Source organism: Cervus canadensis, chromosome 15 (genome assembly GCF_019320065.1).
Source record: "Cervus canadensis isolate Bull #8, Minnesota chromosome 15, ASM1932006v1, whole genome shotgun sequence".
NCBI lineage: Eukaryota > Metazoa > Chordata > Mammalia > Artiodactyla > Cervidae > Cervus > Cervus canadensis.
Genome location: NC_057400.1, coordinates 45,769,427 through 45,905,603, shown reverse-complemented (window position 1 = coordinate 45,905,603; position 136,177 = coordinate 45,769,427). Strand labels below are relative to the sequence as shown.

Sequence of the window (136,177 nt, the reverse complement as noted above, 5' to 3'; positions counted from 1 at the left end):
ACCCCTCTGCTACTCCCTAAAACTATTAGCTTTTTAGAAGTAAACTTCAGTGGGTGGCAGAAGTGTCCTAACTTAGGGCATCTAGGAGAAGGGAGAACAATGACACATGCCAGGAAAGCCCACGTGCACAGCCGAGCCACGTTGAGACGAGTGCGAGCCACGTTGAGACGAGTGCTATATAAGATATGCTGACTTTTCAGACTCTGAAAATACACAGCAAAAATAACAGCTAGAAATCCATGCATTTCCACATTTTAACAACACTGACATGCAATTTTGAACCATTTATGATTTCCTAATCTTATTTTGTGGACTTCCCAGGTAGCTCAGTGGTGAAGAATCCTCCTGCCGAATCAGGAAATGAGGGTTCGATCCCTGGATTGGGAAGATCTTGTGAAGAAGGAAATGGCAACCCACTGCAGTATACTTGCCTGGGAAATTCCATGGCCAGAGGAGCCTGGTGGGCTACAGTTCATGGGGTTGCAAAGAGTGGGACATGACTTAGTAATTGAGCACATGCATAACCTTATATTCTAGGCTACTGATGCTATTCAGGAGAACATCATGATTCAGATCCATGTTGTTTTGTGAAGTCTTTTTAACTGAGACTTAAGTCAGGTATAAAGCAAATGTCCCATTCTCACTTGCCTCCAATTATGGCTGTGAAAAGAGGGGCAGTAGAGCATGTGAGGCTTTGAGGTCAGACAACCTGACTTTGCATCCTTTGCCACTTATGTGTGATTTGGGGAAAGTTTCTTTCATTCCTTAAGTCCCAATTTCCTAACACTTAAAAAAGGAATGAAAAAAGAATTGTTGACAGTATGAAATAAGAAAACATATGTAAAGTACTTGGCATTGATGGGTTAAACACTGATAGCAGGTGTTATGAACTTAGCTTATCGAACACAGCGTTCCATCATCACCGAACACCTGGGCCACACCCAGCGTTCTGTTTGATGTGCGACGGATACTAAGGTCCAGTCAAAAAGAAGGCAGCCAAATTGGGGGTGCCTACTGCTGGTTATCCCTCCTGTGGGCATTCCAATTGGCGCAGCATTCCTGCCAATATCCTGTCCATACTAATATGGCACTCCTCATAGTTTGCCTCCAGGGCCAGTTTTCTAGGGTAAAAAGTCTTGCTGCTACTTTACAGTTAAATGTTGCTATTCTACCCACACAGGTGTTTCCAGCACCTTTAGTCACCATATTCCTCAGACCAGAGATTGCCTTCCATGGGCAAAGTTAAAATAACGTGTGACCACCAAAGAAAAACTTCCAGAAGATCTATCAAAGTGCCTATCCTTGGGCTCTCTTATCTGACAACAGAATATCTTCTGGTGATTTATTAACAAATTATTGACATCATTCTTAGAAAACATAACCTGCTAACAATTCATATCACTTATTCTTACTCCTTTATTCTAGACATAAGGCCCAGAGTTCAGGGACATTGATGAATTTGTCTCAATCATATGCAGATACACCTATATACACGCACGTACACACACGACACTACACAGACATGCACACACACTTGTAAATACACACACATATATAAAGAGAATAAATTCTATAGACTTTTTTCATGTTTATCTCAAAGTTAATTCCAAGCTCCTCATTATTAACTGTGGTCACAGCTTGCTAGAAATAGAAACCAACGTAAGATGTCCTGAGTTAAGGGTAAAGTTCCAAGGATCATGAGGCTTACTGAGGTCGGCACTGAAGCTAAGAAGCAGCAAGCAACTGGAAGCAGGGACTGAAATGCGGACAGGACTGTCAACCTCTGCTGCTTTGGCCGTGTCAGTATTCACCTACTTCAATACTTACTGAAGACCGATTCTGCACCGGGCAAATTGAACCCTCATGACACACACATTTTCTTCAGCTCTCACAGACAGTTCACTGCTCCTGTCCATGTTACAGACTTAGCCACATGTAGAGACTCAAGTAGCAGTCCCTTAAGCCAGCCCCCTCCACTCTGGTGAGGATGGAGGCCACCCAGTGCAACAGGTCACCCACCATATCCAATGGATCAGAACACTGCTGAGCAGACAACCCCAACGGCTCCTCAACAAGCACGTCATCTGATCCTTTTGCACTTCTCACTCCACAGTACTTAAGCCAATATTTAAAAAAAAAAAGGGTACCCAGGCACTAGCATAGATGACCAACTATACAAAATAGCACAAATTTTAGTTTTAAAATTTAGTTTTAAAAGTGGAGAAAAGAACTCTAATAAAATAATTTTCAATGAATTACTTGTTCAAAATCATAATTCTGCCACCTGTTTTCTTTCTACCAGACTTATACTGTACTGGGCTGTACTATTTCAGTTTAACCAGGAGATTAGTGGAGCCTGTACTGCTGAGAGTCTCAACAACATGATAACTGCCCAGGCCAGTACATTTCCAAGTCAGGGAGAAAGCCACCATAAAGACCCCTGCTTCTCCAAATTGATTAGCAAGCAATTACAAATATGTTGATGTATACCAAGACTTCTGACCTTTATATTCCTTCCTCTGTGCAAGGTGGCTCTTACATTTACACATTATACTATTATCAGGTAAAAGGAAGTCATTAACTACTATCCCAGCTCATGGGAAAGACAGGGAGATGCTGGAAGGGGAATCAGTCAGGCTGGCTCCATTTAGGCCTGAAGGATTCCTGGTTATGCTACCCCATTAAGACCAGAACTCCCTCACCCCTGCCCCACCACCTTCTTTCTCTTGAGTTTGTATATGTCCTGGGGCATTGTGAGGTGAGAAGTTAGAGACACAGCAAAATTTAAGGAAATGGATAGGAATCCTTTTCTCAGGGAGGACCCAAACAAGATGTTAGCTGATGGAGTGCAAACTTCAGGAGAAGCAGAAAGCAAGTACAGCTAACTGAGCCCTCAGGGACAGGAGATGCACATTTGGATAAAAGCTAAGGTTTCCCAGCGATGTCTCTGCTCCCATGAGTAGAACTGTATCTTGAGAGCACACACTTGGGCAAGAATATTGCAAGGTTGCTCAAGGTCCCACCTGCATAGCTATAACCACCTCCCCTCGCCCCTTTTCCCTCACTCCCCCTCCTCATGGTCCACTGGAGAAGGGAATGGCAAACCACTTCAGCATTCTTGCCTTGAGAACCCCATGAACATTGCGAAAAGGCAAAAAGATAGGACACTGAAAGATGAACCCTTTAGGTCAGTAGGGGCCCAATATGCTCCTGGAGAAGAGCAGAGAAATAGCACCACAAGGAGTGAGCCAAAGTAGAAACAGCAGCCAGTTGTGGTTGTGTCTGGTGGTGAAAGTAAAGCCCAGTGCTGTAAAGCGTGATACTGCTTGGGAAACTGGAATGTTAGGTCTATGAATCAAGGTAAAGTGGAACTGGTTGAACAGGAGTTGGCAAGAGTGAACATCAACATCTTAGGAATCAATGCACTAACATGGACCAGAATGGGCTAATTTCAGATGACCATTATAGCTACTGCTGTGGGCAGAATCCCTTAGAAAAATTGGAGTAGCCCTCATAGTCAACAAAACAGTCCCAAATGCAGTACTTGGTACAGTCTCAAAAACGAGAGAATGATCTCAGTTTGTTTCCAAGCAAACCATTCAGCATCACAGTAATCCAAGTCTATACACCAACCACTAATGCTGAAGAAGATGAAGCTGAACAGTTCTATGAAGACCTACAGGACCTTCTAGAACTAATACCAAAAAAAGATGTCCTTTTCATTATAGGGTACTGGGAATGCAAAAGTAGGACGTCAAGAGATATCTGGAGTAACAAGCAAATTTGGCCTTGGAGTACAAAATAAATCAGGGCAAAGGATAACAGTGTTTTGCCAAGAGAACACACTGATCACAGCATATACCCTCTTCCAACAACACAAGAGATAACTCTACACATGGACATCACCAGATGGTCAATACTGAAATCACACTGATTATATTCTTTGCAGCCAAAGATGGAGAAGATCTATACAGTCAGCAAAAACAAGACCGGGAGCTGACTATGGCTCAGATCATGAACTGCTTATTGCAAAATTCAGACTTAAATTGAAGAAAGTAGGAAAAGCCACTAGACCATTCAAGTATGACCTAAAGCAAATCCCTTATGATTATACAATGGAAGTGACAAACAGATTCAAGGGATTAGATCTGATAGAGTACCTGAAGAACTGTGGATGGAGGATCATAACACTGGACAGGAGGCAGTGATCAAGACCATCCCCAAGAAAAAGAGATGCAAAAAAGCAAAATGGTTGTTTGAGGAGGCCTTACAAATAGCTGAGAAAAGAAGAGAAGCAAAGACCAAGGAAAAAAGCAAAGATACACCCATGTGAATGCAGAATTCCAAAGAATAGCAAGGAAAGATAGAGCCTTCTTAAGTGAACAAAGAAATAGAGGAAAACAATAGGATGGGAAAGACTGAAGATCTCTTCAAGAAAATTAGAGATACCAAGGGACATTTCATGCAAAGATGGGCTCAATAAAGGACAGAAACAGAAAGGACCTAACAGAAGAAAAAGAGGTTAAGAAGAAGTTGCAAGAATACACAGAAGAACTGTACAAAAAGGTCTTAATGACCAAATTAAGGTCATTAAGATAACCGTGATAATGTGATCAGTCACCTAGAGCCAGACATCCTGGAGTGTGAAGTCAGGTGGTCCTTAGAATACATTACTACAAACAAAGCTAGTGGAGGTGACGGAATTCCAGCTGAGCTATTTCAAATCCTAAAAGATGATGCTGTTAAAGTGTTGCATTCAATAGATCAGAACATTTACAAAACTCAGCAGTAGCCACAGAACTAGAGAAGGTCAGCTTTCATTCCAATCCCCAAAAAGGGCAATGCAAAGAAAGTTTAAACTACCATATACTTGCACTCATTCACATGCTAGGAAAGTTATGTTCAAAATCCTTCAAGCAAGGCTTCAGCAGTACGTGAACCAAGAAATTCCTGATGTATAAGCTGGATTTAGAAAAGACAGAGGAACCGAAAATCACATTGCCAACATCCGTTGGATTATAGAAAAAGCAAGGGAGTTCCAAAACATCTACTTATGCTTCATTGACTATGCCTTTGCATGGATCACAACAAACTGGAAAATTCTTAAAGAGATGGAAATACCAGACCACCTTACTTGCCTCCTGAGAAACCTGTATGGAGGTCAAGAAGCAACAGTGAGAACCACAGACTGGAACAACAGACTGGTTCAAAATTGGGAAAGGAGTACATCAAGGCTGTATATTGTCACCCTGCTTATTTAAATTCTATGCAGAGTATATCATGTAAAATGCCAGGCTGAATGAAGCAGAAGCTGGATTCAAGATTGCTGGGAGAAATATCAATAACCTCAGATATTCAGATGATACCACCCTTATGGCAGAAAGCGAAGAAGAACTAAAGAGCCTCTTGATAAAAGTGAAAGAGGAGAGTAAAAACTTAAAAACTGTGAAAAAAAACTGACTTAAAACTCAACATTCAAGAAGAGAAGATCATAGCATCCAGTCCCATCACTTAATGGCAAATAGATGGGGAAACAATGGAAAGAGTGAGAAACTTTATTCTTGGGCTCCAAAATCACTGTGGATGGTGACTATAGCCATGAAATTAAAAGACGCTTGCTCCTTGGAAGAAAAGCTATGACAAACCTAGACAGTGTATTAAAAAGCAGAAATACCACTTTGCCAACAGAGGTCTGTCTAGATAAATCTATAGTTTTCCAGTAGTCATGTACAGATGTGAGAGTTGGACTATAAAGAAAGCTGAGCACTGAAGAATTGATGCTTTTGAACTGTGGTGTTGGAGAAGACTCTTGAGAGTTCCATGGACTGCAAGGAGAACAAACAAGTCAATCCTAAAGGAGATCAACCCTGAATATTCATTGGAAGGACTGATGCTGAAGCTCCAATACTTTGGCCACCTGATATGAAGAGCCAACACACTGGGAAAGACCGTGATGCTGGGAAAGATTGAGGGCAGGAGGAGAAGGGGGCAATAGAGAAGGGGGCAATAGAGGAGGAGATGGTTGGATGGCATAATCGACTCAATGGATATGAGTTTGAGCAAACTCTGGGAGATAGTGAAGGACAGGGAAGCATGGCATGTGGCAGTCCATGGAGTTGCAAAGAGTCGGTCAGCACTGAGCAACAAAAACAACCCCTACTCATATATACATGGTGATTTCCTCTATTTCCTTGTCTGTCCCCATCCTAGAACCCCTTCCTTGCCTGGAGTGAAGCCCTGCTCTTTTCTGTTTCTGTTCAAGATATTTTCCTGATGCCCCAAATTCTCTTTGGCTTCTAGCCGAAGGATTTTGTCCTCTTTCATCTGAAAGAAAGTGAAAGTGTTAGTCACTCAGTTGTGTCCGACTCTTTGTGACCCCTCTGGACTGTAGCTTGCCAGGTTCCTCTGCCCATGGGATTTTTCAGGCAAGAATACTAGAGTGGGTTGCCATTCTCTTCTCCAGGGGGTCTTCCTGACCCAGGGATCAAACCTGGGTCTCCTGAATTGCAAGCAGCTTCTTTACCAACTGAGCCAGCAAAGAAGCCCCTTTTCATATAACTAATCTAGAAAAGAAAATCTCTTCAGTATTCAGATTTTCATGTTAAACCTTGATGGCACTTCAGACCCCAAATCTAATCAATGACAAGAACAAAATGTCTACGTTTGCTCAAATAGCAGGAGGATGTTAAACTCTCAATTCTGTGAGTAAAGCAAGGAAAGAAGAAAAACAAAACAGTTGGTTCTGAACTAAAATTGTAATAGGAAAGGAATATCTACAGTTCAAACAAAAGATATCTCTAAAGAATCAGAAAAGTAAAAAGTGTGCTTTGAAGAGTTCTTGTGTCATGCTGGCCTTGTTACAACAGTCATTCCCCTCCTTTCATGTGGATCGATGGGCGCTGCCTGTCCTGGACTTCCATCTGTCACCAGGAGAATAGGACCATCTGGAGTCAGAACAGATCATCAATCCTTCCACACATTCAAGTTATTTTTTTAATTTAAAAAATGTTATACAACTGAGAAGACGTTATCAGATTCCTTTGTGGTTCTGTCTAATTTCTGTTTGGGATCCAAGACAACTCAGAGGGATGTGAGTGATGCCATGATGTCAGGGCAAAAGCTGTGCCTTAGGAGTCTATTAGATTTCTATCACTGTAGTAACAAATCACCACAAACTGAGGGCTTGAAACAACACACATTGATTTTCCTACACTTCTGTAAAGTCAGAAGTCTAAAACAGGTCCTATATAAGGGGTTAAAATCAAGGTGGTGGCAGAACTGTGTTTCTTTTGGGAGGCTCTAGGAGAGTTGTTCCTTGATGTTTCCAGCTTCTAGAGACTTCATGAGTTCTTTGGCCCATGGTCATGTGACTGACCTTTGCTTCTATGATCACATCTCTTTCTGACTTTCCTGCCTCCCTCTTACCCTAATAAGGACCCCCGTGTTTATGTTGGGCCCACCCGCAAATGCAATAATCTCCGCATCTCAAGATCCCTAACTTGATCACAGCTACAAAGTCCCTTCTGCCATGTAAGCTAACATATTCATAGGTTTTGGGATAGGATATTGGTATCTTGGAAGGGTGGGGGGTGGATTTTTCTGCCTGCCACATGGTCTGACAATCAGAGGCTTACTTCCTGAAAATCAGAAAGCATGATTTCCAGTCCATAATTAGGAATTTCAGTAGAAGAGTGCATGGGGATTGTTAGTGTCTGGGTTTGACCTTGGCTTACTTGACTATTGTCCCAAATCCTGGCCTAGAACCATAGGGTGTTACAGTGAGGAGCACTGGCTTTCAATTATACTAACCTGGGTTCTCATCTCCACCACTGAGGAATTCTGAGAACTTGGGAAAGTCCCTCAGCCTCTCTGAGCTTCCATTGTCACCTGTCCTCTGGGATATTTTAGGAAAAAAGACTCAGAGACTTGCCTGCAGGAGTCCTCTTGAGGATAACACTGTTAAGGGATTGAGGGAAGCAGGACTGGACTGGGATGAAATCACAAGACAGGTCTCAGCTGAGCCCACAGGGACTGTGGTGCTAGGTGACCCTTCAGCATTGTCTCCCTGTGGGGCAAACAAGCCAGGCGTTGATACCACTCACCATGGCTTGAACTAGGGTGAGTCAAGGGAGGTCCTCTCCTCAAGGACAAAATTTAGGGGTGCCAAAAAAACTCAGTAACTGAGGTAAATAATATTTTATTGCACTATTAAAAAAAACTAAACTAATGCAAAATTCTGCAATGAACATAGTGAATAAAAACAGAATAAGTAAGGGAATTCCCTGGTGGTCCAGTAGTTATAGGCTTCCCTGGTGGCTCAGATGGTAAAGAATCTGCCTGCAATGCTGGATACCTGTGTTCAATTCCTGGGTTGGGACGATTCCTAGAGAAGGAAATGGCTACCCACTCCAGTATTCTTGCCTGAAGAATTCCATGGACAGAGGGACCTAATGGGTTACAGTTCATGGAGTCGCAAAGAGTCAGACATGATTGAGTAACTAACATTTTCACACTAGTGGTTAGGGCTCCACACTCTTACTGCCAAACGCCTAGGTTTGATTCCTGGTGAGGGAACTAAGGTTTCACAAGTCATGTGGTGTGGTTCCCCACTCAGAAAAGGGGGTAAAAAAAAAAAGAATAAGTGACAGAGCTGTGCAGGGTTATATTGGAGCCTCAGGTAAAATGAGGAATTGGTTATTACTGATACTGTCTCTATTTAAAATTGTGATATTTTGAGTAGTATGGATTCTTTTCATTCTTGATTTTTTAAAATAGTGTATTAAAATATCATTTATCTTGATTTCTGAGTTTTTTGACACTCTATTAAATCTAGCATTAAGGCTCATTCCTCACTTTGTTTCACCCTCCTCCTGGCCCTGTGTTGTGTGTGGGCTGCTCTTCACCTCCCCTTAGAAGGGGAGACAATCTTAGGTCAAGGATAATTCCTGGAGAGGGGCTTAGCTGTGAACCATTTGCAGCCACCACTCCTGGCACCTGGGGAAAGAAATACCTAGATTCTGAATAAGGAGAGGGAACCTACGACAGCATCAACTGGTGGGATAATGACACCTATCTATAAGGAGATTGCATTGTCATATAGTTTTCCTTCATTGGAACAGAAAGACTGTCAGGCAGCAGTTGTTTGATTACTAAAGCTAATTGTTTCAGGTGCAAGTGAATATGTTCACAACCAAATTTTGCCTGACCTCTTCCTTCTACCTTCCTATGAGCCAACCATCTGAGTGAAAGGTCTAGATTATTTACTTGGACCTGAAACTGCAACTAATACTACTGTAAACATATGACTTTGATTTTTGGTTTATTATTTTTGGTTAGAATTGCTGAGCAAATACACCAAAGTGAAACTTCTCTATCCTGTGGCCTGACCACACCCTTACCCCCTGGACAGCCTTCTTAGGCTGGTGATCACAACCAAGTGGTGAATAGGGATAACTCTTTCATTGCTACAAGGAAAAATATATATAGATAGACAGACAAACATATAGATATAGCTATCCCTCAAAGCTCTACCAAATGTAGGATCATGAATGCCATGTGAATGTAGCCTATAGTCACCATGTTCTTGAAGTTTGTTAACCTGGCATGAAGTAAATAGTAAATAGTACATAGATTTTTTTGTCTTTATCCAAAGATCGCATGCGTGCTAAGTCACTTCTGTCATGTCTGACTCTGTGCAGCTCTATGGACTGTAGCCTGCCAGCCTCTCTGTCCATGGAATTCTCCAGGCAAGAATACTGGAGTGGGTGGACATGCCATTCTCCAGGGGATCTTCATGACCCAGAGATCAAACCCACATCTCATGTCTCCTGCATTGGCAGGTGGGTTCTTTACCACTGGTGCCATCTGTGAAGTCCTTATTCAAAGATTACTGATTCTCAAAACAGTAAAGGTTTTATAACCCCTGGGGGGTTGTGTCAGAATCCCCTGAGGAAGGTGTGAAACTGAAGTCCCTTCTCAACTTCCCACTGGACTAACAGCCATAAAAGGAGAAATCAACAGTAATGCAATAATAGTGGGGGAATTTACAACACTCCATTTCATCAATGGACAGATCATCCAGACAGAAAATCATGTGTAAAATCATGAGTAAGACTTCCCTGGTGGCACAGTAGATAAGAGTTCACTAGCAAATGCAGGGGACATGGGTTTGATCCTTGGTCCAGGAAGATTTCACATGCCGTGGAGCATGCACCACATGCTCCACAACTACTGAGCCTGTGCACTCTAGGACCCATGAGTCACAGCTCCTGAGCTTATGTGCCCACATGCCCTAGAGCCTGTGCTCTGCAACAAGAGAAGCCACTACAATGAGAAGAACATGCACCACAATGAAGAGTAGCCCTTGCACATCACAACTAGAGAAAGCCTACGCATAGCAATGAAGACCCAATGCAACCAAATACATGTTTAAAAGAAGAAAATGAATGAGGAAACACAGGCCTTAAATGACACATTAGATTAGATGGACTTAATTGATATTTGTAGAGCATTCCATCCAAAAGTAAACATGTTCTTCTCAAATGCACCAAGAACATTGTCCAGGATTGATCACATGCACAGCCACAAATTGAGTCTCAGTAAATTTAAGAAAATTGAAATCATACCAAGCATCTTTTCTGACCACATGCTAGGAGATTAGAAATCAACTACAAGGGGAAAAAAACTGTAAAAATCACAAACAAGTGGAGGCTAAACAATATGCTACTAAACAACTAATAGATCACTGAAGAAATCAAAGAGGAAGTTAAAAAAAAAAAACCTAGAGACAAAGGAAAATGAAAGCATGACAACCCAAAACTTATGGGGCACAGCAAAAGCAGTTCTAAGAGGGAAGATTAGACTAACACAAGCTTTTCTCAGGAACCCAGAAAAATCTCAGATAAACAACCTAAAGCAACTAAAGAAGAACAAGCAAACACCAAAGTTAGTAGAAGGAAAGAAATCATAAAGATCAGAGCAGAAATGAATGAAATAGAGATGAAAAATAGAAAAGATCAGTGAAACTAAAACCTTGTTCTTTGAAAAGATAAACAAAACTGATAAACCTTTAGCTAGACTCATCATGAAAAATGAATTAGTAAAAAATCAGTAAAATTAGAAATGAAGAATGAGAAGTTACAATGGACACTACAAAAACACAAAGGATCATAAGAGACTGCCACAAGCAACTATATGACAATTAAGTGGAAAACCTAGAAGATATGGACAAATTCTTGGAAAGGTACACTCTCCCAAGAATGAACCAGTAAGAAATATAAAATATTAAGAGACCAATCACAAGTACTAAAATTGAAACTGTGACTTAAAAACTTCCAACAAACCAAAGTCCAGGAAAGGACCAGATGGCCTCAGAGGCAACTTCTATCAAACATTTAGAGAAGAGTTAACAACTATCTTTCTGAAATGATTCCAAAAAATTGCAAAGGAAGGAGCACTCCCAAACTCATTCTATGAGGCAATCATCACCCTGTTACCACAACCAGAGAAAGACACCATGAAAAAGATAATTACAGGCAACTATTGCTGATAAACATAGACACAAAAAGCCTTCAACAAAATATTAGCAAACTGAATGTACTGTATTGTGCATTAAAAGGATCTTACACCATGACTAAGTGGAATTTATCCCAGGGATGCAGGCATTTTTCAATATCCATAAATGAATCAGTGTGATATGCCACATTAACAAATTCAATAATAAAAGCCATATCATCTCTATAGATGCAGAAAAATCTTTTGACAAAATTCAACACCCATTTATGATAAAAACTGTATGAAAGTGGGCATAAAGGAAACTTACTTCAACATAATAAAGGCCATATATAACAAACCCACAGCTAACATCATTCTCAATGGTGAAAAGCTGAAAGCATTGCCTCTAAGGTCAAGAACAAGACAAGGATGTCCACTCTCACCACTTTTATTCAGCATAGTTTTGGAAGTGTTAGCCTTGGCAATCAGAGGAGAAATAAAAAGAATCCAAACTGGAAAAGAAGAATAACTGTTACTATTTGCAGATGACACGATACTATACATAGACAATCTTAAAGATGTTACTAGAAAACTACTAAGTTCATCAATTAACTTGGTAAAGTTGCAGGATACAAAATTAATACACAGAAATGTCTTGCACTTTTATACACTAACAAAAAAGATCAGAAAGGGAAATTAAATAAACAATCCCACTTACCATCACATCAAATAAAATACTTAGGAATAAACCTAGGTTTCCCACGTGGAGCAATGATGCCTCAGCCCATGGAGTCACAAAGAGTCAGACATGAGTGACTCTTGTCACAACAACAAGGAGGCAAAAAAAATTGTACTTCAAAAACTATAATACACCAATTAAAGAAATATAATATTAAACAAACAGATGGAAAGGATACACCATGTTCTTGGATTAGAAGAATCAATATTATGAAACTGTCTATACTACTGAAGGCAATCTACAGACTCAATGCAATCCCTATCAAACTACCAATGGAATTTTTTTTTTTTTTTGCAGAACTAGAACAAAAATTTAAAATTCACATGGAGACACAAAAGACCCAGAATAGCCAAAGCAATACTGAAAAAGAAAAACAGAGCTGGAGGAATCAGGCTCCCTGACTTCAGACTACACTAAAAGCTTAAGTCATCAAAACAGTATATTACTAGCACAAAAACAGAAATATAGATCAATGAAATAGGAAAGAAAGCCCAGAAATGAACTCATGAACCTATGGTCAATTATTCTATGACAAAGGAGACAAGACTACACAATGAAGAAAAGACAGTCTCTTCAATATGTGATGCTGGGAAAACTGGACAGCTACATGTGTAATAATGAAATTAGAACATTCTGTAACACCATACACAAAAATAAACCCAAAATAGATTAAAGACCTAAACTTAAGACCTGACACTATAAACTCTTAGAGGACAAAGTAGCAGAACCCTCTTCGACTTGAATCACTGCAGTATCTTTTTTGATTTATCTCCTAGAGTGATGGCAATGAACAAATGGGACCCAAGAAGCGCACCGGCTGCGACGGCTACGATGGACCGCTCAGAAGTGCAACGGGTGCGACTGACCTCACAGAAGCGTGGTTGTGAGGAGCTACCCCTCGCCCAAGGTCAGGAACGGCGACGGAGAGCGCCAGACTGCGACGGTGCAGGAGCGGCCGAGAGGAGGTACCCCACGTCCAAGGTCAGGGGCGACGGCCGGGAGGAGCTACTCCACGTCCGAGGTCAGGGGCGGGGCAGCTGAGAGGAGCTTCCCCACGTCCAAGGTCAGGGGCGGCGGCCGAGAGGAGCTACCCCACATCCAAGGAGCTGCGGCTGCACTGGCGCAGGAGGGCCAAGAGGATCTACTCCAAGTTCAAGGTCAGGAGGGGCAACCGTGAGGAGATACTCCTGTCCAAGGTAAGGAGCAGCAGCTGCGCTTCTTCCAGCCCAGCGTTTCTCAGATGTACTCTGCATATAAGTTAAATAAGCAGGGTGACAATATACAGCCTTGACGTACTCCTTTTCCTATTTGGAACCAGTCTGTTCCAAGGTAAGGAGCAGCCATGAAGAGAGACCCCAAGTCCAAGGTAAGAGAAACCCAAGTAAGACGGTAGGTGTTGCAAGAGGGCATCAAAGGGCAGGCACACTGAAACTATAATCACAGAAAACTAGCCAATCTGATCACAGGACCACAGTCTTGTCTAACTCAATGAAACTAAGCCATGCCGTGTGGGGCCACCCAAGACGGACGGGTCATGGTGGAGCAGTCTGACAGAATGTGGTCCACTGGAGAAGGGAATGGCAAACCACTTCAGTATTCTTGCCTTGAGAACCCCATGAACAGTATGAAAAGGCAAAATGATAGGATCCTAAAAGAGGAACTCCCCAGGTCGGTAGGTGCCCAATATGCTACTGGAGATCAGTGTAGAAATAACTCCAGAAAGAATGAAGGGATGGAGCCAAAGCAAAAACAATACCCAGTTGTGGATGTGACTGGTGATAGAAGCAAGGTCCAATGCTGTAAAGAGCAATATCGCATAGGAACCTGGAATGTTAGGTCCATGAATCAAGGCAAATTAGAAGTGGTCAAACAGGAGATGGCAAGAGTGAATGTCGACATTCTAGGAATAGTTTTCTCTGGATATATGCTCAGAAATGGGGTTGCTGGATCATAGTGTAACTCTATTTTAAGTTTTTTAAAGAATTGCCATGATTCAAAAGGATACACACACCAATGTTCACTGCAGCGCTGTTTACAATAGCCAAGACATGAAAGCAACTTAGATACCCATCAACAGATGAATGGATACTAGAGATGCATGGCATATATACAATGGAATATTACTCAGCTGTTAAAAAGAATGAAATAATGCTATTTGCCTGGAGATTATCAACAAAGATATTATCAACCTGGAGAGAATCAACCTGGAGATTATCATACAAAGTGAAGTCAGAGAGAAAAAGACAAATATTATATGATATTGCTTATATGTGGAATCTAAAAAAATGATAAACTTATTTACAAAATAGAAACCCACTCACAGACCTAGAAAACAAATTTATGGTTACCAAAGGGGAAATATGGTGGAGGGGAGAAATTGGGAACTTGGGATTGACATATACACATCACTATTTTTAAAATAGATGACCAACAAGACCCTACTGTATAGCAAAGGGAGCTCTGCTCAACATTCTCTAATAACCTAAACAGGAAAAGAACTTGTAAATGAATAGATACTTATGTATGTATAACTTAATCACTTTGCTGTATGCCTGAAACTAACAGAACATTGTTAATTAACTAAATACTTTTTAAAAAAACTTTCCATTAGAGAGGGGTTCTAGCACTTAACATGGTCTCCTAGAAAAGATTTCATGATTACTTAGTGAGTCTCTGTCACTGATGGGAGAATAACATGTACATCAGGTTTACTGAAACATAAAATGACAGATTGTTGACACAAGTGTGCATGAAACGAAAGTGGCAAAACTTTGCAGAATTAACTGACATGCATAGTGGCATATGAGAAATACAACTTCAGCTTTTTCATGAGCCAAATTTAAACAGCTATTAATGGTATTGAGAGAGCACATGGTTTGTGGAAACAAACTTTTTTAGGCTTAATGAGATTTTTAATTTTTATATGTTAGCTGAAGGATATATTTTAATAATCCCCCTGCCACATTGTGAAATGAACATTGTTGACACTGCCTTTTGCTTCTTGACTTGATACTAGTTCTGTAGCTTTTTACCTCCTCCTCCTACTCCTCATATAAATAACTTCACATCCTTACTAAAGCAAACATTACATTGATTGTGATGAAAGAAGCAACAGAATTTCTGGACACTGTGTACTCTTCAGATAATGCATCTCTACAATGAATCACTTTTTCTAATTTTGCAGATCATTTAGCAAAGTGCACATCCTAAAATGGATCCTATAAATGGTTTTTCATCTGTGAGCTTATTGTATTTCCTTTAGACATTTTTCTATGTGGTTTTAACATCTTCTGGGGTAGGGTGGAGATAGTTTATATTTACTTTAAAATATTCTCTGTGATTGCTTTTTAAATGAAGAAGTCACTTCTCCTTCCTTGTGATAATCATTTCTTTTATGAGCTGAAAGGGATTTTTGTTTGTGGTGTTTTGCTATAATCCTAGTTGATAATATAGTATCTTCATTGTTGCTCAGTGCATAAGTCTCTGAGGTTTCAACTACAGTCAAATCATGAGGAGCTTTCATCACAGCCACTGATGAAAACTCCAGCTTTTCAGCTGATCTTTGGAACAGCATTATGTACTGCCTCTATTATAATGTTGGGGCTTTCCTGGTGGCTCAGATGGTAAAGAATCTACCTGCAATGCACGAGACCCAGGTTCCATCCCCTGCATTGGGTTGGGAAGATCCCCTGGAGTCACAAAGAGCTGGATATGACTGAGCGACTAACACGCACAGAGACACATTATAATGTCAGGTGATGTGTATCTACGTGATCTGATGATGGAGGCTACTTTATAATCATCCTTGGAATGCCAAAGATTTATTTTCTACTTGTTCATTAGAGAGGAAGAGAGAAAATACAAAATGAACTAGTTGAATAGTCTACATGACAGTTATCTTTTTGCATTTTTCTCTCTGTACCTTTATAACTTAAACCAAGATAGTATAAAAGCCCACTCACATTTCACATGTACTTTAAAAAAAAAAAAAAAAAGTAACTCCTTTTATACATCAAGGGAGAGAAAATTCAGTATTTTCAGAAACCTAGCAAGAAATCTGAAACTTAAAATATTAAAGAGAAGTTTCAGATAAGTTAATCTTGCAAGTATTAAATTGAAATAAATTACAAAATAAATTATGATAACATGGATTAATTGTTGACTTTTAAAGTAGAAAATGTAAGAAGGATGGTTTGAATTTAATGAAGTATAGATATTTTCATTACTGTCATATTATGCTTTAATACTGGCTTTCCACTGGACATTCTTAAATCAAGTTTTAAAAATTACTTTAAATTTTTAATTGTCATTATAGTCCTTCTAATAAGTATACCAGAAAAAAATTTAGGTTCACATTTATGTTTGCATATACCATCATTGAAAAGTTTCTTATAATTACCACAGAATGTATCAAATATAGATTATTTACCTTCCGTTACAGATGATAAACTGATTGTTTGACAATTTTCTTCTTGAAAATTATCACCTATAAATTTATTGGTCATATTGTCTGAATGTGGCTCAGAAATATGCCTAAAGGTTTGTCACTTTTAAAGGAACGGGGTTCTTTTGTGGGGGCCATCTATTGCCTATAAATTTATAATACAATATATGTGACAAGTATAATGAAGATGTTAAATTTACACAAAAGTATCATCTCAGTATGATATTAGGGTTGACTGCCCATTGTTACTTAATACCACTGAAGAAATGAGGTAGGAATTAGAAGATTATCTTCTAACATTTTGCACCCCTTTCAGGAAAATAACCTGAAAAATGAAAAAGGATCTTCCATTAAAACTAGTTTAAAACATCACTGGATTAGAAGAGAGTGACTGTAGGAGCCCAGCATACTGCAGTTTACACTTTCTAGACTTTGTGTCAGTCTGCTGCGTCCCTTCTGATTGTGTTTATGCAGCGAGAACAACTGGTGAATGCATTCAGTGGTCCTCACACTGTTTGAACGGTCATAGGATTGAATGGACGGTGCAGGACACAGTGCGGAGCCCAGACGACTCAAGCCTTCCTCAACTCTAACCATTGCATTCCTGCAAAGAGCGATGGTGGCTGATGCTTAAGGGAGACTAAGTTGGGAGAATGCAGACTAATTCAGAAACGATTTCACCACATGGTTTCTGTTTCCAGCCTGAGTAGGCAGTTATATCTTCTTTCATACTAAGTGGGACCAGATGGTTACTACTATTATTTTTCTTTTATTTGTAACAATGAGATAAAAATGTTTACTAGTTAAGGCTCTCTTGAGGATTAAGGAAAGGGAAGTTGTGTGTATTTACACAATGCCTACCAGGGATAGAGTACTGTGCTTGGTATATGAAAGGTTTCTGTTGGCAGGTTGACTTTTAAGTACTGTCAGCAGCTTTAGAGGATGTCCAAGGAAAATTAATGACTATGATTTTGATACAATTTTGCTGCTAAGTCTATGGATGTAGTCTCATTCATAACACTGTATCTGGAGAGTAGCATTCTAATGAGAAAAAAATCTAGGAAGTTCTATTGCTATCTCTTCAGATTAAGTAATATTTGTAATTTCCAATGCTAAATTTGGCTGTTGCTGTAACTAGGAGAAAGTAATATTCAGATTTTGGTAGCCTCTGAAAATTTTGGCATTAGCAGAAGACAGAAAAGAAAAAAAATTTTACTTTGAACTCCCTAGTAAAATACAAGAACTGTACAATAAAATAAGTACTACTAATATTCTAAAATTCTAATGCTTTTGGTTGAACACTTTGTAGAATGAAATAAACTATGAACTCCAAATGGGATACACATATCTATCAGTAGATAGAAAAATCCTTAATAAAAATTGTGATAGCTTGATTTAACTAATTTTGAACAGAAAGGATACCACGAAGCTTTTAGAATTTTCCTTGGGTATCTGGGGACACACACACACATGGAAATAGGGAGAAAATAACCTCTCTAGGTGGTGGTCATGAAGTCCATGGATTTCCTCCCCACCTCCACCCACAGGAGAGAATGTGAATGCAACAGTCATGGGGATGGCCAAGGAAAGGGGGATTAGCTAAAAGCATCGTGGCAGAAAGAAGAGAAGGCAGAGAAAGAAGATACCAATGAAAGGCACACTGAGGTTATAAACATATCGAAGTTTAAGGCTTTCATTATCTCCTAAAAGAATAAACAAATGAAGTGACTTCTCATTCACTTCATTTTTTTTTCTTGTTTATCTACCTGCTACTTATCAAAATAGGCAAAAAATATTTTGAAATGATAATTTATTATGGGACATTCTTCCTCAAATTTGTAGCCAAGGGTGATAATTATATTGAAGGCAAGGTCATGTATCCTATGTTTTCTGTTTTGTTTGGTTTGCTTTAGTGTGTTTATTTACTCATTTATCATTTCTAATTCATCTAGAAATTCATTTACAATTTCAGTGTAGTGTTTCTGAAATACTAGACTGAAATTATATTCTGAGCCTGATATCTAAATAATGTAAAATGTGTTCAAGCTGGTTTTAGACAAGGCAGAGGAACCAGAGATCAAATGGCCAACATCTGCTGGATCATCAAAAAAGCAAGAGTTCCAGAAAAATGTCTATTTCTGCTTTATTGACTATACCAAAGCCTTTGACTGTGTGGATCACAACAAACTGTGGAAAATTCTGCAAGAGATGGGAATGCCAGACCACCTGACCTGCCTCTTGAGAAACCTATATGCAGGTCAGGAAGCAACAGTTTGAACTGGACATGGACCAACAGACTGGTTCCAAATTGGGAAAGGAGTACGTCAAGGCTGTATATTGTCATCCTGCTTATTTAACTTACATGCAGAGTACATCATGAGAAATGCTGGGCTGGATGAAGCACAAGCTGGAATCAAGATTTCTGGGAGAAATATCAATAACCTCAGATATGCAGATTATACCAAACTTATGGCAGAAAGCAAAGAACTATAGAGCCTCTTAATGAAATTCAAAGAGAAGAGTGAAAAAATTGACTTAAGCTCAACATTCAGAAAACTAAGATCATGGCATCCCATCACTTCATGGCAAATAGATGAGGAAACAGTGGAAACAGTGGCTGACTTTATTTTTCTGGGCTCCAAAATCACTGCAGATGGTGATTGCAGCCATGAAATTAAAAGACACTTGCTCCTTGGAAGGAAAGTTATGACCAACCTAGACAGCATATTAAAAAGCAGAGACATTACTTTGCCAACAAAGGTCCGTCTAGTCAAGGCTATGGTTTTTCCAGTAGTCATGTATGGATGTGAGAGTTGGACTATAAAGAAAGCTGAGTGCAGAAGAATTTATGCTTTTGAACTGTAGTGTTGGAGAAGACTCCTGAGAGTCCCTCAGACTGCAAGGAGATCCAACCAGTCCATCCTAAAGAGATCAGTCCTGGGTGTTCACTGGAAGGACTGATGTTGAAGCTGAAACTCCAATACTTTGGCCACCTGATGTGAAGAGCTGACTCATTGGAAAAGACCCTGATGCTGGGAAAGATTGAGTTTGGGAGAAGGGGATGACAGAGGATGAGATGGCTGGATGGCATCACTGACTCAATGGACATGAGTTTGGGTGGACTCCGGGAGATGGTGATGGACAGGGAGGCCTGGCGTGCTGCGGTTCATGGGGTCACAATGAGTCGGACATGACTGAGTGACTGAACTGAACTCATATCAACTATTCCTAGTAATTTATTCCTTGGGAAATCAGACTGACCAGTATAAAGCTCTTGAGCTGGGTATCTGCAGGGACCTGAAAGCATAGGTTCCATAGCTTTGCTTGGAGAATATGAGTGGGATGCACCACGAAATCCAGGCTGAAGGGCTCTCTTGGCTGTTTATGCAGAATAATGATCTACCACAAGATTGCTTAGGTCAAATGGAAAATTTTCATCAAAAAGATTCTCTTCCATTAAGACAAGACTAATGCACAATTTTAACACCTTGCCAAAACATTAGTCATTGTGTTTTCTCCAAGCACAAATCTAAGAAATTACCCACTTTATTTTTAGAAACAATTTCCCTTTATTCCCCTTAGCTTTTGAAGTGCCATTATGATGTGGCTCCTCTCCCAAAAAAGAGTACCCATATTTTTGTTATTGAAATATCCCAGATTGATGTAGGATCTTTAGCCAATAACAATAGAGCTTCATTCCACAACATTTTAGTTCTTTTGAGGATCTCAAGGGCTGAGAGATGAGTTAAACATACCCTTTAGTTCGTAAGGGACAATCATTAGTCTGGTCAAGGGCCCTTGCTTGCTTTCTTTTTTTTTTCCCATTTATTTTTATTAGTTGGAGGCTAATTACTTTACAATATTGTAGTGGTTTTTGTCATACATTGACATGAATCAGCCATGGATTTACATGTATACCCCATCCCGATCCCCCCTCCCACCTCCCTCTCCACCTGATTCCTCTGGGTCTTCCCAGTGCACCAGGCCCGAGCACTTGTCTCATGCATCCAGCCTGAGCTGGTGATCTGTTTCACCATAGATAATATACATGTTTCGATGCTGTTCTCTCGAAACATCCCACCCTCTCCTTCTCCCACAGGCTTGCTTTCTTTTACATGCGTTTTCAATTCATTCCTGATTACTGTCCCCCTAAACCTCCCATCCATTTTCCCCTTCCCTACAGATGGCCATTTTAAAGAGTTTGATGTTATTAAATATGTAAATATCTTTGAAAAATACAATAGGCATGTTTTAATTTATGTAAGCGGTATTGTAACCACAGACCTCATTCTGTCATACTTTTTATTCACTCAGTGCTATATTTTTTAAGATGGTGCTATATGTACCAATTCATTGCTACTAATCACTCCATGTTATTCCACAGAATGTATCCAACACATTTTACTTATTCATTCCCGTAATAATAGATCTAGATTGACACCTAGCTCCCAGCTCCTACAGACTAGGTAGTAGAATCTAGTGCTGGGTCTGGAATATGCACATGCTAAATTTCTCCAAGTATTGCAAACTGATCTCATCACTTCTAGAACAAATACTAGCCGAATACAAAGTTTCCCATATCTACCTAGCACTTGGTATCTTTGAAAGTTTTAATTTTTACCAATTTGATGAGTATAAAGGGATAGCCCATTTTGATTTGTGCTTGTCCGATTACTAGTGAGGATGGCCATTCTACTGTGTAATTATTTTTTAAATTTTATTTATTTTTGGCTGCGCTGAGTCTCCATTGCTATTGCAGTGCATGGGCTTCTCATGGTGGTGGCTTCTCTTGTGGAGCACACAGTCTTCAGTAGCTGCAGCCCCCGGGTTCTAGGGCACAGGCTCAGTGTGTGGCACATGGGCTGAGTTGCTCCACAGCATGTAGCATCTTCCCAGATCAAGGATCAAACCTGTGTCGCCTGCATTGGCAGGCAGATTCCTTACCATTGAGCCACCAAGGAAGTCCTCTACTGTATACTTATTAACCATTTGGAGTTCTCATCTGCAAATTGTCTTTTCACATTTCCCTAATATTTATATATATATTTTTTCCATAGCATATTTGGGCTTCCCAGATGGCGCTAGTTGTAAAGAATCCACCTGCCAATGCAGGAGACATAAGAGACGCGAGTTTGGTCCCTGGGTGAGGAAGATCCCCTGGAGGAGGGCATGGCAACCCACCCCAGTATTCTTGCCTGGAGAATCCCATGGACAGAGGAGCCTGGCAAACTATGATCCATGGGGTCACAGGGTCAGACACAGCTGAAGTAACTTAGCAAACAAGCATAGCATATTAACGTTTCTAATATGAAATGATAGAAGTGAATCCGGACAGTTGTCTATGTATCCCTGGGCTTAAAATATGGCATGAAAGTTGGAAGTCAGATTGTTAGGGGGAATTTCCAGGTAGTGAAAACTGTTAAGTATAGATTTGAATCACAATTTCACAACTTAATTGCTGGCTGACTTGGACCAAAGTACTTTCTCTGTGTCTCTGGTTGTGAGCATGTGTGCTTGTGTGTGTGTACACAATGGGAGTCTTATATAAAGGTAACACAATCACAGGAGTGACACCTCATTACCTTTGCCACATTCGTTGGTTATAAGCAGGTCCCAGGTCCTGGCCACAAACTAGTGGTAGGAAGTACAATATATGAAGGTGTGAACTGTTGGGGACAGGAGTCATGTGAGGGTCACTGTAGAGTGGTAGACCCCCACGTGCAAATAGACACACGAAGTATACATGAGGAACTCTCTTGGCTTGTATTACATACTCCATCACACTTACTTGGAAATCTTAAAACTTTGTAAATTAGGGAACTACTTAATTCTTTACATTCATTTTTAGCTTTAATTCTTGTTCCTGAACATACTTTTAAAAAATTCCATTTCATCATCCCGATTTCTTCACGCATCCCTCTGTTTTTGATCCCTTTCATCTTTCATTTTGCAGATATTTATTTAGTCCTCTTAATAGTTCCAAACACTATTTTAAATACTGGGGATACCATGGTGTAAAGAAATATCCAATGTCATCATCTTCACAGAGCTTACAGATTATAGGAAACCAAAATTATATATGACAACTGTAAGATAGTGTCACAAATGTTATCAGCCAGAAAGCCCAAGGTCATGGGCAGGCATGTAGGAGGAATACCCAAACTATTTTGAAAAGGAAAGGAAAAACTTCTCAGAGGAGTTGACCACAAGATTTTAGTAAAATTTTAGGACAGTAGTAAAATAGCAGGATGTCAAAGTCTATACTGAGGACCAAACATTCTTAATAACCTAAACAGCAAGCGGTATTGCTGTATTTTTATCCATCTGTTTGAAATTATAGCTTAAATATAGCTCAAACTTTCTTAAGTATATAAGAAAAAATAGAAATAGAACTACCACATGATCCAACAGTCCCATTCCTGGGCATACACCTGGAGAAAATTATAATTCAAAAAGATGTATGCACCCCAGTGTTCATTGCAGCACTATTTATAACAGCCAATACATGGAAACAACCTAAATTTCCACCAACAAAGGAATGGATAAAGAAGATGTGGTACAGATACACACACACATATATATAATGGAATATTACTCAGTCATAAAAAAGAATGAAATAATACCATTTGCAGCAACATGGAAGAACTCTGGCAGGCTACAGTCCACAGGATTGCAAAGAGTTGGACACAACTGAAGTGACTTAGCACAGATGGACCTAGAGATTGTCATACTAAGTGAAGTCAGACAGAGAAAGACAAATATCATATGATATCACTAATGTGTGGAATCGAATTGTTTTCACATGATACAAATGAACTTATTTACAAAACAGAAACAGACTCACAGATGTTAAAAACAAGCTTATGGTTACCAAAGGGGAGGAATCAAAGGTGGGGAAAGATAAATCAGGAGCTTGGGATTAGCATATACACACCAGTATATGTAGGCAACTGACAAGGACCTACTGTATGGCACAGGGGACTCTACCCAATATTTGATGATAACCTATACGAGCAAAAAACCTGAAAAAAAATGAATATATATTCAGTACATGCATAACTGAATCACTTTGTTGTATACCTGAAAGTAATACAACATCGTCAGTCAACAATACTCCAGTAAAATTTTTTTAAGATTAAGTACATCAGCTTTTGTGATGTATTAGTAAAAGTGAGTCTATGAACAAGCTCATAAAGATTATAATATTGTTGAATAAAAGTTATTATTATCAAAACTTAGTCAAAATTCTTTACTTCTCTATGGCTCAGTTCCCTCATTTATAAAAAGATTTGGGATTAGTCATTTCTAAGATGTTTGTGTGTGTGTGTGCTTGCTAAGTCACTTCAGTCGTGTCCAACTCTGCAACCCTATAGACTATAGCCCATCAGACTTCTCAATCCTGGTTCTAAATTCTGTGATTCCATGAGCCTGTTGGCTTTAAAATGGCATTACTTAAACAGGAATGATGGTGCTAGAGGACACTTTAGCTGAGACCCAAGCCCATGTCAGCCAGTCCAGGTAAGACCTCCACTAGCAACATCTTTGTGTGAATTATCATAAGGCTCCCCCTTCTGGTGGATGTTTTATAGAAAGGTGTCCTTTCTTCAAGGCACAGAGCTTTTTGAGAGCTGTGAGGGTTGGGTTCAGGGCCTCAGAGGCTCTTGGTGGAGCAGAAGAAGCATATGATGGTACTAAGTTCAGTGTTATTTCTGACCCAGTTAGAACCATTCAAAGCTCCAGCTTCACAAGAAATCAGAGATACAGTGGAAGAGGATTAGCTGGTGATTTGTTGCCTGTCACAACCCACCTCAGATCCATGTTAAGTTCCTGAACACTCCAGTAGAGGAAGTAAGGTACACTTGGACTTATTTTTAACATTATTTATCTGGGCACCTAATGTTTTTGAAGGTAGAATTATGTGTTTGCATTTTTAAAAATCTATTTCTGTAATCCTTACCTAGTCTTTTCTCAGGCTCTAGTGTAATCACACTTAAAAATCTATAATGGCAAAATTATGAGACTTACAATAAGAAGGGTAGCATTCATAAAAGTAAATTTATCATTTTCCTCTTCTGAGTGACAGTTCTGGTCACAGCCCGTCCTCTGCCCCAGAGCCCTCAGTCAGCTTCAGTCAAACCCTTCTTAAAACCCTTGTCAGCTCCTCCGAGGGACTTGTTGCCCACCACACCCTGTGATTTCTCTCCCCAGGGCAGGTTGTGTCACTGATTGCCTGGTAGCTATTCAGGAGTAATTGCTGCTGCTAAGTCGCTTCAGTCGTGTCCAACTCTGTGAGACCCCATAGACGGCAGCCCACCAGGCTCCGCTGTCCCTGGGATTCTCCAGGCAAGAACACTGGAGTGGGTTGCCATTTCCTTCTCCAATGCAGGAAAGTGAAAAGTGAAAGTCATGTCCTTGAAATGTGAAGCTTTCTGTTTTCTCCCTTCCTAATTGTTTGATATTTTTATGCTGCTGCTGCTGCGTCTCTTCAGTCGTGTCCGACTCTTTATGACCCCATGGACTGCAGCCTACAAGGCTCCTCCGTCCATGGGATTTCCAGGCTAGAGTACTGGAGTGGGTTGCCATTGCCTTCTCAGGAGTAGTTAAGCTCATTTAAATCCTCACTGGTCTCAAAGGCCCAGTAAGCCCCACCCAGCAAGCATCTCTCCTTCCCACAAGGGTTCATTTAGGTTCTCAAATGACCTGAGAGGCTAAATGCCTTCTTAGATGCCTCACCAGTTGGCAAATGGATGGACTGTGTTCTATGCTCAGTTTTGGCACTGAACTGGGTAGTCATGGCCAGGGTGACCCTGGACAGTCTGCCAGTCCTCCCAGAACATGACACCCGTTCCTCCATAAAGCAGAGTCCAGGTGAGGTTTTAAAATGAACGTATAAGATGAGGAATATTATATATAGTGAGTAATTACATTACTTTCATCACGTTTCAATTACATTACGTTCATTTTAAAGACCTCACCTGGACTCTCTTTTATACAGGGGTAAGAAATCACTTCTCTGACAATATCAATTTATTAAGATTGAGGTAAGAAAGATGGTCAACCTCAATTATCATCATTATTGAGCTTAACAGATTATATTTATTACTCCCTCACTGTGTACCAGACATTTTGCAAAGTACTTCCCTGAATTACCTAATGAAATCTTCACAATGCCAAGAAGTTGCTACTACTACTATTTTAAGGACAATCTCATTTGTTTTGCAAATAATTTTACAAAAATTAATTAATAAAAATGTTTAAATGACTTCTAGTGCTAAGTTGCTCAGTTGTGTTCAACTCTTTGCAACCCTATGGACTGTAGCCTGCTAGGCTCTTCTGTCCATGGAATTTTCCAGGCAAAAATACTGGTGTGGGTTGCCAGTTCCTCCTCCAGGGGATCTTCCCAACACAGGATTGAACCTACATCTCTTGCCTCTCCTGCATTGGCAGGTAGATTCTTTATCTCTAGCACCACCTGGGAAGCAAAATGACTTCCTAGAAGTTGTTTAAACATGAGCTAAATGGATATATATTGCCACTGAAAGATGTTCAAGAGATATTAAATTGGAAAAGAAAATGAAACCAAGCTGTTGCAATTTTTTTTCAATTTTGAACTTTTTGCAAAAATAATTCCATCTTTTTTGTAAAGATAAATTATATATCTATCTGACTACACACACAAAAATATATTTTCTCACAAGAAATTATTAATTACATTTTTAATGTAGTTAATTCTAAAAATGGCATGGAAAAGATTAGGAAGGGAAGGGATTCTCCTCTTTTAATTTACTCAAGTCTTGTAATTTGACAACAAAAACTACATTGATTTTTGTAACAAAGACCTTTTTTAAGGTAAAAATAAATGAATAAAAGATGTCATAGTCTTGTCAAGTTCTAAGCATTTTCTTCATACGACCCAGGTGAGTATTTCTTCTAAATTTTAAAAGATAAATATGATGATAAGCATATAAATATTCATAATTGATAAAAGCTAACTAAATCTAACCAAAGTAAAGAAATCTGCTTCTATGGTTTTTTTTTAAATTTTTTTTTTTTATTAGTTGGAGGCTAATTACTTCACAACATTTCAGTGGGTTTTGTCATACATTGATATGAATCAGCCATAGATTTACACGTATTCCCCATCCCGAATTGGCCTAAGAAAACTGACCCAAGCAGAGTTTGCTGAAAGTCATCTAATTTTCTGCAATAATTTAATGATGATGATAATTATGATCAACATTTATACAGTGATTTTCAGATTTAAAGATTAAAAATCATGTTCCCTTAATTTTATTCTATTAATAACAGCAGTCATCTTGTATTAGGTTCAGCAACAAGTTTCAAAAAATAACTAACAACAGTAGCTCAAACTAAACAGAAATGCAAGACTTCCCTGGTGATCCAGTGGTTAAGAATCCTCTTGCCAATGCAGGGAACATGGGTTCAATCCCTAGTCCCAGAAGATTCAACATGCCACTGGAGCCTAGAGCCTGGGAGCTACAACTACTAAACCTGCACATCACAAGTACTGAAGTCTGAGTGTCCTAGAGCATGTGCTCTGCAATGAGAAGCCACAACAATAGGAAGCACCAGGGCTAGAATGGAGCCCCTGATCGCTGCAACTAGAGGAAGCCTGGGCACAGCAGTGAAGACCATGCTTAGCCAAAAGCAAATAAATAAATAATAAAAATATAAATGCATTTCTCTTCTAAAAGCCTGGGCAAATAATCTAGGGCATTTGTGGTGATGATCATAAGAGACCCTGATTCCTGTTCTTTCTCTGCTATCCTCAATACACAGCTTCTGTCTCATTGTTTAAAATGACTGCTTCAGTTCCATCCATCATACCTGAATTCCAGCTTGCAGAAAGGAACAAAGGGAAGAAAGGGGGCATCCTCCCTTTTATAAGGATACTTTCAGGAAGTTTCAGATACAACGTCTACTTTTACCCATTTGGCCAGAAGTTAATGGCATAAACACACCTGGCTGTGAGGGAGGCAAAGGCCTTGATTTGGGGCTTCCTGGTGTCCAGCTACATTTCAGGGAGTCAGTTATTGACCAGGAAGGGAAGAGTGGAAATTGGGGTAGAACTAACAATTTCAGTCATAGTATGTTATCTTTCTCAAGCTACCCTCATTCTGCAGATGAAGCATAGAGAATTTAATAAATACACTAAATGTTACACAGCTAGTAAGCAATAGAGTTGAGTTTGACTCTGTTGCTTATGCTCTCTCCATGGTGGCTCAGACTGTAAACAATCTGCCTGCAATGCATAGATTCAGGTTCAATCCCTGGGTCAGGAAGATCCCCTGGAGAAGGACATGGCAACCCACTCCAGTATTCTTGCCTATAGAATGCCATGGACAGAGGAGCCTGGCTGGCTATGGTCCATAGGGTCTCAAAGAGTCAGACACGACTGAGTGACTAACACTTTCACTTTTCAACGTTCTCATTCTCATGCTACTCTCATTCTACAAACAAGTACAGAGAAGTTAATACACTGAACACTACACAGCTAGTAAGCAATAGAGATCAGTTTGTTTGACTCTGATGCCCATGCTCTTTCTCATGCTACACTATCTCTTGTTATCTCAGCTAGTTTATTTCTCAAGATGGTTAAAATCCAATTAATCAGATAAAAACACTTTTTAACCAGAAGATCAACTAGCAAACTTTGCTTTTGGACTGAATGTTCATTTGCTGCATTAGTTATTCTGCTTACCAGGCATAATGTCTCCACCAGACTCCACCATGTCTACTTTTGGTCAATACACAGTTTAAAAATGAAAGTGAAGTTGCTCAGTCATGTCCAAGGCTCCTCCATCCATGGGATTCTCCAAGCAAGAATACTGGAGTGGGTTGCCATTTCATGAATTATATTATTTCCATCTAATACCAGTAGAAGTGATATTCAGTAAAGAATAATAGGGAAATCCTTGGATAAAGAGAAATAGCCTCCTCCAAATCTACTGAGATGTTTGGCTTATAGCTCTTTATTAGAAATTATGACATATATAAAGTTGCATTAGATCAGAAAAAAGGGATGGAATGACACTAGTTTAATGATGGTTGCAAGGAAAAGATAATACAATTACCTAATCAAATATGTCTTGGGATGAAACAGAAATAAAGGAGATTCATGTCCAGCTACAACTGCACTCTATTGAGCACCTAAAATGTGGCCAGTCCAGATTGGGAAGAGCTGTACATATAAAATGCACATAGAATTTTGAAGACTTAGTATATAAAGGTAAGAAAGTAAAATAACTCACCAACACTTTTGTATTGAGTATATGTTAAAAAAATGTATATGTACCCACATACATTTTTTTCCTTTTTTTCTTTTTGGCTGCTCCACAAAGCTTATAGGATCTCAGTTCCTTGACCAGGGATCGAACCCACAGCTCTTGCAGTGGAAGTGTGGGGTCTTAACCACTGAACTGCCAGGGAATTTCCATGAAAAGATATCTTAGATATTTGGAATAAATAAAATCTATCATTAGATTTCATTTCACCTATTTCTTTTTACCTTTAAAAATATGGCTACTAGAAAATTTTGCTCTTGCATGTAAGGTTCATGTTGTAATTCTGTTAGACAAGTGATTTATACAAACAGCATCAAAGGAAAGAACAAGGACAGAGGGTCTTTACCATTGTCCCAGAGGGGAAAAAAGTCTTGCTCTGGAGTGAACTGAATTTCCCAGTGACAAGAGTGACACTCTGTTTCTGAGTAGCAATATTTCAACAGGATTTCTAAACATGTAGTTAAAGTCATCTGGAAAATAATTCTATAACTATCCTATTTCCCTGTAAAGGATTCCACCCTTAGGGAGGAGAAGAGAGAGAGAGAATCATCTGATGACTAATTGAGCTTTCCTAGATCTTCTAGTATAGGAAGGAGCATCTGGAGTGGGAGATAAGTGCATTTCTGGTTACTGGAAAGAATCTGCTTTAGTGGAAGTAAATGCATTGATGTACAGTCAGTTATGAGGCTTTTGACTGCAAGTTATAGAAAAACTGATTTCAGCCGTAAGGAAATATGTTATCTTAACACCAAGGCCAGAGATAAGGCAAGTTCTTCTGGGTGATCAGGCTCATTGTCAGCAGGCTTCTCAAACTCTGCCTTCCTAGGTGTGTTGGCTTCTCTTCAAATTATGTTTAATAATGTAACAAATAATGTTACATTGTGTTTAATAATGTAACAAATATAAGAAATGTGGCTTCATTTCTTCTTATTCTGTTTAATTCTTACTCCACTCTTCATCATTCAAATTTCCCAAATATTAATTAATGACAAGACATTAATCTTGTCACAGGTTTCTGCTGGCATTCACTTATTTATTCATTTATTGAGCACCTGTGATGTATCAGACAAAACACAGTTCTTGCTCTCATGGAACTTGCTGTCTCTCTTCCCATTAGACACAGAAGACACATGCATACAAGTCATATCCTCAATTTTGTCAAAATGGTAGGGCTGTTCAATATGCTTGAAGTTTGTGGTGTTGTTCCTGTTGCTCAGTTGTTAAGTCATGGCTAATTCTTAGTGACCTCATAGACTGTAGTCCGCCAGCCTCCTCTGTCCATGGGATTTCCCAGTCAAGAATACTGGGTTGCCATTTCCTACTCCAAGAGATCTTCCCAACCCAGGGTCAAATCTATGTCTCCTGCCATGGCAGGTGGATTCTTTACCACTGAACCACCAGGGAAGCCCAGCTTCAAGCTACAGATGATCTAAACATACCCCTAAAGTTTACATCTTTGAGAATCAGCAGCCAAATTAGATGAAAGAGCCAGACAAGTCAGTCCAAGCCACTCTAGGTCTGAAACTTGTATCAACAGGCTTTTCCATTCTTCAGTGACTTAAATCCCTTAATGACTAATGCCTGTGGAACTATATGATGATGTTTGCCAAATATCTTCATCAAATGAGGAGAGTAAGGCTTTAATTCTCCATGAACTTGTTTCTGACCAGCAGAAACACCAGGGCGGGGAATTTCTAGGACTTGACTCTAGGAAGAAGGCCAGGCTGAGTCATCTAATTTTACTGCTATAATATCATTTCTCAAAACACCTGAGTGGTGGGGAGCTCCAGGGAGAAACAAATCAACTCATCTTTTGAACTGGTGAAGCGTTTTGCCAGCACTTCAGATTAATTACAAACTGAACTAGACAGAACTTGGTTCGAGTTTCTGAGTTAGTGACTTTGGATGCATTCTCTCACATATGATGATCAGGTTCTGGGTGGAAGGTATCTCCAACTCTGTGAAGTTGGTTTTGTTTTGTTGTGATGCCCATTTGAAACCTGAGGAAATTGAGGCTCAGGGAGTAAGTTCAGTTCAGTTACTCAGTCGTGTCCGACTCTTTGCGACCCCATGGACTGCAGCACGCCAGCCTCCCTGTGACCCCATGGACTGCAGCACGCCAGGCCTCCCTGTGACCCCATGGACTGCAGCACGCCAGGCCTCCCTGTGACCCCATGGACTGCAGCACGCCAGGCCTCCCTGTGACCCCATGGACTGCAGCACGCCAGGCCTCCCTGTGACCCCATGGACTGCAGCACGCCAGGCCTCCCTGTCTATCACCAACTCCTTGAGCTTACGCAAACTCATGTCCATTGAGTCGGTGATGCCATCCAGCCATCTCATCCTCTGTCGTCCCCTTCTCCCACCTTCAATCTTTCCCAGCATTAGGGTCTTTTCCAATGAGTCAGTTCTTCGCATCAGGTGGCCAAAGTATTGGAGATTCAGCTTCAGCATCAGTCTTTCCAATGAATATTCAGGACTGATTTCCTTTAGGATGGACTGGTTGGATCTCCTTGCAGTCCAAGGGACTCTCAAGAGTCTTCTCCAACACCACAGTTCAAAAGGATCAATTCTTCTGCGCTCAGCTTTCTTTATAGTCCAACTCTCTCATCCATACATGACTACTGGAAAAACCATATCCTTGACTAGATGGAACTTTGTTGGCAAAGTAATGTCTCTGCTTTTTAATATGCTGTCTACATTGGTCATAGCTTTTCTTCCAAGAAGTATGCGTCTTTTAATTTCATGGCTGCAGTCACCATCTGCAGTGATTTTGGAGCCCAGAAAAATGAAGTTTGTCACTGTTTCCACTGTTTTCCCATCTATTTGCCATGAAGTGATGGGACCAGATGCCATGATCTTAGTTTTCTTAATGTTGAGTTTTAAACCAACTTTTTCACTCTCCTCTTTCGTTAAGAGGCTCTTTAGTTCTTTGCTTTCTGCCGTAAGGGTGGTGTCATCTGCATATCTGAGGTTATTGATATTTCTCCCAGCAATATTGATTTCAGCTTGTGCTTCATCCAGTGCAGCATTTCTCATGATGTACTCTGCGTATAAGTTAAATAAGCAGGGTGACAATATACAGCCTTGACGTACACCTTTCCCGATTTGGAACCAGTGTGTTGTTCCATGTCCAGTTCTAACTGTTGCTTCTTGACATGAAGATACAGATTTCTATCTATGCAGATACAGATTTCTCAGGAGGCAGATAAGGTGGTCTGGTATTCCCATCTCTTGAAGACTTTTCCGCAGTTTGTTGTGATCCACACAGTCAAAGGCTTTGGCATAGTCAATAAAGCAGAAATAGATGTTTTTCTGGAACTCTGTTGCTTTTTCAATGATCCAGCGGATGTTGGCAATTTGATCCCTGGTTCCTCTGCCTTTTCTAAACCCAGCTTGAACATCTGGAAATTCACAGTTCACAGACTGTTGTAGCCTGGCTTGGAGAATTTTGAGCATTACTTTGCTAGCGTGTGAGATGAGTGCAATTGTGCAGTAGTTTGAGCATTCTTTGGCATTGCCTTTCTTTGGGATTGGAATGAAAATTGACCTTTTCCAGTCCTGTGGCCACTGCTGAGTTTTCCGAATGACCCTCTAATTTTCCCAAAGTTCTTAACTGTAAGCAAGTGGGAACCACTGTGACCCATTGCCCTGATCATTTCTTCTAAAGGGCTAAGGACCAAGGTCATTCCCTAGTCATTGTACAATGAAACTTCTATAACTTCATCAGGAAATTCAATTGGAAGGAGAGACAGGGGCCTCTAAAAATATTGTGCTGTGCTTAGTCGCTCAAGTCATGTCCGACTCTTTGTGACCCCATGAACTGTAGCCCTCCAGGCTCCTCTGTCCTTGGAGATGCTCCAGGCAAGAATATTAGAGTGAGTTGCCATGTCCTCCTCCAGGGGATAGTCTCAACCCTGGGATCAAACCCAGGTATCCCTCATTGCAGGCAGATTCTTTACCAGTTGAGCCACCAGGGAAGCCTCCTAAAATATTATGAGGAAACAAAAACCAAACCCCATCTCCATTTTCTTGGTATTAGGTATTGAGTTGTCAGAGTTAGGCTCCCACTCACTTTATACTCTAACATGAAACAAAAAGACCTAGAAGTGCTATGCCACCTCCATGTCCATCAGTCAGTATTTGTTGAATAATAATGAATTATGTTGAATAAGAAAAAGGAATGAATGAGCCCAGATTTTTCTCATCTTGAAGATTACAATGAAGTTGTCTTCAAAGATAAGTTTAATTGCAGGCCACTCCCAGAACTAATAACCAGCTGGTGCTAAAAAGTTTCATATATTGGGTTTCATCCTAAAGCCCTTAATCAGTTCCATTCTTTTACCACTCCTTTGTGGCAGATAATTTTATCCCGAGACAAGGAAAAACCAAAATGTCTTTAGTTCTCCTCAATCTTCCAACTTCTTTTGATTCAGAAGAAAGAAAACCAGAAAACCAAGCATAGGGAGAAGGGCCCACTCTCAGCTGGCTCTTTTCGGGCTGGGGAGGAAGCGGTTTCTTTTCATTTAGAGCAGCTCCTTGGGCTCAGTGCAGCTGAGAGAGATGTAGAGGTGTTTTTCTTGACATTCTAAGTGGAATTGGCCCTTGAAGCTGCCAAATCTCAGGTGGCATACTCAAAGGCTTCAACCACTCAACTGAATGTGGTTGTGTTATGGAAGCAACTCAGTTTAGGACCCTTCATCAGTGGTGAGAGTTCTTTCCTGCTATTCCATGAGGCCATCTCACTCCATTTCCCAGCACTTCAGGCCCTTTGCGTTGAGAGTGATATTTTACCTAGCGAGTCAGACAACTCGTCCCATGGATGCTTGATATTTTTAGTGTCAAATTTATAACACACATACACATAAATGTATGTAGACATGGATGTAAAGACTAATACACTTCTATTTCCTCAGAACAATCCACTTTCAATAACAACTTTTTCACAAAGCTCACAAAACAGGTAGAGTTTTTAAAATATAAATAAACTGGGGGACCTATGGCAAGAGAGGATTTCCTTTCCTTCAAACTACTCTTTACCTCACATCCTACCATCCTATCCCTGTCTTCTTTCCTTGCTCTAAAAGGAAGAAAAACACAAAAGTTCTCCTAAGGATACTTGTCAATGATTAAAATTCCACCAGTGGAAGCATATATTCCTTTCATAAAATGTGTTACTGCTTGATGAGACATAGATTACTCTGGAGTGAAGTCACGGGTTTGACTTCATCATCTTAACCTTTTATATTGATAGGTGAGAGATTTGGCTCCAGAAACCAATTCTGAGATTGGCAGAGGTAGCCAAGTAGGAAAATCTCTGAGTCCTCTCACAAACACACCAAAATCACAATGATCTGCAGAAGAACCATCTATGAGAAAGACTGGAACCTGCCAGAAAAGATCCACAACTAACAACATCAAGAAGAAACTACAACAAGATGGGGAGGGGGGCAGACTGGCAGCAGACTCAAGCCCCCCCACACACAGATGTGTGACTCACAGACTGGAGAGTTATATTGCAGAGGTTCTTCCTGAAGAAGTGAGAGTGCTGAGCCCCATGTCAGGGTCCCTGGCCCAAAGGTCTTGCACAGGGAAGATGAGCTGCCAGAATATTAGACTTTGAAGGCCAGTGGAGTTTAATTTCAGGAGTCCCACGGGACTGGGGGAAATAGAGATTTCACCCTTAAAAGGCCCACACTAAATCCCACATGCCCAGAACAAAAGCAGTAATTTGATAAGACTTTAACCAGTCCTACCTGCTGGTCTTGGAGAGTCTCCTGGAGACGTGGAGGTCGCCTGTGGCTCATGCTGGGGACATAGGCCCCGGCAGCAACCGATCTTGGGAGCGAAACCTGGCGTGGATGCCGGTGCATATGCAGAGGCTGACGGGTGAATTTCGAAACCGTCCCTCCAGTTCATTAGTGTCGACACCTGGCCCTACCCAATAACCTGTAGGCCCCAGTGCTGAGAGACTTCAGGTCAAGCAATTAACACGGCAGGGATACAGCTGCTCCCATCAGCAGACAGGCTGTGTCCAAACTGTTTGTGGGTTCAGGAGGTCTTAAGTAGTTAAGACTCTGAGCTTCCACTGTAGGGGGCTTGGGTTCAAGCCCTGGTTGGGGAAGTTTGGCATGCTGTGGTGAGGCCAAAAAAAAAAAAAGCCTGATGAGACTTGGGCTCCATATTTAAAAAAAAAAAAAAAAATTAAAGTGATAGAAAATACAATTAAAAAAAAATAAAGAGTTTATCCCCTGCCTTAAATTTAAAAAACAAACAAATAAAAAGGTGGCTGAATTATTTGTCGGCAGTGTAAGATTTTAAAATGTATAAATCTTTTCTTTGAATATAAATTACTTACAGAATAGATTTTCACCCTCTGCATGTTCTTACGCACAGCAGTTAACTGCTGAGGCTTAAGGTTTACACAGTGAATGGTAATGACAGTACTTTCAGTAGATAACTTCTGGACAACTTAGGATAGCTCCCCACAGTTCACTGTAATTGAATAAGATTAGGATAGATAAAAAATTTTCGCTGCTAACCTACTATGATATTTATCTTAAACTCAGAGCTCTGAAACAGTTCAAATAAACACAGTAAAATTTTAAGTGTAGTTGAATCTGACAGTTACATTCTGAATGGCTGATCTCAAGGTTTATAGCTACTTAGATTTGTGTTTCATATTGGACGTTTAGTTACCTTCTTGCTTGTGAGATCTCCTTGACTACTATCTGCTTTTACCCATCCTTGCAGCAGTGGCTTCTTTAGGGGAAGCCTAATCTTGTTCTCAGTGAGAGAATAAAATGAGCAGTGAAATGTAAACAACCTCTATTGACTTGAGAGAAATACATTGAGACACAAGTCTCTGTCAAGGTATCCAAAGTCCAAAAATCTCTCTTCACAGAGTAATAGCTGCACCAAGGTTTAAGCAAATGCACTCTTAGCAATTATGTTGCACATCATTTAATGCTGACTATCTGTGTCTAAAAGTCAAGCCAGTTTTGGTGGGCATCTCTTTTCAAAGGATTCTTTTACCTTCTGAGAGGATTTCTCTGGCTTTCTCATCTCACTTTCCTTTTCCTTAATTTTAAGTACTGTTTGAGTTTGCAATAAATCTCTTTCCTGAACTCCTATTTCTGGCACAAGAATGAATTTAGATGAGTGAGAAAACTGATAAGATGAAAAGTGAAAAAGAGTGTTGTGTGTCTAGGTACCAATTACACTGCTGCAGGTTGCCTATTATTATGCATTATCTCAGGACTCGGGCTTCCCTGGTGACTCATATGGTAAAGAATCTGCCTGCAATACAGGAGACATGGGTTCAATCACTGCATCAGGAAGATCCTCTGCAGGCTTGGCAACCCACTCTAGTATTCTTACCCGAAGAATCCCCATGGACAGAGGAGCCTGGCAGGCTGCTGGCCACAGGGTCGCAAAGTCGGATATGATTGAGCAACTAAGCACAGTACCTCTCAATACTTAGAAAACAAGTGATGGCTATGTCTTAGAGGGGCATCTCCTACTGTACCTCAGTCATGATTCTATGACTATTTTGAACTGAATAGAGAGAGAAGCAGTTTTGAAGTCTATAGAGAATCAGACAAGGATGTTGTCTAGTAGACTTCCAGGGAATAGAGATTAAGATACTGTTTCTGAACAACTAATTGAAACTTACAAGTGACGGGATCTGATCAAAGGTGGGCCTTTACTCATGCCAGAGCCTATTCCCCTTCTATGTATTATTTCTAAATTGTATAACTTAAGTTATGCACATGTAAGCTCAGTTGCTCTTTGCGACTGTAGCCTGCCAAGCTCCTCTGTTTACAGGATTTTCCAGGCAAGAATACTAAAGTGGGTTGCCATTTTCTCCTCTGGGTAAGTCATGCATAGTTATTGCATAACTTAGTGACGTGAATCAACAGCAATCATTTATTATTTTTAGGATTCTCATGGTTTTGGAGGTTAACTGAACTCAGCGGGTGGTTGTCACTTGGGGTGTCTCATGCAGTTGCATGTGGTGATTCTGACAGTTGGTGCTCCTAGGACATCTCTGTCATCATGTGGCCTCTCCAGCAGGACAGCTTTAGGGGATCAGATTTGCAACATGGCGATTCAGGAGCCCAAAGACACACGAAGAGCTTCCAGTCAGCTTTTTAGCTCCTCATTCTTAAATATGATCACATTGCCAAGGTTTATCAGGTATGGGAGGAAAGTAACACAAAAGATAAAGACTAAAACAAAACAGAAATAAAAGGGGGGAGGGGACTCAGAGGACGTAGATGAATAACATATGGGCTTACCATTTTCCAGGTACTGTTCTAAGTGAGTAGTACATTATTAATCTCATTTGAACCTCCAAACAACTCTATGCAGTGAGCACTCTAATTACCGCTCTTTTTGCTGAGGAAACTGATAAACAGAGGTCAGGTAACTTGCCTGTTACTTGTCATAGTTAGTGGCAGCACTGGTATTTGAATTGGTTGCAGAGTCCAAGTTCATAACCATTACATCACATACCAGAAACCATTCATGGAAGAGCAGGAAAAGTCTCTATATATAGCATCTTCAAAGACAAAAATAGGTTTTGCACTTATGAAACAAGAGAAGAGTGCTATTTTACAAAGAACATTTAGGGGAAAAAGAGATTTTTAAAATGAAAAAGAATGCAGTGATACAAATAAAAACAGAGGGATTATAACACAAATTTTGAGGGAAACTTTCAGAAATTTGAATAAAAAGCTGAGCTAGAAAATAAGATATTAATAGAAGTCACAGGAAAATGAGAGGCTTAGGGGCTTCCCTGGTGGCTCAGATGGTAAAAAATCTACCTGCAATACAGAGATTCAGGTTCAATCCCTGGGTCAAGAAGATCCCCTGGAGAAGGGAATGGCAACCCACTCCAGTATTCTTGCATGGGATATCCCATGGACAGAGAAGCCTGGCAGGCTACAGTCCATGGGGTTGAAAAGAGTTGGACACGACTTAGAAACTAAACAGCAACAATCAAGGGTCTAGCATAATGAGTGAAAAAAAGATCTATATCAAGGCTCACCATCAAAAAGCCAGAGATAAAGACATTAAATGTTTTCCAGAGAGAAAAATAAGCTCTTAAAAGGATTTAGAACCCACTGAACTTCTCAACAGCAACATGGGCCATGTTCCAGTTGGAGCAGTGCCTTCAACTCTGAGGGAAAATGATTTCCAATCTTGAATGCTGTACGGTGCCAAACCACAGCCAGACCAGAGCACCCAGTAAAGGTATTTTCTGACATGTAATCCCTCGACATGTTTCTCTCTCAAGTCCCCGTTCTCAGCAGACCACTTTGCTTCTTCCAAATAACAGAGGAAATAAAAAAAGAGGAAGGTATGAAATCCAAACACTGAGGGGTAGATGAGAATGGATGCTCATGGTCATCCATTTCCGGGGTGGAGGAAATTTCCAGGACTGCTGCAGTGTAGCAGGCCTGGAGCACAGAGGGACAGAGAGCCCCATAGAGGCTTTTACCGTGAAAAAGGCAGCACTGATATGTCACCTGATGGGTCTGATTTTACTAGAAGTTTAACAGCAGTGTTAGAAAATTTGAGGATGTGTGAATAATAGGTACATGGAAGGCTAAGGACACAAAATAGTACAGAGCTTTGTTAAAGTCTAGGAAAAACAAAAATTACTACAAGAAAAGAGAAGAAAGTTGCACTTGCAAAACATGGTGTGGCCCAGCTGTGAGAGGTATGTGCAGTTAGCAACATAAATATTAAGCACTGAGTTAACTCGAAAGTGTGCTGTAAATACAGTGGGAAGTTTGAGAAAGGGACCTATATTTGTGGGCTGTGCTGGGGGGCCCCTTGATCATCATTTTAAATGCAGGGAAATCAATCAATAAAGATATCTCAAATTGAAAAGTCAATACAGTGAACAATAGGTAAAAAAAAAAAAATTGGGGATATGTATAATTGTGGACAAAAAATGTTGCCTGCCTTCAAGACTTCCACCACTATAGTTGCCCCCTGCCCTCTGACAGGAACTCAGGATGGAGAAAAACAGGATACTGGCTCTAAACAGTTAAGATCCATGTGTGCGTGCTAAGTTGCTTTACTTGTGTCTGACTGTATGTGACCCATTGACTGTAGCCTGTCAGGCTCCTCTGTCCATGGGGTTCTCCAGGCAAGAATTCTGCAGTGGGTTGTCATGCCCTCCTCCAGGGGACCTTCCTGACCCAGGGATGGAACCCGTGTCTCATTGGAAGGCAGGTTCTTTACCATGAGCATACCTGGGAAATCTAGTTAAGATGCACATCAAAGAATAATCTCAGTGAACCCAGTGTCTCTTGCCTCTTCCTACATCTCTCTACCAGCGTCTGTAAATGTGAATAGAAACCAGGAACTGTTGCCTCATTTGGCAAACTTAGACATTTACTTCAAAACGTTCTGTTGCAAGAAGCCTGAATTCTCTTTATGTAACAGATTTTCTTTCCACTGAGGCATGAAGGGTCCCTTTTAAATTTCTCTGGTTATCTGGAGTAGTAATAGAGCTTCACTGTCATCAGTCATTAATTTTGAAAGGAGTTCATCTGATAAGTGAGCACCATTTAGGAGTGCCTTGAGGAAACAAGGACTTCTCTGGTGACTCAGAATAAAAAATCTGCCTGCAACGCAGAAGACATGGGTTTGATCCCTGGGTTAGGAAGATCCCCTGGAGAAGGGAATGGCTACCCACTCTAGTATTTTTGCCTGGTGAATACTATGGACAGGGGAGCCTGGCGGGCTACAGCCCATGGGGTCACAAAGAGTTGGACATGACTGAATGACTATCACTTTCACTTTTGTCAAAAACTAAAGCTTTCAGTGGGTGTAAAGACTGAAAAAAATTTGATCCCCACCTGAACGGAACACACTGGACTGGGAGAGAAGAGGTCTACAGGGGCAAAGTGGTGTCAACTGGTGAGTTTGGACATCTGAAAAAGGATAGGAAGATTGAAAAATAGTTTCCAAAAGGATCCGTTTTTCTAGTTCATGGGTTTGCTGAGAGCTTGTTTTAGGAAGCTAGTAACTTCTATAGTTTTAGCCATTTAATAAACACATCTGGATTTAAATACTAGAAGAAGTTTGAGAAGTATCTTAATTCGCTTTGGAATATTTTCAAAATAAATTCTATTTCTAGATGTACTTTCTCCTGGAGAACATTTGTTAATTAGATTTAACTCAGTACCTTCTGGTCCAAACTGAAGATGTGTGAGGGAAAAAGAGACAATGCATTTTTCAAGTAAAATAGGAAAAGGCAGACTTGGACTTGTTTTTATGGCTCACTGAAAAACTGGGAATATTATAATCTGAAAATAGATGTAGGCAAGATCTGCTATCTTATCCAGTCTTCAGAGCAAAATAATAAAATTCCTGCTCATTAAAACTAAACATTTTGGGTTTCTCTCCTTTGAGTAACTTGGCTCGCAAGAGTGTTCTCTCAGCAACTTCTCTGAATTTGGTGCCTGACTTCATGTAACTCATATCTTTTTCATGATTTTTAAAGAAAATTTTCAAACTATACTCATTTTTCTATCTTCTCACAGATGACTTTTCTTTAAGAAATGCATTTCTTATTGTCTTCATCTCTTAGAGCTCTTTCCCTCCTCACCACCTGTCACCCAAAGGCTCTTTCCAGATAACTTTCCTGTGAAGTAGAAACTACTCTTTAAGGATATTAAAATCACACTTCGGGTTTTAACCTGTTTGGAGGGAAAGCTGAAAATACATTTAAAACATTTTAAATATTCATGGTCAGTGATCTTCTAAAAGAGATATCAGACAAACACGTGTGGATATTTCCATTATTTAAAATTGAATTGAAATTACTTAAATATTAATAAAGAGTGAATTGGTGAAATAAGTACAATAGTACCATGCAGTGTTATAAATAGTGATGTGGAGATAGTCTATCTATTTAATCATCTATCTTTATGTATTTTAAATAGCTCGGAGTATATTGTTACCTGAAAGAGTATGGTATGACCTCATCTTTGTCTTTTAAAATGTGTATGTATTTAATATCTGTCCACATAAATGTCTGAAAGAAGGTACATGAAAAGAGTGACTTCTTTGGGTGCTTACGAATATGGGTGAATTTTCCTTTTTACATTTTAATGAATTGTCTGTTTTGTTTTACAATAAATAGGCATTACTCTTTAATCATAGAAAGAACGAATCATTTTCATTTAAAAATGCATACTATGGGAAATTATGATTTAAGTTCTTTAAAAATCCTTTCAGTAAGAGGTTATTTCCTTCTTAATATATCCAAATTAACTATTGGGGAAAATAGATAAATAACTTTCAAATCATAAAACTATAAACAATAGTCCTGGAAGTAGGACTAAGAAACTGTCTCTATCTTTGAGCAAGATAATACTCTGAAATATTTTAATGGGAATATATTTAGGGGCGATATAGGGAGTATAATTAGAAAGTGTTAGTTGCTTAGTCGTGTCCGACTCTGTGACCCCGTGGACTGTAGCCTGCCAGGTTCTTCTGTCCATGGAATTCTTCAGAAAAGAATACTGGAGTGGGTTGCCATTTCCAACCATGAATCTTGACTGGGGACAACTATACCCTTTGGGTAGAAGTAACTGCTTTCATCAACTGAGTGAAGATCACTGGTATAATCTTTTATTATATGTGCATAATGGAAGTCAGAATCTCACTGCACCATTAATGAGTTGGGAAATAAAGTATGATGCCTTGTCAGAAACCCTAGAAATGCAACTGTGAGTTATTAGAGTTTCCAGAGTAAAACAGAAGCCTGTACAAAAGTTTTGAGGATACCACACAAATAGTACCTGCTTAATTGGCACAAGGCAGAATAACTTAATTAGGGTAATTGACCACAAGGAAACCGGAGGAGCCACTAGAATAAAAAAGAAAGGTTCCATTGACCTGTGAGCCTCAAACCCATTGAAATGAAAATGAAGTACATCTCTGAATTTTCAGAGGCCCCAGTGTCAGTTTCTAGTTTTAGCCAAATTCCTATTCCTGGTAGTTAATACATATTATCTTTGTGATTTTTTAACTTTTATACAGGGGTTCATCGTTATTGCTCTTATTACTAATAAGGACAAGGAGTTTGGTTTAGGTCCAATTTAAGGTCTGTGGAAATTAGTTTGGTTTCCTTCCAGACCAAGCCAATGAAAATAACTGGTTCCATTCATTTATTAGTCCAGATAAACAAAGCCAGTTTTATTCTGGGCATAATGCTTATCTGTGTGAGTGACCTGCACTGAAGCCCAGGGGAGGACAGAAACCATGAAAAGCAGAAACTGAAAAGTTGGCCTCTTTCCCCAGGAGCCAACTGTGTTCCAGAGCAAGGAGAAACTGTACTCAAATGAGCTGAAGAGCAACAGGCTCTTTTGACCTTTGAATATAGGAAAATAAAAGCAATTTTACTGTGTAGTCTGGAAGAACAGTTTTCCCTAGTTTGTACTCGGTTTAACAAAATATAAAAAAGCAAAAAAGCTGCTCTTTAGGGCACTGCTCTCTCTCTCTCTCCCAAAGTGTATAGAATATGTTTCCTTTTAAAACAAAAGTAAATTATCTTTATTTTGAGATCTTTAAGATAATCCTATATATAGACTTGAGCTATTTGGAAATGCTCTTATGATGAAACCAAGTATATAAATATAGACATTCATATCAAGATTGTATATTAACTTACTCTCCAGAAAGCTGCTATAGAATTTACTAAAAATGACTTTTTCCCATTTCTTCAATTAAATAACTTTTAATGGCAAATACATTGGCATTGCAAAAATGCAGAATACAAAGGATTTACAATAAAAGTATACCTCCTTCCCAGGTTCCCATCCAGAAGTAATCATCCTTCATACTTTTTCACTTATCTTTTCTGAAATTTTCTGTGCACACACAGCATTTGTATGTAATAAATTAACATATAAAAATATTTATGTTTCACAAATGGGAATTTTCTTGCTTTTACCTAGTTTTACTTTTTCTTTATTTCTTTTATATTAAAATTAAATATATGTCCTAGAGATCATCCAAATAAGCCTATGTAGGTCTGTATTATTCTTTCTAATGAATGCAAAATATTTAATTATATGAATGTACCATAATCTATTTGATCAGGTATCTGTTGAAGGATAGAGAGTTGTTACTTGCTTCTTTCTTTTTCTATAAACAATGCTTCAATAAACATTCAGATATATATGTCTTTGAATGCACATGTAAGAATGGGTAGGTAAGTTCTAGAAGTAGAGTTGTTAGGTTGAAGTCTGTACCTCATTTTAAATTCTCCCTATTATAATAAATTTGATAAAATTTTGATTTTCACTTGAGTCATTTCACAATAAAAATGTGAAAAACCAAAGAATTTACTATATAAAATGGAAACAGTGATGGGTGTTGATTCCAGGTCAACAAAACACTCAGTTTTGAATGTTTGTTGTTTAGTCGCTCAGTCGTTTCCCACTCTTACAAGCCCATGGACTGTACCCTGCCAAGCTTCTCTGTCCGTGGGATTTCCCAGGCAAGAATACTGGACTGGATTGCCATTTCCTTCTCCAGAGGATCTTCCTGACCCAGGGATCAAACCCGCATCTCCTGCATTGGCAGGCAGATTCATTACTACTGAGCCACCCAAGAAGCCCTTTGAATGTTCAATGCCCCTGAAAATCATCATATAGATGCTACTAAATCAGAGAGAAAGAATCTCTACAAGCTTACACTCCCTTAAAAAAAAAATCCAGCTTTTAGTTCTGAAAGAATTTGGCACTAAGTTGTGAAGAAGATATTTTCTAGAGCATTTAAGGTCTCAAAGCAATTCAGTTCAACACTGCAAGAATTTATTGCCTGTCTATTCATTATAAATCCCAGTGGACTGTAAAAAGAATTGTATGCTGTCCCTGCTCACCAGGAACATGAGAGTATGATCACTGCATAAGCAAGATATTTAGTGAAAGAGACTAATTTTGGAGGAAAAGGGGATTATTGTAACATGTAAAAATCTTTATCATATCATACCAGTTCTCACATAACAAAGTTATGTCATGTCAGCAGTGATATAAGGGAAGACATATTTCTCTAGTACATTATGGGTGTTAATTTCAAATAGTATAAAGGAAGAAAGAATGGAGGAAGGCAAGGAAAAAAGAACGTGAAAAACAAAAACAATCTCCAGCATGCATCATCCAGAAAGACTTCTTTTCTTTGTATCTCCATCAGTCAAGTGATGGCCCCAAGTTCACACCTTATGACTCATCTACCATGAATTATTTGCTTTTCTCTCCAACACACACAGCACTCTCCTATTGCATTGCCTTTAAATGTCTCCCTTATGTTAGTCCACCCAGCAATTGCCTGTTTATCCTTGCATTGCTGACTCAAGGATCATTATTTTCTCTTCCACCCAGGAAAACATATCCTTTTCTTCCCCTACACTCCTATGCTTCTAGGGTAATATCTCCATCATAGTTTAAGTGTGTGTGTGTGTGTGTGTGTGTGTGTGTGTATTGGCCATGCCATGTGGCTTGTGGGATCTTAATTCCCCAACTTTCCCAATCAGGGATCAAACCTAGGTCCACAGTCATGAAAGTGCCAGGTCTTACCCACTGGACCATGGGGGAATTCCTTCTTTTTTTTTTTTCTTTTCTTCCTGATCTTTTGTATTTCTGAGCTATGTGTTCTTTCTTGCAATATTTTCACATACTGTCTTTGTCACGGTTACCTGTGAATATTACAAGTAGGCTATTGTTTCTTTGTCTTCTCCCAAAAGTACAAGTTTATATCTCTCATAACTTTTAGCACACTGCTCTGTATTTAATTTTAAAAAGCTTACTGGGTGTCTGCCATCCAGTTAGGATGCTAATTTAATGGCTCATGTGGCATCATTAGGGTTTCGCTGATAGCTCAGTTGGTAAAGAATCTGCCTGCAATGCGGGAGAACTGGGTTCGATCCCTGGGTTGCATCATTAAACACTTGGTAATAATAGCAAATGATCATAGTGCTTACAGTGTGTGGGCACTCTTTTAAGCCCTTTACATAATTAACTTTAATTCTCACAGCAACTGTGGGAAGTAGACTTGGTAATACTGTGGAAACTGAGGCACTGACAGGTTTGATATTTGCCCAAGTTTAATGTTAAGTGTTGGCACCAGATACTCTGGGCCATTGTTTGAAAATGACTAGAGGTTTGAGCAGACATTTACGTTAACACTTAGAGCCAGGCATCACAATTCCTGTTTTGGAGATGAGGTTGAGAGAGCAAAATAGCTTGTTCAAGGTCACACAGCCTATTGGCAAAAACAGGATCCAAATTATGTTTAATTCCAAAATCCATGTATTTTCCACTGCCTATGCTTCAACTCAATCAATCTCTTTCTGGGGCATGACTCAAGTTTCAGATTGTATTTTTCAGCAGTAGTTTTTGCCTGCCAGCATCCATTTTCCTTTTCTCTAATAACACCATGTTATTCCTTCAAGGATCTACCCCGTCTTACCCTCAGTACATGGAGGTAGCACTTGAATTACATTCCTGTTATGGTTACATGTCTTCTTCCCAGGAAGCTTTGAAGTTTCTTGAAAGCAGGGATAGTTTCCTCTTTTTCCTCTTCCCCTTCCCCCTTCTTCTTTAACTCTACCTGTTCTTTTTCTTGGAGGTACATCTCACATGCATAATCCATAGTAGAGGCTGAAAATATTTTCTGAATGAATGCCTTGCACGTGGTACTTGCTTACTCAGTATTTGTGAAGTTGGATTGTTTGACAAGATTGGAAATAAAATGAGCCTCAGCAAAGTATTAGAATCTCAGCAGGCAGAGAAAGGTCAAATATATGCCCCAGGCATATTCTACTTCTTTGTACCATTCAAAAACAGAGCATTTGAGCTTCTGGAGGTTTCTGAGGTGGTTTTCATGGGAAACCCCATATAGAATTCTTGAGCATAATCCAACCTGTTAGACATGAAGGAGCAAAGAAGCTGACAAATTCCATATCTTAGAAGAAAAAAAAAAAATCAACATTCTCCAGATAGAGAAGTAAAGGGATCATGATACCTATATCTCAATGGCAAAAGGCAGACAATCCTTATGTGGCATTAATCTAAATTTGATTAAGACATTTAGAGTTTCTAAATTAAAAAAAGATTATGTCTACCTATCCTCTACCTTTCTAAAGCTAGAATTCAAAACAAAATGAAACTGTACACTCTAAACCAAAAATAAACATAACAAAGTCTTATAGAATTCTATTTTTTTTCTCCTACTGATGATCACTTTTAGGCTTTCCAAAAAGGATCACTGTCTATGAAAAATTTTTTTGGAGGAATCTGCTCTGTTGTGCCTCAAGCATGTGGCTAATTTTTCTTTGGAATAGTCGTGTGTTGCCTCTAAAGATGAAGGCATCAGTAATCAAAGTGTTGATCCAGTCATGAAAAGAGAATGTCTCTGCTCTGTACAGTGACCCTAACTTGAGACTTAACTGGTCTAGATAGCCTCTCTTTTCCTTGTTCAACAGTTTGACATGCATTATTCCTGTACAAAACCCACTGTTTATTTCGCATTACCCACAGCAGCATTGCCCGAGCATTTTCTAAAGAAAATCATTTTAATAGATGTAATGCAAAAAGTGCTTTGAGGTCACACGTATATGGGGCTTTCATTTCATCCACTGGGGGTATCACAATATCATGTTACCTATTATCATATTAAGATCTTAATGGGGAAAAAAAGATGTACATAGTGACAATATGGGGTTTCCAAAAAGCTGGCACTGGATACCATAATTACCATGGAACAAAAGAAAAGTGAAGGAGGTTAGTATAAATACAGAAGTTGGACAAGATGCAAGCAATTAAAATGAATCTTCTTAGTACTACACTTGAGTTCCTGCTTTTGACTAAAGACCCTAATACTTTAATCAGCTATTCTCCAGACTGCTAAATCTAGTATAGAAGGGCTATGTTTTTAATTGTACATAACCTATATGCAGAGTACATCATGTGACATGTTGGGCTGGATGAAGCACAAGCTAGAATCAAGATTGCTGGGAGAAACATCAATAACCTCAGATACGCAGATGACACCACCCTTATGGCAGAAAGTGAAGAGGAATTAAAGAGCCTCTTGATGAAAGTGAAAGAGGAGAGTGAAAAAGCTGGCTTAAAGCTCAACATTCAAAAAATTAAGATCATGGCATCTGGTCGCATCACTTCATGGCAAATAGATGAGAAGACAATGGAAACAGTGACAGACTTTATTTTCTTGGGCTCCAAAATCACTGCAGATGGTGATTGCTGCCATGAAATTAAAAGATGCTTCTTCCTTGGAAGAAAAGCTATGACCAACCTAGACAGCATGTTAAAAAGCAGAGACATTACTTTGCTGACAAAGGTCTGTATACTCAAAGCTATGGTTTTTCCAGTAGTCATGTGTGGATGTGAGATTTGGACCATAAAGAAGGCTGAGTGCTGAAGAATTGATGCTTTTGAACTGCAGTTTTGGAGAAGACTCTTGAGCGTCTCTTAAACAGCAAGGAGATCAAACCAGTCAAATCTAAAGGAAGTCAGTCCTGAGTATTCATTGGAAGGACTGATGCTGAAGCTGAAACTCCAATACTTTGGCCACCTGATGCGAAGAACTGATTCGTTAGAAAAGACCCTGATGCTGGGAAAGATTGAAGGCAGGAGGAGAAGGGGACTCCGGAGGATGAGATGGATGGATGGCATCACCGACTCGACCTGTGTTTGAGCCAGCTCTGGGGGATTGTGAAGGACAGGGAAGCCTGGCCTGCTGCAGTCCACCCTGTTGCAAAGAGTTGGATACAACTGAGCGACTGAACAACAATAAAACATAAAATTGTGGGAATTCAAGGAGGGAGGTAATGTGAAAGAGGAAGTATCTGCTAAGAGAAAATGTGGCTTAGATCATCATTGTTTCCTTTTGTAGCCATCGATACTTCTCTTTTTGCTAATTTTAGTCTAAATTTCCCGTTTTCCGTCTCTATTTACTGAAGGACAACACTGAGAAGAGCTGGGTCTGGAAAGGAAGTAGCCCAAAGGATAATTTCAATAACGGCTAATGTTTTCACTGATAATAATTAATATTTCCTAAGTGCTGATATCATGTTACTGTGCTAAGACTTGTATCATCCCATTCCATCAATCTCCTCCTGAAGGAGGTACTATTGTTTACCTAGGTTTACGAATGAGGAAATGGAGACTTAGAGAGGTTCAAACAAACAAACTTGTCCAAGGTGCCATCGCTGCACTTTAATTACTATCCTGAAGTGACTAATGAATGAACGGGTCACGCGCTAGGAATTAAAAGCCCCAGACTGTTGTCCCAACTTTTCTTAAACTTTCTGAGCCTCAGAGCTTCATTTGCCTAAGTTATGGGGTAATTGTGAAGATCAGTAAGATAATGTTTACTTGAAGGACTTTGTAAATACAGACAAACCATAATACATTACCATATTATACATAAGAGAATGGATCTTGAGTTAGGAAGTTTCCACCTCAGGACTGAAATTGAGAAAGACCAGACTGAAATATTAGAAGGAGAAAGGTGGCTATGTGGTGAAGAATTCTGATATTTGGGAAGTTGGGACACACTGAGGAAGATGAACCCAAGATGCCTTCTGGGAGAGGGAAAGAAGAAGTGCCCAGTGGAAGATGAGTAGGTGATGACCAGTATGGGACTGTTAGAGCAAAAAAATAAATAAAAAAACTGAGAGAGAGAGAGAGAGAGACAGGACGTACAGCCCAACCCAAAGCTACATACATACAGAATGCCTGTGTGTGCGCTCGGCTGCTCAGTCATGTCAGACTCTCTGCGACCCCATGGACTGCAGCCTTCCCGGCTTTCCTGTCCGTGGAATTTTCCGGACAAAAATACACAAACAAAATAGTATAAGAGAAATAAAGACGTGGAATCTTCTCTGGCTGCTGGCTTGTCTACTTTTGCTTATTGTAGCTGCTGGAACAAAAGGTAACCTATTCTGAAGAAGAAAGAACTGCATCCTTGCTCTTCTGCATATTTGTTTTGGGGACTCATGGGATATATACGTTATTTCTATGGGCTTGTTTCTTTCCTATTTTTTCCCCTTAAGGGGGAATGTACAAAATTGAATTTGACATTTTTGCCAAACCTCTTAAGCCAGTGGTCCTCAAATTTAGTAAACGTCAGAATCCCTGGGATAGGTTTGCCAGATTTAGTGATTAAAAATATAGAATATGCAGTTAATTTTAAATTTCAGTTAAATACTGAAAAATTTTGTTATAAATATGTCCCAAATAGCTCATGGGACATGCCTATACCGAAAAAATTTACTCATTGTTCATCCAAACTCCAAAGTTAGTTGAAAATGCTGTATTTTATCTAGCAGTCCTACCTGGAGCTTATTAAAATTCAGACTCACCTGTTCCATATTCTAATTCTGGAAGTATGTCTGAAGTAGGGCCAAGTGATCCTCCAGATGATTCCAATGCAGCTTATGCTTAGCTAACACTCTGAGAGATACTGGGTAAGCTTGGAATATGCCAACACGAGAATGAGAGGTTTTAAGAGGCCTGGAGGACATCTTCAGAAGAGGATGAAGGTATGTGTACAGTGCTTAGGGGATGCTGGAAGACCTGTTCCTTGAGTGCAGCAGGGAGAAATTTGAGTGCTAGGACCCCAGTGCGGTAACTGGTCCCCACTGTTGTGTCATTTAGTCCTCTCAACAACCCCCAAAGTAGAAAATCTATTATCTCAATCTCTTTATATGAGGAAACAAAAGCTCGGGGTGAAGTAACTTGCCCAAGGTCACATAGGTAGTATTTCATGGTGTCAGGTTTGATCTAACATCAATCGTTTCCATAGTCCGCATTCTGAATCAGTCCTATGCAATCAATGATAGGAAGTTTGGGCAATTTTGCCTATGCAGCTCACCGCCCGCACCCCCCCCACCCCCCCCATTTACAGCCTTCTTCAAATTGCTGAGTTAACTAAAATATAGTCAGGTATGTGACATCTGCTCTCTAGAAGTACTCAAAGATCTCCACATTCTAATGTATAATAGCCAAAAGGCCTGGGGGTTTGTGAAAAGCTTAAGGGTCTAAGCTGATGAAAATATTGAAGAGCCATTAGATAAGATATTGTTTGAGGCAAGGTGTTTTTTTTTGTCTAGAATGCTCAGCACCAGCCAAAACCCATCATCCCAAAGGGGAATGTGTCAAGGAATGCTCTCCTCTGGAGCATCAGCCAACAATTTTCTCACCAGGGGACCTACGTTCAGTAGTGTCTGAAGGGGACATTGAGAGGCCACTAGATATAGGGAACAGGTCGATGAAGAAATTGGAGCTGTTAGACTAGAAAGGAGACAACTCAAAGAAACCATGGCTGCAGTTTTCTAATATTTGTAGAACTGGTAGGAGGGAAGGGCAATGAGCAAGGACCATAGGTTAGATGTTAGCAGGAAAAGGATTTTGACTCCACATATGTGATAGAGTGCACTATTATTCACAGTATTTGCTGTTTCTCTGGGGCATGTCTTTTCCTGCCTTGTCCCTTCCTAGGGGAGGTTTTCACGTGATTCTCACTGAAAACTTTAAGGTCCAGCATGGGACTCTCCACTCTCTTTTCCTCTGCCGTGAGATCTGCACTCATGGGGAGAGGGACATTAGCCTGAATCCCAGATGGAAACTGATATGGGGCAGAGCCAAGCTGACCTGTGGTAGGCACCCAGTGTAAGCAAGAAGTAAGCCTCTGTGGGTAAAAGAAAAGTCACAGACATTTTCCAGCTTTCTATTTCTGTGGGATACCTTGCTTTTGCTGACAGGCAAAATGAGAAAGCACTCTCTGGAAGTCAGCGTGGTCCTTCTCCAGAAAGGACTCCCTGGAGAAATGAGGAGTTTCCTGGACTAGAAGTATTCAATATAGCTACAGACAATTTAGAAGGCTGTTTGAGAAGCAGGGCGGGGTGGGGGGAGGTGGGTGGGGGTGGAGGCTGGGAGAGGTGAATTGCAGTATGGGCTGAGTGGTTAGGACATTAAGCTCCTTTCCATATCTGAGAGTCTGTGCTACATGAGTAATAAGGTAAAAGTAGCTGCAAAATGGGCAAGGCCTTTTGCACAGCCAGGCTTTACACACACTTGAGGAGGAGGGACACAGTGACTCTGGGGCAGATTAATATCAGCTAGTGGTTACTGAAATTTAGAATATTAACTTGTGCTCTGTTTGAGAACAGGCTTCTGGAATGTAACTAAAAAGAGAGTTAAATATTTATGTGGTTTGAGATTAACCATAAAAGACCTTCAGGGGAGGCTTAGAACACAAGAATAGCTCCGGAAAGTGTAATTCAGTCACTAACATGGGCCTCTCCCAGAACCCTGCTAACTGTTAGATGTACAACGCCAAGCCACACGCTTGGCCAGAGATCAGAGAAAGCAGAGCCACGAGTGGGATCCTGCCGTTTCGTCGATCAGCAGCCCAGAGAAAGGCCAAGTTGGGATTCACTCCCTTCTCTCTCCCCTTTCCTGTTTTATCCCTTCATAATCCCAAGTTTTTCTCTTGGCTCTTCTTTCACCCTTCAGTTCCCCTCACTCTTAACATTCTATCTCAATAATCTGATCTGTCATTATTGGATCATCTCTCTATAATCTGATCTTGATTCTACCTATCATTTATTTACCTAAGTCACCAGTGACAAAGCTAGAAGTGAAAAGGTAAAACAAAGCAACACTGTAAAATCAGGAAAGTGTCCATTTATTCAGTGAATTAAGTAACATGTGGTGGGGTGTGTGCTATGTGCAAGCATGGTTTTGGGGGGAAGAAAAAGATATATTCCAAACTTCCGATCATGGCTTATGACACAGGGGACCTTGAACAAGTTCCTTAAACTCTCAGTGCTTTCAGTTCCTAATCCTTAAAACGAGGTCAATAATCTCCTGGCAGAGTAGTTGGAAAGATTAAGTAAAGTAAAATACTTTATACTGCAAATACATAAAAGATACCAAGTAAAAGGTTGATAAATTTCATAACATTTTAGTTCAGCTTGGATCTGTGTTTATAGTTTATTCATTTAATTTCAGGTTTAATACCTTAAAAGCTAGGTCCATTTTCTGTTAGTATATTTCAGTGTCTACCATTTGGTTGGTCACAGGAATGTATAGTAAGTACTTGAAGACATGGGACCAAAATCTACGTATCTATGTAATATTATGTTGGATTGACCAACTTTTGGCCAACCCAATATGTAATTATATATGCAATACTGTATATTTCATATACATGCTATGGATTGAATGTTTTTATCCTTCCCACAAAATTCACATGTGGAATTCTAACCTCCAGTGTGATGATATTTAGAAGTAGGGCCTTTGGAAGATAATTAGGTTTAGATGAGGTCATGAAATATGGCCCTCACAGTGGGATCATTGTCCTTATAAGAAGAGGAAGAGGGACCAGAGCACTGTCTCACCATTATATAAAGACACAATAAGAAGGTGGCGGGCCATCTGCCACCAGAAAATGCATTCTCAGCAGGAATCAACTCCAGCAACACCTTGATCATGAATTTCCTGCCTCCAGAACTGTGAGAAATAAATGGCTGCTATTTAAGTCATCCAGCCTATAATGTTTTGTTATAGCAAGCTGAGCTAAGACTATACACACACACACACACACACACACACAAGCCTCCAGCACTGGGAGATAGTGCAGGACAGAGGAGCCTGGCGTGCTGTAGTCCATGAGGTCAAAAAGAGCCCGGCACAACTTAGCGATTGAAAAATAACAAAAGCAACAAAGTTTTGTATAGTACCTCTACTGTTAGAACAACTGAATGAGATTTGGAGATACTGCCTTAGTATATAGAATATAGTGTATATATCTATATCATATGAATGTCTATATCTAATAATTTTGTTATGATGTAGGTCCCATACAGAAGGAAGAGAATAGACACAATCCCAGTCTTTAAGAATTTTACACTCGTCCAAATGATCTAGGGCATTTGAACAGACCCTTTTTGTTCCCTTCTTTACTGACAGGTTTATGATTTTCCTTGAAGTGTCAATGTATTCACACTTGCAGTGTCTCACAGTGGTCTAAGTCAATCATGAGAATCTTGTTTCCTGCTTTCCCAGGCCCCTTTGAAACTTGTGGTGTTCTTGAGACATAAGGAGAAGTCCCTGTGGGGGCTTCTTGAGAAGCTTTCACCTTTTTGACAAAAAGACACAAATAGCTGGGAGCCGCTTTCACCATCCTGTTCTGGCTTAAGTGCTGACTGGCAGTGACCATTTTTATTTTGTGACCCTGATTTGACAAGCAGGGGTAGCAAAGTCAACATGCCAAAGATTGTGGAGCAGAAAAATAAAAAAAAGTGTTATTGATTATACTGTTAAATAACCAAGCCAAAGATAGTAACCATCTATTTCTAGACTTGTTACATCAGAAAAATAAAAAGTCACTATTTGTTAAGTCACTATTAGATATTTTTGATAAATTGCAACCAAAGATGATATCTTTAAATTTTATTTTTATTTTTTTGACTGTGCTGGATCTCTGTTGCTGCCCACAGGCTTTCTCTAGTTGCGGTGAGCAGGGGCTGCTCTTGGTTTCAGTGCGTGGATTTTTCATTGCAGTGGCTTCTCCTTTTGCAGAGCACGGGCTCTAGAGTATACAAGCTTTAGTAGCTGTGCGCAGGCTTAGTTGCTCCATGGCATGTGGAATCTTCCCGGACTAGGGATCAAACCCTTGTCTCCTGCGTTGTCAGGAGGATTCTTTACCTCTGAGCCACCAGGAAGGCCCCAAAGATATTCTTGATAGATATCAGATAAAAGGATAATATATAGTGGAATTTCTGCTGCTGTGAAATTTCAGGACAAATGAATAGTGGAATAAAATATTATTGGTATTTGATATTTGATATCATCGGTATAATGGTATTTCCAAATATCATTGGAAAAATTAAAAAAAAGGTTTTGCTGAGGAGCTCTTTCTCTCTTGAGAATACAATTTATTTCAGCAAACAAAATCTTCAATATTTATACTATCTTAAAGTAGATATAGTAGGGAACATAAAAATTTCTATTTTGATCCTGAAAAGAGAAAGAATATATATATATATACATATATATGTATATATATATATATTTCAAAGCATGAAGAATGCTAGATGTATATGACTATATGATGATGAAAGAAAATTATTTGAGGGAATTTTATAGTAAATACTAATTATATAATGCTGGCAATTAACACAAATAGTTTGCCAGCTGTCTCCACATTTGTCAATATCATGTGTTGAGATGTTTAAAGGAAGCTAAACATCAATATATTCCTTTAAAATTTTTTTGAAAGTTTGGCTGCAGTGTGATTTTCTTACTCTTAACTAATCCTTCCTCATCACTACCATCACATATCAGTCTATGTCCTAATGCCTATTTGATGGTTTTAGAGTGTTTGCCTTACTGCAATTTTCTCCTGAGATATTATTACCTCAGGATAAATTCAGTAGTCTTTTATACTTTCTCAGTTTCAAAAACATCTGAGTTTTACATTTCTAAGCCTATAAAAATTTCTAATAGAAGTAGGTCTTACCATAAAATTTTTTTTCATAAAGGCGTTTGATCATAGTTGGACTGTCAGTTTTATATACTTTTCCTGTTGACCTCTTTTAAAACTGACTTTCCTACATTTGTAATATTTTTTTGGCCATTACAAAATTTTCCAATTCGAAACCTTGTGATTTGCTGCTATGTTCAGAGGGATCAGAGTCAAATTTAGACGTTCCAAAGACATCCCTTCAACATGTATATCTATTTAGTCACAGTAGCAGTTTGTATTGTATAACAAACCTATCTATAAAAATTGGTCTTAGTCTTTCTGAAATTTATCTCACAGAGTTATGACATGGAGTGATATACTTTAAATGATCAAATAGCAATTTTAATACTGGTAGAGATGGATTTTGAAAATCCTTTACTAGCAAAAAAAGAAACCCTTTATTAGACACCATTATCAAGAAAATATTTTGCATGTCTGTGAATATACTCAATGAAGTTCACATCTATTATATAAACACTTTTTTAAAATAGAAAAAGATAATTATATAATACTATTTAAAATAAATTTTAATAGATGCTAAAATTATTTTTAAAAAACTAATAGAGAAAATACAAACCAAAGCATTAAACTTAGGTTCTGCTCGAGTCTTTGTTCTTGTTTTGTACACAAGTCATCACTATTTCAGTTATAGTGAAAATTAGCCTCTTTCTCCCCCATTAGCCTGTCAAGGGCAGGAAATGAAAGTGAAAGTGTTAGTCACTCAATCATGTCTGATTCCTTGTGACCCATGGACTGTGGCCCACTCGGTCTCCTCTGTTCATGGAATTCTTCAGGCAAGAATACTGGAGTGGGTTGCCATTCCCTTTCCAGTGGATCTTCCTGACCCGGGGATTAAATCCACATCTGCATTGCAGACAGATTCTTTTTTTTTTTTTTCCCATTTATTTTTATTAGTTGGAGGCTAATTACTTTACAATATTGTAGTGGTTTTTGCCATACATTGACATGAATCAGCCATGGATTTACATGTGTTCCCCATCCCAATCCCCCCTCCCACCTCCCTCCCCCCTCTGGGTCTTCCCAGTGCACCAGCCCTGAGCACTTGTCTCATGCATCCAACCTGGGCTGGCGATCTGTTTCACACTTGATAATATACATGTTTCGATCTGTTCTCTCAGATCATCCCACCCTTGCCTTCTCCCATAGAGTCAAAAGTCTCATCTGTGTCTGTTCTTCTTGCATATATTATTGTTGTTCTTTCTAAATTCCATATATATATATAGTATACTGTATTGGTATTTATCTTTCTGGCTTACTTCACTCTGTTTAATGGGCTCCAGTTTTATCCATCTCATTAGAATTGATTCAAATATATTCTTTTTAATGGTTGAGTAATATTCCATTGTGTATATGTACCACAGCTTCCTTATCCATTCGTCTGCTGATGGGCATCTAGGTTGCTTCCATGTCCTGGCTATTGTAAACAGTGCTGTGATGAACATTGGGGTGCACGTGTCTCTTTCAGATCTGGTTTCCTCAGTGTGTATGCCCAGCAGTGGGATTGCTGGGTCATATGGCAGTTCTATTTCCAGTTTTTTAAGAAATCTCCACACTGTTCTCCATAGTGGCTGTACTAGTTTGCATTCCCACCAACAGTGTAAGAGGGTTCCCTTTTCTCCACACCCTGTCCAGCATTTATTGCTTGTAGACTTTAGGATAGCAGCCATTCTGACTGGCGTGTAATGGTACCTCATTGAAGTTTTGATTTGCATTTCTCTGATAATGAGTGATGTTGAGCATCTTTTCATGTGTTTGTTAGCCATCTGTATGTCTTCTTTAGAGAAATGTCTGTTTAGTTCTTTGGCCCATTTTTTGATTGGACCATTTATTTTTCTGGAATTGAGCTTCAGGAGTTGCTTATATATTTTTGAGATTAATCCTTTGTGCAGACAGATTCTTTAACATCTGAATCAACAGGGAAGCCCATCAAGGGCAAACAATGGTCTGGTCTTACTCTAGTGACTAGCAGAGTGCTTAGTACATACTGACAAATATTCATAATATTTGTTGAATGAATGATACCCTTCCTGCTTCAAACCTTCATGACCCTCCCTGTCTAATAGTTTAGCACAAATTCTTTTCCCCAACAGCTAAGTCTTTATACAAAACCTCTTGGAGCCCAACCACCTTTAAATAGAACAGGGTGTGCCTACAACATGCCTTAAGCTTTTAGCTTCAGGGCCTGCTTTGTCCAAAATCTTGACTTTGTACTTTACCGCATCTCAAAAGATTCATATCACTTGCTTTACAAAGACACTTTTTGTCCCTCTTAACCAATAGGGTTTCTTTCCTTTGTGCATCACTACAATATGTCTGTTATGGCACTTGCCATATTTTGCTTTTGACTATATGTATTTGCATTTACAATCTATCCCATCAATGCTGTAAGATCCTTGAATAAGTTCTTTTATCTCTCCCCACAGCACAGCATACAAAGTAGGCATTTCATTCAGACATAAGTGTGTACACCTACTGTTTGGGCCATCAGAGTTCTTAGCTGTGAGAAGGAAGCTACTAATGGAAAACACATATTACTGGAGTATTCCAAATTACACAGTGATTAAGGATGAAAGCTTCTGTAACAGCTTACATGGGTTGAATCCTCATTCTGCTGCTCAATAGCTTTGTAGCCTACATAATCTCCTAAATATCAGTTTCCTCACCTGAAACATGGTAATACTACTACCTGCCTCACAGGGCTTTTGATCAAATTAAATGAAATAAGGTGTGTAAAATGTTTAGTATACATAATACACACTTGTTACTATTCCCTCTTAGTAGTAGTATTATTTTGGCTTAGGGTGTTTGATTTTTTTAATGGCTGATATGCTTGCACTGCAATATTAGATGGTAGGTTAGAAAGCATCTCTGCACTGAGTAGCCCTTCATCAACCAAATAATTTTGGGCACATATATATTTTTCTTAGAAATCTCAAAAAATTTCTGCAATTCTCCATGTAATTTTTGTGGGCTACAGTTTATGGGATCACAAAGAGACCTTTGATATGCTTCTTATCATGATATTTAATGTCCAATTATTCCTCATTAGGTTAATAGCAATGATTTTTTATTAATAACTGTTTACTTATTTAGTATTTATAAAGCATATTACAAAGGCTTTTTAGGAATACATTAGACAGTAACGTATATTACTGAGTACATTGCCCCACTGGAATGAACCCATTATGAACTATCTAAACCACTGTACCTTCATTTCAAAATAGGGCTTTGCAGCTTTCTCATCCTGGTATAGGAGACCAGCAAGGGTGCATGCATTAATCAACTGAGCAGAAGATCTGGGAGGATACCACTCAAGGAATCTTCAAGATACTATTACCATTTGCTTGTTTCTAACTTAAATAATTTGGAGTTCTTAGAAGATTAGAAAGTTTTGAAAAGTAGACTGTCAACACAAAGAGAATGAAAAGAAAATTTGGGGCAGGGGGCATTTTACAAAATGTTTCTTCTACAGAACAACAGGCTTTTACAGGCCTGCACTGATTTAAAAAAAAATCTTATTAGATATAAATGAGAAGCATGTGCTTCTGGTGGTATTATACTCAAAGGATTTTAGTTAAGTAAAGTCTAAACTTTCAGAGTATTTGAAATATACTCAGTTGGACAGTTAATGAACCCTCTCAACTTAAAGTAGAGAACTGCCACAAGAGAAAAAAATGCATGAAAAAAGTTATGGAAGAGACAAATGGATATTGAAATCTTTTCCAGTGTTCCCATTCCAATGATTTTTAGGAGTTATAGTTAAAGAAGTACAGCTTTCCTTCCATCCCTGAAATTGGTTTCTTGCATAACACATTATTTTGAATGTCAGCAATCAGCCCTTGCACTTCTTTAGACCAAAGACCAAGATTGAGAGCAGAGTGAATGCCTATTTCAGTCCCAGAAACGAAGACATCAGTAGTATAATAGAAGGCAAGTGAAAGATAAATACATTTGTTTTTCCATCTGCTAAGACATAACTAAAACATTCTTCCCATTTTTTCCTTAATATTTTGTTTCCTGGCAACTAATAACAAAAATTCCCAATCAACCACATCTTTCACAATTCTTGGTTCTTTAAAAAAGCAGCACTAATACTGTTGTTTAGATTTCTAATATATAAAATTATTTTCAAAAAAGAAGTACTATATATTAAAAAGTTATATATATTATATACATAGGTATACATACATAAAATTATATGTGTATGTATAGTTCAGTAAAGGATCCATAGGGATGTATTATATAACCATTCTGAAAAACAATGGGGCACTATCTGGTAAATTTTCTGTAACCCAGCTATTTTATTCCTGAATGTTTATTCAAGAGAAGCTCTTTCACATGTACCAGAAGGAAACTAAAAGACTGTTTGTGATCTCTTTCTCTCTCATACGTGCATTTGGAGATATTTCCAATGTTTATCAAGAGCAGAATGGATTAACCTGATACAGGGTGAAAATTAATTATAGCTACATGCAAAAATACCTAAGAATCTTGTCTACACAGCAAAAAAATTGGCATAATCTTACACCTATATTTCCATAATATATAAAGTTCAAAAATGTATACAAAATTAACCAGTATTTTGTTTAGGCATATAAACATATGAGGCAAAACTAAAGAAAAGCCGGACAATAATTAGCACAATATTCAAAGCTTTGATTAAGACCTGACAGGGTCCCACAGGGGATATGAAAGTAATATTCTTTCTCTTCAAGTAGGTGGTGGGTAGAGAGTTGTTCATTGCATTGTGATTCTTTACATATTACACATATTTAATAAATGTTCTTTTGAAACTGTTCAATATTTGGTAAAAACATATAAACAATAAAACAATAAAAAGCAAAGGTCTACACAATTACTGCCATTATTATATCTAAAAAAATGTTTTAAAACTAATATATTGTTCAGTCATTTATAATCATCTACTTTTGTGTGGTCTGGGACATTATTTCCTGATATCTATGAGACTGGCAGCGTTTAAGTACTATTAAAAAGATGGCAAAACTAGTCAGTCTAGTTCATTTTATTTTGTGACGCTACAAGGGGTCAAATTCCATAAAACCAACTGACAGGCTGTCCCAGGACTTTTGCTTTAGACAGTCTTTAAAAATGAAAGGTTATTTTGAAAACTCACTGAGATATTGTAAAATACATTTTTGCATGAGGATTTTTATTTTGTTGTAACTTTTCACTGAATAGTTTTATATTACACATTTCTAGAATGATCCCTTAAACACAGTCCATACACTGCAATTCCATCTGTCTAGTGTGTTTATATGGGGTCCAATACAGTTAGGTTACAAAATTCACAATTTAATTTTTCATATTGATGAATTTTATTGTATCTTCTCACTTTATGAGAAGAGATAGATTTAGCTAAGAATCATTGGTCCAAAAGTATAAGTATTTCACTTGCAACTAAAGTATATGTATCACTTAAAAGTAAGAGAGACTCTTATCTTTAATGTGAAAATAGAAACTGTCAATGAATGCTTAAATACAAGCTAAAGATACTGAGTTATTCACCCTTGGATTCGAGGCATAATGATTTTATAACTTCTCTCATATGATGTAGTTTATAGAACACAGATATTTGGGTCTGACAGACCTGTTTTAAATCCAGCTCTCTCAACTGTGCATGTTTGGGCTATTTCCCGAGATCTCCTCACCTGAAAGACAACAGGGATTTTATGGAGACTCAATTAGATAATGTAGGAACAATTCCTCGTACAAAACTATTACTGAGTAAATGTTATCCTTTCCCCACATTGCAGGTCAAAATAGGAGATAAAATATTTTCAGTACAAGAACATCAAGTCATTGCAACAGATTATAAGCAAATTTCTTATCATCCAAAGCACTTACCAGTGTTTTTTTGTGACATAAACCACAGACTTATGGATTCCTGCCCCATTATCTCCTCCCACTTGCTTCATACATGGTTTCCTATCCATCATTCTCTTTTATTTTGGGGGGTTGGGGATAAGAGAGAGAAATGCTATCTCAGGAAATGGAAAAACTTACTGTGAAGGGATGTTTTTCATCATCATCATCATCACTGGAGAAAGCTTATAAAAGACAGGAGTTGTGAATAACATACTTTTTGATATGAATTGGCAATGACAGCATGCAGTTTTGTAACATAAGAGACCAAAGAAAATCCCATGGAGGCTGAACACTGAATATGGATTTCTTTTGCATCATTGTATGCTTATTACTATGAAGTCTTTGTAGTGGATGCTAGTTCTGAAGACAAGAGTCAGATACATAACAAGCAACATAAAATTATTTTTCCATGTCTGTTGTTGTTGAGTTGCTGAGTCATGCCTGACTTTTTTTTGACCCCGTGAACTGTAGCCCTCCAGGCTCCTCTGTCCGTGAGATTTTCTAGGCAAGAATACTGGAGTGGGTTTCCGTTTCCTTCTCCAGGGGACCTTCCTGACTCAGGGACAGAACCGGTGTCTCCTGCATTGGCAGGCAGATTCTTTACCACTAAGCCACCTGGAAAGCCCTTTCCATGACTATACCTAAGTAAAGATAATTTCTTTCTCACATCCATTCTTACTTACATTGAAAAATGTTTTGTGGCCTCTCTGAATCTTTCTGGGGCACTAGAGGGCTTTGGGGCTGTCCTACATCTGACTGCCTCAAGAAGCCTTTTGGAAATGTTTTCTGTTCTCACTCCACATTAGGTAAGGAATAAACTTAGGGTCTTTCTGCTCTTCACGGTAGAGCCTATGAGCCCAGCTTCTTTCTGCTCTCAGAGCTCCCTCAGCAATCTAGTTCTTAGTGTCAAGTCTGCATTCCTGCACATCTTACTCTGCACATCCTTCTGTGAACGGTGGCCCATGCAGTTGAGCAATACGGCATTCCTACACAGCGAGGTTACAGGACTTCTTCTCAAGCATCCTTTCAATGCCCTCATCCCCAGCCCACCTTGATTCTCTTCTCTTTCCTCACTCTGCACACCTTTTATTAAGATTTGGGGTGGGGAAGAGAAAACTGTCTCTGACTGAGCACATATTCTTTAAAATATATAGTTTATGGTATATGTTTTGTACAGTCATTTTAGGCTTAGACTTCAAAATTCCAATAAATCCAAACTTTGTGTGTCAGAAGTTTTCTGCGTATGATCAGGAAGAGTACAAAGGGAGCACAAACATAAAATAAAAGGTGCTTGCTCTTGTTGAGAGGCCAAATTTAGATGAAATTGTTAAATAAATTAAAAAACTGCCCCCGAAACGAAGTGACTTAAAAGAGCAAATTAATCCTTTTCATGATTTTGTGGCTGGTCAGGAGAGTGAAAAGGCTGATTTAAAACTCAACATTCAAAAAACTAAGATCGTGGCATTCAGTCTCATCACTTCATGGCAAATAGATGGGGGGACAATGGAAACAGTGACAGACTTTATTTTGCTGGGCTCCAAAATCATTTCTGATGGTGACTGCAGCCATGAAATTAAAAGACACTTGCTCCTGGAAGAAAAGCTATGACAAACCTAGACAGCATTTTAAAAAGCAGAGACATTACTTTGCTGACAAAGGTCCATCTAGTAAAAAATATGGTTTTTCCAGTAATTATGTATGGATGTGAGAGTTGGACCAAAAAGTAAGCTGAGTGCCAAAAAATTGATGCTTTTGAACTGTGGTGTTGGAGAAGACTCTTGAGAGTCCCTTGGACTGCAAGGAGATCCAACCAGTCCATCCTGACGGAGATCAGTCCTGGGTGTTCATTGCAAGGACTGATGCTGAAGCTGAAACTCCAATACTTTGGTCACCTGATGTGAAGAACTGACTCACTGGAAAAGACCCTGATGCTGGGAAAGATTGAAGGCAGGAGAAGAAGGGGACAGCAGAGGAGCAGATGGTTGGATGGCATCACCAACTCCAATGGACATGAGTTTGGGTAGGCTCTGGGAGTTGGTGATGGACAGGGAAGCCTCGCATGCTGCAGTCCATGGCGTCACAAAGAGTCAGATATGTCTGAACGACTGAAATGACTGACTGACTGAGGTGATTCTTTGGCTGGTATCTACCTGAGCTCCGACACATAGTTGCATTTAGCTGATGGATGGCTGGGGTCTGAGCTCAACTGGGCATCTGGGACATTTGGGCCTCTCTCTCTCCCCACGGTCTTCCATTTCAGGCTTCTTCATGATATGAAGAAGCAACATTCCAAAAGACTAAACACAGAATGTATAAAGTCTCCTAAAGCCTAGTCTTAGAAGTCACAGAACATCACCTCCACCATATTCTGTTGGTCAACACAAGTGGCACAATACTCCATATTCAAAAGGTGAGAAAACAGATTTTACCTGACGGACACCAGGTTGTGTGTGCTGAGCCCTGCCTGCATCATGGGATCCTGTCAATAGACAAGTAGGGCTGAAATGCCCCCTGGGCTTCATTCAGCCACCTGGATACCCTGGAGTGAATTTACACCTACTGGGAGGATAGGGTCATCCCCTTGGCTCATCACAAGCCATGAGCCTGTGAACTCTCTCTGCCCGTTAATGACATTCTCTAAACCAAACTCGCACACACACACAAAAGACACTGTTGAGGCTGGTAGAGGCCCAGCTGAATATCATCTTAGTTTGAATCGGATATACACTAGGTCTTGATGAAGGTTAAAGGCTTCCCTACAGAATTTAGGTAGTTATTACAAAGCTGCATAGAGTTTGCAGTCGGGAGAGAAAGGGAGAGGAAAAGAAATTGGATGTTGTTCCTCATTTACCTCCTCTGCTCCCGGTTACTCCCAGAAGTGAAGCCACATTATCAGGCCTTGGGAGGAATGTGTCTCCAATATTGTTCTTAAGCCTTCAGAGGATGTCCCACATGGATGAGTCCTTTGTCCTCTACTCCTTCTTTATCGTGTCTAAGCTATTTAATCCCTTTCTGCAGTATCTCCATCCCCCCCTTGCCTTTTCTCTGTGGTCCATCAACTCTTCTAACAGAAATAAACACATTTCCTCCCCTAGCAGTAATTTTGTGTGTGTGCGGCCTCAGATGTCAGCTGCTTGTCAGCGACTCCTGTTCTTGAAGTTTTGCTGAGGGGAGGATCGGGCTGTTTTAGAGTTGGCTGACACCCTCGGGAATAGAGAACAGGTGCATTCCAACTCTGTGATTGGACATAAGTAAGGAGCAAATGACTTTTCTGTTAATCAACTAAAAACAAAGCCACTGAAAAATATAATTTCCTTCAAAGTTTTCCTTCTAGTATGCTTGAAAAATCAATATTTCTCTCTTAAACTTAATTATAATGATGCTATTTCTTTTTGGTATAATACCTTAGACCTATTATGCTAAAAGATCATTCCTATCTTCAATGATTAAAATTATTTAACAGATTTTATAACTATTTAGCAATAAATGATACCATACCTAGGTAATGTCCCTTAACAATTTTCCCTTCATGATACTGGCATAAGGAGGAGGGAAGGACCAAGGGAGGAGGGAGGTTTATTTTATGCCATTGCAAGGAATTTAAAAATATCAAGGTGATTTGGATTGCTTTTGGAAGCTCGCTAGTAGACCAGGGTCTTCAGCTGTGTTAAAGAATCTTTGGAGAGATGGAGGGAAGAATACTGTATCAAAATATACACAGATTTTCAAAAGTGGGAAGCTAAGTGTGGTATGATCAGGAGACAGTAAAAGATCTGGCTTATTTAAAGTAAGGGGGCATTTCCATATTTCTAAAGTAATAAGGTTTTAATTACAATGAACATCCTTGACATAAAGGCTTGGTAACTAAGATTCTTACAAATAGAAAATGCTCATTTGTTTCTATTTATTACTGTTTGGGATAAGATTCTACTAGTGATATCATCATTGTTTAGGATCTTGAATGACTGATATAAAATAAAAGTCAGAAGGAAATCATTACAAAAGTTTCAACAGATGAAGACAGTAGTGACCAGATGAAGAGCATGATCATCACAGTACTGTTCGCAATAGCAAAATTTGGAGACAGTCTTCATTATCCAATAATAAATGACTGATTAAATACATCTACACAGAAAGAAACAATGATGTAATCTAAAAATAATGCTGTAGAGAAATGAATTAATTGATATGGAAGTATATGTTAAGCAGAAAACTTTGGATACAGAAAAAGATCACGAAACGATCTAGATTTTATTTTAAAGACATGTCTCTATCTCCCTTCACATCTCACATTCCTCTCCCCCAACTTTTTCCAATAAAATATCTTTGGAAAGATATACAACAGAAACAGGCCTGGTAATTAGCCCTGATTTATCCTCATGGCAGAAATTTTAGATTTTTCAAAATCCATCTGCATTTTCTGATATTTCTATAGTGAACATAAATTGCTTTATAATTTAATCAATCATTTTTCAGAAAACAGAGAGATAAATTGAGGGGAAAAATGAATCAAGGATACCTGGAGTACTTCTCTGAGGTTAACATCATGCAGGACTATCACCGTCTTTTCCCACAAAGTATCCGTTGGTGCCACTGTCAGAATTTAGAACTGGCTAGACTGAATTTAGCCTGACTCAGCATAGCATTTTTTTTTTTTTTTTGTCTTATGCTAATGCTCGAAAGCTTGAAACTCTGCACTCTATTCAATCCATTTCATCAAATATTTATTGAGCACCTACTATGTGCCAAGCATTAAGGATACAAGATTAACAAGACATAATTCTGTTGCAACTTAAGTCAATAAGTGCCCTCATAGAAATCTGTATGTCTTGGAAAGTCCCAGATGGTTGTTCTGATGATATTCTTCAGGGGAAAATCATAAGCAATCCTCATACAAGACAATGTCCAAGAGACTTCATACTAAAAATAATCTATCCATGTTTTCATTCAATGTTTTAAGCACAACGTGGAATTACGCTGAATCACTATTTTTAAAAAAAGACTCACATATTTGTGGTTCTTCCCTATGATACCAGCACCATTCTCCTTTTAAATCAATAGCCTTTCAGTTCTTTTAGTAGAAATTATTTAAATCTTTTTAGTCTTTGAGTCAAAACTCTCATTTTGATTTTGAGATCCTGAACTGGAGACTCCAGTTTCCACACAAGGCAAAACTGTTTTTAAAGTTTAAATCAGGCAGTATGTTTCAAACTAAAGTTGCTAAACCCAGGATAACCAAAAATTAAACAGTTAGCAAATCCAAAACACTTAGAGTTGGACTTAGTGAATCTGAACAATTTCACTAGTTATATTACATAATTAATTTTTGAATTAAAATTTCAGTCTCAATTAATTTATGTGTTTTCATTTTTGTTTTCCATTTTTTTTCCTTTAGAGGTTTATTTTTCCCCCTGACAATTTTCATGGCATTTACATGAATCAGTGTGTGAAGGAACTTGGCAATCACTTTATACCATTGTCTTATTTTGTGGAAAAGAAAATGTAAGCCCAGAAACAAGTAACTCATAGAAGCATAAGTTTCTTTGCATAGTGCCTTTGAAATATAATTGTGTGATAACTGGTAACTACTGTTATTGGAAACTTGTCCCTCAGATTCCTAGTCCATTACTCTTACTTGCCTAAATTATTTCTCTAAATTATTTGGTTAAAGCATTCTTTTGGGCTTGTACCCAGCTCAAGACACTCTGATTATTGTTGTTTTTTTTTCATGATATTTAATGGATCTATTTATTAATTTAACAAATATTTATTGAGTACCACTTAAGTTTCAGATACTGGTCTTGCCATTACTTTATATATTAACAGAAATTATTAAATAGTGAGTATTATTTTGGGAGTGGTTTAGTTGCTAAGTGCTGTTCGACTCTTGCAACCCACGGACTGTTGCCCACCAGGCTTCTCTCTCCATGGGACTCCCCAGGCCGGAATACTGGAGTGAGTTGCCATTTCCTTCTCCAGGGGATCTTCCCAATCTAGGGATTGAACCCACATCTCCTGCATTGCAGGCAGTCTTCTGCATTGCAGGTGGATTCTTTACAGATGAACCACCAGGGAGGCCCGAGTATTATTTTAAACCCATATAAATGAGCATTTTGTGGTTAGTCTTGTGTGTGTGTGTGTGTGTGTGTGTGTGTGTGTGTGTGTGTGTGTTTTCCTGTGGCAGAGGGGAGCGGAGGTGAGAGAATGTCTGCCTTCCTTCCTGTGCAAAATCTGCTTGGTTTTCTATCTTAACTGCCATTTTATGCCAAACATGTAGTGTTAAGACAAGCTTGTTTCTGGGACTTCCCTGGTGGTCCAGTGGTTAGGACTCAGCATTTCTGGTTCAGGAGATGCAGGTTCAATCCCTGGTCTGGGAACTGGGATCTGGCCTGCTTCATAGAGCAGCCAAAAAAAAAAAAAAGCTTATATATGTATATATAAAATATGCTTGTTTCTGAGAAGCATGTCTACACTAAGTCTCCTGGGTTTTATTTTATGATGAAATACTGATTTCCTCTTTATAAAACAAATTCTTTATCCCATAATTTTGAATAACATACTTTCAAAAACCCTTTGTCTGATCGGATTTAGGACATTAAACATTTCAGCATAACAATATTTTCCTCTGGGCCTGCAGCATTTTAATTTTATTGTTAAGGAATAACTTTCATTAATTTTAAGACTTTGCTTCAGAATGAAATGAAACAGTATGTGTAATGCTAATAGTTATGCCAGACAAAGAAATATTGCTTTCCTTATTTAAATGATTTGTCTTCATTGTAAAAGTGATAATCAATTTTTAGTCCTTTCTGATTTTTCCTGTTCTTTTTTTCACTCATGCAGCATTTTGGTCCTATTTGCTTGTTCTCTCTATTTATAGGTCTCCCCTAGCTTCTCTTTTAGCTTCCCTGGTGGCTCAGTCAGTAAAGAATCTGCCTGTAATGGAGGAGACTGGCTGGAGTACAGGAGATAAGTGTTCGATCCCTGGGTGGGGAAGTTCCACTAGAGAAGGAAATGGCAACCCACCCCAGTATTCTTGCCTGAAAAATCCATGAACAGAGTAGCCTGGCAGTTACTATTTGACTTTTCTAGTATTGCTGTCAAAAAAGTTCAGTCCTTGGATTCCAGGTTGCTTTTCTATATTCATCTGCTTTATGCTGTCCTGTTAGTGAAAATTCTTGCTTGTTGCTTGGTGGGACATCAAAAATCTGGTAGTCTTTGGCTTCTGCCTCATTTAGGGATGAGGAGTACAAGACAAGAAACATAGTCTCCTTGGTTTAGGATTTCTTAGTTTATTAATTTCTGGGTTCAAATTTCTTGGCTTCGTATTTCTCCCAAATTTCCCAAAGGCTAACACTCTAATATCTGCTTAAAAGCAAACAGCAAAGAAAGTAGCAGAATTTTTTTAAAAAGGAGCTAGGTGATGTGAAATTTAGGTAGTGTTTTTAGCCCTGGATCTAACAACAACTATGATCAAATTGATATGGTAATACACATAAGTAGCTCCTGAATTTCTATGGGAAGAGAGGGAGAGCTTAAAAAATTACAGGCAAGTACTGAACTGACTGACTGACTGACTGATATAAAAGGGGCTTTCCAGGTGGTGCTAGTGGTAAAGAACTTGCCTGCCAATTCAGAAGACATAAAGAAACAAGGGTTTGATCCCTGGGCAGGGAAGATTCGCTGAAAGAGGACACGGCCATCCACTCCAGTATTCTTGCCTGGAGAATCCCTTGGACAGAGGAGCCTGGCAGGCTACAGTCCATAGGGTCACTAAGAGTCAAACATGGCTGAAGCAACTTAGCACACACACACACACTGATATTAATATGTCATAAACATATAATGGTTTCTTGATGCTTGCAAGGTAACAGTTCAGTTGAATTGCTCAGTCGTGTCCGACTCTTTGCGACCCCATGGACTGCAGCACGTCAAGCCTCCCTGTCCATCACCAACTCCTGGAGTTTACTCAAACTCACGACCATTGAGTCAGTGATGCCATCCGACCATCTCATCCTCTGTCGTCCCCTTCTCCTCCTGCCCTCAATCTTTCCCAGCATCAGGGTCTTTTCAAATGAGTCAGCTCTTCGCATCAGGTGGCCAAAGTATTGGAGTTTCAGCTTCAGGTAACCACAATATACAAAACAAACAGCTAACTAAAGTTTTAAACCCGATTTATGAGTGTAATATAAAATAGTACTGTGGATGCTAACACCAATGTTAGATTAACCAAGTCCTAAAACTGCACCTGTTGATACTGTACTAACCAGTATGTCTAAGCCTTTACTTTTCAGTTCAGTCACTCAGTCATGTCTGACTTTTTGTGAGTAAACCTTTACTTTAGTAAAGTAAACCTAGTAAAATAAAGTAAACCTTTACTTTAGGTCACACATAACACTAATATACCAATAAATAGGAACAATAAGAGTATGTGCCAAAATGCTGGAGGAAGGCCACAGGTGAACTTTATGGAAAAACCTGCCACCAGGTAATTAAGCATGCCACTAAAACATTTTCAGCTATTTTTCTCTTAATATTCCCATGTACATTCAAGATAGCGCTAAGTAAATAAGTTCATAGGAAGGTAGAAAGGTCATTTTAAGTCCTGGTTTCGGGTGTGTCAATGCTTGTCAGAACAGCAGCAGGAAGACGAAACAGAAAGTTGTATCTATCATAGAAGGACTTAAAATTTTTCTTTTTTTTTGGTCTTGGGATGAACAGCAAACCCCACCAGTTCTCTAGAGTCTGCTTTCTCACTTCCCAGTAGATGTTGGGTTTAAGCAAAACTGCAGGAGCAGCAAGCCCTCTCTAGGAAACCTCAGCGTCTTTGCAAACAAGCGCAGCGGGCTGTTCTCTACCCTCCCTGCTTTCCCTCTCATCTGGCAATCGGTTTGCCTTTCGATAGCAACCCAGGAAGGAGTGGCGCGCCCCAAATTCGCGAGGCTCTGCCAAATACCAGAAGCTCTTCTTTGGAAGACAGAGGCTCCTCCTTTGGACGTGAGGCGCCCCTACCAGAGCGCGCCCTTGCAGAAACGGAAACCACTAGCTGCGCTGAAGTGAGTCAAGTGATGAAATCAAGACTGCATGGGAAGGAAGCTCACCCAATAGCTCACGAACCGAAGTGGTGACAGACGTTGCTGAACTCTGCTCGTGGAAACCCTACGAGCCAACCGTTGCTACTATCAGGAGGTGGTTCTCGGAGGCACGGGGTACCCCGATCTCCGTACAGCGCACCCCTTCATTTTGGCAAAACGCAGAGGAAGAGAAGTGTGTCTGAGGGCTATCTAGATCCTCTGGTTCCCTAAGGACTCAGACTCTGTTCTGGTTACAAGGTGACCCCTGACATCAGGTCAGCGCAGGACTCCCCAGGGTAGACGGGCTGAGACTCGCCCCGAGCGGAGAACCAGCCTCGCCTCTCGCGCGGCCAGAGGAGCCGCGGGGCGGCTGCGCGCGGCCAGGGACTGCGCCCTCGCCCCGCGCGCGGACCTCGGTCCTCACCTGGAGCGCTCAGGTAGGGCTTGGGCGGGGCGGGAGGCTGGCGCGCAGGCGCGGGGCGGGGGCCTCGCCCCTGCCGACGTCGCAGGCTGGAGCTCACCTGGGAGACTCCGAGAGGAAGCGGAGCCTCGGTTCGGCCTCTCCTGGCAACGCCGGAGGCCCAGCGGGAAGGCAGGAGGCGGTGGCGGAGGAGGAGCCGGACTAAGCGGCAACTGTAGCGACAGCAACCGGAGCCGTCGCCGCCGCCGCCGCCGCCACCTGCACCTGGCGCCCGGCCCACGTCCAGCGCCCGCCGGGCCGCCGCTTCCCGCCGCCCTGCCCTGCCCTGCCCTGCCCACCGGCCAGGTGAGTCGGCGGGCCGGCGCTAGGGTCGCGGCGGGGGACCCGTTGCCCCTGGGCAGCATCGGAGGTGGGGAGGGGGGGGGTCGGATGGACGCAGAGGCTCACGTGGCGGGGAGACCGGGACGGTCCCGGTGGCCGGTTGGAGATGGTCTCGAGAGCGGTGTTTCAGTTGCCCTTCGGGAGAGGGCGAAAGGGGTGCCCGAGGCCGGGGGAGGTGACGCCCCGGGGGTCACCCTGTCACCCGCGGTGCCCCCTGTAAGGAGGCTCCAGAAGATCCAGCCCCGGGCCGAAGTCCCGGGGGCCCGGAGCCTTCCCTTTGAGGGTCGCGGACTGGGGGTGGGGTGGGGAGGTGGGAAGGGCAGGGAGCCGGGCGGCCGCGCTTCCTCTCGGGCTAACAGGTTGCAGGTCTCCTCCCGCCCCGGTGCGGGTGCCGGAGCGGCGAGCCCGCGGCGGGAAGAGCCGAACTAGGCAGACAACTTTCCCAGCCCGACCCCAGACAGTCCTAGCTGGAAACCGCGGCCGCCGAGCCATTCGAATGGTTTCCGAGTGGTTTGGAAGGCGCTCTGTGGTCGGGACGCGGACATCCTTCTCTCTCTCTCTGTTTGGTCTCTGCACTTTTCCGGGTGCGCTCCCTAAGCCAGGCTGCGCCCACTTTCCGGTTTGATCAAGAAGTTATTTTCTTCGAGTCAGGAGGAAATCCAACTGCCACTCACCGACCGCACACCATCTCGTTAAAGGACCTGTTGACTTAACCTGCATATCGCGGGTTTGGTCTGCCTGTGGCATATGACTCAAAGGTTCAAAAAAACTTTGTTTCAGGAACCTGCCACGTCTGAGCCTGGGTGTGCCAGGCCCAAATTCCTTTCCCTGCCTAATTAGGCTTTTCTGAAGCCTAAGAAATGAGGGTAAAACCGGTGCTTACCTTAGATTTTTCTTTTCTTTTCTTTCAAAGTCCATCAAAGCACTTCCTTCTCTCTCAAAAACTCATCCAAACACCTCATTTTAAAATTGATCAAATAACTATTTCTGTTTTAAGAACTCCATGGAGTTACCAATTTTTTTCTGGCTTTCAAAATATCTTATCAAGTGAACAGTGGACATAATTTTCTATAGAAGTTATGTTGCAATATTGAAGACATTTTAATTCAAATTGTATTATTAAAAAATCAAAGTCGCTGCCTTTATTTGAGAATTTTTGGTTGTGGGGAAATCTATTGCTTTTTTTTACTGTGCAAATTTTTCTTTAAATTTGTGGCTAAACTATGTAAGGTTAAAATCATGCCCTACAAATGAATTTCTTTAAATTTAACTTTTAATATCTGTAGTCTAGCATACATATTAGTTGAAACATTCTGAACAGTTTGTACGAAGCATCTTTCTTTTTGCATTGCTTTAACTAGCATTTTTACATAGAAATTTTAATAATAAACTGTCTCACTGTCTAGATTTTTTTAGTTCTATCTTTGCTAATTTTTTAAACATAGTTTAAATTGAACACTTAACATAAAATGCCTAAGGAAACACAAATGGTTTTTTTAAGACACTTAAAGTTAAAATTCAATCACAGCACAATAGGAGATTATTATTAATGATAGCTTTAACCAGTGCGTTTTGCTTTTCATAAAAGAGCCTCACCTTCCCTCTTAATGTTCTCGCCATACAGAGAAATATATGTGCTAAATACTGTTTAAAAATTAGACATGGGTATTGCTCTGTCTGAGGGGCTTCACAGGTGGGTCAGTGGTAAAGAATCTATCTGCCAGCGCAGATGAGAGTTTGATCCCTGAGTGGGAAAGATCCCCTGGAGAAGGAAATGGCAACCCATTCAGGTATTCGTGCCTGGGAATCCCAAGGATAGAGGAGCCTGGCAGACTACAGTCTGCAGGATCATAGTCTGACAGGACTGAGCAACTGAGCACACACACACATTGCTCTCTGAGTGTATGTTATTAATTTAATCTTATTGATTATTGGGCCAGATGTTATTAGATTATCTTTACTCTTAATTCTAGAGAGAAATGTAACATATCTGCATTATCTAGAGTAACTGTGTCTCATTTAAACTCTCTGTAAAAATAGAAAAAATAATACTTCCCTAGATTAAGATAATGAGGACTTAAGTCAGGAATCCCTTCTAGCCCTACCCTTCTTAGGATCCCCTTCTCACTTTGGATATCCAGCCAACCCATCCATTTTGTGATGAACTGAAGCTGAGAAGAGATTCTAACTTCAGTTCACCTAGCAAATTAATAGTAGACATGGCCTTATTTGAGTGACCTGACTCAAGACACATGTTATCTTTTCTTTTCACTACCCACCTTCTCATTTATCTTAAGATGTTTATCTTTCTGTCTTTCATATAGTTTGTAAGTCCTTTGTAATTACAGAACAGTCAGTTGTTCTTTGTCCAGCTCTGATTTACTCTAATTTCTACTGTCCAGATGATGCCTGACTTCAGGGAGACTGAGGCTGTCAATCTTTTCTGTCACTGTGGGCACATGTGTATTGATGATGACATTGAGATTTTTAATCCTTCCTTCGTATTTCAGAGCCACATTTAATTTTTTGAGTCAACTTGGACAACATAATTTAGTCTTCTGATCTTTTATTATATTGGCTTAAAATGTATTTTATTTTAAGCCAATAAAACATCAGTGTTTTTAAAACTTTTTTTTTTTGGACTGCAGTCCTCAGAATTGCATTCTATTCTTCAATACAATAGACTGAAGTATGTGTGTATATAAATGAAGCAAGGTTTACAAGGCAGTACTTAACCTTACAACTGGATGTTCTCTATTATTTACTTTAAAAAATATTGGTCTTAAAACACTGCATTGATTTTATGGGCACAGATGGACTGGAACCTACAATAAAAACAGTAATGTTCTATTGAATTTACATTTTTTTAAGGCTGATTTTTCTAGCAGTTTGTGTCTCATGCACACACATTCACGGGGAAGAAAATCAAACTGTACTTTTAAAAATGTATAAAATTATACTGTAATCCTTTTGAAACATTTATTGGATGGCTAGAGGCTCTAGGACCTGGTGCTAGACCAAATCTCTCAAACATTAGGAACTGCATGAAACCTTATTGTACATCATTGTATCTTAAATGGGTTCTCAGTATATTGTGGTATGTTTGGGGACAGGAAAAACTGGAAAGGTTTTTCTGAAGGGATTTCGGTGGTAACTATTATCAAATGAAAGCTTGAGAGAGAAAAAGAACTCTGTCCTGCTCTAAGTGCTAACATTTATGGCTGAGTTATATGCTGGGTGGAGTCTGAAAAAAATTATTATAGTAAACTGGCAAGTTTATTCTTTGGTTTATAGTTTGTTAACATATATTTTCCTTTTACTATGAAACAAATATAAGACATATTGTAGAAATCATACCATTTTCCCACCCCCGCAAAGACTAGATTGGGAAATTGAGAAATTTGATTGGATCCCTAAAGGACCTGTAGGGATGTAGGCTTGAAAGTTCTGATTGGATGATTAAGCCTTCCATAGAAGCTTTTAATTTTAATCTGCCTTCAGATTCCTGGTAAAAGGAATCTTTCTCCAAAAGCAAAATTACTGTTTTAAGATTTTAGAAATGATTAATGCCCAGATCATCTTCAGACATATTTAACTTTTTGGTCCATAGAATATAAAAATATATTTTTATGCCAGATCTTTTATGACTGTAAAATCATATTGAGAAAGAAATATTTTTAATCACCTATCTATGCATCTATTTAGGATCAGAATGATTAGTTTGATATAATTTGAATAATCAAAACACAACATGGGGCCAATAGCAGCAATGAATTCAAATCAGTGCCAGTAAAGACAAAAGACCAACATGCATTAACTTATGGCAAAGCAGAGACAAGTAGGACTCTGAATTCTAGGTCATTAGTGACTACTAGCAATTAGATGAAATCTTCAGTCATTCTCTGGGTTGGCCTCATATTTTTGGCACTAAACAGAGATTATTTTCCCAAGTATACATTTTTCCCCTATAATTGTTTCAGTTTCAAACTGTCCAAACTAGTTTTTTCATCTCATCTATACCATTGCCTGCTGGACATCTTTGAGATGTCATAATTACCTGAGATTATACATGTGTAAACCAGAACCTTCATCCCATCAAAACAGCAGCAGCAACAACAAAAGACGACCTCTTTTACTTCCTGTATCTTCTTTATGAGCATTAGTACATTTACTGTATCTTTTTTTTTAAATTTTTTTATTTATTTATTTTATTAGTTGGAGGTTAATTACTTCACATTTACTGTATCTTATCCACAATTCCAAAACCAAAAGAATCTCTGTTAAAAAAATTTTTTTGGTTAACTCATTTGTCAGTAGAATTCAATGCATTTGCCGTGAAACCTGAGTGAATTGTCAGGACGCCGATTATCATCACTCTGCTTGGTGGATGTGTCTGGCTGAAGAAATAGTTCTATGCTTGATTATGTGTGTGCTAAGTCACTTCAGTCCTGTCCGACTCTGTGCGACCCTGTGGACTTAGCCCTCTAGGCTCCTCTGTCCATGGGATTCTCCAGGAAAGAATACTGGAGTGGGTTGACAGGCCCTTTTCCAGGGGATCTTCCTGACCCGGGGATTAAGCCCTCCTCTCTTACGTCTCCTGCATAGGCAGGCAGATTCTTTACCACTCGCTCCACCTGGGAAGCCCCTCTGTGTTTGACTACATGGTACCATTCCAGTGCTGCTGGGGGACACTCTGTTATATTGGGTATGTAAACCACATCTCCTTTCTAACATCCAAAATGTCTCGATTTTTGAGACATATTAGGCTCCTGGGATTTTGGAGAAGGGGTTATTGATCTGTATCACCATCCAGATGTCATGCCAGAAATCCAAAGGTCATTTTTTACTCTCATTTTAGCTTCTAGAACTATCAGAATACTGAATCTCTTTAAGGTTTTCCACCTTCTTTTTTCACAAATTCCTCTCCTACTTCTATTGCTCTAGTTCAGGGTCTCATCACCTTTTGTCTTGGGTACCATAGTCACCTGCCACCTGGTATCTCGATGGATAGTGTTAAGCTCAAATCCATCCTCAGAAGAACCCTGAGGTGCTAATCTCTTTAAAATTATAAACCTGAACTTCTCTCTCCTCTGCTTCAAGTCAGGTAATGACTTTTCACAGCTCACAGGATAGAGAATCTATGGCCCTTAAAATGGCCCCACCAAATATGACCCTCGTTTAACTATAGATTTATACTCAGAATTTTTTATTTCAGCAACAGATGTCATTGGTTTTGTTTGTTTGTTTTTGTTCTCTGCACTGCTCAAAGCACCTTCCCTCTAATGTTTACCTCTATAACTTTTTCTGATTCTTAGGAGTCAGCTGAGGTCTCACCTCATTTAGGGTACTGCACACCCTGACCAACATACCTCCGCATACACCTGAGCTGGGTGAGGTGTCTTTTTATCATGTGACTTATATATGTGACATAATATAGTCTGCTGGCTCACCTGTGAACTCACACACAGTTTTATTAATAAATTATTTGCAAAACATGTAAAATTTCTCTTTCCACTTAAACTATTATGGAATAATAATCTTGGAGTAAAAATGGCACAGAAAGGAGAGAGAGGCATTGGGCAGGAAGTATATTTGCTTTTTTTAATAGATATTGAAGTAGGAAATATACTTAATTAGGATATTTAATTTATATTGCTATTATTTCCATCTGATTTCTTTGAATTCATTGTTATTTTTGTGTGTTTTGGTTCTGTTCCAAGATCTGGGTTTTACCATTTAGAAGTGAAAAGTTAATTTTGTGATTGAAATGCCTTGCAGCTTTTGTTTGCAAATATTCTACAATTGAGTACATTTGTATTGGTGAGAAGTTTAGATCAGCTTTCAAGTAAAGAGTATAATGTAATTAGACTAGACCAGCCATGAAATTAAAAGGAGTAAGCACTCCTTGGAAGGAAAGTTATGACCAACCTAGATAGCATATTAAAAAGCAGAGACATCACTTTGTCAACAAAGGTTCGTCTAGTCAAGGCTATGGTTTTTCCAGTGGTCATGTATGGATGTGAGAGTTGGACTATAAAGAAAGCTGAGTGCTGAAGAATTGATGCTTTTGAACTGTGGTGTTGGAGAAGACTCTTGAGAGTCCCTTGGTCTGCAAGGAGATCCAACCAGTCCATCCTAAAGGAGATCAGTCCTGGGTGTTCATTGGAAGGACTGATATTGAAGCTGAAACTCCAGTACTTTGGCCACCTGATGCGAAGAGCTGACTCATTGGAAAAGACCCTGATTTTGGGAAAGATTGAAGGCAGGATGAGATGATTGGATGGCATCACCGACTGGATGGACATGGGTTTGGGTGGACTCCACGAGTTGGTGACGGACAGGGAGGCCTGGCGTGCTGCAGTTCATGGGGTTGCAAAGAGTCAGACATGACTGAGCGACTGAACTGAACTGAACTGAGAAAAAAAAAAAAAGATGAAAGATTCCTTCCTGGAAGTCTCCCTTCACCAAGTTCTGTCAGTTTTACCTCTTAAATAAATATTTCTCAAATCCATCTACTTTTCTCTATTCCTAGCACTAGCATCTCTTGCCTGAACTTTTGCAATGTCCTCCCTGTTGCCTCTGTGAACTTCTTTCTAGTTGCTCCTTCTCAGGGTACCTAGAGGGATCTTCTCAGAATATTGGTCTTCTTGCCCTGCTGCTTAAAGCCTTTCATTGCCTCAGGATAAGTCAATCTCCTTAAGATGGCCTAAAGACCTGGCTTGATTTAGTTCCTGCCTAGAGCACATCTCTCTCATCATCACTCTCTGCTCAGGCTCTCATTTCAGTTTAGTCACTCAGTCGTGTCTGACTCTTTGTGACCCCATGGACTGCAACACGCCAGGCTTCCCTGTCCATCAACTCCCAGAGCTTGCTCAAACTCATGTCCATTGAGTCAGTGATGCCGTCCAACCATCTCATCCTTTGTCATCCTCTTCTCCCATCTTCTCCCATGCTTTCTGTCATAAGGGTGGTGTCATCTGCATATCTGAGGTTATTGATATTTCTCCCAGAAAACTTGATTCCAACTTTACTTTATCCAGCCCAGTATTTTGCATGATGTACTCTGCATATAAGTTAAATAAGCAGGGTGACAATATACAGCCTTGACATACTCCTTTCCCAATTTTGAACCAGTCCATTGTTCTTTGTCTGGTTCTAACTGTTGCTTCTTGACCTGCATACAGGTTTCTTAGGAGGCAGGTAAAGTGGTCTGGTATTTCCAATTCTTTAAGAATTTTCCACAGATTGTTGTGATCCACACAGTCAAAGGCTTTGGCGTAGTCAGTAAAGCAGAAGTAGATGTGTTTCTGGAACTCTCTTGTTTTTTTGATGATCCAATAGATGTTGGCAATTTGATCTCTGGTTCCTCTGCCTTTTCTAAATCCAGCTTGAAAATCTGGAAGTTCACGGTTCACGTACTGTTGAAGCCTGGCTTGGAGAATTTTGAGCATTACTTTGCTAGCATGTGAGATGAGTGCAATTGTGCGGTAGTTTGAATATTCTTTGTTATTGCCTTTCTTTGGTATTTGAACTGACCTTTTCCAGTCCTGTGGCCACTGCTGAGTTTTCCAAATTTGCTGGCATATTGAGTGCAGCATTTTAACAGCATCATCTTTGAGGATTTGAAATAGCTCAACTGGAATTCCTTCAGCCACTAGCTTTTTTTCTTAGTGATGCTTCCTAAGGCCCACTTGACTTCACATTCCAGGATGTCTGGCTCTAGGTGAGTGATCACACCATCGTGATTATCTGGGTCGTGAAGATCTTTTTTGTATAGTTCTTCTGTGTATTCTTTTTTTTTTTAGGATGTATTTATTTATTTTTTTATTAGTTGGAGGCTAATTACTTCACAATATTTCAGTGGGTTTTGTCATACATTGACATGAATCAGCCATGGAGTTACATATATTCCCCATCCCGATCCCCCCTCCCACCTCCCTCTCCACCCGATTCCTCTGGGTCTTCCCAGTGCACCAGGCCTGAGCACTTGTCTCATGCATCCCACCTGGGCTGGTGATCTGTTTCACTATAGATAATATACATGCTGTTCTTTCGAAACATCCCACCCTCACCTTCTCCCACAGAGTTCAAAAGTCTGTTCTGTACATCTGTGTCTCTTTTTCTGTTTTGCATATAGGGTTATCATTACCATCTTTCTAAATTCCATATATATGTGTTACTATGCTGTAATGTTCTTTATCTTTCTGGCTTACTTCACTCTGTATAATGGGCTCCAGTTTCATCCATCTCATTAGAACTGATTCAAATGAATTCTTTTTAATGGCTGAGTAATATTCCATGGTGTATATGTACCACAGCTTCCTTATCCATTCATCTGCTGATGGGCATCTAGGTTGCTTCCATGTCCTGGCTATTATAAACAGTGCTGTGATGAACATTGGGGTGCACGTGTCTCTTTCAGATCTGGTTTCCTCAGTGTGTATGCCCAGAAGTGGGATTGCTGGGTCATATGGCAGTTCTATTTCCAGTTTTTTAAGAAATCTCCACACTGTTTTCCATAGTGGCTGTACTAGTTTGCATTCCCACCAACAGTGTAAGAGGGTTCCCTTTTCTCCACACCCTCTCCAGCATTCATTGCTTGTAGACTTTTGGATAGCAGCCATCCTGACTGGTGTATAATGGTACCTCATTGTGGTTTTGATTTGCATTTCTCTGATAATGAGTGATGTTGAGCATCTTTTCATGTGTTTGTTAGCCATCTGTATGTCTTCTTTGGAGAAATGTCTGTTTAGTTCTTTGGCCCATTTTTTGATTGGGTCATTTATTTTTCTGGAATTGAGCTGCAGGAGTTGCTTGTATATTTTTGAGATTAATCCTTTGTCTGTTTCTTCATTTGCTATTATTTTCTCCCAATCTGAGGGCTGTCTTTTCACCTTACTTATAGTTTCCTTTGTAGTGCAAAAGCTTTTAAGTTTCATTAGGTCCCATTTGTTTAGTTTTGCTTTTATTTCCAATATTCTTGGAGGTGGGTCATAGAGGATCTTGCTGTGATTTATGTCGGAGAGTGTTTTGCCTTTGTTCTCCTCTAGGAGTTTTATAGTTTCTGGTCTTACATTTAGATCTTTAATCCATTTTGAGTTTATTTTTGTGTATGGTGTTAGAAAGTGTTCTAGTTTCATTCTTTTACAAGTGGTTGACCAGTTTTCCCAGCACCACTTGTTAAAGAGGTTGTCTTTTTTCCATTGTATATCCTTGCCTCCTTTGTCAAAGATAAGGTGTCCATAGGTTCGTGGATTTATCTCTGGGCTTTCTATTCTGTTCCATTGATCTATGTTTCTGTCTTTGTGCCAGTACCATACTGTCTTGATGACTGTGGCTTTGTAGTAGAGTCTGAAGTCAGGCAGGTTGATTCCTCCAGTTCCATTCTTCTTTCTCAAGATTACTTTGGCTATTCGAGGTTTTTTGTATTTCCATACAAATTGTGAAATTCTTTGGTCTAGTTCTGTGAAAAATACCGTTGGTAGCTTGATAGGGATTGCATTGAATCTATAGATTGCTTTGGGTAGAATAGCCATTTTGACAATATTGATTCTTCCAATCCATGAACACGGTATGTTTCTCCATCTGTTTGTGTCCTCTTTGATTTCTTTCATCAGTGTTTTATAGTTTTCTATGTATAGGTCTTTTGTTTCTTTAGGTAGATATACTCCTAAGTATCTTATTCTTTTTGTTGCAATGGTGAATGGTATTGTTTCCTTAATTTCTCTTTCTGTTTTTTCATTGTTAGTATATAGGAATGCAAGGGATTTCTGTGTGTTCATTTTATATCCTGCAACTTTACTATATTCATTGATTAGCTCTAGTAATTTTCTGGTAGAGTCATTAGGGTTTTGTATGTAGAGGATCATGTCATCTGCAAACAGCGAGAGTTTCACTTCTTCTTTTCCTATCTGGATTCCTTTTACTTCTTTTTCTGCTCTGATTGCTGTGGCCAAAACTTCCAACACTATGTTGAACAGTAGTGGTGAGAGTGGGCACCCTTGTCTTGTTCCTGATTTCAGGGGAAATGCTTTCAATTTTTCACCATTGAGGGTGATGCTTGCTGTGGGTTTGTCATATATAGCTTTTATTATGTTGAGGTATGTTCCTTCTATTCCTGCTTTCTGGAGAGTTTTAATCATAAATGAGTGTTGAATTTTGTCAAAGGCTTTCTCTGCATCTATTGAGATAATCATATGGTTTTTATCTTTCAATTTGTTAATGTGGTGTATTACATTGATTGATTTGCGGATATTAAAGAATCCTTGCATTCCTGGGATAAAGCCCACTTGGTCATGGTGTATGATTTTTTTAATATGTTGTTGGATTCTGTTTGCTAGAATTTTGTTAAGGATTTTTGCATCTATGTTCATCAGTGATATTGGCCTGTAGTTTTCTTTTTTTGTGGCATCTTTGTCTGGTTTTGGAATTAGGGTGATGGTGGCCTCATAGAATGAGTTTGGAAGTTTACCTTCTTCTGCAATTTTCTGGAAGAGTTTGAGTAATATAGGTGTTAGCTCTTCTCTAAATTTTTGGTAGAATTCAGCTGTGAAGCCATCTGGTCCTGGGCTTTTGTTTGCTGGAAGATTTTTGATTACAGTTTCGATTTCCTTGCTTGTGATGGGTCTGTTAAGATCTTCTATTTCTTCCTGGTTCAGTTTTGGAAAGTTATACTTTTCTAAGAATTTGTCCATTTCATCCAAGTTGTCCATTTTATTGACATAGAGCTGCTGGTAGTAGTCTCTTATGATCCTTTGTATTTCAGTGTTGTCTGTTGTGATCTCTCCATTTTCATTTGTAATTTTGTTAATTTGATTCTTCTCTGTTTCTTAATGAGTCTTGCTAATGGTTTGTCAAATTTGTTTATTTTTTCAAAAAACCAGCTTTTAGCTTTGTTGATTTTTGCTATGGTCTCTTTAGTTTCTTTTGCATTTATTTCTGCCCTAATCTTCTGTGTATTCTTGCCACCTCTTCTTAATATCTTCTGCTTCTGCTAGATCCATACCATTTCTGTCCTTTATTGTGCGTGTCCTTTATTGTTCTAGCTCTACTAGCCTTTTTTCCTTTTTTTTTTTTTTTGCCAGTTTCCTCCTGCCTTTAGGTCTTCGTGTCATTCTTTCTGCCTGGAACTCTCCTTCCCCTTTCAGCCTATCTAGCTAAAACTTACCTTCTGATTCCAATTTAAGCTCTTACTGTAACTGGAATTTTTCATGGGTCTTTTTCCCCACCTCCAGCTATGGATTAAAGTGAAGACTGAAGCCCAAAGAGGTAAATTCCTACTTAATACCTGGGAATATTACCTTAAATAAAATCAAACTTTCCTCACAATAGGAGCAGACTTTAGTATGTGACTCGTATGTTTAAAAAATAGATTTTAGTTCTTACTGCCTTTATATTTTTACCAAATAACAGTAGTTAATATTTATTGTCTTAATAAGTTTTAGTCATCAGTTACTATTTTACTATTGAGCAGTTATGTGCCGGGCATATTTTAGGAACTTACATGAATTAATTGTTTAATTTTCAAAGCTGCTCTATGAAGTGCATGTTTTCCCCCCCTAATTTAGAGATAGGAAAATTGAAGAGTAAGTAATTTGCCTCTATCTACAAGGCTAGTGAAATGTCAGAGCCAAGATTCAAATCTAAGTAGTCTCATTCCAAATCCTATACTTTCCCTGACTTATATGTAAATAAGACTAAGTAGGATTATTAAAGATTCTGCAGTAGCAACAGAAATCCTCTCAACCCTCATCTCCCCGAATCCTGCTATGAAAAGGCAATCACACTTTCACCTCTTTTAGATGTTTCTTCCCATTTTTACCTTTTGAAATAATATGCTTATATTGCCATTTCTTAATGTATTATTTGACATTACCTACTGACTGCCCATATGGTAGATACATATTAAGCTTTTCACACACATACTCATTGTGCTCCCTACCTTGACTTCCCAATAGATGTCACAGTACAGTCTCACATTTTGTTGGCATTTTAGTATGTATTTGTTATTGTGAAATCTTGCTCACCACTGAGCCAAGCAAGTCTATTATGAACATGCTTCCTTACTTGTAGAATTTTAAAAAATCTTTGAGTTAATCATAAACTCGCTTAAGAAAAAAGAACCTGCTTAGTTTTTCCATATATGATTTTCTGTATAATCCAACACTGTCTCAGTAAGTTTTTTTCACCTAATCAAACCTATCAAATTCATGGGTCCCTTCCTAGAACTCTCTGTCTTCTTGTTTCTGTTTGGACTATTGCTTTCTAGTCCTGTTCCATAGCAATTGTTTGGGATTTTTCTGTGCTGACATTTCTGACAGAGTTCGTATTTATTAGACACCATGACTTCTGTTGTTTTTGTGCCCCCTAATTTGGATGGAACCTCCCCAACATCCAGTAGGCCTTTTCCTTTCACTGTGTCCTCTAATACCCAGTTTTCCTCTCTGGAGGCAACTAATACTTTTCCTTTTTTTAAAAAATAATAAAAACAATATGTGTATATTTTCTCTGTTTTTGAAATGCAAAGAAATTTTGCTTTTTTTTTTCCATTTAACTATATTGTGGAACTAACATCATATCAGCATATAAAGTTGCTTCTTTGTTTTTAACTTTGCTTACTATTCCATCATATGACTCTATCATTATTTATTTATCTAGTTCCCTTTTGGCAGAGTTGTAGGCTGCTTCAACCTTTTGATATTAAAAAGAATGCTTTACCCTGGGGAAGAAAATGGCGACCCACTCCAGTATTCTTGCCTGGAAAATCCAATGGACAGAGGAGCCAGGTGGGCTACAGTTCATGGGGTCGCAAAGAGTCAGACATGACTTAGCAACTAAACAACAACAACAAACATGGAAGCTGTTCTCTTTTCTTTTTACTTTTATATATTTTAGAGTTTTCCATAATAGAAACTTTAATAGAAATTTAAAAAAAAGAATGCTTTCATGTAAAAGCTTTACAGGTTGTCATTTCACTTGAGTATTAACTAATGTGTGGGATAAATTTCTAGAAGTTATTCTCATACTTGGTTGATACTTTGATGGAGACTTGGGTAGTATGAGACCTTACATGTTTGATGATTCTGCATCAAATGGGATAAGAATAAAGGGTAAAAGAATAAGTGTATAATACTGGTAATAAGTGGGCCCTTCTGGAGAACAATTAATAGGGCAGAGAGGGTTTCTAATGCAAATTGTTTTCTTTGAGCTTTTGACCATGACATTTGTTTTTTCAGCTATGACCCATCTTTTTGAACTTTGTCATCACTTCCTTTAGTGTTCATGTCTCTTGCTGTATTATTTTAGCTCCAGGTCTATCCCTGAAGTAATCCAGAGCAGAGATTATGTTGTTATTTTTCAGTCATTTAGTTGTGTCCAACTTTTTTGTGACCCCCATGGACTGTAGCCTGCCGGTTCCTCTGTCCATGGGATTTCCCAGGCAAGAATACTGGAGTGGATTGCCATTTCCTTCCTCAGAGGATCTTCCTGACCCAGGGATTGAATCTGCATCTCCTGCATTGCAGGCAGATTCTTTACCACTGAACCACCAGGGAAGCCCAAGCATGTCATTAAGTGGTCTTTTTCAGCAAGTCAAGAACCTATCTTGAACACACGTCACAGCTTAACAACCTTCCCAGCCTCCATGCTGACTTATTTGTTGAGTTCAGCTAACTCTTATTTCCAAATCATATCCTGAGCTTCCACACCTCTTCTGCTGTCACCTGGATTACTTTTACTAGTCTCCTAATTGCCTTCAGCTTCCTCTCTGGCTTTCCCAACCATCTACCCTCGGGGTGGGGGTGGGGAAATCCATATTCATCACAGCTTCAAGAGCAATAATTTTAAATTTCAGTTCTGATTAGTTCATCACCCTGCTTAAAATCCATTAAAGCCTCTTCCCTTTGCCTGAAGGTTTAAGTGTTAATACAGATCCCACAGAATTAGGTACCCCTCCCTTCTCTACCCTTCTCTACCCTTCTCTACATGGACTTCCCTGGTGGCTCAGACGGTAAAAGCATCTGCCTACAATGCGGGAGACCTGGGTTCAATCCCTGGGTCGGGAAGATCCCCTGGAGAAGGAAATGGCAATCCTTCTCTACATGGAGCTTGGCATTCAACTTGTGTTTCATAGGCCTCAGTGTGTGATACCGTCCTGACAAAACTTACCCTACTTGAGGTCATCTGTTGAAAGAAGAATTAATGTTTAGGCTGACATTGTTTTATTTCCAACTGAAACATACATTAAAAGGGTTTTTTTCATACTTTAACCATAGGATGCAGAAATTTCAAATGGTAACTGAATCAGTGGAGGGATATCATGTGCTTCTAATTAGGCACATGTTTGGCCTAATCTTAAAGGAAGACATTGCTTTTATGCATAATCAAAACAAATAATGTTATGGATTTATGGAGAATTTATTTTGTTCTTTTATATCTGGGGATGTGTTAGCTAATGGAAATGGGGTAAGTAAGGGAAATATATAAATGCTGAGTGGAAGATTTTTTTTAATTTCTAGACTAAGGGCTTGGCAAACTACAGCCCTTGGGCCAAATTCAGTCTACCACCTGTTTTTGTAGAGAAAATTTTATTAGAACCAGGTATGCCCTTTTATTTATATATTGTCTATAGCTGCTTTTGCACTGCAAAAATAGAGTTGAGGAGTTGCAATACAGGTGATACGGCCCACAGCGCAAAAAATATTTACTGTTTTGCCCTTTCCAGAGAGTTTGCTCACACTTTCTAGAGAGGAATGGAAGTTGAAAGTTTGAGAGCAAGTATTTACTAAATGAGTTGTGCATAAACCTGTAGGAAGATGAATGCAAAGGGATAAAGGCTTGAGCAAGCAATCTTCACTTCTCCCCTATTTCTTAATACTCTGAGACCTCAAAAGGAGAGTGAGTGGACAGGCATATATCTGCAACTTGTGAGTTTTGGACCCCAAAACGGAATGTTTGATTGGATTCATTGTATGCAACTTGCACACCCATCTTCCAATGGTATTCCATGACAAGACCCCATGCACACTTCCTTCACTAAGATATTGAGAAAAAAACATGAAGGAGCCACTGCATTGTTGAGAAAATCTATAGTTGCTATCTTTAGTAACCCATCGAGATTGGCTTCCTGATTGCAGTGGAGATGGTGGAATCCTATAGCAGCAGGAACCAAGTGGCAGCGTTTCACCACCAAGGATGAATCAGCTTACCTGTGCAATAAAGGAAAGTAGGGACATAGGTATAATCAGAAGGCATTGGCCCCTCAAATGGGGCCAAAACCTCAAATGGTTTTGTGGGTAAAGTCATCAACAGACTTCTGGCATTTTGTGTATTTCACAGGAGAAGCTCTAGATCTGGTAGCAAAAAGCTTTAGTGGCCGCAGTTGACAGTCATGACCTTTCATCCAGTTTCCAAACCTAAGTCAGTTCCCAAGTTGAGAGTGATTTGATTGAAGTGGTGGCCTTTTCCCCTCTAGGAAGAACACTGTGTCACTGCCTCAAGCATATACCATAAACCTTCCTCTAAGCCTTTCCCAAAGGAACCTGTAGCCATTTGTTAAACTGCATTTTGAGGAAAAGGAAATAATCATACCTTTCACCCTTCATTCCTGAGGACCGAAAATATCCTTGTGGTCCACCAGTCAAAATGGGGACTTAGAATGGCCATGGAATAGGTGGAGTCTTAGCTCAAGCCTGATTCACAGTGTGCTCAGATGGTCAGAAGATCCACTCTGTGGATCTTATTTCCCCAGTTTCTCAAAGTATAATTGGAATAGATATACGAGATAACTATATTAGCTTTCTAAATCACAGATCCAGGACCACTATGGTAGGGGACCTAAGTGGAAGACCTTAAAACTTCTCCTTTGTAAGACAGTAGATCAGAAGCAATGCCATATCCCAGAGGAAATTGTTGAGATTAATGCCACCATCAAGATTTGAAATAAGACTAGTGATATTTGTCACATCTCCATTTACCTTACTTATTTGGCCTGTGCAAAAGTTGGATAGACCTTAGAGAATGACTGGACTACCATAAATCTAATCATTGGCTGATTCCACATGCACAGCTGACCTTTGGACAATATGCAGGTAGGGACAGCAACCCTCCAAACAGTTAGTTAAAAATCTGAATATAATTTATAGTCAGCCCTCCAACTGTGTAGTTTCTCTGTATTGGCAGTTCTGCATCCGCAGATTCAAAAAACCTCAGACTGCATAATGCTATAGTATTTACTATTGAAAACATATGTGTATAAGTGGACTCATTCATTTCAAACCCATGTTGTCCAAGGAGGAACTGTAGTTGCTGACCCAGATGTAGTATCTTTACTTGATCAAATCAGCACAGCCCCTGGCTTTTGGTGTGTACCTACTGATATGATGACTTCACCAGGACTACCGAAAGCAGTTTGCTTTTGTTTAGCAGGGCCAACCATATATTATCACAGTTTTGCCTCAGGGTCAGATTAGTCCTTCTGTGCTAGAAATCTTAACCATCCCAACATTCCACAAAACATCACACTGGTCTACTCTTGATGCTATTTTGTTGATTGTATCCAATGAGCAGGAAGTACTGGGTACTTAGTAAAGTATATGAGAACCAGAGGGTAATATTGATAATTCAACCCCACAAAAATTCAATAGCACTTAAATAACATTTCTGGATATTCAGTGGTCACTGTGCCCAAAAGGCCTTTCTGGATTTTGAGGCAACATGTACTACATTTGAATATGCCACTTCAGCCTGTCTCCAGAGTAACCTGTAATGCTGCTAGTTTTGAAAGACGATCAGAGCAAGAAAAGTCTGTGCAGCAAGTTCAGGACACATGCATACTGTGCTCCCAATCTGGCTGTGTGACCTAGCAGAGTCAATGATTTTCTGAGTGTCTACAGGAAATGGAGAGGCTGTACAGAGCCTCTGACAAGCACCGAGAGCAGAATCACAGCGCAGATTTCTGAGATACTGAAGTAAACCCCTGACTTCTTCAGCTAACTTTTCACCCTTTGACACACAGCCTTTGAAACACTTTTTGGTGTGCTACCAGGTAGATCCTGAATACATGAACGTAGGGTGTCAGTTTATCATATGGACCAGACTTCTCATCATTAACTGAGTGTTGTCTGAGTTACCTTGCCATGAAGTTGGCCATTTTCAGCAACAATCTGTCATCAAGTGGAAATGGTATTGTCAGGGAGAGGGAAATGTCCTCCTCTGCTCCTCCCGAGTCCCTGTGACTAGACTAATAATAAAATTGATATGAGAGACTAACAGTAATAAAAGAAACAACTTTTAATTCATGCACACAGAGTTCTCATAGAAGATGGGACCTAAGAAGTGGCCAGAGTAGGCATCTTTTATACTTTTTACACAAAGAAGCAATAAAATTTGTGAGGAATTGACAGGACAAAGAAACTTAGGCTTTGAGTGCTTGATTAGTAAAGAATCTAAACAATTTGGGCTGTAGTAGTAAATTAAAGAAGTAACAAAGTGTGTGTGTATGTTTAATACAGGTTTCTTGGCCCCAGATGCCATGTCTCTGGCAACAGAGTGTCCTCTACCTACAGATGGAGAGCATGCACCCATTCACATGAGAGTTATTTCCTGCTTTCTGGGATACAGGAGGGTCGAAGGGATCAAACCTGGGTCTCTTGCATTGCAGGCAGGTTCTTTACCATCTGAGCTACCAGGGAAGCCTGGATGTTTCATAAGTAACTTTAATCCAAAATAATATGCCACTGAGGCATATTTGGTGGGGAGGGCTAGCCCTCAGCCTCAGTAGTATGTAAGGGACAGAGCTTGCACAGATTTGGAAAGTACAAGTAAACTGTGTGAGCAAATGACTCGGACTCCTTTGATAGCAACTCCTATTGTATTCCTCAAGCCTGGGTTACAGAGGAGTCTGCAGAATATGCACGTACCATTCAAGAGCTGATACCCAGCAAGAGAATTCCAGAAAAACATCTACTTCTGTTTATTGGCTACGCTAAAGCCTTTGACTGTGTGGATCACAACAAACTGTGGAAAATTCTTAAAGAGTTGGGAATACCAGACCATTTTACCTGCATCCTAAGAAACCTGTATGCAGGTCAAGAAGCAACAGTTAGAACTGGACATGGAAAAGTGGACTGGTTTAAAATTGGGAAAGGAGTATGTCAAGGCTGTATATTGTCATCCTGCTTATTTAACTTATATGCAGAGTACATCATGTGAAATGCTGGGCTGGATAAAGCTAAAGTTGGAATCAAGTTTTCTGGGAGAAATATCAATAATCTCAGATATGCAGATGATACCACCCCTATGACAGAAAGCCAAAAAGGACTAAGGAGCCCCTTGATGAAGCTGAAAGAGGGAATAAAAAAGCTGGCTTAAAACTCAACATTCAAAAACTAAGATCATGGCATCCAGTCCCATCACTTCATGGCAAATAAATGGGGAAACAATGGATACAGTGAGAGACTTTATTTTCTTAGGCTCCAAAATCACTGCAGATGGTGACTACAGCCATAAAATTAAAAGACGCTTGCTCCTTGGAAGAAAAGCTATGACAAACCTAGACAGCATATTAAAAAGCAGAGACGTTACTTGCCAACAAAGGTGCATCTAGTCAAAGGTACAGTAGTCATGTATGGATGTGAGAGTTGGACCATAAAGAAGGTTGAGTGCTGAAAAATTGAAACTTTTGAACTTGGACTTCAAAGAGATCCAACCAGTCCATCCTAAAGGAAATCAGTCCTGAATATTCATTGGAAGGACTGATTCTGAAGTGGAAGCTCAAATACTTTGGCCATCTCATGTGATGAGCTGACTCATTAGAAAAGACCTTGATGCTGGGAAAGATTGAGAGCAAGAAGAGAAGGAGGTGGGAGAGGATGAGATGGTTGGATGACATCTTAGATTCAATGGACGTGAGTTTGAGCAAACTGGGAGATAGTGAAGGACAGAGAAGTCTGGCATGCTGCAGTCCGTGGGGTCACAAAGAGTCAGACATGACTGAGCGACTAAACAACAAATTCAAGAGTGGATAGCTATAGCACTACAACCCTCCTCATTGTAAAGGGCAGTGGAGAAGGAAAATTCTCCCAGTAGGCAGAATTTTGAATAGTAGATGTGATTTGTATAGTGCATCTGAAATGAGAGATGCCAGCAGTAAAGATGTATAATGGGCCATGGGCAGTTGCTCATGGTTTGACTGTATGGTCAGGGACTTAGTAGAAACAAGATTGGAAGACTGGTGACAAGGAATTTTGAGGGAGTGGTGTGAGGAGGGACTTTTCAAAAAGGGGAGATCCTGAAGAAATTCATGTCCCATCTGAATGCCCACCATAGAGCATCTATTTCTCTTAATAGTCAGGTGGACAGAATTATACACTCTGTGGATGTCAGTTAGCCTTTCTCCTGTCTCCCCTAGTGCATATGCAGAGGGCCCATGAAGAGTAGCCACGGTGGCAGAAACAGAGGCCATGTGGGCACAACATGGACTTCTTTCTAAGGTTGACTGGCTAGTACTACTGCTGAGTTCTTAGTCAATGAGAAATCAACATTGAGTGCCTAGGGGCACCAGCCAGCCACTGGGTGACAGGTTGATTGTATCTGACTTTCCATCATTGAGGGAGCAGAGATTTATCCTCATTAAAATAGACAAATATTCAGGATATGGATTTGCTTTATCTGTGAGCATGAACAGCACAGAATGCCTGCAGACAGAGTTCACTCGGAATGAATAGTGGAAGAAGGAAGCCGTGGATATCAGTTATGGTCTCATGGCCAATGAAATAAATGAGGATTGTAGTAGCTTTGCACGTTTTTCTGTTGCCTTTTGTATGTATGTGTGTATTTGTATCTGCTACCAGTTTTCTTCTTTCCTCCCATTTTTTTTTTTTAGTATTACACTAGAAGTTGTTAGCAGTTAAGGTTATAATTTAGTCTTTAGGTGACAGAATGTTAGGTGGGACTGTGACAGAATTGGAGAAGTAATTCACATAGTCATAACAGTGGATACAATGGCTGTTGGCACTCTGTGTCTCCTCATTTTGAGGTTTTCCCTTCACTTATGAGAAGGGTGCATCTTGTTTGGTGGAATACAGTTATTTTGCTATTGTGCTGTACTTTTCGATAGCCCTACCATGTACCACTGGGAATCTACAAGAGAGCTGGCTGTTCACCTTTCATCTCAGGCACTAGCTTGGAGCTACACTGGCCCAAGGTGTGCATGAAAGTACACTAGACTCCTGCCGAGGACAGCTTTTCAGCTCCATCGGCAGCCAGAAGTTTTCCTGAGCACCTAGAAATTCCGGGGTTTGATACCTTGCTAAGAATGGCTTCTTTCAGGACCCCAGAGGGAGTGTCTCCACTAAGGCACCCCATGACTCTTTCACTATTAGGGAGCCAGTGCTCTCCCATCTCCACTAAGATCTCTGGATCTCAGCCCTTGTATGGGATAGTTCTTGGGCCTTCAGCTCAGCTTAGGGGTAGTGGTTGCCCCTTTTATCTATCATATCTGTGTTCTTTACAATTCTTGTTAACTCCTACTAGCCAATTCCCTGTCACTCCAGTTCTCTCTTAATAATAGATTAAACTTTCCTTGTTCAAATCAGTATGTACTTTCTGTCTCCTTGCTAACCCCAAAGCCATCAACTGTGGTGGTTTACTAACTAAGCCGTGTCCCACTCTTGCAACCACATGGACGGTAGCCCACCAGGCTCCTCTGTCCATGGGATTTCCCAGGCAAGAATAATGGAGTGAGTTGCCATTTCCTTCTCCAGGGGATCTTCCTGCCCCAGGGATCGAACCTGGGTCACCTGCATTGCAGGTGGATTCTTTACTGAATGAGCTATGAGGGAAGCCATCAACTTTGTTTCAAGCTAAACAAATCTTTCAAAATGCACTGCTTCTGCCTGGGGGAAAATCAGTTAAGTGGATAATCTGTGGAACTCCTGGAATTACTCCAATAGGGGGGAAAAATTCTTCTACTCTCTAGAATGCCATAAATAATCAACTTAGTATATCTTTCGTATGTTATGTGAAATTCATTCATAGGTGCAGATGTGGCAGGAGGTAGTGTTTGAGCCTCCCTTCCTACTTACCCAGTTACCCCCATGGGTAAGTGTAACTCCATAATTACTTTTTTGTTCCAAACTATAAAGATAGGTTGGCTGGTCCACAAATCAAGATCTACAACCTTTCACCTAAGATACGTTAATGGAGATGTTTATAGAAGTTGGATGTCTGACCATGCTGTTTTCCTTATTAAAGCCTGTGCTTCTCAGTCACTGGAAGTCAAACCTATCACTAGGCTTTTGTCTCAACCTGAAGATACCTTAGTTCAGAAGTCATCCTGCTTTATGACAAAAGTCATCCTACTTTATGACACTTTCATGCACTTTGTTGTCTCCTGGTGGCATTTTCCAGTCACCCAGCACAATCTCACGTGGTCTTGAGCCGGGCTCTCTGGGGTGTGTCTGCTGTGTGGCTGTCTCAGTGTAGTTTGCTTTGTATTAGTGTCTGTCACTTGTCATACATCCGGAAGTTACTTCCTGCTCAGAATTGTTGACAAGGATGTGAATGTGGACTTAAACATCATCAGTACTAAGAAACCATAAGTAGCAAATCACCATGAAATTTGATTCCACCAATAAAGACAAACAGAAATGACTTCCTACCTCTCCTCTGTTCACTAACATTTTCAACAGCAGATGACAGGCACCTAAAATTTCTGCCCAAGACTTAAGTGAAAGTCGCTCAGTCCTGTCCGACTCTTTGCGACCCCATGGACTATAGAGTCCATGGAATTCTCCAGGCCAGAATACTGGAGTGGGTAGCTGTTCCCTTCTCCAGGGGATCTCACCAACCCAGGAACTGAACCCAGGTCTCCCGCATTTGCCAACTAAACTATCAGGGCTTAAGGGTTTATTATCAGGGCAAGTTTTGTGTTTAAATTCAATGAGGAAACCCAGATATAATGCGTGGAAAAGCTCCAGTGAGTATTAATTCACAATAGTCTACTTTTGCTAATCTACAATCTAGGCTATGATTTGAAGGTGTAGTTTTGTAATTTCTTGCTTTGTGTAGTTATTCTTAACTCTTTATAGCATGCTTTAACTCAAGTTGTAAGCAAGTTTCATATACCAATTAGGCTCTGTGCCAACTAAGTTCAACTGTAACCAGACCTTGAATCCCTAAAATTGTAAAGGTTTATTGTGACAAATACAGAAACAAGATATAGAAAGAAACACTGTCTGCTTATGTTATTAAATGTTACTCTTATGTGCAGTTATGAAGTTCTGCATTCCACTGCTTTAGAAGATTGTTTTAGTTGAAATTTTAAAATTAAACTAACAACTAATATTCTTGCAATTTGTGCTTTTTCACCTGGAGGGACAATAATGACTATAATGACTGTAATGATGGATCTTATTTTGATATTTTCCCATCTGAATCTGCATTTAAACAATATCCCCAGATGATTTATTGTCACATTATAGTTTAAGAAGCCATGGTCTAAATACTTGGAAGCATGGCTTTGTAGTTAGATTATTTTAACTTATGAGGTTTTGTTTTCTGTTCAGATGGAAGCATATTTTTACTCTTGAGAACAATTCATTGATTTTAACCCAGTCTCACAGACGGTTAGAATTGTGAATATTATTTTAACCTTTCAAAGTATCATTTATAGGTACCTTTATTTATTATTAATACCTTTTTGTAATGTTTACATATATACTAAGAATTAGATTAATTTTTTAAGACCAGAAGTTCTCTGAATTTTAATTTTTTTCTAACTTTAGACATTTATAAGGATTTAGAATTTAGAAAATCTGAATTTTAATTACTTTTTTCTAGTTTTGAAAAACTATTTTATGGTATTCCCTTCTCTTCTATCAATGTGATCTTTTATAATTAGCAAGTGACCATTTGGAAGGTATGTTTAAAGATTTTCGAAAGAGAACAAGAACAAAGCCTTTGTCTGCTAATCATTTCTAATGTGCAAATAGCCTGAGCTTGCTGTTGTGCTGAGTTTCTGGTTTTTTTTTTTAATTCTCAAACTTAATAATCCAATTGGAAGTTGGTTCTAGGAGAGATTTGTTTTGGTTCATTGGCTGTTTTTACACTGGTCTTCAGGGTTGGCAAGTAGTATGGTCTAACAACATAGTATTATTCCCAGGAATAGGAATTAAGACCCCCCCCCAGTTTCATCTTACTCATTAATTAATTAGGATTATGTTTTTTATTGTTCACAGTCTCAGTTTTTCCATCTTTATTATGGGAATAAAATACTATTTTAGAAATGATTTTACAGCATCATAATTTGGAATATAACCTCTATGCCTCTTTTATATCAGCAATTAATCCCTTAGCTTTTTCAGGAAACTTTGGGTCATTCTTGCTTTGGATTTTTTTCCTATCTCTCTGTGTCAAAATAACTTGCTTAATTTATATCAAGAGTCTATTTTGAAAACCTGTCTTTGGAGTATTAGAAATTAGTAATATGGTTGTCTTTGGTTAGGTGCAGTCCCTTCCTTATCAGGTGCTAGTTTTGCCCAAAGTCTTGTTACCTAAATGAGTGATTCTTAACCTTCACTGCCTTTTAGAATTATCTGGAGAGTTTAAAATAACAAAACAGGGCCTAGGCTCCACCACTAGAACACTAAAAAATTATATACTTTAAATATGTACAACATATTGTACATCATGTACATTTCAATAAAGCTATAAAAAAGTTCTTAGAAGTATCTTTTTAATAATACACAGTGATCCAAACAGCTGGAGTTCCTCTCAATAAAAGCCACACTGTCGAAAATAAATGAATAAATAAATAATAAAAATAAGTAAAATAAAATTAGACTCTGTAGAGATGGGGCCTAAGGCACTGCAGTTTTAAAGAGCTTTCTGCTCACATGTGTCCAGAGTTGAAGATCGGTGATGGAGATGCTTCATGTTGAGTGTAATTTATCATTAATGGAAGCGTGATACTGTACATTAGCAGTAAAGAAGAGCACAGTATACACAGTCCTGAGGGAACTATGTTGGAACCTTCAGCTGATCAGCAATCGATAAAAAAAATCTATTCCCTTAGAAATAATCTGAGAAAAGCAAACCATCATCTTTCTACTTTAGTAGACTCTACCGCTAAGCAGTCTCAGTTTCTTAACCCTCTGTTGTCAGAATCTACAGTCTCATCCTCCTCAATCTTTATTTCCAAAAATATGCTCTGAAAATAGTTTTTTCTTTAAAACTTCATTTGTCCAGAAAACTTCACTTGAGTTGATAAGAGACTATTTGTAGTTTTACCCCTCTAGGTTTTCCCCTTATTTCCTTACATTTATAACATCAATTCTTGACCCCAGCGGCCTTATTTCAGACAATTCAATGAAAATCTCAGGCTTTTACATCAGTTGGGGAAATGCTGCTTGAATGACCTTGGCCAAGCCATTAGTCTATTTGACTCAATGTTTGTCAGTGAAATGAAAGTAGGTGCACTTGTGTAGTAACTGTCAAAGTATGTGGGACTTAACATTTAACAAAAGCTATTTCTATTATTTATGATAATAAATGAAATCTTGGTCTACTTTCATCCCTTTTCTAGTCAACAAACACTTATTGGGTACCCATTATGTCACCAATATTGGGTAAGTGTCAAAAAAACAACCACGAGTAAAGGAGTAAATTCATGTCCTTTCTGTGCTTTTCTCGACTCTCCTATTAGAGATATCCTATACTAAATCGTAACTGAGTCACTCCCTTAGGTAGATGAACATATGGACTGGAGAGAAGATTTTGCACTATTGATGAATTCCTCTAGTTTATAGTCTATCCTTGAAAAAGAACTCACTTCCAATGGCCTCATTAATTCTATCCTTTTTTCTAATTCCTCACCCTATCCACAAATATAAACTTCTGGCATAAAATGTTTTAGAAAAACCGTCACTATTATAGAAAGATCTAGTTATGTCATCTCCCTCTACTCTTTACTTTCCCAGGACTCTTTCTTCTTCTGCGTTGTGTTAAAACATGCTAAGGAATGAGACCAGCTCATTCCTTCTCAAATTCCTAATCAAGCCTACTCTGGCTGTGGAAGAAATCTAGGATCACTATGTAGCACTAGAGAAAGGGATTTTTGGTGATTGTCTCAGACAGAAAGGAGGATGAACATAGGTTAATTTACATCTATTGTCAAGCATGAACACTATGCCAGAAAACATGTTTATGAGTAGGATGGGGAATTAGAAGGATGGAACTCATGAGTCCATTAGAAGAGAGAAGGGTGATCAGGTTGTATTTTGTAGGTTGGAGACCATTATCCTGTGAAAACTCAGTATTTTTTCTATCCTTATCTCCCTGGAACTTCTTAGATCATTGTTGCCCTGTTAGTTTGAATGTGTCCTAGATCCTAAGCCCAAAGATGTTAGGGGCATGACTATCACTCGCCTGTTGGATTCTCTGCAAAAAGTTCATTTCTGGTTTTGCACTGAAGTCCGTTAGACCAGGTCTCATGACGTTTACTTTTTTTTTTTCTTTCTTTTTTTTTTTTTCCATTTATTTTTATTAGTTGGAGGCTAATTACTTTACAATATTGTAGTGGGTTTTGTCATACATTGACATGAATCAGCCATGGTTTTACATGTATTCCCCATCACGATCCCCCCTCCCACCTCCCTCTCTACCCAATCCCTCTGAGTCTTCCCAGTGCACCAGGCCCGAGCACTTGTCTCATGCATCCAACCTGGGCTGGTGATCTGTTTCACTATAGATAATATACATGTTTCGATTCTGTTCTCTCGAAACATCCCACCCTCGGCTTCTCCCACAGAGTCCAAAAGTCTGTTCTGTACTTTTAAAGATCAACCACTGTCAAACAATTAACATCTCTGAAGGGTAGTATGCAGATTGTATCCCCTTGATCAAGTGGACATATTATCTGTCAGTCTGTTCTCCCTTGTTTCTCCTTTTTTCTTATTCCTTTGCTCTTTCCTTCCAGTTTCTCCTTTTCCTCCCCCAACCCTTCAGTTCCGTTCAGTCACTCAATTGTGTCCAACTCTTTGCAACCCCATGAACCGCAGGACGCCAGGCCTCCCTGTCCATCACCAACTCCCGGAGTTTACTCAAACTCATGTCCATAGAGTCGGTGATGCCAACCAACCGTCTCATCCTCTGTCGTCCTCTTCTCCTCCTGCCCTCAATCTTTCCCAGCATCAGGGTCTTTTCCAGTGAGTCAGCTCTTCACATCAGGTGGCCAAGGTATTGGAGTTTCAGCTTCAACATCAGTCCTTGCAATGAACATCCAGGACTGATCTCCTTTAGGATAGACTGGTTGGATCTCCTTGCAGTCCAAGGGACTCTCAAGAGTCTTCTCCAACACCACAGTTCAAAAGCATCAATTCTTTGACACTCAGCTTTCTTTATAGTCCAACCTAACATCCATACATGACCACTGGAAAAACCATAGCCTTGACTAGATGGACCTTTGTTGACAAAGTAATGTCTCTGCTTTTTAACATGCTATCTAGATCAGTCATAACTTTCCTTCCAAGTTGTAAGCGTCTTTTAATTTCATGGCTGCAGTCACCGTCTGCAGTGATTTTGGAGCCCAGAAAAATAGTCAGCCACTGTTTCCACTGTTTCCCCCAACCCTTAAATGTAGCTTTTTCTCCCTTCTTTACTTCATTGTAGGTGAACTCTTTTGTACCCCAAGACTGTCAAACTTTCATCTCTAGCACAGAGCTTTCCCTAATTTTCAGTCCTGTGTATCTTTTTCCCTGGAGAAGGAAATGGCAACCCACTCCAGTATTCTTGACTGGAGAATCCCATGGTCAGGGGAGCCTGTCAGGCTACAGTCCACGGGGTCCCAAAGTAGGACATGACTTAGCAACTAAACCACCACCACCATATATCTTTTTACTCATGAGAACTCACCTTGGAAATCCTACCAGCATCTCAAATTTGTCATGGCCAAAATGGAACATCCCATCTCCAATCTATCTTTCTTCCTATATTTCCTGCTTTTGTTATAGGAATCACTTTACCCATCCACCTCCTCTTTTTCCCTTTTATTCACAAAGTCCTATTTGATCTCAAGTCCTTGAGTCTCTTAAGTTAACCCTCTTCATTCTTCCCGTTCCCCTCAATGATTTGGTACACATTACCTTTGCTGGTGCTGAGGAACTTGTGATTTTTCAAAAATATAAATATGATTATGGTCCTTCCTTAAAGTCATTCAGTACTTTCCATTCCATTCATTCAGGACAAAATTTGTAGAGTCCAGATGTACTGTGTGAGCTGCTCTTTAACTGACCTGGCCTTACTTTCTGCCCTTTCCTCCTTGTGGCTTCACTTCTGCTGTACTCAACGACTGAGCACATCTTTTCTTGCTCTTAGGCCTTTGCACCTGCCATTCCCTCTCTCTCCTCTCTCTTTTGTCCACCAGCCTAAACATTGCTTATGACTGGGTGATATCTCTGGGAAATTCTCCCTAACATTTCTCCTTATCTTCCATGTGCTTTCATAGTCTCCATCATATCACACTGCTTCACTGCCTGTTGAAGTGCCATCATTCTTATTGGCCTCTGCTCCTTGACGCTTACCTTTAAGGTATCTTTCCTTTCATAGCCATAGCCTAGCACAACATTTGATAGAGTAAAACTGACATAACTACAGTTGGGTGGTTCTGAAACTCCTTATATCTTAAAGTGATGTTAAAAGCTTAAGAGATCATTTTAATTTTTACATGATACTGTTGAAGCAACCAAGCTGAGAAATATTGAAATCTCAGTTTTATGGGCAATAAACATCATAACTGAGGTATCTTTTGGAACCAAAGTGTCCATTCTATACTGAAAACATATAGAGCAGTCCAATTAGAAACAGTATATCAAACTAAGTTTGCAGGTTCTGCCTATTTTGTTTATCCAGCTTAAAATTTCTTGTTAAAGACCGGAAAATCCATCTTAGAACTTGGTTTTCTTATTTCTTATTTTAAATCTAGTGATAACTTTGGAAAAGAATTTAATTAAATAAAGTGCTAGCTTTTACTTCTATAAATGACATTTTCCTTAAAATATGTTTGGGGTTAGGGAGCACAGGCATTTTCCTTGCCCCTTTGCCCCTGCTAATTACTTGACTGACTATAATGGTGCCTGGTGTATAATCATGTACTGAACCCTTCACATTACATTTTTTTAGGCATTGTGAAGAAAGTCCATCTTCACTGTGATTCAGGCTGTAGTCAATGTCCTCTTTTACATTTTGTTTCTTCTGCTTCTGGTGGCCTGTATTAGGATTTGATAAACATACTGCTTTGTTCTTCGGCATCATCTACGAGCAGGATTTTATCACACCAAAGACTGGTTTTATAACTCAATGATCTCTATCGCCTCTTTAGAGACACTTCAAATGAAGCTTACTGCCTTTTCTTTTTTTTTTTGGCTATTAGATTTAGTGTTTGTGTGATCTATGAAAAATAGCCATTTTATAACATTATCTTAATTTTCCAGTCTTTACTGGTTATGTCAAATTCACAAGTACTATCAGGTGCGCAAATTTGGGAGGATGCCAGTTTACTTGGTGGTGAGGCTGCTTTATCATTTTAATTGATTTAGTTGAAGTTCACAGATTGTTGGTGAACTTCTTAAAAACCACTATTTTAGGTGTGTATCTGACAGTACCTGTCAGTGTACTTTTGTTTTCTTTTGGATTACCCCTTTCTTTACAATCAGTTTAATGAAGTCCTTTGGCCTCTCAGTTATTGAACTAAAATTCTTTTTAAATTCAAAATATATTTATAAAACCTATGCATATTATATGGTAGATAGTAGCCAGAGTTAACAAATAATGTATTTTTTACTGGAGAGAAATCTCTAATATTTTATAACCCCAATAAATGATAGTTAATGATAGCAATTTTCTCCCAAAAGTGTAATTTTTTGAGGTCAAGGTATCTTTGACTGTTATTAACCATAAGAGTATGTTGTTTACAGCTTATGTTCAGTTGTTGTCTGAGTGAATGAAGTGAACCATGCCTATAAGAATGAGTAGCTACTAATACCATCTATCATTTCTGTTTACAGGTATTACAATTTAAGGGAACCTTCTTGCCAGCAAATCTATGATAAAAAATATACATAACAGAGGAAACTGTAACTATTATTTGTCAAGTGACACGCTTTTAATGTCAGAATGGCTCACCTAAAACGATTAGTAAAATTACATCTTAAAAGACATTACCATAAAAAATTCTGGAAGCTTGGTGCAGTAGTTTTTTTCTTTATAATATTTTTGATTTTAATGCAAAGAGAAGTAAGTGTTCAGTTTTCCAAAGAGGAATCAAGGATGGAAAGAAACATGAAAAACAAAAACAAGATGTTTGATTTAATGATAGAAGCTGTAAACAATATTAAAGATGCAATGCCAAAAATGCAAATAGGAGCACCTGTCAGGCAAAACATTGATGCTGGTGAGAGACCCTGTTTGCAAGGATATTATACAGCAGCAGAACTGAAACCTGTTCTTGACCGCCCACCTCAGGATTCTAATGCACCTGGTGCTTCTGGTAAAGCATTCAAAACAACCAATTTAAGTGCTGAAGAGCAGAAGGAAAAAGAACGTGGAGAAGCAAAACACTGTTTTAACGCTTTCGCAAGTGACAGGATTTCTTTACACCGAGATCTTGGACCAGACACTCGACCTCCTGAGTATGTTGAAGCATATTAATTGTTTAGTGTTTATCTCGAGGGTTTGCCTGGAAGGGGTGTTAGTTAAGGTGATACTTGTTCTTTAGCCGCTTTGAAGCAAAGAATCAGCAAATACCAATTGTTTAATCTGTTTCAGTGATTTTTTTGCTTATTATTATTATTGAGGGTGTATTTCTGTATCTATGATTGGTGAGGCATTACATACATGAAAAATTACCATCTTAGAAATTAGGAAATAGAAGTCTAGATCTGACCTCTATAGAAACACAAGGAAATCCTTTATTCTTAAAAGCTTTAGTTTTCTCATCTATTAAGCAGGAAACATGGGGTGGATTTTATGGGAAATGTGGGAGGTGGAAGAGTTATTTCTGTTCTTCTCTGTGTTGCTATAGAATAGAAATATTAAAAATGTGCCAAGATTTTGGAGCTATTAGATAATGATACTTTATGAGCTAAATCACAGACTCTGTGGCTACTTTTAGTGCTATAATTATATTTTAGAATGCCCTGTGTTTTGTAACCTTTAAGAGTCAATATTGTCATAATTACTAATTCAACTGCAATTCTTTCTCTGGAGTATTGTTGAACAAGTTCTTGTATTTATTGAGTTTTCTCCCTTTAGCTTCTGAAAGGCCAGAATTGCTTTTTATTGTTACTTTGTTTACATGTTTATCTCAAATATACAGTATTTTGCTTAACATTCCCCCAGCCCAGATTCTTCTGTGCTGACTCTGTTCTTAGTTAACTGTTTTGTTATCTTTGAGGTAGTATTCAAATACTCTATTTGAACTGAAATAGTGAAAACGAATTTTAGCACTTTCAGGCAATCTGTAGATTTGTTAAAAGTGCAAGATAGACAAACTGTAAACAGTACTTGCATATTTTGCTTTCTAGTTATAAGAGAATTAAACTTATAAGTGTGACTGAAGAAATGTACTTTGGTAGACTTAGGTCTATTGCTTTCTTCATATTTCTCTGGATCTGTTATGAATACCTGGTCCAACTATGAGTCCCTCAATACTGAAGCTGTGTAAATTAGATTTCTGTTGCTCTATGCTAATGTATATGATTCAAGGTTAAATTGCTCATCATTTTAAATGAATGTGTGAAAAAACAAATGAGTGGAAAATATTCTAGCTGTCCTAACACGGCACCATATAGTTCCTTTTTTATGCTGATAGGTTAAAATGCACTATGGCACTTTACTGATTTTGGAAGAAGTGTTGATTGAAAAGTAATTCCCATCACAAATCAAGAAGCATGCTTCTTGTTCTTTGACATGACAAAGTGAGCCTGAGATAAGCCTTTTCCCCAATATAGCATTGAGAATCTATAGTAATATTCGATAATGTTAATCAATAAGTAAGTGCAAAATAGCTAAGCACACAAACTTTTTTTGGACGGGAATGCCTACTTAGAACTGTGAAGAGTTGAAGATTTAATATTTCCATACTTTTAACTTATATCAGCAAGAAAAACATTTTCTGAAGAATTGCTAATCTTTTACATGCTCATTAGAAATATGGATCTAGTTTTCTCCCAAAGCCAGATGGTCTTGTGACTTATAACTTAAGCACATTTCTATATGCCAACTTTTTCAAATGGTTTGACTGGGAATCTGTAATTACTTTGGCAAGTTATTTTAATTTCACTACTTTAAATGACATGTGAAACAACTTTTAAAGCATAAATTGAGCATGCTAATTGTTTCAAAATAAATGAGGTTTATGAAATCATATTGTGAAATTTTATTATCACTTGCATTAATGACACTTTTACTTGATATTAGTACTTATCAGTTAGGCAAATAAACCCTAGTTTAAACTGAAAGTCATATGAGAATAAAAAGATAACATTTCACTAGTGTGAATTTTTGTGAAGTTTTCCTACTTTAAATCTTCAAAAACTTTTTATATTTCTTAACTAATACTATATCAGTTCAGTTCAGTAGCTCAGTCGTGTCCGACTCTTTGCGACCCCATGAACCACAGCACGCCAGGCCTCCCTGTTCATCACCAATGCTGGTTAGTCACATGGCAAATAAATATAGGGAGTTTTTTTTTTTTCAATCTCAAAGCTTCCTACCCCAAATGCTTATAAGAAAACAAATAAGGTTTTCTCTTTTCTTAAAAAAATATAGTGTGAAGTTTTTCATAATTTTTACTTATACTTTGTTGCTTTATAAAACTTTATGTATTAAAAATACAAACTTACATTTCATTATTTGTTTCTGTGTAATTTTAACTCGAGGATAGATAAATTGGTTGTTTGTGTTTGGACTTTATTTTTAATGAGTAGATGAGTAGTTTATCCAAAATTCACTTTAGAACAAGTTGTTTGTTTTCATCTACCAGTGCGAATGAATGCGATTATTTTCTTCTGGCTATACACGTATGTCACACTTTAAAATCACGGCAGTCTTAGAGAGCAAAATCGCTTTCATGCAGAACCTTCCTCCTCTTTTCCTACTCAGTGGTATTGACACCCTCTCGATATTTTACCCCTAATCTAATTCCTTCATCACTACACATATTTCAACCTAAAGATCTCTCAGAAAAGGATCTGAAACACAGTCATACTGATGTATAGCTATAAAAGTAGTAATTAGTGAGAGTTTGTAGTATATCTCTTTTAGGGTGGCCGCTTTCTCAGGCCTCTAGTACCATCGTGGGGGCTCTGGTTTCCCCGTCGGCCCTGGCGGAGCAACGGAATTGTGCTGGGCTCTTATCTCCACGAGTGACCGTGATTTACTTCCCTGTCTTTGGATTTGACCAGCACTGTTTGATCGTTCACACACTATAGTGGTTTTTGACTGTGTGGGAGGATTTCATAGCCTGTTTTCTAAAAGTGTACAACCATTTATGGTTATCAAAGATCCAGTTATTTTATCTTTACCATAAACCACTCATATTTTATGTCCCAGGTTCACTCTGTCTGATGTTACTGTGTTTTGAGGCCTCTCCTATATGTTATTTCATTTGATCCCCACCTCACCTCAGCTGGGGAGGGACTGTGGTCATCTCTAGTCTCAAAGGCTGGAGATTTTTGTACAGACCCACCCACATCCCAGTGGGTTCATATGAAGATTATTTTCCTTGAGGGTGACATTGCTATAAAAATGAATTCAAGATCTATTTATAACTAATGTTTTTTAGCAAATGAGTAGTATCACTAATCAGTCATAAACCACCTAGGGTCTTTCTCCTTACTGGAGCAAAATGTTTAACACAGCAAGTCATGTGACACATGGTAGGTACTTAACAAGTTTTTGCTTCTGATGATCATTATAAGAAGATAGGCTTTGTAGAAAGCGAATTTTTTTTTCCCTTTGGTTCAGGTACAGGTTAAGAAAATTGATTAAACTTAGAAAATATTACATACTTAGCAAATATCTAATTTAAGATAATCTCTACAAAGATGAATATTAATTTAATACAGTTGCATTGTTAAAAATTGCAGATATTAAGAGAATGGCATCATTTCTACAAAGAAAAAAAAAGAACTTGGTTTTTATATTTGAGCAGTTACACTTATTTGCCATTTTACAGTTTGTCTCACTTCTAGGTTATTTTTCTTATTTGAAATGTTATTTATATTTAAAATTATATTGTTGAGAAAGCTTACAATAGCATGTTTTAATCCATAACATGTGATCAATATCAGTGGACATGATCTCTAGGTGAGTGGTCTATTTGTAAAACTTTCGTTTTGATCTGTTTGCCTTTATATAGCATTAAGATCATCTTACATAGAAATAAACTATGCACCAGCATTTCTACTGTGTTAAAGGTTAAAATAATGATAATTTTAGCAATGGTATAACTGTGAAATAATGTAATAAAATTCATTATCATTCTTCTACTTTGATTTTTTCTAGATGTATTGAACAAAAATTTAAGCGCTGTCCCCCCCTGCCTACCACCAGTGTCATTATAGTTTTTCATAATGAAGCGTGGTCCACGCTGCTTAGAACTGTCCACAGTGTGCTATATTCTTCACCTGCCATACTGCTGAAGGAGATCATTTTGGTGGATGATGCTAGTGTAGATGGTAAGAAAGTACATGCAAAGTAGATTATTTCCTGAGTAAATCCATGTGGTGTTGTCCAAAGTCTATTTGGTTGTATTTACTCTCTGTATGCCACCTCAGAGCCTGCATATAGTGTCTTGGATGCTGTGTATGATGGGTAGAAGGGGAATCCAAGGATGTCCATATTCAGATATTTTAGAGTTTATAAATGTGTGAAACACCGTTATTTATAATTTTGTAGTCCTCAGTGTGAGATTTTTTTCTTTTAAAGACGTGATTAGGAGCACATACTTGTGCCTTTAGTTAGGCTGCCTTGTTTTGATTCCCATTTCTGGTCCTAACAAGCTATGCAACTTGGGCAAGTTACTTAACCCCCTTATGCTCAGTTTTTCTGTTTGTAAAATGGGGGAAATGTCATATTTCATCAAATTTATTGTAAGATACATTATTAGTTTACATATCATTAGAAAAAAGACCCTTACAGTCAATTAAACTAACATGCCGTTGATTATAAAAAGTATATAATTGTATGGTTTAGAATTGAAGAAATATATAAGTAGTACACAACTCCCAGGGTTGTTTTAAAGATTAGATGAATTAATATAAATAATATAAAAGAGCAGTTAAAAATTACTGATGAGTTACCATATCCTGTTTTGTTTTTGGCTCTTTTAAATATTCTAATACCACTTACAAAGCTAACTAAAATCGTTAATGAATTTTCACTTCAGTTTACAAGTCAATAGTCAGTTGCTAAGTTACACATTTTCAGTTGGGCTCACAGGATAATTGGACAAATACTCTAATTTGCTGAATTTTCAAACATTACAAATATTTTAGGTATCAAACAGGTATAGATTATTTCAATGAATGCAGAATTTGTTCCTGAATGAGCCCGAGTTTGGAACTAGATTTCTTAAACTCAAATTCCAGCTTTTTGGAAACACTAGTGAGCACTTTCCTTATCTGTAAAATGATGATGACATTCTTCCTTCAAATTCAAGTGCTATCTATCATTAGGTAAATCATTACTTTATGGGGCTTACCCTGGTGGCGCAGATGGAAAAGAATCTGCCTGCAATTCAGGAGGCCTCGGTTTGACCGCTGGGTTAGGAAGATCCCCTGGAGAAAGGAATGGTTACCCACCCACTCCAGTATTCTTGCCTGGAGAATTCAATGGACAGAGGAGCCTGGTGGGTCCATGGTGTTGAAGAGTTGGACATGACTGAGCCACTACCACTTTCACTTTTTTTCCCATTGCTATAGACCATGAGGGGGACAAAAGTTGCCTATTATGTCATATATCATCAATTAATTATAAGATATATCCAGATTAGACATGATAGTGAATAAAGCACAAAATTATTAACTTGGTTTATTTAAATATTTCTACACACAATTCTAGACATCCCTATGGTTTCAAAATAAAATAGCCCAAGTGAATAGAGGTTATATTATTGAGCTAAATTAACATCCAGATGGAAGAGGATTGCTCCTCATCAGAGATCTTTGACTTAGCTATGAAACCTATCCACCAAATAGAGAAGTTTATTGTTCAAGTTCCCTGGATTCAAGTTATATTACGTACAGATTTCTGATTTGAATCTCTAATCCTCTGAGCTAGGTTGCTTCACCATCCGATTGTAATCAGTTGATTTATTTATTGCTTGATTTGTTCTGTATTTTTCTAATTCTTTGTATTTATTTGGACCAAAGTCCATGGATTTTTAAGTGATATCTGATTAAGTTCTGCAGACTTCTTGTGTGTTTTATGTAAAAAAAAGAAAAATCCAGAACTTTATTTTAGAAATCTTTTGCTTTGGTTTCTTGAACTCTTTTTTCACATAATTTTTATTTTGTTGATTTTTGAAGAAGTGGGACAACAGGGACACAGTAAGGGTACATCTAGTAAGCCTTCAGTTGAAAGTAACTTATATTATTTAATTGCACAACAAGATTAATAGAATGAAAGAAAATCAGAATAAAGGATATTATGCATTTATAATCTTTCTGTTTCAACCATTTTAATCTTTTCTTTCCTAATCACTGTCTAAATAAATATATAATGTTTATATAATTATACCCATGAAAGAAATCCAGTTTTGAAATCTGACATTTTCACATCACATTGTTATTAGCCTTTTTCCGTTACCTTCAAAACTTGCTTTTAATGACAGTAATGAACCAGATACATTTTGCTTAACCATACAATTTGTTTAACCCTTAGTCTTACTGTAACATGATATTGCAATAGATACCCTTGTGCTTATGTTATTTTCCTTTTTTTGAATTATATCTTTAGATTAGTCTGGAACGGCAGGGCTGTTTGGTTAAAGTGTCTGAATATTTTTTTTTAATTCTTTATAGCAATCAACAATAGATTTGGAAAAGTTTTCTTGACAAAGGGCTATCTTTGCATAGTAGTGTAATTGTCTTATTGAATTCAGTCAGAGAGCTATCCAAGGAGTACCCACTGTGGAAAATGTATCCCTAGTTACTATAAAGGAGCTTGTGAAGTAGAAACCATAGTCCCTGACTTCAATTTGCTTGATGGAAAAGCATGAATATGTGGGTTATCAATTAACAGATAACTAAAACCCCGTGACACCAAACAAAATATAATGAACATTTCCAGAGTATAGACCATATGCTAGTTTTGTTGTTGTTTAGTTGCTGAGTTGTGTCCAACACTTTGTGACCCATGGGCTATAGCCCACCAGGCTTCTCTCTGTTCATAGGATTTCCCAGGCAAGAATACTGGAGTGGATTGCCATTTCCTTCTCTAGGGGATCTTCCTGACCCAGGGATAAAACCCGGGTCTCCTTCATTGTAGGTGGATTCTTTTCTATCTGAGCCACCAGGAAAGCCCAATGTGCTAGTTAGTCCCTGCTTTAATTTTTTATTTGTATAACTAATCTTTCATTGTATCCTCCCAACAATCCCCTATGAGGGTAAATCCTATTATTCTCATTTTATAGTTAAAGAAAGCGAGGTACAGAAAGGTAAAATAACTTGCCCAAGGTCACATAGCTAAAAGTAATGGTGCTATAAATCAGACCCAGGAAATTTGACTTCATGGTTTTGTGTTTTTAAATTCATAAAATTAGGAGTGTGGATGGGGTTAAATTTAAAAAGCAGGTAAGAATTTACAGGAAATTCAGAAGTTGTGGGTGAATAAAATTTCTTAACTTGTGAACAGTGAGAGGGTTTATTGAAGGAATCTGTTGTGACTCCATTTAAAAAATCGATTCCCGTAAAGATATTTGAAATGTTTCTATTTTATGTTTCTGCTTTGTGAATCTATCATTAAAGCAGAAATATCTATGGCTATATATTTTTAAGACAACTTACAATCCTATTTGTCTCTCAGAGAATTAATTTTGAGGTGCTTGCTGCTGCTGCTGCTGCTAAGTCACTTCAGTCGTGTCCGACTCTGTGTGACCCCATAGACGGCAGCCCACCAGGCTCCGCCAGGTGTTAAAAAAGTTAATCTGTTCCTCTGAGACAGTAATGTTTAGATAACACTTACTTTTCCCAAAATGTTATTCCTGGACTCTTACCTCCTTCATGAATGTTTAAACTTTAAATAAGCAACTATCCTTTCTGCACTACAGGAGAATTTAAAAATATACATAATTACAGATAAAGTCAAAGTCACCTCCAATTGCTTCTGAAATCTGGCAGAAGCAAACATTTACCCAGGATGCTTGCTGGCATCCTCAATATTCCCAGGTCTTTTTGAGTCTGTGTGATGGCCCAAGAAGGCCACGTGAAGAACTACATGATATATTCAACGAAGAATCAAGAATTTAATGTGAAAAAACAGGCTTAAGATGTTGTTTAAAATTATGGACAACACTTTAGTGACTTGACTGATGTTTGTTTCTTTTACCTGTTATTTTAACTCTTGCATAGTATGTATGTCATCCAAATAGGAATATTGAGTATCTTGACTTACACACCCATAACTCAGATTTTCCCTGCTTATAACCTCATTACTGATTTGCATGCCCTTTTCTTCCTTCATATTTTTATTGAAAAAAGTCTGTGTCAGGAGACTCTAGAGCTTTCAAAATTTTTTTGCTGACTCTTTGTAGAAATATTCCCAAACTACTGTAGCCATGCACTTTTCTACTTGTATTTTTCTCAAGATTTTGGTCTTAAAGTTATTTTGACCACTGGCTAAATATCAGAGAATTTTTTTGAGACTTTGAATTTTTCTATAAATTTCCAGATTTGAATACCAATTTAAAAAATAATTTAAAATTTTTTAAAAAGAAAATCAAATATCTTTTGGGCCAAATTCAGTCTCTTTCTTTCCTTTGTCTCTTTTCTCTGGCCTCTAAATGAGTGTTCTTAACTCCTGGGGTCTATTCCATTTGAAGTCTCTCACTCCTCCCAAACACATTTTATTTATTGATATGACACAGACAGGATGACTGTGTGTTATAATGTCATGCATTATAATCATGCAAAAGTTAAGATTTGTATATGTAATTTTTTCAGTAGAGTTAAGGATATAATATTTTTAATCTTAAGGGGTGGACATGTACAACTAAGATTACACACATGGAGGAATCATTGCCTTGCGCTTTCTTTGTTAGCTTTCATGTTACATATGAAATAAACTTAGAAATGAGTTAATCTTGATTTTTTTTCTCTTACAGAGTACTTGCATGATAAACTAGAGGAATATATAAAACAATTTTCTATTGTAAAAATAGTCAGACAAAAAGAGAGAAAAGGTCTGATCACTGCAAGGTTGCTAGGAGCAACAGTAGCAACAGCTGAAACGCTCACATTTTTAGATGCTCACTGTAAGTATGTATAGAGAAACACAGTTGTAACATTTTCCCTCTCCCTCCCTCTAATTCAAAAGGTAAGGAAACCTTTTCTTTAAATGTCTAATAGCATTTTCTTTAACTTCGCTTCCAACTGGTGATTATAGCAATGATAGTGCAAGCAGATTATAGCTCTGGGTAGGAAATTCCTTTCACTTATTCAATGATCTTACCTCCTTTGTATTTGAGGTTCTTTATGTCCTCCAGTGACCAGCTTCCCCAGTGAGTTACCCATGCCTGGGACAGTTTTTCAGATGCTTGTTTTATATTAAAAAAAAAAAAAAGTGTTTTTCCTTATTATTCTTGATTATTGCACTTTAAAGTGAGTGAAAGTTTTGTTTGTGTGTGTGGTCAACCCTATCAGTAAACTTTGTCCCAGTCCTCATACTTTTACTTTTTATATTTCAGTTCTTTTCTTTCCCCTTCAAAGATTCATAGTCCTTCTTGTGCCAAAAGAGAGGTGTCCCTTCATAGCCTCTGGTGTCTTTGCCATGAATGTTGTTAGTTTTTGTTTGTTTTCATTGATGCTGTTTTTTTTCTTTGTATTTTAATTTTTTCTCCAGCGGCAATGATTGTAATTATAGTACTTGAAGACTATTTTTAGAGTCAGTGTTTAATGTTCACCATAGGTATTACCCAAACGTCAGGTAGTCCCTCAAGCTCCAAGCTTCCTGAGTTTTACTCTTTGTATGAATGTTTAGGTTTGAATTGGCCAGCCCTCAGGTGCTGTTTGACCAAGCAAATGGTTTTGAGCATATGCTAGTTGTTATAGAAGGGCTTTTGGATTTGCTTGAGTCTCTTTAGAGCTTTCACTTCCGGTATTCTCTCAATACCAGGCATTTAAGGAAAGTCTAAAGGTAATCCAAGAGAGGTGTTTTCAAAAGGAAATGGCCCCTTCTCCAGTATTCCTTCTCCTGTTCCAAAATTACAGAAATATCAGACTGGGCATTCTTCCCTGCCAGGCAGATTTGTCTGAGGGTCCTCCTGGGCCATGACTGCCGATGGCTGGATGATGGAAAGTCCTGAGTGGGACTGCGCGTGCCACATCTCCTGAAGTCTGTGTGTGATGTGAGACAGCCTGGCCTGGAATCTGACCTTTTGTGCCCCTTCTTCAACCCCTTTCGTTACTGCTGAGTTGGTTTGAATGGTTCTTTTCCAATTGCTAAAATCAGAATATTCTGATTCCTTTACTTATTTTCTCCTACGACCTTGTCAGAGAAATGAAGATTTCAGTTTCTATGCCTTACTCAGGGAGATGAGTTTAAGTAAATCAGAATATTTTTGGAGCTAGGTGGTAGCAAAAAGTCACCCTTGATTCATAGTCCATTTTAAAGAGAAATACACAGTGTGAAACTTAAATATATCAGTATCATTTTACTTCCATTTTAAGGTTAAAAAAATGTCACTGCCTCCCCCCCAAAGTCACTCCTTAGCTATGCTTAATCTTGCCTTATTTTTTTTTTCATCCTACCCTTATCTCATGACAAGAAACCTTTAAGAAATCTCCCTTATGTAAATGTTCAAAATAATAATAATGACTTAGATATTCTCATTTCTCTGCAAACTCTCTTCCAAAATACAAAAGGAAAAAGAAAAAAAAAAACCTGGAGTGTTTTTCTTGAATTAATTTAAGTTGTATTCTTTCCAGGTGAGTGTTTCTACGGTTGGTTAGAGCCTTTGTTGGCCAGAATAGCTGAGAACTACACTGCTGTCGTGAGCCCAGATATTGCATCCATAGATCTGAACACGTTTGAATTCAACAAACCTTCTCCTTATGGAAGTAACCATAACCGTGGGAATTTTGACTGGAGCCTTTCATTTGGCTGGGAAACACTTCCTGATCATGAGAAGCAAAGAAGGAAGGATGAGACTTACCCAATCAAGTAAGAGGATTACTCTCAAGGTCTTATATATAGTCAGTTGTTTGAATGTCTATGCATTCTTCGTTTTTTACAGTAATTTCCACCAAGGTGATTCACGCTAACAAGAATAAAGAATATTCTGTATGGAAGGCTTAAAAAAGTACTTTATTTATGGACTTGCTTATACATGATGTTACCTAGTAGGAAGTAGAATTAAGTGAGCTCTTACTATGTCTTCCTTATAATCATTACTTAAGAATCTTTAAGCTTAGTTCAAAGACAAAATAATTTTGCTCTGCTAGGGAAGGATACTTACCATAGTTCCTCTCCATCCCCCAGAACTTGACTTTGAAGATAGCATTTTTAGTTTCTATTAATCTGTATAAAGCCTTGAGATTGTAATCTCTCTTTATTTGTAAATTTGATTCAGTTGCTCTTAAAATAGTTCTTTTTTTCTTATTTGGTTGTATAACAAAGTTTGACAATGGATTATTTTTCAGAACACCCACTTTTGCAGGAGGCCTTTTTTCCATATCAAAAGACTATTTTGAATATATTGGAACTTATGATGAAGAAATGGAAATTTGGGGAGGTGAAAATATAGAAATGTCTTTCAGAGTAAGTTTATAAATATAGCTCACATACTAAACAATGAAACATATATTTCTAGTTGGCTGATACAGATTATCATAGATGTATGTAGTCTTTACTTTTTGTGCTTTCTTAATGTCAGAAATTTTAGAATCAATATATTTTCTTTTAAAATGTAGCTTAATATATTTATTCATTGCTGCCAGTGTAACAAGAGGAGTCAGTTAAATGCTTGTGTCCAGGCACTAACCCCAATTAATGCACTTGTAGCTACTGAATTCCAGCCAAGATAAATATAATTAAATCTAGTGCTTCAGGAAATTGGTTGACTATCAAGGGAGTCAGAATGGAAAAACATTTACATATAATTTTAAAGAACATTGGATTTAACTCTTTGGATTAAATGAGCTTTTTTCCTATACCTATTAAAAGTTAATATGAGAAATAAAGCTTTTAGATCTCTATATGTATGTATTTGATATCATGAGTTCAGTTTCTTCAATAGCTTTGTCATTCATTTCTCATCACTTAGGCTGGAATGTAGTAGAAAAAGAACTGAACTAACAGTTGGAAGTTTTAAGTTTTGGCTCTGGTTTCATCATATAATGGCAATGATTATCTTAGCCAAGTTTGAGTGGCTTAAGGGCAGGGGTCTTGTTTTATTCATTTGAATATTCCCAGCCCCCAGCACACATTGGATCTCAAGCACAGTTGAACTGAACACATCACTAAGCTTTCTCACTTGCTTAAAAGAGAGAATGTGATCACTGCCCTAATATTAGCACATACATGACATTTAGATTTTTCATTTATGGCAGAACAGATTGTCAAGACATCTAAGTGAATAGGTACTGATTTAGCAATTTGCCATTTTATTTAGAGTTAAAGCAAATAAGTTTTTTTGACCCTCTTAAATGGCATGGTATTTTTTAATATATATAATGTTTATATATATATATATATATATACACAAAGTTTAATAGGTTGTGCTTTGGAATAATGATTGTCTGGAATTGTTTTCTTGATCACAAAATTGAATGTACAAGAGGTAGAGTTTGGCCCCACTTACTCCAACTCTGCTGTGGAAGTCAAATGCAGAAGAGCCTTTGGTCTTCTGTGGATACTAGAGAACTTGCATATTTTTTGACCAAAAAAAAAAAAAAAAAGAAATTTCAGAATTTATTTTTGTGAGCAATCTGAAATCACTATTTTGTTAAGGTAATTTCTGAAAATATGTTTACTTTTTTTGTCGCTAGTGTCTGTACCACCTAATGATAGTTCTTTATCTTTAAGAACTTAGGTTGAATTGGCAGGGAACAGAGAAAGCTGTAAACAGAGAGAAAAGAGAAAGCTGTTTGTAAAGCTGTAATATATCTCTTGTTTTTATTAGTATCTTAAAGGTGAACTTAAAAGCAACACTGATTTTCCTAAAATACTGTAAATTTAAACAAATATCATTAATTATCAGGTATGGCAATGTGGTGGGCAGTTGGAGATTATGCCTTGCTCTGTTGTTGGACATGTTTTTCGCAGCAAAAGTCCTCATACCTTCCCAAAAGGCACTCAGGTGATTGCTCGCAACCAAGTTCGCCTTGCAGAAGTCTGGATGGATGAATACAAGGAAATATTTTATAGGAGAAACACAGATGCAGCAAAAATTGTTAAACAAGTAAGTTAGAACTAAACAATTGCAATAAAAATCCACAGCAAGTTCACATGTTCTTGGACTTGTTTGAATCAAGTATAAAATATTTTTTAAGAAATTATTTTTGAAGCTGGTCTTTTTAACTCAAAAATATATAATTTACTGATGCCAGTTTTCTCTCTCTACTCTCTCTTTTTTTTTTTTAAAGTCAAGTAAACTGCATTTAAAACCTGAGGCAATATATAGCAGAAACCAATGCAATATTGTAAAGCAATTTCTTCCAATTAAAAATAATTTTTTTAATTGAGGCATTCTACTTGATGTTACTTTTTTTTAACATGAAAGATATTTAGTTTTTGTGACTGCTTTGGTTCAATATTTTACCTAATGAAAATAAGATTAAGTGGAACTGCTTTCAACTGGTTTAGGTGATGTGATTAATTCCTGAATCAAGGTGCTAAGTGGCATTTTGAATTAGAGAGAGACAGTGTCAGATGTGGCAGAATAAACCAAGATATCAAGCTTTTTTGTTTCCAGTTCTGGCTCCACTACTTTCTGGAAGGGTGACTTTGGCAAAGCCTCTTGAAACTGTAAAATGGTCATGGTACTTTATAGGGTGATTAGCAGGTTGGCCAGACATGGAATGTATGCTCCACCACATTTCTTCCTCCCCTTCCCTGTCTTGATATAAAATACTTACCTGTCTCCCAAAACAGCTGTGAAATAAGGAAATAAGTGCTAACAAATGCACGGCAGTATGGTTGCTACTGACCGGTCCTAGATTAAAGCTCTGTAGAATCATCATGCCTAATGCATTTAGAATTGAGTCCCAACAGTTTCAATATTGGATGTGGTAACTAAACTAGACAGTTGAAGGACATGCTTTGGTAAATGGCATCCAATTCTTTGTAAGAAGCCGTGCCGATGTGCAAGGAAGTATATATTGGGATTAAAGTGCATCAACACCTTGGATGTCATAAAGATCTGGTTACCTCATTTGTCTTTTTCTCTGGTCTCTGGTCACTCCTTATAACATGCCAGTACCAAGCAGAATCAGAGCCCTAGTGGACTGGATTGCTAGCCCTTCACCCGGGGCCACCAACACAAGTGGGCAGTTTGTATACTGTACAAGGTGCTTGGCTAAGCAGGCGAGTGGATACTACATACAGCTATGATTTCTTGTCACCCAAAAAGTGGCAAGTGACCCAGAAAACCAGTTTTTACCTAGGGCAAATAGACCTACATGATAAAATATATAAGCTACCCAGAAGTCTTTTAGAGTTTCCTGCCTTTTGCTAAGACCCCTGGGTTCAAAACACTGAAGTTGGCACAGAAAATATTTTTGTTAGTTGAACTGATAAGCTTGAGTATTTACTTTTTCACCTATCTAGGTACTCATAATTTTTCTTTAAAATTTTGCCTATATCAAATACCTTTTCAATTTAGAAGTGCTTTAAAAAATATCTTCTTATTCCTTTTTAAATAAGATAAGGGGATATAAAATACAGTTGATTAAAAACTTGACTTCTTCTACTAAAACATTTTTATTGTTAGAATATCATTAGAAGATATTATTAGGAGTAAATGACACCCTTAAAACTAGAAAAAAATATTCCCAAAGTATGAAAATTATTATTATCTTTGTGGTCTTGACTGGAGAAGAGATTACATTGTACACTGGTGCTGTTTCTCACACCTCACTTTATAGACCACTTCAGTATATAAAACTAGGATACATTTCGAATGTCCCCACTACCATTTTTTGCTTTCAGCATTTCATTTAGGATCTCTGTACCATGAAAGAGGTTTGTGGCACAAAGGAAGAATAAAATAGCACAAGGTCAGCATTGCAGTGGTCCTTGATTCTCTTTGAAGCCAGAAGTGAGCAGCCAGGCATACTTGTTGCCTGAATGAGTGGTGACTATAGTTAAATTGCATATTACATTTTGGCCCAGAATTTTTTTTTAAAAGACCTAAATGTAAATACAAATAATAGCATTTGAAGTATTTTATCAGTGCTGTTTTAATTAAGCATTCCCCTTCACTTCTCATCTTCCTCCAGAAATCATTTGGTGATCTTTCAAAAAGATTTGAAATAAAGCACCGCCTTCAGTGTAAAAATTTTACGTGGTATCTGAACAATATTTATCCAGAAGTGTATGTGCCAGACCTTAATCCTGTTATATCTGGATATGTGAGTATTTTCCTGTTCCTTTTTACTTGGTATACTCTTTGCCACCAATATTTATGTGGTTTAAGAAAAATTGCTATAATACTTTCTGGTTTATTGCTTTTGAGATTTTTACGTTAACACCACTTTCAGAAATTAGTTGAGAAAATATATAAACCACATAGATTTTTAAAAAATTTATAACTTGAAAATTTCCCTTTAGATTAAAAGTGTTGGTCAGCCTCTATGTCTGGATGTTGGAGAGAATAACCAAGGAGGCAAACCATTGATTCTGTATACGTGTCATGGACTTGGGGGAAATCAGGTGAGCACCGCACAAAAAATCCTGCCTTTTCTTTAGTACCTGCAACCTCAAGTAAGTTCTTACATGTCTTTCAGAACCCATAAATCAATTTCATGTTCAGGTAAACTGGTATGTGAAATACTTTTAGAGTAAGTTAGGCAATTAATATTGAAATTGCAGAGTACTTTATTTTGATTTTCACTCTACCTCTGAAAACAGTTTGATGTTGCTTACCCATTCAGTAGAAAGGCAAATGAGAATATAATAGAATAATGCCATCTGAAATAAAAATAACAAAAACAGGATCTTCTGTGTGAACCTTTAAGGTTGCATGACTATTAGCAGGTGATTTTGCTAAATTATACATAAAGGCTATGCTTAACTGGATTAGACAGTGAATAATATCATGTTCATACTGTACTTTTGTGGGCCACAATATTATCTCAACAGATTTTTTTTTTTTAATGTATGTTCTTGATTCTCCTTGATTGGTGACATCTCTGCTTGTTACTACCCTTTTACTGTTTTACTAGTTAAGACTAAAATGTCATATGTCACTATGGATAGAGAACATATTAAAATATTATTTCTAGGTTTTAGCTTCCTTTTCTTGCCTTTTACAAGTTAATTCCTGGAAGATTAGACTCTTTCTCTCTGTTGTTAATTCAACAAATTCACTAAGTGACCCCTGCATACCAGGTACTCTGCTGGGTTCAAGCAATTTAGATTCCAGCTCCTTCAGGAAATCACTGTTTCAAAACTGGCATTTAGAGTCAGGATGGTCAGGTCTGGGATAAAGCTTTCAGAGTGCTCTGGGGGTATGGAGGAGGGCATCTGAATTAGGGTGTCCATACATTTGCCTGGGAAAGGTGACATCTGGGAACATTTTTTGAAAGGTACACATAGGGGTTAGTGAAGTAGCTGGTGGGAGTGAGAACAGATTGTCCTAAGGAGAGGAGCTGGTATGTGTTTTGGGGGAGGGCAGGGTTGAAAGTGTTTTGGTATAGAGTCCAAGATGTGCATAGAGGATTTTCACAGTATTATTAATGAATACTCATGATGCCCTGTGTTAACAGGACGGGACTTTGATGATATCAATTTGAAGAAGAAAGGGTCAGTTTATCTCCTGGTCCACATACTTCCATGTTTTTCTACTTAGCCTCAGTTTAATCCAGTTCCAATGCTTACTCATCCAAACCAATCAATCTACTTACTGAAGGTAGATGATGCTGATGCCCAAAAGCTATAGGTAGTGAATAGGATCCATTGCTTGATGGTTAGATATAGTTCTGAAATAGGATGGAGATACACACAGATATATACAGACTTACATGTATGTACATATACATCGATGTATGGGTATACACATTGCTATTTTGAAATTTCCCTACACACTATATTTTAAAAGAAAAAATAATTATACAAATAGTTGCCTTCTTTTGGAAATAACATGGGCCTATCCAAGTAAAAATTAAGGTTTGGAGCAATGAGAAATATTTCTTCATTTGTAAAAATCTTACCATTAAATGTGTGTGTGCGTGCTCAGTCGTATCTGTTTTGCAACCCCATGGACTGCAGCTGCCAGGTTCCTCTATCCATGGAATTTTCCAGGCAAGAATACTGGAGTGGATTGCCATTTCCTTTTTTAGGGTACCTTCCCAATCTGGTCATCAACCCGTGTCTCTTAAGTCTCCTGTATTGGTAGGCAGGTTCTTTACCACTAAGTGTAAATATTTATAAATTTATTTCAGGCTTCTTATAGCATTACATCTCTTTTACCATAAAAATTGAGGATATATTTTATACACTGTTCTGTTTTTCTCCTATCATTGCCATAAAGATATTTTTATAGTTCTGTCTCTAAAATAATTTTAAAATTTTAAATAGCATGGGGGCATCTTTTAGAAATTTTGGAGTGGTTAAATAACTCACATATTCTTTCAACAAGTATTTGTTTGACAGAGTCTATAATGTAACTCACATACTCTTATAGTAGTGAAGAAGACCAAGTCTCTCTCTTGTGAAGCTTGTATTCTAAATGGAAAGGAAAAAATAAATATGTAATTTTAGGTACAAATAAAAATAAAATAGGGTAGGGAAATAATACATGTGTGGGGTTAGTTATTTTCAGAGGTTCAGGAAGACCTCATTGAGAAGGTGACCTTAGCCTGGAAGCCTGAAGGAGTTAGGAGAGAAACCGTGTCCTAGGAGGAGAGCATCTTGGCAGAGGGACCCAAGGCCAGCGGCAGGTAAATGGAGCAGACACAAAGCCAGTGTGGCTGGAGTAGAGTGGTCCAGGAAAAGAGGGTGGAAAATGAGGTCAGAGACATGGGTTAGGGGCCTGCTCATATTAGCACTTTGCTGGCCACGTTAAGAACATGGATTTAATCCCCAGTGTGACAGAAGCCACCTGAGGATTTTGAGTGGAAGAATAATATTTTCTGGTTTATATCTTAAGAAGATAACTCTGGCTTCTATTGCCCTGACATGGCCATTGATTTTATTTTGATTTACGTACTTTAAATGTTATTTTCATTCAAGCACTGCATTTAAACTATTTTGGGAATTGTAGTTCCTTGAGTGGTAGATGTTTCTGAGATATCATCTAACTCGGTCATTTCCTCAGGCTTCCTTCTACTCTCTTGACTAATGATATTTTTTTGTAGCAGAAAACTCCATTGTAGTGGTATTTGAATATGCCAAGTGAAAAATAAGTATTTTGATTATGTGACTAAATTGACTAAATACTGGTGTAGTGCAGAGTGGTTTAATCCATTACCACTTTGTTACACAAGGCCTTGCTTCTTCCCCTTTCTCTTCTGGTGCATTTGTCCTGTTTCTAAGTGAAAGTCTCTCCAGTGTTCTCAGCTAGCTGATTACATACTCTTTAGCTGTCTAAGTATCTTCAACTATTTTCCACTCCTTATAACTTCCCTTTTAATGTTTTTTTTTTAAAAATATTATGAGTGAAGTAAAGTACTGGTCAGCCTTTTTCATCATCATTGAGGTCCTAAAGTTTATCTTTTTTAAAGCACAGCCAGAATGTTGTTTTCATGATCTAAACCCATTTTATTTCAATCTGAAGAAAGAAAGTCTTCTTTCTTTCATTCTGAAGAGCTTTCAGTCTCCATCTGAAGAGCTTTCAGTCTCTATCTGAAGAGCTATCAGTTATAAAAATGGCTGATATTGTATTTGTGGAAGGAGATAAATTAAGCATGAGGCTAAGGCCAGGGGAACTCAAGATTAATTCAGCTAATGTTTGTGGAGTGCCTACTCTAATCCACGTAAAGGGTTTAGAACAGTCTCTGCCTAGCACATAATAAGGGCTCAATAAATATTAGTGCTAAGACTAATTACTTCACTATTGAAAATCAATTATGTTCACTCATTTTCTCTTTGGAATGTCAACATTATGAAATATTTGATTTATAATGGATGTCATTACTGGATACACTGCCTGACTGTGGTCTACAGTGAAGTCAGCTAGCTACACCCATAATTCTAATAGAGTGCTGTGGAAGTTGTCTCTGATGATTCTGGGAACCCTGAGGAGAGTGTAAGTTTGTGTACAGGACAAGTACAGGGAAAACTAAAGAAGCAAGGTAATATTGGAGTTGACTTTTGAAGCATCAAAGGGAGTTAGCTAGGCAGAAAAGCATCCAGGAAGGTATTCCAGGGAGAGCACCATAAAGCAAAGTCTTGGGGTTGTGGATACACATGTCCTGCTTTGGTAGAATTGTGTGAAAGGAACAGAGTGCATAACTGGGACAGTGGTTGGTTAAGATTGAAAGAGGAAGATTTCACATACCAGTGAAGAAGGATGGGCTTTATCTCAGCAACAGTAGTGATTCACTTGAGCGGGGAACGTAAGGGATCAAATCTATGTTACAAAAGACAAACTGGCAGCAGATCGGATTGTGTTATAGGAGCAGAAGTTGGAGGTACATGTGGAGGTGTTGCAGTAGAGATTTTGATGCCTGAACAAGAGAAGTGAGGGTGTGGAAGTAAGGATGGGTAGGATGGTAACATCTGAGAGTAAGATTGAGAAAGACTACGGAGCTAATTAATTGGATATTTGGAGAGAGAGAAGCATCGATAATAGTAACAATAGCTAAAAATGAATTGAATGCTTACCACATCCAGTTACTGGTCTAAATGTTTTACACATATTAACTCGTTTATAGTCATAACCCTATGTGTGCACTTGTGTGCTAAGTAGCTGTAGTCATGTCCAACTATTTATGACCCTATGAACTGTAGCCCGCCAGACTCCTCTGTCCATGGGATTTTCCAGGCAAGAATACTGAAGTGGGTTGCCATGCCCTTTCCCGACCCAGAGATAGAACCATGTTTCTTACCTCTCCTGCATTGGCAGGTGGGTTCTTTGCCATTAGCGCCACCTAGGAGCTATGAAATTACCTTTTACAGGCAAGGGAACTGAGGCATGAAAAACTCCTCCCCCCACCCCACCTTTTTTTTTTGGCCATGACGTGAGGGTCGCAGGATCTTAATTCCCCAGCCAGGGACTTAACCTGGGCCACTGCAGTGAAGTGCCTAACCCCTGGACCATCAGGGAATTCCCAAGAGTACTATGTTTAAATACTACTAGTTTAAATGAAAGTACTATTGAGACGAATAAGAGGGAATGAACACTTGTTGGGAGAAAAAGGAATGATGGGCTTGCTAAAAGTTTCCAGGCTCTTTTCTATGGCATACCGGTTCTAGCCTCCATCCTACCTGATAGCATCCAGTTTCTGACATGGGGAGGAAGATAGTACCATCTTAATTAAGTAACTATTGGTGATAGGCTGGAGAAAGGACACAATCTTTTCTGTTCCCCAAACTCAGTTTGTAATTATGATACCTATTGTTCAGTGAGTTGCTAATTTTTTTTTTATTTGCTGGCAATTTTGCAACTGAGGATATAGGGTGCTTTTGTCAATAACAGCATTCTTCCTTTCACAGTACTTTGAATATTCTGCCCAACATGAAATTCGGCATAACATCCAGAAGGAATTATGTCTTCATGCTGCTCAAGGTGTTGTTCAGCTGAAGGCATGTGTCTACAAAGGTCACAAAACAGTTGCCGCTGGAGAACAGATATGGGAGATCCAGAAGGTACCTCAGTGCAGTTAATTCACCCCTTTATATAATTATTCTGAGTAGCTCTATTGATTATCTGGGAAAATATATGAAACAGTACATTAATGTTATCCATCAGAATTTCTCTGTCTTTGTTAACTTTGTTATTATGTATCTCTACCCTATGTTAAGAAAGAAGGTATCAATGTAAATACTCTTAGAGCAGAATGATTGTAAAATATCTTAGAGCATGATTTATGCAGATAACTTTCTGTGGATTATTAATAATAGTTGTTCATATTTGTTTTTCTGGAGTTTCTTATAATGCTTCTTGTAACAGTCATACTTTTCTTACTTAAACTGATACTTTCCTTCCCAATTTTTGTACTTTTTCATGAATCTAGAATTGAGGGAATATGTGAAAGGTGATTTTTTTTTTTCCCCTTGTTTTTAAGTATATGTTTTAAAGCTTAGCTGGAAACTTGCAATTCTTACCTGCACATTGATTTTGTGTAATATTAGAACATTTTCTATAGTACCTTCTCTGAATTGAACATTGGTGGCATAAATTGCGTTGCCTACACCAAAAACCAACAAGATTTTATCAGACATAGTAAATCTTAGAAACATTAAAAGTTAAGAATGGTATATATTTATTCTGTCAAGTCTACCTTAGGCTTCCATGAGACCTTGAAATGTGTTTATCTTTCTCAGTTAACTCTGAGTCTTGAAACTTAATGTCTGTTTTATTTCTTTTTATTCTAGGACCAACTTCTGTATAATCCATTCTTTAAGATGTGCCTTTCAGCAAGTGGAGAGCATCCAAGCTTAGTGTCATGCAATCCATCAGACTCACTCCAAAAATGGATTTTTAACCAAAATGATTAAGTGTTCCTTAAAATTAAGGAGTTGAAAAAGGAGATATTCTTTCTCATAAAACTGTGACTAGGCATACACTGTAGTTTTTGAAAATTATGCAAAAGCAGCTAATTGTAACTTATTCCAAGTGCATTTTTTTCTTATTTATATCTTAAAATGTCTATGTAGCACTGCTACAGAAATCCCTTAAGTTTCCATCTCAAAGCACAATAACTAGTAATACCAAAGACTATTTTGAAATGTCCAGATGTAGAGGAAGAGAAGTTTACAGTATGATGAAAATAATTTTTCCAGTAAAGTGATGTTTGTGTGCTTTGTATGCTTGAGAATATGCATAGCTACATCCACACACTCACAATTTAAGATATTTCTTCTAGTTTTTTGGGGGGGAGGGAGAAAGATTTGATACTGTATTTTTTTAACATAGAAATGGATCAATGAAGGTCAAAAGTTGGCCTTTGTGTAAAACCAGGAAATTTTTTATAGATCTAGAATTTATTATATAAAAATGCAGGTAAACTTTTTTTTTTTTTGCATTTTGTTAACTTATCTGTCAAATGTTTCCTTAAACATGAAATTAAATAAATAAGGAGAAAACTATTTTTAACACTTCAATTTCTTGACAAATTTTAAAATATTTTTTAGTCTGAAGTCTACTTGATTTAAAACACTGAAGTCTTCTTTAAAAGACTTTTTAAAAAATAACTATACTGTGTGTTTTCCCAAAGAAATAAAAAAAAAATCTCTAAGTTGCTCTATGTTAAAAAGGTGTCTTTTTCCCTTCTGTTAGTCTTTTTTTCCTACCAAAATTCACTAATCTTGAATGTTTATGAAATTGAGTTTCAGATGCAGAATACTTGACTCATTTAAAGTTAAATTTTGTTTGTTACCGATTCAATTGTAGATTGTCTTTGCAATGAAATTTTTCACCAAAAACCTTATTTCTATCTATGGAAAATACAATAAAACCAATTTTTATCACTATTATAAAGGATTTGATTTCAGTTTATTTATTTTTTGGATAAAATATATAATTGATAATAGGGGAAGCATGAATTTTGTATACTGAATTTCTAAGCATCAATTGCAGAGTCATCAGATATTCTTAAGGGAAAAAAACTTAATAATAGCAATGGCATAAAAATGGGAAATGGAGAAGATTCTGTGTTAGATATTTAGAAAAATTTTTACTAATTTCTGGTAACTTTTCTTGAGTATATGATAACTATTTGGTGTGTGATGCTTACATGGAAGACTTAACAATTTTTGGTGATTCTATATATAGGTCCTTCTATTCTTATTGAAGAAGTAAAATATGATTGGCTTCATTTTTAAACCTGGCTTCAATTGTGCATAGACTTCCCTGGTGGCTCAGGTGGTAAAGCGTCTGTCTATAATGCAGGAGACCTGGGTTCGATCCCTAGGTCGGGAAGATTCCCTGGAGAAGGAAACAGCAACCCACTCCAGTACTCTTGCCTAGAAAATCCAATGCACGGAGGAGCTTGGTGCTGGCTACTGTCCATGGGGTTGCAAAGAGTCAGGCACGACTGAGCGACTTCACTTTCTTTCAGTTGTGCATAAGAGAATATTTTAAAATTATTAGCCCGGTCTTCTCATTGTACTTTGAACTTACATTAAAAAAAAACCCTGCACTCTTTATTATAATACCAACTTTTATTTCAATTCAACTGATAATTTATTGTGGGTTTAACTTTGTGCCAGAAATTATGGTAGGCATGTTGCCTTTAAGCCTAGGTCTTATGCAGCAGAAAGACAGATCATTTTGAAATAGCACAGTGCGTGACATTATGATGTTATATGTTATGATGCAAATGACAGCTCACTATTCATAGTGAATATTTCTTTACTTTAATAAATACTTTAATACTTTAAAAGTATTGAAGTATTACTTTACTTTAAAATATTACTTTATTTTACTTTAAAATATTTCTTTAATAAGTACTTTAATACTTTTAATACTTTAAAAAGCATGACTTTTTCTAATACAATATGTATTGTGAAATATACACTAGAGCCCACACACATGCACTCTTGCTGTTTCTCAGTCTGTTAACTCCAGAGTAAACATCCAGGAGCACAGACTGCTCTTGGAGCTCATTGTATCTCACAAAACCAAACAAATCCCCAAAGGGACTTGATAAACTATGAGCTTAAGTAAAACACATTTAAAAAAACAAATCTGAGCTCCCTCTGTGTATCAGTCATTTATCATCATGTTAAGACCCAACCAAAAATCTATTTAGGTTAATTTTAATATAATTTCATTAAATGCATTCAAAGGGAGAGTCCTTTCTACCTGATTTGGGAGCCTCAGGCTGTTGCTCAAGTGTCATATAATTCATTTCATTAGGAATTTGCCCTTAAAGGAGAGGATAGTATCTTTTAAAATCTGAATTTTGAAACAAGGCTAGCAGGAAATTATTTCTCAAGACTTCCTGTCATCTATCCGAGAGATTTGGATGCACTGAAGTGTGAAACTGTGGAACTTTTGCTCAACATGAAGCTACCTTGGAAATGATGTAATGGCTGCAGAAGACCCGGTATGTTGCCTTTTTTCCAGAGGACTAAACCTGCTCAGGTCAATCTGATGCGTGTAAAGTCATGACATGACCATACAATTAACCACAGTAGAAAATAGTGAAGTCGCTCAGTCGTGTCCGTCTCTTCGCAACCCCATGGACTGTAGCCGACCAGGCTTCTCCGTTCATGGGATTTTCCAGGCAAGGGTACTGGAGCGGGTTGCCATTTCCTAATAAGCAGTACACTAAAATTGCCTATTACTACAACTGACAACGACGATGAAGTTTTAAGTTCCTACATTGACAGATGTGGCCTTACTCTTGATAGACAGTTAAGTTAAATACTATGTAAACCATCAAAATATAAGTACAAAAAGATAGGAGCTACAATTTTTGAGACAATAAAGTTGAATGCTTTGCAGAAACTAGAAAAAGTCAAATTATTTTTTAAAAAAACACTGCCAAGTTATGTGTGGATAAGAATTATAAAAGAGAAAACAAAAATTAAATTGCATCACAATTGATTGCATCACAATTGATCTAGAGAAAGCAAAACGAAATATCCTCAGATGATGCATTTTTAGTGTGGTTATGCAGAAAAGATGTTGCATAATTCTCATAAGCTAATTCACATCCTTTTAATGTTTCTTGTATACCACTCTGTTAATTCCTGAATATAATTTTTCATTTATTTCTCTAAGAATATTAATAGATTTAACATTTTTGTGTTTACATCTACTGTATTGACAGTTTCCTATGAGCTATATTTTCCCATATTGTTTTGCTTTCTGCGTTTCATAATGGCTACTCTCCTTAAATGTCTGATGCTTCTTTATTGTCTGTTTAACAGAGGATCATTGAATACTTACTGGAAAATTCGCCAGTATGGGGAGGGCTTGTTGGCTGTAGTCTTTCCCATTATATGACCTTATTGGGGTTCCTGCACTGTGAAACAAAATGACTGTTTAGATCCCAAGAGAAGAAGCTTCTGGTCACCTTCCTGGAGGGAATAGACGGAAATGTCATTGGGAGAAGAAGGCTGGGGGTATATTTTCAATGCAGGACTCCTGTCCTCAGCTGCGCTTTGAGTTCCCTGTTTCAGAGCCCCTCTCTGTTTTTTACCCTCTCCAATAAGTGAATATCTAGGCTTCTGCTTGAGTCCAGGAGAGGATCTAGGGGTCTGACTGGCAGATAGATTTTTAGCTAGTCTTCCTCTTTCAACTCCACTTTCTCTAAACCTCACTTCTAGAGGCACCACGTACCACCAGCTTCTTTATTAGTATTTCAGTGGTCTCACCGTACAAAATGGATTACTGGTCTGCTCTCTCTCCATTGCTAGCTTTGAATTAATCTTTCTCCATTCAGCTGACCCTTACTATGAACTGGCTTGCAGTCCAAACTCCAAAATTTCAGCATCGAAACTCTTTCTTTCTATGAATTTTCTCTGTCTTTTTAATGTCATTTTCAAGGAATTTTGGAAGGGACCAAAAGAGAATGAGGATCCAATCTGGTATTCTTAATGAAAAACTTCCATTCATTCTTCAGTGACCTCAGTCCGTCTTCTGTCACTAACACCTTCCAAGTTGTCAAATCCAATATCCACTTTCCTGTCCTCACATATCTCTGTAACATTTGAGATGATTGACTGAAACCTCATTTTTGACATTTTTTGAAACTTTTTTGTCTCTGGGCTTCTCTGGTTCCACAAGCTTATATCTGTAGTCCCATTGCTCTTCTCTAAACCATCATATCTTACATGGACTGAGATGATCTCTTAACTAATGTCCCTGACTTTTCATCGGTCGGACGCAGTCTGTGCTTCTTTCTTGCCTCATCCATGACCAGGTTTCTCTGGCTCCTCGTGCTTCAGGCACGACAGCTGTCTCTTCTGTTTGTCTCAGGTCAAGCTTGTTTTTGTCTCAGAGCCTGTACTGTCTTCATCTGGATGCTCTTCACAGCAGTATCTTTTACATACTTCAAGTCTCAGATTAAATAACATGTTCTCAGAAGAGATTACCTTTATAAAGTAACTCAGTCATGACTGCATCACCCTGTTTTTGCATTATTACATTTACGATTACCTGAAATTTACTTTCTTATTTTATGTGTGAACTTGTCATTTATCTCCACGAAGATGTCAGCTTCATGAGGGCAAGGTAAGAAACAATGAAATTGCATTACATTTTAGGGAATGTGTACATCTTCTATGTGAAACAACTCTGTATTTTTAAAGAATATTTTAAGCACAGAGGGATGCCAGTTGGGGGAGGGCTATAAACATAAGAATGGAAGATGCAAAGGATTAATGGGCAAAAATAAAAAGAATAACAACAACAAAAAAAGATTTTTTTGCTTGGGCCGATGAAAATAGATACAAAATTTTTAAAAAATTTTTGATAGAAAAATTATGGGTCTATATATCATTTCTTCAAAAGATGTTTTAGAGAGAACATAGATTTATTTAAAAATAAAAGTACCAATTCATATAGCAAATAGTAAATTTATGAAATTCATTAACTGAATAGTGTATATATGTGGAGATTTTAGTAGATATAAAACAAACTCAACAAAATTGATAGTTGATAAATTCACAGTTGATAAGGAAAGGTAAGATGTTTAGCATGTTGCCAAGCTTCTAGAGTGACACAAATGATGACCCCATCTCACCAAACTTATTCCTTAAGTACATCTGTCACAGACACATACTTCTTTGAACGTTAGCTATGAGAGTATTTTTTTCTGTTTAACAATTTCCTAATTTCAAGATGTTCCTTTAGAATCTCAGCTATTCATTGTGTACATCATTATGCAGATGTCTTAATTTTTTTCCAGTGAATATTTTGAAAATGTCTTCCCTTTTAAAACAACATTGTGAAAAACATTTTTCTTTGAAAGTATGAAAGGAATCCAAGGTGTTTTTAAAAAGGTACTTTTAGTGACTTTTTTTAAAGAAGAAATAATTTCTACTTATTTGTAAAATTTTTGTTATCTGGAAGGAGCACTATTTCATTATTCTGTGTTAGAGTGCTTTTATTATTTTATTTTTCCATTGTAGTTCTTAACTCTGGATGATTTTGGTAGAAAAGAAATTTGTTGAAAGGGTACTGAGTAGTTCACAGAATCATTTATAACACTGGAGAAAACTCTAGAAAAATGGGAAGTATAAAGCAAAGCATATAGTTTTGAAGCTAACATTATGCTGCAGAAGGTTGCTGGTGAGAATACTGTTTCCACTGTTACCAAACACCAAACGAATGGTTTGCCCCTCTTAGTCACCTGGCATTGGCATTGCCCACTGCTAACACTTGCTACTAAATGACCGTCCATCTACAGTTGTGAATGAATTCCCAAAGTTACTGCCATAGCTGCTGCTGGGGTGAATTCCCATTACCAGTATCCAGGCTGGCTGTAGACTGACTGAGCCTGTTCATGTGCCCTCCCCTCAAGGCAATGGAATTTATGAAAGTGAGTATCTGGGTTTGGGGCTTCTGAAGCAGAAAGCTGAAATTTCACAGGAGTAGGAAGGGAGTCCAGATGTCAAGGAGCTAAAAGAAAAATGACAAATCACTTTAGAACAAATCCTAGGATTTGTAAACTATAACATGATTTATTTCCTTGCTATCTTTTCATTTAAAGAGTAAACAACATATATTATATATAAAAATGTTTTCACAGTCATATTGTGAGCATTTTCTCACTATCCTCTTTTCCTTCCCTATAAATTAGGTCAAGGATATTATATATTCTTTTTTATTTCCGTGTTATTAGAGTTAGATAATTTGTTTTCTACCAGCAGTAATTTTTAGTTTGTTTTATAAAGTTAATTTTTTATTGAGATACAATTTATATATAATAAAATTCAGGGGGCTTTTGTTGTTCATCATAACATTTTTGAGATTTCATCCATGAAACTTTATGTATCTGTAGGTTTGCCTTTTAATTACCAAGTAATATTCCATGTATGAATACACCACACTTTCTTTATCTGTCTTCCATTTATGGACATTTCAGTTGTTTTGACTTTTTGGCTGTTTTGAACAAGACTGCAATGAATATTCATGTACAAGTATTTCTATGAATGTATGGTTTTACTTTTACACAGATACATAAGAATGGATTTATAGATTTGATATACGTTTAACTTTAAAAGATACTGTCAAGATACTGGGTTTTTTTAAATTATTTTATTTATTTGGCCATGCTGTGTGGCTTGCAGGATCTTAGTTCCCTGAGCAAGAATTGAACCCAGGCCCACTGCAATGGAAGTGTAGAGTCCTAACCACTGGACCACCAGGGAAGTCCCCAAATAGTTGTTTTTTAAATGGTTGTAATAGTTTTTATTCCCACAGGCAGTATATGAGAGCTCTTAGTGGCTCTGAGTCCTCACCAGCATTTAGTATTTTTAACCTTTATGATTGTAGGCATTCTAATGGATGTGGAAGGGTATCTTATGGTTTCAATTTTTATTTCTCTCATGAAGAGTTATTTTGAACACCTTTTCATGTTCATGTTAGACAGTCATATATCTTTTTTGTAAAGTGTTTAAGTCTTTGTACATGTTTATTGGATAGATTTCTTTATTATTGATTTGTGGAAGATCTTCATGTATTATGAATAAAAATCCTTTGTTAGACATATGTATGGCAAATATTTTCCCCCAGTCTGAATTTGTTTGTTTTCTTAGTGATATGTTTTAATGTACAGAACTTCTTTTTATTGAAGTGTAATTTATCACACTTTATGTTTAGTGTTTTGTATGTTCTAAGAAATCTTTATCTGCTCCAAGGGTGTAAAATTATATTTCCATTTCTTCTAGACACTTTATTGTCTCATCTTTTATTTTCGGAGAGTAATTAATCTTGAAATTCTTTTTATATATGGAGTGATGTACAAATTTGAGATTTTTAATTTTCATAAGGATATCTAGTTGTTCCACTATCATCTGTGAACTTTCTTCCCCCAAAGAATTGCACTCCTGTCCTTGTTGAGAAATCAATGCACTCTGTGCATGTGTCTATTTCTGGGCTCTCTAGTCTGTTTTATCTAGATCTACATGCCTTTCCTTATGGCCGTACTGCAGTATTTTGCCCCTTCATGGATCACAGCCTTGTCATGGCCAAGGGGCTTGCGTAACTCAATGAAGCTATGAGCCACCGCCATGCAGGGCTATCCAAGACAGATCATAGTGAAGAGTTCTGACAATACATAGTCCACTGGAGGAGGAAATGGCAACCCACTCCAGTATTCTTGCCTTGAGAACCCCATGACAGAGTGAAAAGGCAAAAAGATATGACAATAGAAGGTGAGTCCCCCAGATCAAAGGGTGTCTAACATGCTACTGGAGAAGAGCAGAGGGCAATTACTAATAGATCCAGAAAGAATGAAGCAGCTGGGCCAAAGTGGAAATGACGCTCAGTTGTGGATGTGTCTGATCGAAAAAGTAAATTCAGATTCTATAAAGAACAATATTGCAAGGCACCCTGGTGGCTCAGAGGTAAAGAATCCACCAGCCAATGCAGGAGACAAGGATTTGATTCCTGGTCCAGAAAGATCCTAGAAGCTGTAGAGCAATGAAGCTGATAGGCCAAAACTATTGAGCCTATGCCCTAGAGCTACAGCTACTGAGCCCCTGAGCCACAAATGCTTAAGCCTGTGTGCCCCAGCCCACGCTCTGCAACAAGAGAAGCACAACTCTTCACAGTTAGAGAAAGCCCACACAGCAATGAAGACCCAGGATAGCCAAAAATAAATATATATATTTTTAAAAAGAACAATACTGCATAGGAACATGGAATGATAGGTCCATGAATCAAGGTAAATTGGACATGGTCAAGAAGGAGATGATCAGATTGAAAATCAACATCTGAGAGAACTAAAATGGACAGGGAAGGGTGAATTTCAATCAGATGACCATTATATTTACTACTGTGGACAAGAATCCCTTAGAAGAAATGGAGTAGCCTTCACAGTCAACAAGAGTCCGAAATACAGTACTTGAGTGCAACCTCAAAAGTGACAGAATGATCTTGGGTCATTTACAAGGCAAATCATTCAACATCACAGTAATCCAACTCTATGCCCCAGCCACTGATACTGAAGAAGCTGAAGTAGGCTGGTTCAATAAAGACCTACAACACTTGCTAGAAAGTGAAAGTCACTCAGACATGTCCAACTCTTTGCAACCCCATGGACTATGCAGTCCATGGAATTCTCTAAGCCAGAATACTGGAGTGGGTAGCTTTTCCCTCCTCCAGGGGATCTTCCCAACTGATTGAACCCAGGTCTCCCGCATTGCAGGCAGATTCTTTACTAGCTGAGCCACAAGAGAAGCCCAAGAATACTGGAGTATTCTAACCCTTCTCCAGCAGATCTTCCCGACCCAGCCATTCAGGTATGATCTAAATCAAATCCCTTATGATTATACAGTGGAGGAGACATTAATAGATTAAAGGGATTAGATCTGGTAGACAGAGTGCCTAAGAACTATAGACAGAGGTTCGTAACGCTGTACAGGAGGCAGTGATCAAAACCATACCCAAAATAAAGAAATGCAAGAGGGCAAAGTGGTTGTCTGAGGAGACTTTACAAGTAGCAGAGGAATGAAGAGAAGCAAAAGGCAAGGGAAAAAGGGAAAGACATACCCAACTGAATGCTGAGTTCCATAGAATAGCAAGGAGAGGTAAGAAGGCCTTCTTAAAGGCAAAGAAATAGAGGAAAACAATAGAATGGAAAAGACTAGAGATTTCTTCAAGAACATTGGAGCTATTAAGGGAACATTTCATGCAAGGATGAGCACAATAAAGAAAAGAAATGGTAAGGACATAACAGAAGCAGAAGGAATTAAGAAGAGGTGGCAAGAAAACACAGAACTATACAAAAAAGATCTTAATGACCAGGATAATCAAAATGGTATGGTTACTCACCTAAAACCATCCAGGACTGTGAAGTCAAGTGGGCCTTAGGAAGCATTACTACAAACAAAACTAGTGGAGGTGACAGAATCACGGCTGAACTATTTAAAATTCTAAACAATGATGCTGTTAAAGTGTTGCACTCAATATGTCAACAAATTTGGAAAACTGGAAAAAGTCAGTTTTCATTCCAATGCCAAAAGAAGGCAATGCCAAAAAATGTTCAAACTACCATACAGTTGCATTCATTTCACATGTTAGCAAGGTTATTCTCAAAATCCTTCAAGCTAGGCCTTGGCAGTATGTGAACCAAGGACTTCCAGATGTACAAGGTAAATTTGGAAAAGGCAGAGGAAGCAGAGATCAAATTGCCAACATTCATTGGATAATAGAGAAAGCAAAGGAATTCAAAGAAAACACCTACTTCTGCTTCACTGACTACACGAAAGCCTTTGATTCTGGGAATCACAACAAACTATGGAAATTGCTTAAAGATAGGAATACCAGACCACCTTACCTGTCTCCTGAGAAACCTGTGTGCAGGTCAAGAAACAACAGTTAGAACCGGACATGGAATATGGACTGGTTCAAAATTGGGAATGGAGCATGACAAGGCTGTATATTGTCACCCTGCTTATTTAAATTCTGTGCAGGGTTCATCATGCAAAATGCCAGGCTGGATGAAGCACTAACTGAAATCAAGATTCCTGGAAGAAATTTCAACCACCTCAGATATGCTGATGATACCACTCTAATGGCAGCAAATGAAGAGGAACTAAAGAGCCTTTTGATGTAGGTGAAAGAGGAGAGTGAAAAAGCTGGCTTAAAACTCAACATTCAAAAAATGAAGATCGTGGCATCCAGTCCCATCACTTCATGGCAAAATAGATGAGGAAACAATGGAAACAGTGACAGAGTTTATTTTCTTGAGCTCCAAAATCACTGCAGGCAGTGACTGCAGCCATGAAATTAAAAGACTCTTGCTCCTTGGAAGAAAAGCTGTAACATACATAGACAGCATATTAAGAAGCAGAGATATCACTTTGCTGACAAAGGTGTGTATAGTGAAAGTTATGGTTTTTCTAGTAATCATGTGTGTATATAAGATTTGGACCATAAAGAAGGCTGAGCACCGAAGAATTGGTACTTTCAAATTGTCCTGGAGAAGACTCGAGAGTCTCTTTGACTGCAAGGAGATCAACCCAGTCAATCCTAAATGAGATTAATCTTGAATATTCATTGGAAGGTCTGATGCTGAAACTCCAATACTTTGGCCACTGGATGTGAAGAGCCAACTCATTGGAAAAGACCCTGATGCTGGGAAAAATTGAGAGCAAGAAGATAAGGGGACAACAGAGGATGAGATGATTGGATGGCATTACTGCCTCAATGGATATGAGTTTGAGCAAACTCAGGGAGATTGGGGAGATTGTGAAGGATAGGGAAGCCTGGTGTGCTGCAGCTCATGGAGCCAAAGAAAATAAAGTCTGTCACTGTTTCCAATTTTTCCCCATCTATTTGCCATGAAGTGGTGGGACCAGATGCCATGATCTTAGTTTTTTGTTTCTTTCTTTCTTTCTTTTTTTTTTGATCTTAGTTTTTTGAATGTTGAGTTTTCAGCCATATTTTTCACTCTCCTCTTTCACCTTCATTAAGAAGGTCTTTAGTTCCTCTTCCTTTCTGCCATTGTGTCATCTGCATACCTGAGGTTATTGATATTTCTCCCAGCAATCTTGATTCCAGCTTGTGCTTCATTCAGCCTGAAATTTTGCATGTACTCTGCATACAAATTAAATAAGCAGGGTGACAGTACACAGCCTCATTGTATTCCTTCCCCAGTTTGGAACCAGTCTGTTGTTCCATGTCCGTTTCTGTTTCTTCTTGAACTGCATACAGTTTTCTCGGGAGGCAGGCAAGATGGTCTGGTATTCCCATATCCTTAAGTATTTTCCACAGTTTGCTGTGATCCACACAATCAAGGGCTTTAGTGTAGTCAATGAAGCAGAAGTAGATGTTTTTCTGGCATACTCTTGCTTTTCCTATGATCCAACGGATGTTGGCAATTTGATCCCTGTTTCATCTGCCTTTTCTAAATCCAACTTGACCATCTGGAAGTTTTCGGTTGAAGTTATTCTCAGTGTTGGTGAGGGCTGAGAAAAAAGGACACTCATAAGTTGCTGGGAGTGACATAATCTTCCTGAATGGCAGTTCAGCAGTGTGTTAATGGCCTTAAAATTGTTCAAACACTTTGACTCAACAATTCTATTTCTAGAAATTTGTTGTAGAATAAAAAAAAAGAGTTTTTTAACTTTTACTCTAAGAACATTCATTAGGATTTTATTTAGTGAAGGGTTAGAAAATTATAAATGCTTATTTGAAGAAGATTGTTGTGAATAAATTTTTGTATATCTATACAATGAAATAGTATATTTATATATAAATTTATATATATCATGTAAAAAAATAATGAAAAATATTTGCACCTTTAAAATCATGGCTAGACCCTTCAAAATCCAAACTCTACCCTGTAAAAACACCCACTTTTCTGAGTTTTGGGTTTATTTTCCTCTGTTTATTATAATTCTCTACATATGTTTATAATTTTACTATACCATATATAAATACATATACAAACATTAAACATTACTTCTTTTGAAGTGAATTTATTTATATGGGAAGTATATTTAGGATATACTGGATTTTTAAAAATCCAGTTAAAAAACTGCATATTCAGAATAATCTCATTTTTTGTGGGAAAAAATCTGGGAGGATATACAACATTGTCACTAGGTTAATTCTGGGTGGTGGGGTAATATGTGATAATCTAGATATCTTATTTTTACTAACTTATTTTATAGATTAGTTAAATCAGTAAAGGTGCTTATTGCATAGAAAACTATGGTTAGAAAGGATTATTTAAAAGGTAGTGTCCACTGAGGAAACCAGAATTGAAAGAGACATGTGTACCCCAATTTGATTGCAGCACTGTTTACAATAGTTAGGACATGGAAGCAACCTAGATGTCCATCATCAGATGAATGGATAAGAAAGCTGTGGTACATATACACCATGGAATATTACTCAGCTATTAAAAAGGATGCATTTGAATCAGTTCTAATGAGGTGGAGCCTATTATACAGAGCGAAGTAAGTCAGAAAGAAAAACACCAATACAGTATATTAACGCATATATATGGAATTTAGAAAGATGGTGACGATGACCCTATATGCGAGACAGCAAAAGAGACACAGATATAAAGAACAGACTTTTGGACTCTGTGGGAGAAGGCGAGGGTGGGATGATTTGAGAGAATAACATTGAAACATGTATATTTTCATATGTGAAACAGATCGCCAGTCCAGGTTCGAAGTATGAGGCAGGGTGCTCAGGGCTGGTGCACTGGGATGACCCAGAGGGATGGGATGGGAGGGAGGTGGGAGGGGGGTTCAGGATGGGGAACACATGTACACCCATGGCTGATTCATGTCAATGTATGGCAAAAACCACCACAATATTGTAAAGTAATTAGCCTCCAATTAAAATAAATAAACTTAAATAAATAAATAAATAAAAGGTAGTGTCACCCTTAGTACATTTTTCACCTTCTAATTATTAAAGTAAAAACAACTACTGGTTGTCTTAGGAAAAGCACAAGATGATTAAATTATACTTTTATTTACTTAGTACAACACACTCGTGTTTGGTTTAGGCACAAATGAAGGCAAGGATATTTTTGTGACACCTTTATTTCATTTGTATCACTGTGGATAGGTCTCCTTACCCCTGTAAAAGACAGGAATGAAAGACCTGCATAAAATGTGAGAACGCAAAGAGAATTCACAGGAGCACTTTAACCAAAGAGAGACCCCCAATCTCCTATTCTTGATAAGGGCAGGATAGTGAGACCATATATTCTGCCTTATATTTATCAAGTCTTGGTTTCTGGTTTCAAAGAAATTGGTACACATCAGTAAGTTAGACATTAGGTGACTTATTAAAATGAGTAAGATATGATCTATCCCCTCAAGGAGTGTCCGGTTCAGCGAGGAAGTTGACACCTGATCAGATGATTACACTTAAGGTAGAAGTTGGGGATAGAGGTTAGCACAGAACAAAGGGAGGTAGAGGTGTGACCCTGTTCACAACGGTGGGTGTGTGGGTGTCAGGGGAGTTTTGCTGGAAGATATTTCTGGGAGCTTCACTTTGAAGGGCCACCTAGAGTTAGCCAGATTGACTGTCCATCAGCTTCCCTCAGTAACCTGGCATTTACTCTTTGAATCGAGCATCTTTCACCCAGTCTTAAGTGCAGGAGGTGGGCCACAGTGAACTTAGAAACAGAGAAGGCAGAGCTCATGCCCCTCCTCTTTTCCTGCCAGACCTCCTGGGCGCACACCCCACATGCGCTAGCTTTGCAGTCCCTCCCTCCCAGTCTATTTTGCTCTGCTTCCTGATTAGTGAGCTCTGTTAAGTTCACAGGGAAACTGAAGGCATACTATGACAGAGGTCCTCTTCAGCTCATTTTCTGCTGGCAGATATCCTCTATCAGAAGCAGCATTGATCTTTTTCTTACACAGATAGGCTTGTGATTGTTACTGAGTTTTTAAAACCTAAAGTATATAGAGAGAAATCACATGTAGTGAAAAATCTAAAGAATAGCAAATCAATGACTAACATGAAAATCAGCGTTTACTGAGAATGTGGAAGTATGGGGCTGTGATTGGGAGGGAACACACAAGGACTATCTAAGGTCCATTCCACCAATATTTCTTAAGGTGGGTGCTCAGGTGTTCATTCTTCTTGAAAATAAAGATTTCTATTTCATATAGTCTTCTGTATTTATGAAGCATTTTAAAATTAAAAGAAAAAATAGTTAAGTAAAGTAAAGTAAAAAAGTAAAGAAGGAAGGAGAGTGAGTATGGTGAGGAGTTGCGGGTGGTGGTGGAGGTGAAATACACATCATGAGGAGGGTCCACTTTGTTTACTATTATTTTATTGTCCCTAAAATGGCCCTCTTGTCTCTCATCTGTCTTAAAGCATTAATGGTAAATACTTATCTGTATAAGAGGCTTTGCTAAGCAAAATGCTCGGTGAATTGGATGTGGAACTTAGAATACTTCAGAAGGGCCTACCGGATATGAAGGCTGTAGAGCCAAAGCATTGAACAAATGCAGCATAAAAGGATTTGCATTACGTTCCAACCACAGAGCAAGTGCATTTAATGGAGTTATAAGGGAACCATGGGAATTGTGTGTTTATATAAAGTAGAGTTCAAAGGGAGTTGCCAGGGT

General features: G+C 38.4%; 1 protein-coding gene across 1 annotated transcript; it reads left to right on the top strand.

The window, feature by feature from the left end:
* The first annotated feature begins 69,395 nt into the window (after nucleotides 1-69,395).
* Nucleotides 69,396-122,424, top strand: GALNT3 (polypeptide N-acetylgalactosaminyltransferase 3). The gene is made up of 11 exons (XM_043487934.1): nucleotides 69,396-69,986; nucleotides 99,412-100,035; nucleotides 103,913-104,085; nucleotides 108,732-108,881; nucleotides 110,554-110,788; nucleotides 111,268-111,385; nucleotides 112,827-113,027; nucleotides 115,066-115,197; nucleotides 115,397-115,498; nucleotides 120,443-120,595; nucleotides 121,325-122,424. The coding sequence occupies exons 2-11, from the start codon at nucleotides 99,521-99,523 to the stop codon at nucleotides 121,445-121,447; spliced, it is 1,902 nt and encodes a 633-aa protein (XP_043343869.1). The 5' UTR covers nucleotides 69,396-69,986; nucleotides 99,412-99,520; the 3' UTR covers nucleotides 121,448-122,424.
* Nucleotides 122,425-136,177: the final 13,753 nt, after the last annotated feature.

Excerpts from the sequence above, each read along its gene's own strand:
- GALNT3 (XM_043487934.1), top strand. The coding sequence starts at position 99,521 with ATGGCTCACCTAAAACGATTAGTAAAATTACATCTTAAAAGACATTAC. Across the intron at positions 108,882-110,553 it reads CACATTTTTAGATGCTCACT|GTGAGTGTTTCTACGGTTGG; the intron begins GTAAGTATGTAT and ends TATTCTTTCCAG. Across the intron at positions 120,596-121,324 it reads AGATATGGGAGATCCAGAAG|GACCAACTTCTGTATAATCC; the intron begins GTACCTCAGTGC and ends TTTTTATTCTAG.